The following is a 144,179-nucleotide window of genomic DNA, read 5'->3' as shown; positions in this document are numbered from 1 at the left end:
ATCCCATAGGTTTTGGGTTGTTGTGTTTTCGTTGTCATTTGTTTCTAGATATTTTTTGATTTCCTCTTTGATTTCTTTAGTGATTCCTTGGTTGTTTAAGAGTGAATTGTTTAGCCTCCATGTGTGTGTCTTTTTTGCAGTTTTTTTCCTGTAATTGATATCTAGTCTCATGGCATTGTGGTCTGAGAAGATGCTTGATATGATTTCAATTTTCTTGAATTTGCTGAGGTTTGATTTGTGACCCAAGATGTGATCTATCCTGGAAAATGTTCCGTGTGCACTTGAGAAGAACGTGTATTCTGTCGTTTTTGGATGGAATGTCCTATAAATATCAATTAAGTCGAGATGGTCTAATGTGTCATTTAAAGCTTGTGTGTCTTTATTGATTTTCTGTTTGGATGATCTGTCCATTGATGTAAGTGGGGTGTTCCAGTCTCCCACTATTATTGTGTTCCTGTCGATGTCCCCTTTTATAGCTGTTAGCATTTGCCTTATGTATTGAGGTGCTCCTATATTGGGGGCATAGATATTTACCACTGTGATATGTTCTTCTTGAATGGATCCCTTGATCATTATGTAGTGTCCTTCCTTGTCTCTTTTAATAGTCTTTACTTTCAAGTCTAATTTGTCTGATATGAGTATTGCTACTCCAGCTTTCTTTTGACTTCCATTTGCATGGAATATCTTTTTCCATCCCTTTACTTTCAGTCTATATGTATCCCTTGGTCTGAAGTGGGTTTCTTGTAGGCAACATATAGAAGGGTCTTGTTTTTGTATCCATTCAGCCAGTCTGTGTCTTTTGGTTGGAGCATTTAATCCATTTACATTTAAGGTGATTATTGACATGTGTGTTCCAATTACCATTTTCTTAATTGTTTTGAGTTTGTATTTGTAGGTGTTTTCCTTTTCTTCTGTTTCCTACTTAGAGAAGTTCCTTTAGCACTTGTTGTAAGGCTGGTTTGGTGGTGCTGAATTCTCTTAACTTTTGCTTGTCTGGAAAGCTTTTGATTTCTCCCTCAAATCTGAATGAGATTCTTGCTGGGTAGAGTATTCTTGGCTGTAGGTTTCTCTCTTTCAGGACTTTCAGGATATCCTGCCATTCCCTTCTGGCCTGCAGAGTTTCTGTGGAAAGGTCAGCTGTTATCCTGATGGGTTTTCCCTTATATGTTGTTTGTTGCTTTTCTCTTGCTGCTTTTAATATTTTTTCTTTGTGTTTAGTTGTCGTTAGTTTGATTAATATGTGTCTCGGTGTATTTCTCCTTGGGTTTATTCTTTATGGGACTCTCTGTGCTTCTTGGACTTGGTTAATTATTTCCTTTCCCATGTTGGGGAAGTTTTCCACTATAACCTCTTCAAATATTTTCTCAGACCCTTTCTTGTTTTCTTCTTCTTCTGGGATGCCTATAATTCAAATGTTGGTACGCTTAATGTTATCAGTGAGGTCTCTGAGACTGTCTTCTAATCTTTTTATTATTTTTTCTTTTTCCTGCTCTGTGGCAGTTATTTCCCCCATTCTATCTTCCAACTCACTTATTCGTTCTTCTGCCTCAGTCATTCTGCTGGTTATAGCATCTAGAGTATTTTTAATTTCAGTTATTTTGTTGTCCATTGCTGTTTGTTTTTCTGAGTTCTTATGAACTGTTTCTTGTACTTTCTCTATTTTGTTATCGAGATTTTGTATCATTTTTACTATCATTACTCTAAATTCCTTTTCAGGCATTTTTCCTATTTCCTCCTCATTTATTTGGTCTTGTGGGTTTTTTTCCTGCTCCTTTGCCTGCATGGTGTTTCTTTGTTTCCTCATGGTTGCCCAAACTTTTGGGGTTGCTTGTCCTTGGGTTTTTTTGCGTTATTCTGTGACCAGCAGAGGTTCCTTTATTGTTCGTCTGTAAGCGTCGGTGTGTGGGGAGGGAGAGGGTACAATAGTGGCTCCTTCTCCTGGGAGGGAGTGAGCAGTGGCGCACTGATGTCTCAGTCAGGCTTGGAGGTGCCTGTTGCAGAGGGCGCCGGTGGCTCAGGTGTAAACAGAAAGTCTTAGAGTTGGGCCTCTCTCGGGGGTTTTTTTCTTTTCTTTTTTTTCTTTTTTTCCTCTCGGCAGCCTCCCTGCTGCTGGCGTTGCAAGGGGTTTTAATCTAGCCCCACCCGAGTGCCTGAGGGTACTTGTTATCCCTGAGCGCCTTAGGTGGCCCGCAGGGGGTCTCTCCACTGCCTGTTGCAGAGGCGCGGAAAGAGAGAGAGAGGCTATGCGCGTGGCTCCTCCCAGCCGCCAGTGAGCCTGCAGCCTCCAGCCGCCATCATGGCCGGGCAGCTCTCAGGGACCGGCACTCCTCTCCGCGGGCCTCCTCCCTCCTGTCCTCTCGGTCCGTCACCCTACCGGCAACAATGTTTCCCACACTGAACCAGCTCTCCTGCTCCCACACTCCCGCTCTTGGACCCTCCGTTCAGCCGCGGATCGATGTCTTGGTCCGAGAACGCTGAGCTGCACTGCGGACCCTCCGAATGTTTCTCACTCCCTCCCGTCTGCCACAGCTCCGCCGCTTCACCCTCTTTGAGCCCTCGTAGATGCCTCCCTACCGGCTATGTCGGGCTCCCCGCAGTCCCATCCGGTGTCCGAGGCCGTCTGCTGGTGTTCAGCTGGTTCTCTGTGAGAATTACTGCGTCCTTCCGTGCATTCCCAATGCATCTGTGGGGAGGGATGCACTCCACGTCTCTCTACTTCGCCGCCATCTTTTTTCCTATACACAGATTTTTGACTGCACGATGGTTGGCACCCTGAAACCCTGTGTTGTTGACGGTCAACTGTGTTTGGTTTTTGTTGTGTGCGGTCTTGGCTAGCAGAGATAACAAAGCAGCCCCAATATTTAGGGAGATAAGAAATGAGTGTGAATGACAGACAGATAAAATAACAAACACAACACAGTGTGGCAAGTGCTATCAGAAGTCCCAGGCAATAACAGAATCATAGGTCCAAGACTTAAAAACCACCAATCATGTATTTAACAAATATTTACTAAGTACCTGTTAAATGCCTGGTACTGTGCTAGGTGTTGAGACTTAGGATGTGAGGACCCTCAACAGCATTGTCATTCTTGACAAAGGAAGGTAACTGGACAAAGGCAGGCAAAGGTACCACTGAGCCCAGGGACACTCCATGGGGACCATTTGTAAGCATGCCACATTTGTTAAGGATGGTAATACAGCTGGCCAATTCCCTGTTTGCTCTCAAATCCATCCTCTGCCTTCCCCCTGCCCTTTTATGTATCATAGAGAAAAATATGTCACAAACTTTCTTATCGACTGGCTTCCTGGTTGTGAGAACAATAGGATGTGCTGGCAGAGGAGAGCAGAAGCCAAGATAATTCTGCTTCACCTAATCCTCTGGAAGTTGCTGTTGCCTCTGAACCCTAGCTCTTGCAAGATTGCCCCTCACTTTGTGGTCCCACCTCTGACTGGCCGCTCCCACAAGGGTTCCAGCTCTAGCGAGACAATTCCAGTACCAAGTTCTGACAAAGCTGCCTTCTCCTGTCATCCAGCTGAGCCTAGGGATGAACCACTACCCAGCTGTTGCTAATCACAGGGTTGCTTCCCCATCTCATGTTTGGATTCTAAGCTTTCATCTTTCCTGTAACCAATTCCTTATACTAAATTCCCTCTGTTGAAAGACTTAGAGTTGTTTCTGTTCCCTGACTGGATGAACCTGACTGCCACACTGTTAGGTCTCCAAGTTCCAAGGTCTTAGAACAATACAGATTCATGTTTTTGTGTGTATGCTTAAAGCCCAATGGGTGTTCACTGGGCAGCCTTCCACATGATTCAGGACCCATGGTCACTCTCCTTTGTGACTCTGCCTTTCTCTAGGGCCTTGGAGCCTTCCCTTGGATGCTCCCATGGCAGAGGAGAGAGTCAAAAATCACATGTGGGAGGAAAGGTTTGTGGGCCAGTCTTGAAAGTGGCATATAACACTACCTTCCACAGTCCATTGGCCAGAATTTTGAGGGAGACTGATAAGTGTGTTCTGGCTGTGGGTCCAAGAGGAAATATATTAGATAGCCAGTTTGTGAGTCTCCACTACACTGGAATGATGAGAATCTGCCCAAGTTCTGTGTGTACACACATTTCTCTCTAATCATCTCTCCCATTTGCTCTTCTCATCTTGCCTTTTTCATACATAGTTCAGTTGAAAGACCCTTAAGGAAACCCAGTATCAGGTGATGCCTACTCTCTGGGGGTAGGGATAAAGTGTATATGAATATGTTCTTGACCAACCAGTCAGACCACAACATGTCGCTTCAGGTCCTAGGAATTGGTACCTGGAAATAGCCATGGACAGACTAGTGATAGCTGAATATTCTTTCCTATACTCCATCAAAGAGGGTAAAAATTTGCTCCCCTACGCATTGATGTGGTGCACCCTTTGCTATTCAAAGAGTGGATCAATCAGCAGCATCAGCAACATCTTGGAGTTTGTTAGAAATGTAGCATTTCAAGCTCCAGTCCGGCTTGGTTGAATCAGAACCTGTAATTTAATAAGATCCTCAGGTGCACGTTAAAGTTTGGGAAGCACTAGTGTAATTCATAAAGTTAGTATTTTACTCAGCTGGTATCACAGGCTTCTATGTGAGACATGCTGTGCTGTTTCCTGATTTAGGGAAGTCTTATCTGAGCTCCCATGGAGTGAAGGCATCCTGCCTTACCTCTTAGACAAGCTAAGAAATTGGACAGCAGGAACATGTTGTTATTTCTAACAACAACAGGAAGATGAAAGGAAGGAAGGAAGGAAGGAAGGAAGGAAGGAAGGAAGGGGAGAAAGAAAGGAGGGAGAAAGGGAGGGAGGGAGGAAGATGGGAAGGAAGAAAGGCCAAATTTACAGAGCTAGAGTGGTCTTGGGCCAGAAATGCCCAGATTGTCTGGGATGGATCTCACTGAGTAGTTGCTCAGCTCTGAGACAAATCCTTCCCCTAAAGTCAGTATGCATCAGTAACTATGCATAAGCATGCATAAGTAAAACTTAAAACTGCCTTTTTTTCTCTTTAGAGTTTGCTATCTAGCTTTATTTTACTTCATATTCAGTTAGCCTTCTCTGGTTACTTTTTTTGTATTGAAGTATAATTGATTTACAATATTGTGTTATTTTCACATATATAGCAAAATAATTTGGATATATAATATATATATATATACACATATATGTATATGTACATATATTCTTTTTCAGATTCTTTCCCATTATAGATTATTATAAAATATTGAATATAGTTCCCTGTGCTATATGCTGGTCCTTGCTGTTTCTCTATTTTATATATAGTAGTGTGTATGTGTTAATCCCAAACTCCTAATTTATCCCCCTGCCCTTTCCCCTTTGGTAACCATAAGTCTTTTTGCTATGTCTGTGAGTCTATTTCTGTTTTGTAAATAAGTTCATTTGCATTATTACTTTTTTTAGATACCACGTATAAATTGATATCATATGATGTTTGTCTTTCTCTGTCTGACTAACTTCACTTAGTATGATAATCTCAATAAAACGCCATCTCTTGCTATCAGTTTTGGGCCATGGGCAATGGGCCAACTCTCAGCAATCTCTGAAACAAACTCTGATTTTAATTTTTTTCTTGTCTTCTCTGCCTGCATGCAAATTCCTATTTATCCTTAAAATTGAGCTTAAATGACAAATCTCCTGTGATTCCCTGAATCCAAAGCTTACCCCAGGCCTTTGGTACCCTTCTAGACTGACCTTCCAGGGCAGGAAGCTAGGGGAACTCTTCTACTACCAGCCCCCTCTTACCCTCTGACAATCCAGGCTGGCCTCTGACACTCTCCCCTCTTCCCAAGGAGTAAGGTGCCAACTAGATCTTCAGGTAAATACATCACACTTAGATGTTGTGGGGAGAGAATAAGAATGGTCCCGGTGTTTTAGTAGAGGCCTTCTGGAGTCTTTAATGAAGTCCAATAAGTACCTGAAGGAAGGCTTCTGTCCAGATAGAGAGAAACAGTGAGAAAAGAAGCAGAGAATTTCATTCTCTGCTGCCACATTCTCTGCCTGTATACAGGGCTTTGTCCCATACAAAATGAACTTGGCAAAGACGGGTTCTTTCTCAGCCTGGGTCTCCCCCAGGCAACACAGGCAATAATACATTTATCCTGTGGATATGCACATCAAAGGGCAGGGAGATCTCTAAACATGGTAGCTCTTAACCCAGGGGATGGAGTGGGCATGAGGGTGAGGCAGCTGTGTGTGTGCTGTGGGGGCGGTGGTGGTGTGTAGTCACATAGGTGTATATTCCAAACCTCATGGGCTGAGCAGAGGACTCATGGGCTTGCATATTTTGAGAAAGATTCCTTGGTGTTTCTAATTCATTTGCATGTGGATAACTGCTTTAAACAAATCAGTTGCTCTCATTCATTGATTCATTCATTCATACAGCTTACATGATGTGCTGCACACAGAGAGGTTAATAAAACAGTCCCTACCCTCTAAGTGCCTACAGTCCTGTTTGCTTGGACCTCACCCATTTATGAATTAGTTTGATCCTTGCCTGTCTTGCTTTCATCCCACTCCTACCCTGGGAAGACTCTGCATCCCCTACCAGCCCTTTTGGGTGGGGGGTGGTTGACTTATGTTCCTTTAATTGAATCAGGACGTTTAATATTATAACTAAAAGGAACTTTATTTCATCTGTTCCTGTTCCTCCCATTCTGTCAACACACACTTGATAAAGAAACTGAGCCCTTCCCCCTTTTTTAAATTAGTAGACCTTATTTTTTTGAGCAGTTTTAGGCTTACTGAAAAATTGAGCAGAAAGTATAGAGAGTTCCCATATATCCCCTCACTCCCCACCCAATTTCTTCTATTATTAATATCTTGCATTAGGGAGGTACATGTGTTACAAGTTATGAGCCAACATTGATACATTATTTTTAACTATTAGGGACCATTCTTGGTGTACAGCCTATGGGCTTGGGAAAATGCATAATGACATTTGTCACATAGGATAGTTTCACTGCCCTAAAAGCCCCCTGTCTGTAGTCCCTTTTGCTCATCCATCTTGCTGTTCTCAGGGTCTGCCTAGTATCTCCCCTGCCCACACAATAGGGTAAGATTACACTCCCCTGGACTGAGGTCAAGGTGCAGCATATATTCAGGTCACCTTGTCCCACCTCAGGGGCAACTTGTCTAATTTACTACCCAGACATCTCTAAATCTCCACCAAACTTGACAGGAAATTCACCCTGCATACCTAGTAGGAAGATCCACAGGGAGAAGAGAAGAGATTGGGTCTATAGGCTCAGAAAGCTACAAAGAATCCAGCTGGCTAGCAGGGCAAGTTAATTTTCTGCTGAGCAGCCTGAGGGAATTTCCCAAGAAATGCCAAGATTGTAGAAATGGCTTTTCTTTAATCTTGATGACTCACTCCTCCTAAGACTGCCCCAATTCTTTAATGGAGCACTTTTTGCAGAGGTAATTTTAGTGGTGCTACAATGTGTCTAATGAAGTAACAATTTATGGGTGTGCAGGGTATGTGAGGCAGCAGGGGGGCCAGTTCAGGCAGCTCCCCCTAGAGAGCAAAGCCAAGGCACTGACCCAATTTAGAAGCTACCCATTTCCCAGGTCCCACTGGCTGCTGCTGGTTGGGCATTTGGAAACCTGCGGTTGACAAGGATCCTAACAATATATTTTAATTTTACTTTCAAATCATTGTTCCAGGAAGGCAGCAGGGCAGACGGTAATCACTCCAAGTTGCAAGATTATATCTGAACCTGCTGGTGAAGAGGAAAGTTAGAAACTTACACTCAGCTAAAAATAACTCCATGCTTGTTTTGTTTTTGTGAAATATGCTTGCTGCACTGAGAAAAACAGAAAAACAGGATGACCTAACAATCCAATGTAACTTTAAGATGTTTTGCTAAAAAATGGAATGTTCTGCACCTGCTCTTGTAAGTTTCTTTTGGGAACCTTCCATGCTCTGTAAACATGTGCACTATAAAAGTAAAGCTCACCCTGAGCTCAGGACCCAGAACTTTGGAGTGTTAGCTGGTCTGGGGCCACCAGCTTAATAAACCTGAGTTCTCCAACTCTCTGAGTGCAGTGCTTTATTTCTCAATGGACCTATTTCTGCAACACTGGCAACAGGTTCTACTGGGTTTGGGAGCTGTGAAGTTCCTCATTAGAAGGACACTGATCTTTCGAAGGCAAGAAGGAAGTAAGATTCCTCGTGGTGTGCAGGGCCACTCCATGTGATAGCCCAGGAGGCCAGGACTGTCCTCAGTGCTCTTCCAGGCACTCCTGCTGCTCCCCTATTCCATATTCCAATGTGCTGCCTTCTGATCCCGTGACCTTTGCCACAAACACCCCCATCCCCCCAACCTGCAGCAAATATTCCCCGCATCATGCAACTCCTCATAACCTCTTGTCACTGTCTCCTTACTTGTCCATAGGCCTCTCTGGACTGTAAGCTCCTTGTTTAGTCACTGAGGTCTGGACAGCCCCTACCACAATGTTAGCAAAGCGTACAGGTTAGTTGAACAAATGAATGAACTGATTGGCTGTGATGGCTCTTTACCTCCATGAATGGCTCCTCTGTGTAATAAAACAGAAGCCTCAATGCTGTTCACACGTCTTCCCTCTTCAGTGCATGCTTATTTCATCTGGTCCCCAAGTCCATCAGTTTTAATCCTAAAACATCCTCAAATCCTTCCCCTTTGTCCCTACCCGAGTTAAGAGTCTGAGCATCTCTTGTCAGGGTTGCCAGATAAAACAGAGGAGGCCCCACTACATTTGAATGTCAGGAAAACAATATATATATATATATATATTTTAGTATAAATATGTCCCAAATATTTCAAGGGACGTAATTATGCTAAAAAATTATTCATAGCTTATGTGAATTTCAAATGTAATTTGGTGATCCTGTATTTAAAATTTTTCTATCATAATAAAATACATAAAATTTACTCATTTAGCCATTTTGAAGTATACAATTCAGTGGTATTAAAGTACATTCACAATGTTGTGCCACCATCACCACTCTGTATTCACAGAACTTTTTCATCATCCCAAATAGAAACTGTACCCCTTGCAAAATAGCTCTTTATTCCCCCCCTTCCCACATACCCTAGTAACATCTACTATAGTACTTTCTCTCTCTATGTATTTGCCTATTCTAGGTACTTCATATTAGTCAAGTGATACAATGTTTATTTTTTGTGTCTGGCTTATTTCACTTAGTGTAATGTTTTCCAGGTTAACCTATGTCATAGCATGTATCAGAATTTCCTTTTTAAGCTCAAATAATATTCCATTGCATGTGTATACCACCTTTTGTTTATGGTATAAACATTTGTTGATGAACATTTGGGTTGTTCCATCTTTTGGCTACTGTGAGTCATGCTGCTATAAACATTACTGTTATAAGTATCTCAGTCACTGCTTTTAATTCTTTTGGGTATATACCTAGAAATGGAATTGCCAGAACCTAGGGTAATTCTGTGTTTAACTTTTTGAGGAACTGTCAAACTGTTTCCACAGTGCACACATCATTTTATATTCCCAGGTTTTTGGCTGCAAGGCGGGTCAGCACGCCTTTTGCCCATGTGTTAAAGGATCAACTGTAATTGAAAACCAGAGCTGCCAAAGAAGCCACCACCAAGGTGAACTGGACTCCTGTGTTTACCTTGCTGATGAGTATTGGTTTCGACTGAGATACTTTGCAAGCATTTTCAGTGTTGGAAGAGTATGATAGACATCAAAATGATAGCAATCAACATTATATCTTTCGAAATTATTATGTAAGTAAGTGAAACTGGAATAATACCTACTTAGGTCAAGCTAATAGATGAGATACTGACAAGTATTTTATCAGCAAGTGGACCAAGAACACTTCATAGAGCTGATTTTTGATTGTCCAAGTTTTGAGCAATAAATCCATCCAACCAATCGGTTAGACCAGCTAAAGCAAAATCTCCTAGTGCAATATTAAAATCTTCTCTGATAATCAAATAGCCCCAAACTGGAGGCAAGCCAATTCTCATTAACAAAATATCTGGAATTGTCCACAGATTTTCACATGGGCTTGGTGTGAAATTGTCATAAGAATTTCGTGGCCTGCAGGTTCTGGGACCATGAGAATAACCAAAAATGAAATAACCAAGAGAAAAGCAAAACCAAGGCCGCATGAAGCAAAACTCCAGATTTTCAAAGTCTCAACTGAAACTATTTTATTTTAATATTTTTCCTCATTTAAAGTCTAGGCAAAAATAGTAATGTTCTTTGTTGTTATTCAGTGCTGATGGATGGATTTCTTTTCTAGTTTACCTTTTTCCTGAACATTTTGCTTGAAGATAATCCTGGCTGTGTGTGTGGGTCTCAGCTCCAACTTCCTAGTCTTTGCAGAACCAAAACTCCAGATCTCAGAAGGTGGTAAAACTCAAGACTTTAAGTTGCTGAGCTCCATCACCTTTCTTGGAAGCCTCAAGCCTCACTATTCTCACTACTATTTTATGCCTTTCTCTTGTCTCTAACATCTGTGTAATTCTTCTTTCTTCTTGCGAGTTCATCTATACATTTAAGCTTTTATCCTTTTGGCCATAAATTTATCCAACATTTCCAGGGCATGAGAGTAGAGGACTTTCAGGTACTTTGCAGAATTGGAAGCTACTAGGAATTTTTCTTAATCCTTTGAACCTCAAGTCTTTCACCTCTAAAATAAGAGTAATGATACTATCTCACAGCCTTGTTTGGAGAGTTCAGCTAAAACATTCACCTACTTGCCTAGCCCAGAAGCTGGCATGTGGTGAGTACTAAGTGGTCAACTAATGTTTATTTTCTTTCTGGAGCTCTAAGGTATTATGGCTACTTCACACCCCACTCTTGTAATAGTGATCCAAGGAAGGATCTAGGGTGGCAAATACCATGACCTCTGGAGGCTTCACTGGGTAGTATATTAATTGATATTGCTGCCACTACCAGAAGCTTTGGAAAGATGCACTTTTAGTCCACTCTGGCAAAGAAAAAGTAAACATTTAAAGAAGAGCTTTAAACAGCCATTCTATTAGGTAGGGCTCAATAGTGAGAATAAACCAAGAGCTGCATTCAGGTGAGAATGTTTTTTTCTGTTCCTTTTCAAGCATTCCAAGGCTGATTTGTTCCTTGAGCCCTCGTGGCAGAAGGAGGTATTTCCATGCACTGTTTGGCTTTTCTATACAGCTTTCTTTATTCAAACTCAAGATTTGAGAAAGATGGAGAACAGGTAATCATTACATAATTTTTTATTTTAAATGGCATTGAAAATACATACCAACATTATTAAAATACAAGTAAAAGAAAGAAAATATTCATATACACTCCCACAGTCCTAAAATATTATAATTTTTATTCTCCTTGAACCTTTTATTGCTTTTCACTTGTATACCTTTTACATTCTTTTAATGATAGTGTGGATACAATTTTCCATTATCCTTTATATCAGAAATATTTTCATCATTCTTTATAACTCTTTTTAAACAACTTTTTGTTGTGATGAAATATACCTAAAACAAAACTTACTATTTTAATATTTTAAAATGTACAATTCAGCAGTACGTACACTCACATTGTTGTACAACCATCACTGTTACTCACTTCCAGAACTTTTTCATCATCTCAAACTGAAACTCTGTAACCTCTGAAACACTAGCTCCAAATAAACCTCTTCCCCCAGCCCCTGGTAACTACTCTTGTACTTTCTGTTTATAACTTTTTATGATTAATAATATTCTATTAAATTATTGTGCTATAAAAATCCCTCCTTTACTCAATCATTGTTTCTAATTTTTTGGTTATGATAAGTTCTGCTGTATTGACCCTAACTGTACACATTTCTGTCTCCTTTTGGACTGTCTTGGGCTCTTTTCTTGTACGTGACTGCCCGATATCTTTTGACCATGCTTGCCTCATCCCAGTATTAGCACACAGCGAGAAATGCCTCTCCAATGTGGATGCTAAAACTCCCTCTCCCAGAATCCCTACCGCTTGAGAGATCTGGACCTGCCGCATATACATCCGTAAGAGACTCCAATTTGGAAGGGAACAGTGTGAGTGGGCAGTATAGCCACTGGCAAGCGTGAGGGCAGAGGCTTCTGGCACCTTGAAGGCAATAGCTCAGTGCTGGTTGTCCAGGACATGAGCTGTCTGGAGACTCAGGGTCTGTCCAGGTCAAGAGGTGGCGCTTCTAGAATAGCTCCTGGTGCCCCCATGATGTGCTTGGCCCTTATCCCTGGATGCATAGCTCACAGGCTTTTCTCTGTCTTGTATCCCAGAGATCCTGTAAGTTTCTGATATCCTTCCGTAAGTTCCCTTCCTGCCTAAACTAGCCGAAGTGGATTCTGCTGTTTTCCATTAATAACGTGGATTACTTTCTTATAATATAAAAAACAAAATTTACTGTCTCAAAGGGTATAATTTTTTAAAAATGGCACTGCTATATATTTTCTTCAAAAGGGTGAAACCAATTGATAATATCACCAGAAATGTATTATTATGCTAGATTTAACACCTTTTTCTAACATGTATTCATTAACTTTCTTTTTTTTATTAAGGTATAGCTAATTTACAATATTACCGGTTTCAGCTGTGTAATATAGATTCACAACTTTAAATGGTTCTATTCCACTTGTAGTTATTATAAAATATTGGCGATATTCCCTGTGGCTGTACAATATGTCCTTGTAGCTCATTTATTTTATGCATGGTAGTTTGCACCTTTTAATCCCCTGCCCGCAGCTTGCCCCCCACCCCGCATGTTACCCCACAGGTAACCACTAGTTTGTTCTCTTGATCTGTGAGTCTGTTTCTTTTTCTTATATTCACTAGTTTATTTTACCTTTTTTAGATTACACATATAAGTGATATCATATAGTATATATTTTTCTCTGTCTGACTTATTTTACTAAACGTAATACCTTCCAAGTCCATCCATGTTGTTACAATTAGCCAATTTCATTCCTTTTTATGACTGAGTAGTATTCCATTGTGTGTGTGTGTGTACACACACACACACCATATCTTCTTCTTTTCTAAGTTTATTCTGTATTGAGGCTTGTAACCTCTTTTTTTTTAAAATCTATTTATTTATTGTATTGGCTGTGTTGGGTCTTTTTTGCTGCACAAAGGCTTTCTTTTTAGTTGAGGTGAGTGGGGGCTACTCTTTGTTGTGGTGCGTGGGCTCCTCATTGCCGTGGCTTCTCTTGTTGCGCAGCACAGGCTCTAGGCGCATGGGCTTCAGTAGTTGCGGCATATGGGCTCAATAGTTGTGGCGCACGGGCTTAGTTGCTCCGCGGCATGTGGGACCTTCCTGGAGCAGGGATTGAACCCATGTCCCCTGCATTGGCAGGTGGATTCTCAACCACTGCGCCACCTAGGAAGCCCACACCATATCTTCTTTATCCATTTGTTGTTGAAGGACATTTAGTTTGCTTCCATATCCTGGCTATTGTAAATAATGCTGCTATGAACATTGGAGTGCAAGTATCTTCTTTTGACTTGGTGTTTTCATTTTTTTCTGGATTTATACCCAGGAGCGGCTTGCTGAATCATATGATAGTTCTACTTCTAGTTTCTTAATGAAATTCCGTATTGTTTTCCGTAGTGTCTGCACCAATTTACATTCTCAGCAACAGTGTATGAGGGTTCCTTTTTCTCCACATCCTCACCAACATTTGTGATTTGTAAACTTTTTGATGACAGCCATTCTGATAGGTGTGAGATGATATCTCATTGTGGTTTTGATTTGCATTTCTCTGATGATTAGCAATGTTGAGCATCTTTTCACATGCCTGTTGGCCATCTGTATATCTTTTTGTGGAAAAAAGATGTCTATTCAGGTTTTCTGCCATTTTTTTTAACCAGTTTTTTTTTTATATTGAGTTATATGAGCTGTTTATATATTTTGGATATTAACCTCTTATTGATCATATCATTTACAAATATTTTGTTTTATCCAGTTGGTTCTTTTCATTTGTCAGTGGTTTCCTTTGCTGTACAAAACTTTTAAGTTTAATTAGGTCCCAGTTGTTTATTTTTGCTATTATTTCTTTTGCCTTAGGAGATAGATCTGAAAAACTATTGCGATGATTTATGCCAAAGAATATTCTGCCTCTGTTGTCTTCTACAAGTTTATGGTTTCAGGTCTTACATTTGGACCTTTAATCCATTTTGAGTTTATTTTTGTGTATGGTGTTAGGGAGTGTCCCAATTTCATTATTTTACATGTAGCTGTCCAATTTTCCCAGCACCACTTATTGAAGAGGCTGTCTTTGCTCCATTGTATGTTTTGGCCTCATTTGTCATAAATTAGGTGAACATAGGTGTGTGTGTTTATCTCTGCTTTCTGTCCTGTACCATTGATCTATATTTCTGTTTTTGTGCCAGTACAATGCTGTTTTGATCACCATTGCTTTGAAGTATAGCCTGAAACTAGGAAGGGTGATACCTCTAGCTTTGTTCTTTTTTTTTTTTCAAGATTGCTTTGGCTCTTCTGAGCCTTTTGTGGTTCCATATACATTTCAGGATTATTTGTTCTAGTTCTGTGAAAAATGTCATGAGCATTTTGGTAGAGATTGCATTAAATCTGTAGAGTGCTCTAGGTAGTATGGCCATTTTAATAATATTGATTCTTCCAATCCAAGAACACAGTATATCTTTCCATTTCTTTGCATCATTTTCAAATTCCTTCATCAGTGTTTTATAGTTTTCAAAGTGTAGATCTTTCACCTCCTTGGTTAAGTTTATTCCTAAGTATTTTATTCTTTTTAATGTGATTTTACATGGGATTGTTTTCTTGCTTTTTCTTTCTGATAGTTCATTATTAGTATATAGGAAAAACAACAGATATTAATCTTGTTTCCTGCAACTTTGCTGAATTCATCTGTTAGTTCTAATGGTTTTTTGTGGAGATGTTAAGGTTTTTTAATATAGTATCATGTCATCTGCAAATAGTGACAATTTTACTTTTTTACCTCCAATTTGGACGTCTTTTATTTCTTTTTCTTGTTTGATTGCTGTGGCTAGGACTTCCAATACTATGTTAAATAGAAATGATGAGAGTGGGCATCCTTGTCTTGTTTCTGATTTTAGAGGAAAGGATTTAAACTTTTCACCATAAAGAACTGTTAGCTGTGGGTGTGTCATAAGTGGCCTTTACTGTGTTGAGATATGTTCCCTCTATAACCCCCTTTTTTTTCCTTTTCTTTTTTTTTAATTAAAGTATAGTTGATTTACAATGTTAGTTTCTGGTGTACAGCAAGGTGATTCAGATACACACACACACACACACATGCACATTTTCATATTCTTTTTCATTATAGGTTATTATAAGATATCGAATATAGTTCCCTGTGTTGTATAGTAGGACCTCATTGTTATATACCCACTTTAATGAGAGTTTTTATCATAAATGGATGTTGAATTTTGTCAAATGATTTTTCTGCATCTATTGAGGTGATCATGTGATTTTTATCCTTCCTTTTGCTAATATGGTGTATCACATTGATTGGTTTATGAATATCAAACCATCCTGGCAACACTGGAATAAATTCCACCTGACGGTGGTGTATAATCCTTTTTATATATTGTTGAATTTAGTTTGCTAATATTTTGTTGAGGATTTTTGCATCTATATTAATCAGAGCTATTGGCCTGTAATTTTCTCTTTTTGTAGTGTGTTTGTCTGGTTTTGGTATCAGAGCATGATGGCCTTGTAAAATGAACTTGGGATTGTTCCATCCTCCTCAATTTTTTGTAATATTTTCAGAAGGATTAACTATTCTTTATGTGTTTGGTAGAGTTCCCCTGTGAAGCTGCTCAGTCCTGGACTTTTGTTTGCTGGGATTTTCTTTTTATTACAAATTTAATTTCACTGCTAGTGATCAGTCTGTTCAGATTGTCTATTTCTTCCTGATTCCGTCCTGACAGGTGATTTGTTTCTAGAAATTTGTTCATTTCTTCTACATTGTCAAATTTTCGGTAAATAAGTATTTGTAGTATTCTTTTACAATTTTTTATATCTTAAATTTAATTTGTTGAGCCATACTCATCGTTTTATTTAGAAAGTAATTATTTTATTCATGATTATACCTTTTATTTCTTATCCTTGTCTAATCTAGTGACCATATTTATAATACTTCATTAAATAGTACTGGTAAGAATAGAGAACCCAGAGGTAATCCCAAGCACATATGGGCACCTTATCTTTGATAAAGGAGGCAAGAATATACAATGGAAAAAAAGACAGCCTCTTCAGTAAGTGGTGCTGGGAAAACTGGACAGCTACATGTAAAAGAATGAAATTAGAACACTTCCTAACACCATACACAAAAAGAAACTCAAAATGGATTAAAGACCTACATGTAAGGCCAGACACTATAAAACTCCTAGAGGAAAACATAGGCAGAACACTCTATGACATACATCAAAGCAAGATCCTTTTGGACCCACCTCCTAGAATCATGGAAATAAAATCGAGAATAAACAAATGGGACCTAATGAAACTTAAAAGCTTTTGCACAGTGAAAGAAACCATAAACAAGACAAGAAGACAACTCTCAGAATGGGAGAAAATACTTGCCAATGAAGCAACGGACAAAGGATTAATCTCCAAAATATACAAGCAGCTCATGCAGCTTAATACCAAAAAAGCAAATAACCCAATCCACAAATGGGTGGAAGACCTAAATAAACATTTCTCCAAAGAAGACATACAGATGGCCAACAAACACATGAAAAGTTGCTCAACATCACTAATCATTAGAGAAATGCAAGTCAAAGCCACAATGAGGTATCACCTCACACTGGTCAGAATGGCCATCATCAAAACATCTAGAGACAATAAATGTTGGAGAGGGTGTGGAGAAAAGGGAACTCTCCTGCACTGGTGATGGGAATGTAAGCTGGTACAGCCACTATGGAAAACAATTTGGAGGTTCCTTAAAAAACTACAAATAGAACTACCATATGATCCAGTAATCCCACTCCTGGGCATATACCCAGAGAAAACCATAATGCAAAAAGAAACATGTACCATAGTGTCCATTCCAGCACTATTTACAATAGCCAGGACATGGAAGCAACCTAAATGCCCATCAGCAGATGAATGGATAAAGAAGATGTGGCATATATATACAATGGAATATTCCTCAGCCATAAAAAGGAACGAAATAGAGCTATATTTAATGAGGTGGATAGACCTAGAGACTGTCATACAGAGCGAAGTAAGCTAGAAAGAGAAAAATAAATACTGTATGCTAACTCATATATACAGAATCTAAAAAAATGGTACTGATGAACCCAGTGACAGGGTAAGAATAAGGATGCAGATGCAGAGAATGGACTGGAGGACACGGGGTTGGGGGGGTGGGGACGAAGGGGAAGCTGGGAGGAAGTGAAAGAGTAGCATAGACATATATACACTACCAACTGTAAAACAGATAGTGGGAAGTTGCTGTATAACAAAGGGAGATCAACTCAATGATGAGTGATGCCTTAGAGGGTAAGGACAGGGAGGGTGGGAGGGAGTCGCAGGAGGGAGGGGATATGGGGATATATGTATAAATACAGCTGATTGACTTTGGTGTACCTTAAAAACTGGTAGAAGAGTGTAAAGCAATTATATTCCAATAAAGAGCTTAAAAAAATAAAAAAATAGTACTGGTAATAAAGGTGTAATTCAATCCAGTGTATTATAAATCTGAAAAAATTCTTTCTCCATTAAGTAAATGCAGACTGCTCTAAATAAGTATTATTTATTTGGCCTGGAACATTTTAGTAGCATAGTCTCAGGTTATGAGGTGAAATCTTGGCATCATTCAAAATGAATATAGATGGGTAGATCTTAACAACCATAGGTAATTCCAGTGTCCTGGCTTTGCCTATAATTTAGAGAGCAGAGCATTTTTACAACTAAGATTGTCATCTGGCAATGAGTTCTCCTCTCTGTCTGAATGGGAGAAGCGGCCACTGAAGGCCATGAAGACTAAATACAGGTGAATAGAGGCTGAGCAGCCACTACATAGTGTCTTCATTAATTAAGGCCAAATTAAAACAGAAACCGATTTAGTGTGGGCATCGGCTTTGCTAGCTATTCAATGGACCCTGCAACTAAGAGACCAATAAGAAGGGACTTGTCATCGGAATGTGGCCAGATGTTTGAAGAATGGCAAGCTGGGTTGTATGTCTTTTTAAAGTGTGGCTTGGGGTCTTATATCTACAGCATGGCTCATGGGCACTTGACATACATATACTCAAATTCAATAGACTTCAGCCAGTATTTAGTGAATCTTTGTTGTGTGCCTGGGCACTATGCAGTGGGGTGGGGACACACAGATCACCAAGATCCCTGATCCCTCAGAGAACCACTAGGTTATCATTGCCACTGTGGGTGTGCAGATTCCTCCACCCCCCATAAAGAAAAGAAAAGAAAAAGTTGCTGAAGTAAAAGACTTCTTCCTCTTCTCCCCACAGACAATTGTTTCATGTTATTTCACATAATCCTTTTAACAATCTGATGAGATACATTATTATTTCCATGTTAGAATTAAAAAACAGTGAGATAGACTTTATGCCTGGAGTTGCCAGCTCAAATGACTCCAGGTATCAGGCAGGACACAAAACTGAGATAACTAGACCAGGTATCATATGATAGGAATTGGTAGGGATTGTGAAGAACTGGGGCCAGTGTGCTTTACCTGAAGACATTCAAGGTCATGACAAGCCAAAATAAAAGCAGCCTTGTAGAGCAAACAAAACAAGGCTGTAGGCTTGGTGGGGCAGCCAGTTTCTGATATCTGCTCTGTACCATCACAGCCACCCAAAGTCTGAGGACGGGGAAGAAAGTTAAGACTCCCTGACCACTCCAGCTCTCAGTGTTCTTACTCCTCCACCCCGAGAAGCAGAGGCAAGAACATCAAAGCCATTTAAAATTAGCAATAACTCTCCTCCCACTCTAATAGATTGTAAAGCTTGTTACAAAGTAACAGTGATTAAAACCATATAGTTGGGATTTGAAAGATTCACCAATGAAGTAGAATAGAAACTTCAGAAATTCAAAACTGTACAGAGCTTTGTAACATGCTAGAAAAAGTGTTATTACAATAGGTAAAAGATTCAATATTCAACAGATGAATGGATAAAAAAATGTGATACATATATACAAGGGAATATTACTCAGCTGTAAAAAGGAATGAAACTGGGACATTTGTAGAGACATGGATGGACCTAGAGACTGTCCTACAGAGTGAAGTGAGTCAGAAAGAGAAAAACAAATATTGTATATTAACACATATATGTGGAATATAGAAAAGTGGTACAAATCGACTGGTTTGCAAGGCAGAAATAGAGACACAGATGTAGAGAACAAACATATGGACACCAAGTGGGGAAAGCAGGGAGGGTTCGGTGGGAATGAATTGGGAGATTGGGATTGCCATATATACATTACTAATAAGAAAAAAAATCAGAATTCTAAACTTGCCCAGCATGCAGTAGCAACCCTTGACTCCTCAGGGAGACGCTTCAGGTTTTGGGCTTCCCTCAGATTGTGGGTCACCGTGGAAAGACGGTGTCTCCGCCTTTTCCACCAGCGTTGATGTGGTTCCCCTCTGTCTGTTCGTCTGATGTGCAAGAGCGGCTCCGCTAGTTTTGGTTTTTTATTTTCAGAGAAAATTGTTCCCCGTGTAGCTGTAGACTCAGTTTGTGGGAGGGGCCGAGTTCAGGATCTTTCTGTGTCGCCGTCTGAGCGGGAACGCCTCATAACCTTTTACGTGAGAGGAAGTCCAGAGATGGCGGCGAAGTAGAGAGACGTGGAGTGCATCCCTCTCCACAGATGCATTGGGAATGCATGGAAGGACACAGTCATTCCCACAGAGAACCAGCTGAACACCAGCAGACGGCCTCGGACACCAGAAAGGACTGCGGGGAACCTGACATAGCCGGTAGGGAGGCATCTACGAGGGCTCAAAGAGGGTGAAGCGGTGGAGCTGTGGCAGACGGGAGGGAGTGAGAAACATACGGAGGGTCCGCAGCGCAGCTCAGCGTTCCCGGACCGAGACATCGATCCGTGGCTGAACGGAGGGTCCAGGAGCGGGAGCGTGGGAACCGGAGAGCTGGTTCAGGGGGAGAAACATTGTTGCCGGTAGGGTGACGGACCGAGAGGACAGGAGGGAGGAGGTCCGCGGAGAGGAGTGCCGGTCCCTGAGAGCTGCCCGGCCATGATGGCGGCTGGAGGCTGCAGGCTCCCGGGCGGTGGGGAGGAGCCGCGCGCATAGCCTCTCCCTCTCTTTCGGTGCCTCTGCAACAGGCAGTGGAGAGACGCCCTGTGGGGCCACCTAAGGCACTCAGGGATAACAAGCACCCTCAGGCGCTCGGGCGGGGCTAGATTAAAACTCCTTGCAATGCCAGCAGCAGGGAGGCTGCCGAGAGAAAAAAAAAAAAAAACCAGCATCAAAAAGAAAAAACCCCGAGAGAGGCCCAACTCTAAGACTTTCTGTGTACGCCTGAGCCACCAGTGCCCTCTGCAACAGGCACCTCCAAGCCTGACTGAAGCAACAGTGCACCACTGCTCACTCCCTCCCAGGAGAAGGAGCCACTATTGCACCCTCTCCCTCCCCACACACCGAGGCTTACAGACGAACAATAAAGGAACCTCTGCTGGTCACAGAATAATGCAAAAAAAAAAAAAAAAAAAAACCCAAGGCAAGGAGAAGGACACTTACAGCTGAGATGCTAAGGAAACAGAAATAGTAGTATCAACACCTATTGAACTGGTCCATTCGGGGATCAGTTCTGGATTTTTTTTTTTTTTCCTTTCTCTTTTTTTTTTTTTTTTTGATTTATTAAATACGATCTTAGCCCTAAGGGATCTACAAGTTTTACAACATAATTTTTTAAGGATATTTTTTACTCTTTTTTTTTTTTTTTTTTTTTTTGCCTTTTTAAATACTTCTATATCTAGCTAAGTTTTTGGTAGTACGGACAAAATATCTTTCATACTTTCCTTTCATCCCTTTCTTTAATACACTTCTATTCCTTTCTTTTTCTTTGCATATTTCCAACCACATTACACTCTTCTGTTCCCCTTTCTTCCAGCCATTTTAAGTGTATTTTATCTTAACATACTTATAAGCAACACTATCGGTCTGCTCAGACTCCTTGCTCTATTCTCCAGATGACACACTGCCTTGGTATTAATATTAGGCTTTTGTCTTTATCTTAGTTCTTAGTACAGTTGTCTAATTACATTCTGAGACTCTCCATTCTCTCTGGTGGTACTCCAGCTCATTTCTATATTTGATCCTAGCTTACAAAATCTCCCTGGATTGATGTTTGTATGTGTAGGGTGTTATTTGTTGTTTGTCTGCTTTTGCTTTTGTCTCTGATTTGTTCTGTTTCAGTTGTCAATTTCTGCTGGGTTTCTCTCTGAATATCTGATAGCACACTGGGGTTCTGTCAGGTCTTTCTAGAGCCTTATGTCCTAACGGATTCAATAATTGTGTGTCTTATACATGTATGTGTTTCCTAGACTGAATATTCGTCTAATCCAATACTTGGACATTAGTCTGAGGCTTGGACAGTCTTCTATAAACACCTCTATCACCAGGACAAGCAACCCCAAAAGCTTGGACAACCATGAGGAAACAAAGAAACACCATGCAGGCAAAGGAGCAGGAAAAAAACTCCACAAGACCAAATAAATGAGGAGGAAATAGGAAAAATGCCTGAAAAAGAATTTAGAGTAATGATAGTAAAAATGATACAAAATCTCGATAACAAAATAGAGAAAGTACAAGAAACAGTTCATAAGAACTCAGAAAAACAAACAACAATGGATAACAAAATAACTGAAATTAAAAATACTCTAGATGCTATAACCAGCAGAATGACTGAGGCAGAAGAACGAATAAGTGAGTTGGAAGATAGAATGGGAGAAATAAACGCCACAGAGCAGGAAAAAGATAAAAAAATAAAAAGACTAGAAGACAGCCTCAGAGACCTCAGTGATAACCTTAAACGTACCAACATTCGAATTATAGGCATCCCAGAAGAAGAAGAAAACAAGAAAGGGTCTGAGAAAATATTTGAAGAGGTTCTAGTGGAAAACTTCCCCAACATGGGAAAGGAAATAATGAACCAAGTCCAAGAAGCACAGAGAGTCCCATACAGAATAAACCCAAGGAGAAATACACCAAGACACATATTAATCAAACTAACGACAATTCAACACAAAGAAAAAATATGAAAAGCAGCAAGAGAAAAGCAACAAACAACATATAAGGGAAAACCCATCAGGATAACAGCTGACCTTTCTACAGAAACTCTGCAGGCCAGAAGGGAATGGCAGGATATACTGAAAGTCCTGAAAGAGAGAAACCTACAGCCAAGAATACTCTACCCAGCAAGAATCTCATTCAGATTTGAGGGAGAAATCAAAAGCTTTCCAGACAAGCAAAAGTTAAGAGAATTCAGCACCACCAAACCAGCCTTACAACAAGTGCTAAAGGAACTTCTCTAAGTAGGACACACAAGAAAAGGAAAACACCTACAAATACAAACCCAAAACAATTAAGAAAGTGGTAATTGGAACACACATGTCAATAATCACTTTAAATGTAAATGGATTAAATGCTCCAACCAAAAGACACAGACTGGCTGAATGGATACAAAAACAAGACCCTTCTATATGCTGCCTACAAGAAACCCACTTCAGACCAAGGGATACATATAGACTGAAAGTGAAGGGATGGAAAAAGATATTCCATGCAAATGGAAGTCAAAAGAAAGCTGGAGTAGCAATACTCATATCAGACAAATTAGACTTGAAAGTAAAGACTATTACAAGAGACAAGGAAGGGCACTACATAATGATCAAGGGATCCATCCAAGAAGAACATATCACAATGGTAAATATCTATGCCCCCAATATAGGAGCACCTCAATACATAAGGCAAATGCTAACAGCTATAAAAGGGGACATCGACAGTAACACAATTATAGTGGGAGACTTGAACACCCCACTTACATCAATGGACAGATCATCCAAACAGAAAATCAATAAAGACACACAAGCTTTAAATGACACATTAGACCATCTCGACTTAATTGATATTTATAGGACATTCCATCCAAAAACGACAGACTACACTTTCTTCTCAAGTGCACATGGAACATTTTCCAGGATAGATCACATCTTGGGTCACAAATCAAACCTCAGCAAATTCAAGAAAATTGAAATCATATCAAGCATCTTCTCAGACCACAACGCCATGAGACTAGATATCAATTACAGGAAAAAAACTGCAAAAAACACAAACACATGGAGGCTAAACAATTCACTATTAAACAACCAAGGAATCACTACAGAAATCAAAGAGGAAATCAAAAAGTATCCAGAAACAAATGACAACGAAAACACAACAACCCAAAACCTATGGGACGCAGCAAAAGCAGTTCTAAGAGGGAAGTTTATAGCAATACAGTCCTACCGTAAGAAACAAGAAAATGATCGAATAAACAACCTAACCTTACACCTCAAACAACTAGAGAAAGAAGAACAAAGAAACCCCAAAGTGAGCAGAAGGAAAGAAATCGTAAAGATCAGAGAAGAAATAAATGAAAAAGAAAGGAAAGAAACCATAAGAAAAATAAATAAAACTAAAAGCTGGTTCTTTGAGAAGATTAACAAAATTGATAAACCATTAGCCAGACTCATCAAGAAAAAAAGGGAGAAGATGCAAATCAACAGAATTAGAAATGAAAAAGGAGAAGTCACAACGGACACCTCAGAAATACAAAACATCATGAGAGACTACTACAAGCAACTATATGCCAATCAATTGGATAACCTGGAAGAAATGGATACATTCTTAGAAAAATACAATCTTCCAAGACTGAACCAGGAAGAAATAGAAACCATGAACAGAGCAATCACAAGTACAGAAATTGAGGCAGTGATTAAAAATCTCCCAACACACAAAAGCCCAGGACCAGATGGATTCACAGGCGAATTCTATCAAACATTTCGAGAAGAGTTAACACCTATCCTTCTCAAACTCTTCCAAAATATTGCAGAAGGCGGAGCACTCCCAAACTCATTCTACGAGGCTACCATCACCCTGATACCAAAACCAGGCAAAGATGTCACAAAAAAAGAAAACTACAGACCAATATCACTGATGAATATAGATGCAAAAATCCTCAACAAAATACTAGCTAACAGACTGCAACAGCACATTAAAAAAATCATACACCACGATCAAGTGGGGTTTATCCCTGGGATGCAAGGATTCTTCAATATACGCAAATCAATCAACGTGATACATCATATCAACAAATTGAAGGATAAAAACCATATGATCATTTCAATAGATGCAGAAAAAGCTTTTGACAAAGTTCAACATCCATTTATGATAAAAGCTCTCCAGAAAATGGGCATAGAAGGAAATTACCTCAACATCATAAAAGCCATATATGACAAACCAAAAGCCAACATTGTTCTCAATGGAGAAAAACTGGAAGAATTCCCTCTAAGAACAGGAACAAGACAAGGGTGTCCACTCGCACCACTGTTATTCAACATAGTTTTGGAAGTGTTAGCCACAGCAATCAGAGAAGAAAAAGAAATTAAAGGAATCCAAATTGGAAAAGAAGAAGTAAAATTATCACTCTTTGCAGATGACATGATACTATATATAGAAAACCCTAAAGACTCTACCAGAAAACTGCTAGCACTCATTGATGAGTTTAGTAAAGTAGCAGGATACAAAATTAATGCACAGAAATCTCTTGCCTTCCTATACACTAACAACGGAAGAGCAGAAAGAGAAATTAAGGAAACTCTCCCATTCACCATTGCAACCAAAAGAATAAAATACCTAGGAATAAACCTGCCTAAGGAGGCAAAAGATCTGTATGCAGAAAACTTTAAGACATTGATGAAAGAAATCAAAGACGACATAAACAGATGGAGGGACATACCATGTTCCTGGATTGGAAGAATCAACATCGTGAAAATGACTATACTACCCAAAGCAATTTACAGATTTAATGCAATCCCGATCAGATTACCAATGGCATTTTTCACAGAACTAGAGCAAGAAATCTTACGATTTGTATGGAAACGCAAAAGACCCTGAATAGCCAAAGCAATCTTGAGAAGGAAAAATGGAGTTGGTGGAATCAGGCTTCCTGACTTCAAACTATACTACAAGGCCATAGTGATCAAGACAGTATGGTACTGGCACAAAAATAGAAAGGAAGATCAATGGAACAGAATAGAGAACTCAGAAGTAAGCCCAAACACATAAGGGCACCTTATCTTTGACAAAGGAGGCACGAGTATACAATGGAAAAAAGACAGCCTCTTCAATAAGTGGTGCTGGGAAAATTGGACAGCAACATGTCAAAGAATGAAATTAGAACACTTCCTAACACCATACACAAAAATAAACTCCAAATGGATTAAAGACCTACATGTAAGGCCAGACACTATAAAACTCCTAGAGGAAAACATAGGCAGAACACTCTTTGACATACATCAAAGCAACATCCTTTTTGACCCACCTCCTAGAATCATGGAAATAAAATCAAGAATAAACGAATGGGACCTCATGAAACTTAAAAGCTTTTGCACAGCAAAAGAAACCATAAACAAGACTAAAAGGCAACCCTCAGAATGGGAAAAAATAATTGCCTATGAAACAACGGACAAAGGATTAACCTCCAAAATATAGAAGCAGCTCATGCAGCTTCATACCAAAAAAGCAAATAACCCAATCCACACATGGGTGGAAGACCTAAATAGCCATTTCTCCAAAGACATACAGATGGCCAACAAACACATGAAAAGTTGCTCAACATCACTCATCATCAGAGAAATGCAAGTCAAAGCCACAATGAGGTATCACCTCACACCAATCAGAATGGCCATCATCACAAAATCTGGAAACAACAAATGTTGGAGAGGGTGTGGAGAAAAGGGAACTCTCCTGCACTGTTGGTGGGACTGTAAGTTGGTACAGCCACTATGGAAAACAATTTGGAGGTTCCTTAAAAAACTACAAATAGAACTTCCATATGATCCAGTAATCCCACTCCTGGGCATATATCCAAAGAAAACCATAATCCCAAAAGAAACTTGTACCATCATGTTTATTGCAGCACTCTTTACAATAGCCAGGACATGGAAGCAACCTAAATGCCCATCAACAAATGAATGGATACAGAAGATGTGGCATATATATACAATGGAATATTACTCAGCTATAAAAAGGGATGAGATGGAGCTATATGTAATGAGGTGGATAGAACTACAATCTGTCATACAGAGTGAAGTAAGTCAGAAAGAGAAAGACAAATATTGTATGCTAACTCACATATACGGAATCTAAAAATGGTACTGATGAACTCAGTGACAAGAACAGGGAAGCAGATACAGAGAATGGACTGGAGAACTCGAGGTATGGGAGGGGGCGGGGGGTGAAGGGGAAACTGAGACGAAGCGAGAGAGTAGCACAGACATATATATACTACCAACTGTAAAATAGTCAGTGGGAAGTTGTTGTATAACAAAGGGAGTCCAACTCGAGGATGGAAGATGCCTTAGAAGACTGGGGCAGGGAGGGTGGGGGGGAATCGAGGGGGGGGGTCAAGGAAGGGAGGGAATATGGGGATATGTGTATAAAAACAGTTGATTGAACCTGGTGTACCCCCAAAAAAATAAAATAAAATAAAATAAAATAAAATAAAAGAAAAGAAAAAAATCAAATTGTACACTTTAAGTATATGCCGTTTATTGTATGTCAACTCTATCAATAAAAGTTCTTAAAAAATTCAATATTCAGTGTTTTGAAGAAACTGAATCTCAGTAGGGAAGAGAATGAACTCAGAGCTATACACAAGAATAGATTCTCAATAAGTCAAAGAATGAACAGTTTAAAAAACACCTTTTAAAAGGAACTTGAAGTAAACAAATTAGCATTGAATACTATTGAAGACTGTCATGGGACAGCTTGAATGTCAGTATTGCCTGACTCCTGGGGCATCTTCCATGTACAAAAATCTGTGGTAAAAAAAGAAAAAAATCTAAATAAAAATTTAAAAAAAATCTGTGGTAGCAGAAAATGCTGTAAAATACGTAACAAAAAGAAAATAAATAGATTGGATAAGTTTATATCTGAAGAAGCATAAAGATGATAGAAATATACAACATTGTCATTTGATTCCACTTTGAGTCTAGTAAAAAATGAATAGGTGTTTTGTTGCTGATGGAAAAAATACAGTATCTTATCATGTTACAAAATGTCCATCCTTGGAGTAATTAAAAACATACAAATAAGAACAAGTTGGAGGTACTATTATATCCCCATTAAAGTAATAAAACCAGTGATAAAATCCAGTGATGACAAGTCAGAGGGAGAAATAAGTTCATGAGAAATTGTATATTTGCCGCATCTCTTTGGAGATCAGTGTGATGATCTCTCTCAAGGGCTATAAAAGTGTTAATATGTTTTAATCAAACAATTCCTTGCTGCCACAAGGAAATGGTTCTTTTTTAATGCCAAAGATTTTTTTTAACTTATTTCACTTATTTATTTATTTATTTATTTATTTATTTATTTATTTAATCTTTGGCTGTGTTGGGTTTCTGTTGCTCTGTGCAGCCTTTCTCTAGTTGTGGTGAGTGTGGGCTACTGTTAGTTGCAGTGCACAGGCTTCTCATTGTGGTGGTTTCTCTTGTGGAACACAGGCTCTAGGTGCATGGGCTTCAGTAGTTGTGGCACACAGACTCAGTAGTTGTGGTGCATGGGCCTAGTTGCTCCATGGCATGTGGGATCTTCCCGGACCAAGGCTTGAACCCATGTCCCCTGCATTGGCAGGCGGACTCTCAACCACTTCACCACCAGGAATGTCTGCCAAAGATGTTTTTAACAAAATCAACCATAAAAATATAAAGTGAAATAAACATGCATAGCTATTAAAAATGGCAACAGTATGAAAGGTATAAAGTGAAAGATTAAAATATGAAACATTGTTCTGTGTTGACTACATTGATAGATAATACAGTTTTGAGTCATATCAAGACATTCCTGAACATAATAAAGGCCATATATGACAAACCCCCCCACAGCTAACATCACACTCAATGATGAAAAGCTGAAAGCATTTCCTAAGATCAGGAACAAGACAAAGATGTCCACTCTCACCACTTTTATTCAACATAGTTTTGGAAGTCTTAGCCATGGCAATCAAAGAGGAAAAAGAAATGAAAGGAATCTAAATTGGAAAAGATGAAGTAAAATTGTCATTGTTTGCAGATGACATGATACTATACATAGAAAATCCTAAAAATGCTCCCAGAAAACTATTAGAGCTTATTGATGAATTTGGTAAAGTTGCAGGGCACAAAATTAATACACAGAAATCTGTTGCATTTCTATACACTAACAACAAAGATCAGGAAGAGAAATTAAGGAAACAACCCCATTCACCATCACATCAAAAAGAATAAAATAACTAGAAATAAACCTACCTAAAGAGGCCAAAGATGTGTACTCTGAAAACTCTAAGACACTGATGAAAGAAACTGAAGATGACACAAACAGTTGGAAAGATATACCATGTTCTTGCATTGGAAGAATCAATATTGTCAAAATGACTATACTACTCAAGGCAATCTACAGATTCAATGCAATCCTTATTAAATTACCAACAGCATTTTTTACAGAATTAGAACAAAAAATCTTAAAATCTGTATGAAAACACAAAAGACCCCAAATAGCCAAAGCAATTTTGAGAAAGAAAAAGAGTTGGAGAAATCAGGTTCCCTGACTTCAAACTATACTATAAAGCTATGGTAATCAAAACAGTATGGCACAGGCACAAAGAGACTTATAGATCAATGGAACAAGATAGAATGCCCAGAAATAAACCCATACACCTATGGTCAATTAATCTAAAACAAAAAGAGGCAAGAATATGCAATGGACAGTCTCTTCATTGAGTGGTGCTGGGAAAACTGGACAGGCACATGTAAAAGAATGAAATTAGAACATCTCTGACACCACACAAGAAAATAAACTCAAAATGGATTAAAAACCTAAATGTAAGACCATATACTAAAAAACTCTTAGACAAAAACATAGGCAGAACTCTCTTTGACATAAATCACAGCAGTATCTTTATGGATCCTTCTCCTAGAGTAATGAAAATAAAAACAAAAATAAGCAAATGGGACCTAACTAAATTTAAATCTGTTGCACAGCAAAGGAAACCATAAACAAAACAAAAAGACAACACACAGAATGGGAGGCAATATTTGCAAATGACCAACAAGGTACTAATCTCCAAAAAACACAAAGAGTTCATGCAGCTCAATAAAAAAACAAATACCTAATCAAAAAATGGGTGGAACATTTACCGTTGCAACAAAAAGAATAAAATACCTAGGAATAAACCTGCCTAAGGAGGCAAAAGATCTGTATGCAGAAAACTTTAAGACACTGATGAAAGAAATCAAAGACGACACAAACAGATGGAGGGACATACCATATTCCTGGATTGGAAGAATCAACGTCGTGAAAATGACTATACTACCCAAAGCAATTTACAGATTCAATGCAATCCCTATCAAATTACCAGTGGCATTTTTCACAGAACTAGAACAAGAAATCTTACGATTTGTATGGAAATGCAAAAGACCCCGAATAGCCAAAGCAATCTTGAGAAGGAAAAATGGAGTTGGTGGAATCAGGCTTCCTGACTTCAAACTATACTACAAGGCCATAGTGATCAAGAAAGTATGGTACTGGCCCAAAAACAGAAAGGAAGATCAATGGAATAGAATAGAGAACTCAGAAGTAAGCCCAAACACATATGGGCACCTTATCTTTGACAAAGGAGGCACAAATATACAATGGAAAAAAGACAGCCTCTTCAATAAGTCGTGCTGGGAAAATTGGACAGCAACATGTAAAAGAATGAAATTAGAACCCTTCCTAACACCATACACAAAAATAAACTCCAAATGGATTAAAGACCTCAATGTAAGGCCAGACACTATAAAACGCCTCGAGGAAAACATAGGCAGAACACTCTATGACATCCATCAAAGCAAGATCCTTTTTGACCCACCTCCTAGAATCATGGAAATAAAATCAAGAATAAACAAATGGGACCTAATGAAACTTAAAAGCTTTTGCACAGCGAAAGAAACCATAAACAAGACTAGAAGGCAACCCTCAGAATGGGAAAAAATACTTGCCTATGAAACAACGGACAAAGGATTAACCTCCAAAATATAGAAGCAGCTCATGCAGCTTCATACCAAAAAAGCAAATAACCCAATCCACAAATGGGCAGAGGACCTAAATAGCCATTTCTCCAAAGAAGACATACAGATGGCCAACAAACACATGAAAAGTTGCTCAACATCACTCATCATCAGAGAAATGCAAGTCAAAGCCACAATGAGGTATCACCTCACACCAATCAGAATGGCCATCATCACAAAATCTGGAAACAACAAATGTTGGAGAGGGTGTGGAGAAAAGGGAACTCTCCTGCACTGTTGGTGGGAATGTAAGTTGGTAGATCCACTATGGAAAACAATTTGGAGGTTCCTTAAAAAACTACAAATAGAACTACCATATGACCCAGCAATCCCACCACTGGGCATATATCCAAAGAAAACCATAATCCCAAAAGAAACATGTACCATAATGTTTATTGCAGCACTATTTACAATAGCCAGGACATGGAAGCAACCTAAATGCCCATCAGCAGATGAATGGATACAGAAGATGTGGCATATATACACAATGGAATATTACTCAGCTATAAAAAGGGATGAGATGGAGCTATATGTAATGAGGTGGATAGACCTACAGTCTATCATACAGAGTGAAGTAAGTCAGAAAGAGAAAGACAAATATTGTATGCTAACTCACATATACGGAATCTAAAAATGGTACTGATGAACTCAGTGACAAGAACAAGAATGCAGGTGCAGAGAATGGACTGGAAAACTCGAGGTTTGGGAGGGGGAGGGGGGTGAAGGGGAAGCTGAGAGGAAGCGAGAGAGTGGCACAGACATATATATACTACCAACTGTAAAATAGATAGCCAGTGGGAAGTTGTTGTATAACAAAGGGAGTTCAACTCGAGGATGGAAGATGCCTTGGAGGACTGGGACGGGGAGGGTGGGGGGGACTTGAGGGAGGGAGGGAATATGGGGATATGTGTATAAAAACAGATGATTGAACTTGGTGTACCCCCCAAAAAATAATAAATTAAAAAAAGAAAAAAAAAAAAGGCAAAAAAAAAAAATGGGTGGAAGATCTAAATAGGCATTCTCCAAAGAAGACATACAGATGGCCAGAAAGCACATGAAAAGATGCTCAACATTGCTAATTACAAGAGAAATGCAAATCAAAACTGCAATGAGGTATCACCTCACACCAGTTAAAATGGCTGTGATTGAAAAGTCTACAAACAATAAATGGTGGAAAAGGAGAAAAGGAAAGCCTCCAACTTTGTTTATGGGAATGTAAATGGTACAGCCACTATGGAGAACGATATGGAGGTTCCTTAAAAAACTAAAAATAGGGACTTCCCTGGTGGACTTCCCAATGCAGGGGACATGGGTTCCATCCCTGGTTTGGGAAGATCCCATATGACGTGGAGCAACTAAGCCCGTGCTCCACAACTGCTAAGCCTGTGCTCTAGAGCCCATGAGCAACAACTACGGAGCCCACGCGCTGCAACTACTGAAGCCCGTGTGCCTAGACTCTGTGCTCAGCAACAAAAGAAGCCACTGCAATGAGAAGCCCAAGCACTGCAACAAAGAGTAGCCCCTGCTCGCCACAACTGGAGAAAGCCCACACGCAGCAACGAAGACCCAATGCAGCCAAAAATAAATAAATAAATAAATAAATAAATAAAATAAGAAATAAATCTTAAATAAATAAATAGAAATAGAGCTACCATGTGACCCAGCAATTCCACTCCTGGAAACCATAATTCAAAAAGATACATGCACTCCAGTGTTCATTGCAGCACTATTTACAATAGCCAAGACATGGAAGAAACCTAAATGTCCATCGACAGATGAATGGGATAAGGAAAACATGGCACATTTATACAATGGAATATTACTCAGCCATAAAAAGAAAGAAATAATGCCACTTGCAGCAACAGGGATGGACCTAGTGATTATACTAAATGAATTCAAACAGGGAAAGACAAATATCATATGATATTACTTATATGTGGAATCTAAAAAAAATGATACAAATGAACTTATTTACAAAACAAAAACAGACCCAGAGACACAGAAAACAAATTTATAGATACCAAAGGGGAAAGCTGGGGCAGAGGAATAAATTAGGAGGTTGGGATTAACATATACACACTTCTATATATAAAATGATCAACAAGTACCTACTGTATAGCACAGGGAACTCAATACTCTGTAATAACCTATAATCTGAAATAGAATAAATATATGCATATGTATAACTGAATCATTTTGCTGTACACTTGAAACTAATGCAACATTGTAAATCAACTATACTGCAACATAAAATAAAAATTAAGAAAAAAAGAATTACTTCAGTTTATAGAACACTTGCTAGTGACCAGGAGGTTTGCTAGGTTCTTGGAGACAGAGAAAAAAAGCAGAGTTGTATACCCAGATAAGTGCACAGATATTTTCTTTTTTTTTTTAAATTAACTTATTTATTGGTTGAGTTGGGTCTTCATTACTGTGTGGGGGCTTTCTCTAGTTGCAGCGAGCAGAGGCTACTCTACGTTTCAGTGCACAGGTTTCTCATTGCAGCATCTTCTCTTGTTGTGGAGAAGGGCTCTAGGCACATGGGCTTCAATAGTTGTGGCTCGCAGGCTTTAGAGCGCAGGCTCAGTAGTTGTGGCACACAGGCTTAGTTGCTCTGTGGCATGTGCGCTCTTCCCAGCCCAGGGACCGAACCCATGTCCCCTGCATTGGCAGGCGGATTCTTAACTGCTGTGTCACCAGGGAAATCCCTGCACAGGTATTTTCAATGTGGTAAGTTCTACCAAAATAAATATAATAGTTAGTAAGTAGGGAATGAGTAAGATGTCCCAGGTACTATTCTAAGCACTTTACATAAATCTCAAGTAATCATCTCAATAACCTCGTGAGGTTGGAACTATTATTATTCTATTTTGCAGATTAAAAATCTGAGGTGAGAGAGGTCAGGTCCTGGCCCAAGGTCATGTGACTCTGATAGAAGTCAGCCTGTGTTTCCATGAGAACTTCAAGGTGCAGCAGCTAACTCAAGGTGGGGAGGATCAGAAGTGTTTCCAGACAAGGAGATATCTGTTCTGAGTCTGGAAGGACAGGAAGGAGTTAGATGGGGCAAGGGCATCCCAAGAAGATGAATTGTGTGAGTGAAAGCAGAGATGAAGGGCATGATGTATCCAGGGACCACTGGCAGGGTATATTGTTGGAATACACAGTTTCATGGGGATAGTAGCAGGTTTCTGATGTGGGCAGGGGTCAAGTCAGTAGGGTTTTACATGCCATGCTGAAAACTCTGGACTTTGTTGAATTTGACTTTAATGGTAGAAGGGAGAAGAACTAGCATTTATTATTCACTACCATGGGACAAACCCTCTTTTAGGTGCTTGACATGAGTTATTTCAACATATTATCTTCTTTCTATAAAATTTCCTCTCTTAATAAGAAATAGGGATCACAGGTATTTTCATTAGACCAAAGGCTGTGTGACAAAATATCCCATTTCATGTTGACACTATAAGAAAGATGCTACCAGAATTAATGTCACAAAGAAGTACTGTTTTTAATGAAAAAGTGATAAGAATAATATCCAAGCATTATTTTTACTAGATAAAACTTTGCAAGTATCATATTATTAACCTTAAAGTGACAGAACAAATTAACCAGAAACCAATTTATTGGAACCACAAATTATCTCAATCTCATCCTGTGATTCTATTTTAAGGAGAAATAAGAAACAAGAAAACAGTTAATGTGAAAGATATTTGAAGAGAAAAACAACATCTAGGTCAAGTCCTGAGGTCAATAAACATTCATTCCAGCTCACTGTCTCTACACTACGGAGTGTACCATGAGGTCTGGTGTCCAAAGCAAAGACCACTACCCGGAGGGTGGCAATTATCAATTCAGTTCATAATGCTACAATTACTAAGGCAGGGAATTTTAATAGACACCATATAATGGTTTTTCTCAAATAAAGGATTCATTCATTTATTTTAACAAATGCATAGTGTGCTTACCTTTGTACTGGGCCTTTCCAGGAGCTGGGGTTTCCTCCAGAAGAAGGGAGTTCCTGAGCTGAGACCTGAGGTATGGAGTTTGCCAGGTCGACAAGCAGGAGAATGTGTGTTCCACACTACGTGCAAAGGCCCTGAGGCCCCACCGTGCATGGTGGGTTTGGAGACATACAAAGAGTTCTCCATGGGGGAGGATAAAGTTTTCAGACATATGTGAGGTGGTGAGGCTGGTTGGTCCTCTGGGGCCAGATTACAAAAGACCTTTTATGTCATCAATGTTGAGCAGGGTGAATCACGATCAGATCCGTATACACTGGGGGCAGAGGGGAGCAACTATGGAGGAGACAAGGGTGGGGGGCACTCAGACCAGGGCAGACACAAGGGCCATCTCCAAGCATAAGATAAAACCTGCCCCAGCTATGGCTGCTGCAGTGAAGGAAAGGCACGTGAGCTGCTGGAGGGGGTGGCAATGGGGAGTAAGGCAGAAAGCAAGAGGAGAGACTGAAAAAGGAGCTCTGGTTTCTGGCCTAGGCCCCTGGGGTTGGTGGCACTTGTCGCTAAGATGGAAGCAGGAGGACCAGGTCTGGGGGTTGAGATGTAAATCTAGATACACCAGACCTAATTTCGTACTTTGATAACCACACAGCCAGTGTAATTCCTCCTGGTCTTTCGTGGTGGAATGGCTCAAGTCAGACTGAGCCTTGACATAATTGAAGGAGTCTACCACACTGCAAGTTCCCATTTCCCATCTCTAAGAAACAAAAATAGATCCCCACTTTTTTCCTTTTTTAAAAAAATTATGCAACTTACATATGAATATGTGCTTATTGGAAAAATTTAACTAATATAATTTGCCTTTGCTAGGTTTATCAGAATAGATCAGCAGTTCTCAAACTTTTGAAATCAGGACCTATATTTATACTCTTAAAAATTATTGAAGACCCCAGAAAGCTATAGTTTATGTTAGTTATATCTACTGATATTTACCACATTAGAAATCAAATGAGAAATTTATAACTATTTATTCATTTTAAAAGAATAAGAATAAATGTTAATATAATACCCATTTACTATTAATATAAATAACATTTAAAAAAATTTTTTAAGTATTTAATTTAATTTATTTATTTATTTATTTATTGGCTGCATTGGGTCTCTGTTGCTGTGCACAGGCTTTCTCTAGTTGTGGCAAGTGGGGGCTACTCTATTGTGGTGTGCGGGCTTCTCAGTGCGGTGGCTTCTCTTGTTGCGGAGCAAAGGCTCTAAAGAATTTGGGCTTCAGTAGTTGCAGCATGTGGGCTCAGTAGTTGCCACACATGGGCCCTAGAGCATGAGGGCTTCAGTAGCTTTGGTTCGCTGGCTCTAGAGCACAGGCTCAGTTGTTGTGGCGCACAGGCTTAGTTGCTCTGCGGCATGTGGGATCTTCCCGGCCCAGGGATCGAACACTGTCCCCTCCATTGGCAGGCAGATTCTTAACCACTGCAGCACCAGGCAAGTCCCAATAGCATGTTTTTAAATAAAAATACTTTTTCCAAAAAAATTTACTGAGAACAGTAGAATAGTTTAGTAACATATGCTTATGCAAACCTATTCTTGGGGACCCCAGAGGCCCCTGGGCTACACTTTGACAATCATTAAACTAGGCATTGGGGAGTGTGTGATCATAGTGTAATTGGATTTCAGTGAGGTCCTTGGCAGTCTCAAGACAGACAGCCACATCCACGGAGCATCTTGCTGATGTCACACATGCCGTGAAGCTATCTGGGCCTCAGTTACATCAGCTATGAAATGGTAAGACTAGAACGTCTCCAAGGACTCTTCCTGATCTAAAATTCTATGTATTTATAAGCCAGCCTGTAGTAGGTGTTCAGTACATATTTTTTGAATGAATATATGAAAAATGAATGAGCAAAGAACACATGATGTTATGGAAGGGATTTTTGCATTGAGTGGAAAATCAGACTAGAATTCAAAGGTCAAAAACACACATACCTTCAGGCCACGTGTCCTGAACAGAAGTGGGGCAGTGAGGAGTGGGGCGGTGTATGATGAACTGGAGAGCTCATATCCTACTTAAAGGACATAAAATTCAGATTTTGTATGAGACACCATTCTAAACTGACAACATTGTCTGAATTTGGCCTGTGGACTGAGAATCGGGACTTTTTTTTTTTTTTTAACTTTTATAGGAGTATAGTTGATTTACAAAGTTGCGTTAGTTTCAGGTATACAGCAAAGTGTATCAGTTATACGTATACATATATCCACTCTTTTTTTAGATTCTTTTCCCATATAGGCCATTACAGAATATTGAGTAGAGCTCCCTGTGCTGTACAGTAGGTTTGCATTAGTTATCTATTTTATACATAGTAGTGTGTATACGTCAGGCTCAATCTCCCAATTTATCCCTCCCCCCACCCTCTTACCCCCTAGTAAGCTTGTTTGTTTTCTACCTCTGTGACTCTACTTCTGTTTTGTAAATAAGTTCATTTGTACACTTTTTTTTAAGATTCCACATATAAGTAATATCATATGATATTTCTCTTTCTGTGTCTGACTTACTTCACTCAGTATGACAATCTCTAGGTCTATCCATGATACTGCAAATGTCATTCTTTCTTTCTTTTTTATGGCTGAGTAATATTCCATTGTATATATGTACCACGTCTTCTTTATCCATTCCTCTGTTGATGGATATTTAGGTTGCTCCATATCCTGGCTACTATAAATAGTGCTGCAATGAACATTGGGGTGCATATATCATTTCAAATTATGGTTTTCTCCAGATGTATGCCCACGAGTGGGATTGTTGGGTCATATGGTAGTTCTGTGGTTAGTTTTTTAAGGAACATCTGTACTGTTTTCCATAGTGGCTATACCAGTTTACATTCCCACCAACAGGAGGGTTTAGGAGGGTCCCTTTTCTCCATACCCTCTCCAGCACTTATTGTTTGTAGATTTTTTTATGATGTCCATTCTGACTGGTATGAGGTAACACCTTATTGTAGTTTAGATTTGCATTTCTCTAATAATTAGTGTTGTTGAACATCTTTTCATGTGCTTTTTGGCCATCTGTATGTCTTCTTTGGAGAAATGTCTTGAATTGGCACTTCTGAACCAGGCAGTAACTTGGGTTCCTTCTGACTTGAAGCAGAGCCTTATTGAACCTCTTCTTAGAAGACCAGGTACCTTGTGGTGCCCTTCCTCCTCCCAGTCTAAACCTATTCATGGGAAAGAATCTAATAAACTTATTCACTGAAGAAAACCTCAACCAGTGAGACCAATATCATGAGATATTTGCATTTTCACATGGTTTGCCTCAAGCCAAAATCAGGAAGCTCTGATTGTAGAATTTGGGCATCAGTGATCAGGCCAGAGCAAGGAGCCTTGGCTGTGCTTCAGAATTCACATTACATGTGCCTACGTGCCCAAACCTGGGAGCTGAAGCACTGCCTACAAAGAACTTCTCTACAGAATCACCAGGTGTTTTGATGGTCAGAAGCATTTCTCCTGGGAATCTATGTTTCAAGGAGGTCTCAGTTAAGGCAGGCCCCACCTGGAGCCAGTTCATCCTTTCTAACAGGAATTTACTTACTACAGCCACCCAAACCCAGGCATTTGCTACAGTTAGCCCTCATCTTTGATGCCATGTAACACATGGAGAGTGTGAACACATGGAGAGTCTCAGGAGCATTTAGTGACTGAGTTTAGGAGAAGTTTTGACTACGTGCCATGTGCTCCAATTACAACACAGCATGGAGAATGGCAGGGCATAGTTAGAGCTTTGTTCCTCAGGTAGGAGTTTTAAGAAGTGTTGAAATGCGCAGTTTGATATCTTCCCAGAAAACAGCTTTGGAAGTTGGTAAACTCCTTCCTGAGTGCCCTGCCCTGCTCATCTGCATTCCATAGGCCCAGGTCACTGGGGGTATACTGAGAACAGCCCCACTGAGCCATTACTGGAAGAACCATGGAAGGGTGGGAGAAAGGAGTAGAGTCTTCCATCTCTTGAAAAGTGGGGAATCTAGAGTCTGGATTGACCTTCAACCAGCCAATCCTATTTAGTGTTCTGATTTGCCAAATGCCTTCACACAGACATCACTCTAAAACCCTGGGGCCTCAGACAAAAAGAACTCTCCCTGTCTCTAAGACTTCTCTGGCCACTAATGATGAAGGGAAATGGAGCTTTCTTCGCTAGTGCAACCAATGCTATTACAACAAAGATTGTTACAAACCAAGCTTCGAGATTCAGGGAGACTCACCTATTTTGAGAACATGTTGGATACACACAAAAAAATTCAAGCTCCTACAAAAGAATCCTGAAAGTTCTGTTGCAATGGAATCTGACTTTTCCCGGCCCTCAAGAGAGTTGTCAGACCTTCTTCTTTGTTTCTGAGCTGTGAACGCATGGAGGGTCTCAGGAGCATTTAGTAACTGGGTTTAGGAGAAGTTTTGACTCTGTGCCACATACTCAAATTACAACACAGCATGGAGAATGGCAGGGCGTAGTTAGAATGTGACAGTGATTGTGAAGGATAAATGAATGTCTGACGCTTTAGTCATGGAAAGCATGTGGGTCTCTGGGGGCTTTCCAGCTCTTTGCTTTGGTTTTTCTCTTTCAGTGAGAAACAGAGCATCACCCTAAATGGTCTAGAAGTGTTACTGAAGAGATGCTACAGGAAAACCCTGTGTCCAGACCACAGTGGCCAGATAGTAGATTGTTGCCGTCCCTCCAAACACACACACACACACACACACACACACACACACACACACACATACACACTGTGGAGCTGAGAGGAGAGCCGAGCCCAGTACTGTTCTTAGACTTGGGCAGTGAGGCCCTGCTCTGAGCCCTGGTCCTTAGGAGGTTCCTCATCCTGGAGTGTCTTTCTCAAAGAGAATCTTCTGGTGTCTAGGACTATCTGGGCTAGCAGTGCCATCTGGGTAGGATGCCTTGAGTCCAGACAGAAATCTACATGTGCCCTGATCTCTAGTCACATTTCTCCCCTTTAAGGCATTCTCCAGTCCTCTGGTGTATGCATGGGGTTGACCAGATGCCTCTAGGGGCTCTAGGACTTGTGTCTACATGGTTGTCCCAGGGCCCTGTAATCAGTTCCAATTCTAGGAGGGTCGCCTGGTGGTTGGATTGCTCCTGTTGGCAGGAGTGTTTGTTTTGTGGGATTGTGTAAGGCTGGCTGCCAGAATGGAGCTAACCGTCCAATTGTTTAGACTGCCTTCCTCCCTACCCTGCCACACACACCCAAGGGGCAGTCCTGCCTGAACCTCTCAAAATCCATACTTCAAAGAGGCATTAAGGTTTTGAATCGCTCCCCTAGTTGTGTTGGTTTGTGTAGAACAAAGGGATAACAGAGGACTTTGAGGAGAGAGTATTTGCTCTTCTTTTCACTACATGTATTATTGAAGGCTGGTTCACTCAAGTGTCTGGCACCAGGATTTGCCTCAGGCATGTGGGCTCTGAGGCATCATCAGGCACTTCCCCAGTAGGGGAACAAATGGACACCTGAAAGTGGAAGTTCCCACTGGGCAAGGACGTGATCCATCATTAACTCTTCCCAGAACTCCCTCCTTCCCCCCCTTCCCTCTTTCTCTCTCTCTCTTTCTTTCTTCTTTCTCTCTTTCTTTCTTTTCTCTTTCTTTCCTTCTCTCTCTCTCTCTCCTCTCTTTCTCTTTCTTTCTTTTTTTTCTCTCTCTCTCCCTTTTTTTCTTTCTTCCTTTCTTTCTTCCTTTTTGATGATGACAGTGGGTGAGGCTTTAGGGATTGGATTTCAATATGCTCTATTCCATTCTAAAAAATATCAGCATGGTTCAGACCCAGCTGCTGGGCCATCTCTGCAAACACCTCAAATACCTCCTGGGTGTGGCCTTGATGTTCTCCCCACACCATTCATATTGGATTTAACTTGAACTTCACTGAACTCATCATAATATTTGGTTAATATTTTTAATTAAATATTTTAAAACTTGCTTATTATTGACTGTCTGTTTCCCTCATTAGAACAAACTCTTTGAGGGCGTGCCTATCTCATTCTCAGTTGACTAGAACAGGTAACAAAGTAGGTGCTCAGCAAATATTTTCAAATAGCAGAATGAATGATTTCATCACTGGACTTTTGTTTGGTGGAGTGTTTGTCCATGTGCATTCTACATTCTGCTTCTTTAAAAAACATAGGTCATGTTTATGTTTGGAGAAATTTCTGTATACTGCTAATGTTTCCTTCCTTGAAATGGTCTCCTGACCTAGCCTTGGTTTCCATTTAGTCCAGTCCACTAGGATTGTGTGTGGTGGTCTGGAGTTTAGGCTTCTGTATCAGACAGACCTGGGTTTGAATCCTGGCTCTGCTCTTTTCTAGCTGTGTAACGTCGGCAAGTTATTAATCTTCCCAAACCTTAGTTTTCCCACCTGCAATAGAAGGCCGAAAATATCTACCTCATAGAGTATTGTGGTGGCAAGGAATAAGAGACGATGTATGTAAAACATTTAGTACCTTGCCTGGCATGCTGTAAATGCTACAGTTGTTAATTCCGTTTTTTCCTCAGTGCCTACTGCTAACCACTGGTTCTGTGCTTACCACTGAGGATACAGAAATGAACAGGATGCCTTTCAAATCTCCCAATCCATATATGAAGGGGCCTGAACATAGGCCTCGATGTAGGGATGAGGCAGGAGTGGCTCTCAGACCTCAGAGTTTGGAGCCGAGGCATGAGTAGAAGATAGGATGGTGGGAAGGAAGAAGAGAGGCGAGGAGGGAGGACAAAATCCCATCCCAGGTGAGTGGATGGTCGAAAAGGGATGGGCAGGTGAGAGTCTCCAGAGAGCAAGAGTTTGGAGATGGGGGACCCAGCGGTGGCAAGTGGAGACTGGATTAGGTCCTGAGCAGTGAGTTCTTTTAGTAAAGCCTTAGGATCTCAGGCATAGCAGAAGGGGGTTGTTGAGGGCTGGTCAGACGCTGTTCTCAAGGAGTTTAGAGCCTAATAAGGGAGACTGACACATAAGCAAATAATCATATAAACAAGGATAAGGATATGTGCAAAGTCTGGAGGAAGGTCACAAGAGGGACACATGGGAGGGAAGGCATGGCGGGTGTGGCAGGAACCAAGGCAAGCTTCCCAGAAAGAGCTTAGGAGGGTTTAGGAGGATGGGAAGAGATTTAGTGTGGGTGAGAGGTGGAGTGGGTGGAGGTTCAGAACATTAAAAGGACAATGAAGCAGAATGGCATATTTGGGTGTTCTGTAATAATTAGGACTTTCCCTGACTGTCAGTGATGCATGGACTGGGCTGGGTTGACATTTGGGGATCTTCCTTCAACGGACAGGTCCTTGAACAGTCCTGACTCATATATTCCTTTACAGGGAGTGGGTCCCGCTCAGCAGTATGAAGCAGGAAATTGTAATCTCTGGTGCCCCCGTTCTCCTTGGTCTGGGTAGAAATGCTGGTGTTGGAGTCGCACAGAACTCTACCACTTACCAGTGTGGGGCACTGAGAAAATTATGGAACTCCTCTAAACTTCAGTATCCTCATCTGTAAAATGGATAAAATGATGCACACCTGATAGAGATGTTGTTTTAATTAAAAGAGATAATGCATGTAAAGGGCTTAGCATAGAAACCACTATACAACATGCTCTTGGCACATATTGGTAGCATCTAGTATATTCATTCATTCATTCATTCATGCATGCATGCATGCATGCATGCATGTGTTGGTTCACCATTTAATGTCAGATACCGGGAGCACAGGGATGAACAAGGCTCAGTCCCTGCCCATAAGAAACCTCTGAAGAGTGTGTGGGAGGGGAGACAAACAGATGATTACTGTGTTGTGTGAGTGTGATAAGTACTATGGCAAAGGCACACACAAAGTGATGATGGGAGCCCAGATGAAGGTCACACTGGTTGCCATGACGATGATGATGGTGATGATGATGATGTTAATGATGATGATGATGGTGATGATGATGGTGATGGTGATGATGGTGATGATGATAATGATGATGGTGATGGTGTTGGTGATGGTGATGATGGTGATAATGATGGTAATGATGGTGATGATGATGATGGTGATGATGAGAGCCTGGACTAAATGTTGAAGAGAGGGTTCCAGTCCCTAGAAGCCAGATCAGGACCCATCTTGAAAGTCAAGTCAAGGCCATCAGCCCTTATTCTGAAGGCCATGGGGAGCTACCGAAAAATCTTAGGCAGTGGAGAGACCTGGTCCCATCTGCATTCAGGAAGGTCACTGGCCCCCATGAGAGCAGCCAGGAAGCTCTAAGGCTCAAAGTGAGAAATAAAAAATCCCATTAAGAAACTGAGGGACCCAAGGAGGTTGAAAAGCCGTGACCTACTGTGGCAGGGCAGTGAGAGGGCTGGACTGATGAAAATTTTTGGTTAGAGTTTGGAATATCAAAAATCTCTTAAGGAGTATTTAATATTTCTCTTAAAACATGCAAAAAGTCTAAAGAATGGGATGGCCAACTTCGTCATTCACAGTTTGTTATTTAAAATGATGCCTCAGCTAAGGCTAGCTGGAAGACTGTTTATATGAATTGGCTTCTCCCATTAGAAGTTTTATTGTCTAAATATCCTGTGCTATGTTTCAGAGCAATATGATATGATTCTACTGATGCATGGCATCAGATTTACCATATCTTACACCTGGTGAGTATACTGAGGAAATCATGGAGTGAATATCTGGACTGTCCCTCACATGGTGCTTTATAAATGTTGCATTTCTCTGCTTTATTTCTATCTGAATAGTGTCCAATGGGATTTAAAGTATTGTTCACATTATTACTCACAGAGTAATCAAATTCTCAACACTGCCCATGACACCTTGTATTAAGCAGTGGGTTTTCAGAAATGAGTGTCATAGGAACTCTGCATTTACTCACACACCTTTCTTTTCTGCTCCTTAGCTCTTACATAGTTCAGATGCTTGTTGAGTAGCACCTTTATTGTCCTAGAGTAAGGAAGAATATTAGAGAACTTTCCAGAGCTTTATCACATTGCTTTTAGTAAACTCTTCCCCTGACTCTTTCACCCCCCACCCTCCCCCAGGGAGCACGTTCTCTGCTTCGAATGGATTAGTGCACTGATCTCATCAGCTACAGCACCTCCCATTCTCTGCGTCTTCTCTGTGGGCTTCATTTTGAATCAGAAGTTAGATGATGCCTTCTTCAGGGTCTTCATTATATTTATTCAGTATCCTGAGTAGAAAAGCTAATTTGTGTGTTTTTGCTCTGTGTCATTCGTGCCTGTTTCTCCTGTCTAAAATAATTGAAGTTTTTGATACCACATCAAGCCTGTTTGGCCACAAATAGTCTGCTTCTCTGGGGTATGAACAAAAAGCTATTTGGTCTGGAACATTTCCAAATTCAGAGAACTCCTAAAGCCCTACTTCTTTTGAGGCCATGCTCAGGTTTGCCCTGTGAAATCTTCCTCTGTAGTGGATATTAAAATGATGAACTTACACAAAGCTTCCAAACTTATATTGAAGAATAGATTTGAGCTAAAGGGTAATGTGCTATGGCAATTATTCTATTGTACAAGTGTCCTGGCATAAAAACAAATCAGTAAATCAAAGCTATTAAGAGCCTGGCTATAAAACAGGATATTCAGCATGTATTTTGCCAGCTAAGATGGACGTGATTTCAAAACCCATGCTACGGCATATCTATAGCGTATCTACAATTTAAAGAAAAAGAACTATCTTACTTGAGGCTAGTGGGAGGTATGGTGGTTGCGACTCGGGGTAAAAAGCAGGAGAATGTTGGTGGAAATGCATCTGTCATAACACAGGCTGAGGCAGAGGCCCTCAGAGAGTGTAGATAAGGAATAAAGACGCTAACATTTATTGCAAGCCTATTCTGTTCGTATGGTAGGCACTTTGCAGACATCATTTTTTCAGATCGTCTTTCAAAAAATAGATGACTTTTATAGAGAAGTTTTAGGTTCACAGCAACATGGAGCTGTAGAGTTTTCTCACATATATCTTGCCCCCACAGATGCTTCGCCTCCCCCGTTATCAACCTCCCCACCAGAGTGGTACAAGTATTTTAATTGATGAAACTTCAGTGATACATCATTATCACCCAGTGATAATGGGCTCACTTTAGGGTTCACTCAATGTTCTATATTCTGTGGGTTTGGACAAATGTATAATGACAGGTATCCGCCACATATTATAGTATCACACGGAGTAGTTTCACTGCCCTAAAAATCCTCTGTGTTCTGCCTATGCATCCCTGCCTCTACACAAACCTCTGATAACCCCTGATCATTTTACTGTCTCCATAGTTTTGTCTTTGCCTGTGTGTCATCTAGTTGGAATCATATAATGTGTCGATTTCAGATTGGCTTCTTTCACTTAGTAATATGCATTTAAGGTTCTTCCATGTCTTTCCATTTCTTCATAGCTCATTTCCTTTTAGTGTTGAATACTATTCCATTATCTGGAATAATGGAATAAATAAACTATAGTTTATTCATTAATCTACTGAAGGACATCTTGGTTGTTTCCAAGTTTTGGCAATTATGAATAAAGCTGCTATTAACATCCATGTGCAGGTTTTTGTTTAGACATAAGTTTTCAAGTCCTTTGGGTAAAGACCAAAGAACATGATTGCTGTATCATATGGCAAGAGTTTCAGGTTTTTTTTAAGTTTTACTGAGGTATATTTGACAAGTAAAATTGTAAGATATTTAATGTGCACTGTACATTTAGTTTTATAACAAACTGGTAAACTGTTTCCTGACATGGCTGTACCATTTTGCATTCCTACCAACAATGAATGAGAGTTCCTGTTGCTCCACATCCTCACCAGCATTGGGTGCTGTCAGTGTTCCAGATATTGGCCATTCCGATAGGTGTGTAGTGGTACCTCATTGTTGTTTTAATTTGTATTTCCCTAATGACATGTGATGTGGAGCATCTTTTCGTACGTTTATTTTCCATCTATATATCTTCTTTGACCAGGTGTCTGTTGAGGTCTTTTGACCATTTTTTAATCAAGTTGTTTGTTTTCTTATTGTTGAGTTTTAAGAGTTATTTGTATATTTTGGATAACAGTTCTTTATCAGTAGTGTATTTTGCAAGTATTTTCTCCCAGTCTGTGGCTTTTCTTCTCATTCTTTTGACAGTATCTTTCACTGAGCAGAAATTTATTTTTGAAGCAAAGCTTATCAATTATTTCTTTCATGGATCATGGCTTCGGTGTTGTATCTAAAAAGTTATCAAGCCCCAAGAGTGTAAAGCAATTATATTCCAATAAAGAACTTAAAAAAAAGTTATCAAGCCCAAACTCATCTAGCTTTGCTCCTATGTCATCCTTTAAATTTTCTTAACAATCCATCCATCCGCATTTTACAAACCCAGACTTAAAGAGGTCAGGTTATTCTTCAGTGCCACTAACTGGTGGGACCAGATTCAAACATAGGTCTGTCTAACTTCAAAGTCCAGTCAGGAGGCTGTCTGCTTCATTCCATGGATGCTGCCTCAAGAGAAACTCTGCATGGGAATCAGATTGGCTGTCTTCCAGGGTTGGATGAGGTCTCTTTCAACATAGAGATTCTAGGTCACAGATTAGAATAAATAGAATAATTGGGCAATCCCTTCACCATTTGACCCAAAGACTTGCTACTGAATTTTGTCTTCATGTGCCTGAAGGGTACTTCTCCCTTATTATTTTCATTCATTCTAAGAAAGACAGCTCATTTGCCCTTGGGGGTGATGGCCTCTTAAATTTTGGCTGAACTGGGAGATTGAGTGCCTCATTTTTGCTGATGGGATTTGAGAGAATCTGGGGGAAATGGTACATGAGCAAATGGAGAATTAGTGAGGTTTTTACAATGCTGTTGTAAACTTTACGATGTGAGTTGATTGTTTCATGTAGCCTCATAAAACAAGTTGGAGATGGTGGAGGATGATTACATCACTCCCTCTGCCTTTTCGACAGAGATGAAGTCTTCTTTAGTGCTTGGGATTATATCCTGATGCTGCACACAGACCAGCCCAGTTTTCCAATTTTAATATGTTCCTGTAAAAGGTGTAGAGCCAAAAAAAAAAAAAAAAAAAAAAGAGAGGAAGCAGGGGTAAAGCCATCGACCCTACTTGTTGCACTGACATTCCTGGCAAAGATGAAAGACTAATGTCAGAGCAGAGCACCAAAACTTACAGAAACAAGCCTGTTTGGTTTGGACAGTAAATAAATAAGTCAGTTACATTTCTTGGATGGCTGGCAAAAGTTTTGTCATCATAGCAACTACGCCATCGAGCTTGCTCTGCTTATACAAATTGTCAGCCTCTGTCCCAACCCTAAACTACCTAAGGAGGAGGAGCTGGACCTTGTCCATTCCTCATTTATAACTAGCTCCGAGTGAGGGGCAGGGACAGGCAGGGTTGCCTTCTCTGCAGGCTGCTCACCTGAGTTACGTCCACAAATGCCTCAGAAGTGGCAGGCTGACTGCCTTCTTCTCCTCACATTCCTGGGTCTGTCTGGCTTGGTTGGTGCAGTTACCAGAACATACTACATTGGGATTGTGGAAGAATACTGGAACTATGTACCCCAAGGGAAGAATGTTATTACTGGGAAAAGTTTCACAGAAGACAAGTGAGTGAAACTGGGGTCCCCATAGACTCCCAGGTTTGGCTACTTTTTGACTCTGCTAGGGGAAGGTTGTATTCATGGTGGCTACAGTGGGGGTGAGTTGTTCTAAATCAGCAGGAGGGGTTTTGTGTTTGCTTGGAGAGACCTTGCATGGGCAAGTGTGTAACTTAGAAGAGACATTTTTAGCTCCATCTATTCACAGCCTTGTCTGTGAAGAGCCATATACCTAACCAGGTATTTTGAATAATGCCTTACTCTCTATATGGACAAGTTTCACTATGTACCACTAATGACTTCCAGGGGTTCTGGACTCCCTTTGTTAAAAAAAAAAAAGTTAACTCTTGCAATAAAAATTTGAGATATTTCAAGAATTCTTCATTGTTAAAATACACAGTGTTTTCTTAGTTTTTATTTTTGGAGTGAAATATAATTAGAGATAAGTATGCAGTTACATTTTGTAGTTACATTTTGTTTTGTAATGTTTAAAATAAGGGGGCAAAAAAAAATTTAAAAAAAATAAAAAAAAATAAAATAAAATAAGGGGGCAGTTGTAATAGATCTGGGTGCTATTTTAAGAGTTTCCTTGAGTCCACTTAGAAATGGCTTTATTTTGCTGGTGAGAGGTTTGTTATAGCCTCAACTCATTCAATCTAAGGGCAATATTTATCCCCAGAGCCCAGGGCATAGCTGTGTGAGAGAGTGCTGCAGTGTTATATGTCCCTGACTTTTTATTTTTGCAGAAAATAGCCCTTGCTCCCCCTCTTCCTTCCAGATGCTGTCTCCTAACTCTCTCATTTGTTCCCTGGAGCTCCCCCTGAGATAACCTGGCTCCAGAAGCTGTCATGCATATTTTCAACATTGTAGTTCTTAGAACATCTTTTGAGATGTTTTGGCAAATAGTTATATATTCAGATACTTGTTCCTTTCATGATAGGCAGAGCCTGGTGGATTCAAATCTAGGTTCCATTTTTTAAAAATGAGGTTAGTTGCTAAGATTCATGGGGTCTGCAAATAGGTCTTTAAAAGCCAGGTCCCCTTGCCTCGGGGAAAGACCAAAGACCCAGCTGGCTTGGACACATGTCTTCTAGGTTTTCTAACAACACAAAAGAGGCATCGCCATGTTTCATTTATTCAAAAAGGATGATGCTCATGCCAGCCAAACTACCAAGAAAGACTTTTCCTTAAGCTTTGTACCAGGAAATTTAATGTCCAGGGAGCTATTGCCTGAGAAAGCTCTTGAATTCTTTCAATCTCACATCTGCTGACAATTGATGGTGGTAGTTTGTACTGTAACAAATTGATATAGGATTGAAAGACTCCCTTAACTGCCAGGGGCTTTCCCTGAAACTAGAGCTCTGCTGTCCTCAAAAAGGGATCAATAGAAAAATGATCATTGTGAGCAGCTATTAGATGGGAAAATATTCAAGATGTGTGTGTTGAGGGTAGTGAGCATAGTTTTAAGCACAATGTGATATTGGACGCCTTTCCATATGCATAGAATTCTATCTTTCTCTTAAAATGCCCATGTCAGTATAGCTGTTTGGCAGCATTTACTTTGACCCAGAGATTCCACCAGAGACCTTTAATTCATTATCGCTCACAAATGTTATCATTCCCACTCTACAAACAAGCAACTGAGGCTCCGAGGTTAAGTACTTGCCGGAGTTTACAGTGGAAAAGGCAGCACCAAACTCATTGTTTTGGCTTCAGAGCCAATATTTTCTCACCATGCAAACTTTTCTGGGAAAAAGTGATCCTTTCCCATTGAATTAAGGTCAACTTTGAGGGAAGCCAGGGATTCCAGTAATAAGAACTTTCTAGAAAGACCCAATTCTTTACCAAGGGTGGGTTTAGTCTCACTTGTCATTCTTTCCATAAAAACATTGAAAATGATCACTGGTGTCAGTGACCCAACCAGTTACCTGGGTTCATTCAAAAACCCAAAGAACATTATTTATTTTTTAATTTTTATTTTATATTGGACTATAGTTGATTTACAATGTTGTGTTAGTTTCAGGTGTACAGCAAAGTGATTCAGTTACACATATACATGTATCCATTCTTTTTCAAATTCTTTTCCCATTTAGGTTATTACAGAATATTGAGCAGAGCTCCCTGTGCTATATAGAAGGACTTTTTGGTTATCTATTTTAAATATAGTAGTGTGTATATGTCAATCCCAGACTCCCAATGTATTCCCTCCCTCAACCTCCCCTTTGGTAACCATAAGTTTGTTTTCTATGTCTGTGAGTCTGTTCAAAAACCCAAAGTACTTTTTTTTTTTTAATTTGGTTGCACTGGGTCATAGTTGTGGCTTGCAGTCTCTTTAGTTGTGGCATGCAAACTCTTACTTGTGGCATGCATGTGGGATCTAGTTCCCTGACCAGGGATCAAACCTGGGCCCCCTGCATTGGGAGCAAGGAGTCTTAACCACTGCACCACCAGGGAAGTCCCCAAAGTACTTTAAATACTCAAATACAAAAATGCCATTTCCACAAGGCTGGGTGTAGGAAGAATTTTGGGGCTCTCTGCTGATCATTTCAGCCAGAAGATGGTGCTTTGAAGAAATTACAATAAAATGTATGAAATTCATTATGGTGAAAAGGAAAAGGAAAAGAAAGAGAGAACAGGCATGACTAAAACACAGTTTGGCATCAGATTAGAGTGAAGCGGTTTAACAAACCCTGTGGTTCCATAGAGGAGGACTCCTGCCCTTTAGGAACATGTGGCATGCTAGATATCATAGCTGGAATGCCGAGGTCCCCAAGTGTTTCCTTCCAGTGTATCAAAGGGCAGTGTTTATGGTGGGCAGACTCCTGACTCTCAAAAGGCAAGCCGGGTGAGGATGCTGGCTTTTGGCAGCAATCATGCCAGGAAGTGCTACTCATGTGGCTGGTGGCTGCTCAGGGCAAATTTCCAAGTAGACACCGTTGTGGCTGGCTGCTGACTCTTGCTTGAAGACCACAGGACACATGTCTCAGGTGCCATGATTCACAAGTGTCATGGGTGCCACAGGTGACTCATGTGAAGATGTCACAATTATGGGACAAATATGGAGTTCACTATGTGTGCTCTGCTTTGTGCCATTTCCCCTGGATCAAGGAGTCATTTGGGTAATGTGACCACGTCCCTCACTCAGCTTCTGCAGGATGACTAGACAGCGTCTCAGAGGTTAGAAACTCTCTGCTGGTTCGATATTCACACCCAGAAAATGCCCAATATTTAGAAGTCTGCAACAGCAAGGTGCCTCATATTCCATTATGAGTGGAAAGAGCCTAGAATAGAAATCAGGAGACCTGACCTCTTGTCCTCGCTCTGCCCCCAACCTGCTATGTAACCTTGAACATGTCACATAATCTCTCTGAACATTAATTTCCTTACTTTGTATAACAAGGGAGTTGAAACATAATCCTTAAAGTCACTTGAGAAGTATAACTCCAAGGCATCAGAAATAATTTTTGAAACTAAATGAAAAACATTTTACCTGACTTGCCATTTCTAAAAAGATTTTTGCAATGCAAGGAGAGAGATGATTTGCAAATGCTCAGCCTAGAAATCAGAGTTGGAGAAGGCCTGAGAGTGGAGATATGTGACAGTTTTTGAAGTATTCTATATTGTCACTTACCCATTCATTTTTACCCCTGTTCTTTAAGAATGATCTCCAACTCTTCATTTCACCCTCAAAGTTTTTTCCCATAGCCCTGGCATATTCTGATTAGTTTCCTTCCCAGCCCCTCATGGAGCTTGGTGTCTTTATCTAGCCTTGGACACAGCGTTTCCTTCTCCCTGCTGTGCTCTCTAGTGGTTTGACGTTCACTAGTCACATCTGCAGCTGGAGGATGAATGCTGTGTTGGTGGAGAGGAAGCCCCAGCATATGTATAATAGCCCCCCTTCCCTACACAGAGCTTGTCAGGGACAATGACCACAGAGGACCGAGTAAGGCCAGTCATTTGGAATCATTAAAGTAAGAAATAATCACTCTCAGTTTAGTTGTTCTGGTTGCTTTATGTTTAAATAAGGAGAATGGCAAATATTAGGGAGAAGGAAAGGTGAGTGCCAAAGTTTCGGTAGCGTAAAAAAGCTTGGAAACCAAAATTAGGCAGTGCCAGGAGCCTAATGAATTCTGATTCACAAGGAGGAGATAGGAAATAAACTGAAATCATTTCACTAAGCCAGGATAGCAGTCAGATGGTGCAATTTAACTTTCCAATTTGGTACCTTTGCTTGATCATAGGGTCAAAAATATAATTGAGACTATAAGCACTAATATTTCCTAGAAAGTATAGGATTTAAGAGTTATATTCTATTTACAAAAAAATTTTCTCCTGATTAATATATTCCTTCTCTTCCCTATTGGGGGCACAGGGCTCCTTTGATTTTCCTGAAAGTGGTGTTATCATTCGATTCACTCCTGCCAGTCCTGCTCATAAAGTGCTTATTTAAGGTTTAACTGCGCTTCGGTGGCAAAGCCTGGTCTTTAAAGGAACCAGAGTGGGATCACCTTATTAAAGTTATAGTTCTCACCAAGATCTCCTTTGGCCACCAACACACATACAGGTTTTTCTCTTCCCAGTGAAATGCAGGGGATTTCATGGGTGCTAACTCACAGGCAGAACCACGTTGGACACAAGTGAAACTGACCACTGCTCAAGCCCTAAGCTGGGGTCTGTTAAGGAAGTTTACCCAACCACATCACTGTGTCAACCCAGTTGATGGCAAAGGGTTTTGAGCACCCCCTATGAGCAGACCCTAGGATGGATGTGAGGAGGGTCCTGTATGTTCATTTGAAAGAAGAGCCAACTGAAGGGAAGAGAAGGGCTTTTGTAAGCTTTGAAATAAAGAGAAGCATATCACCTCATTAGCGCTTGGTCTTACACAGATGAGACTTTCAAATCTCAACTTCTACCTTATCAGGAGAAAAAATCATGTGTTGGGCCTGATGCCTTGGGGTTGCTGTTATTTTCTATAACAGTTAGTGATTGCTTTTGGCTGCCAGTAAAGACAAGACTAGAGTGGCTTAAATAAATTCGGGTTTGGTGTACTCCTATGAAAGAAATCCAGAGGGGCCATTCTAACCCTGGTGAGACAGCTGGCATGATAGGATTTCCGAGGCCTTCTATATTTCTGACCCACCATCCTTAGCATGAGACTTTGCTCCTCAAGGAAGCTTATGGTCACAAAATGGCTGCTAGAACTCAGCCCTCATGCCTATGATCCAAGAAGGAAGAGAGAAAGGAGAAAAGTAGAAGGGGCATAATTCTTTCTACATCAGCCCTTTAAAGGGCTGTTATGAAAACCCAACCCAATCAAGTCTACTTACATCTCACTGGATACTCAAGGACACAAAGGGGACTTGGAAATATAGTCTTTTAGTTATGCGCTTTGGTGCCAGAAAAAAAGCAGAATTTGATTCTGTTACTAAGAAAGGGGTCATGAATATTGTAAGGCAGCTGGCAGTCCCTACCCCCTCCCCTACCTAATTCTCCCCTTTTCCCAGCCTTCATGAATACCATCTTAGTCCCCCTCTTCCCTTTCTCACTCTGGATAGTGAGGCCCAAGGTCTGGCTAGTGGGGTTTGAGAGAACTTACAGACAATATTATAGCCAACTGTCATTGAGTCCTTACTATGTTCCAAGCATTGTCATTAAAGCTTTCCCTGCCATGCATAGTGGGGACAGATCTCCTGCCCTGGTCAGGGAGGCCAGGAGGCCCAGGTAAGTTTTCCTTAGCCAAGTGTAGCCCAAGTGGTCTCACAAGATGCCAAGGCAGCCTGGCCTGCTGGTGAGTGTGGGGCTCTGGAATCAACTGAGAAGCTTAGAATTCTTGCTCCATTTACTAGGCAAATAAATGAGTCTTTTATTTATTTATTTTTTGGCTCAATTTGCTCATCAGTAAGATGGGAATAGTGACAGTACTTGCATGGGGGAGGAGAGGGTATTCATTTCCGGTAGCTGCCATAACAAATTACCACAAACTAGGTGGCTTAAAACAACAGAAATTCATTCTCATCTAGTCCTGGAGGCCAGAAGTCTGAAATGAAGGTGTTGGCAGAGCCACACTCCCTCTGGAGACTCTAAGGGAGAATCCACTTGCCTCTTCCAGCTTTTGGGGGCTGCTGGCAACCCTTGGCTTGTGGTGGCATCACTCCAATCTCTGCCTCCATCCTCACAGCACCTTCTCCTCTGTGCATGTCTAATCTCCTCCTTATGGGAACACTTTCAGTGGCATTTAGGACTCACCTGGATTATCCAGGGTCATCTCTTCATCTCAAAATCCTTATTACATCTTCAAGGACCCTAATTATATCTGCAAGGACCCTTTCTCCAAAGAAGAGGATTAGGATGTGAACTTACCCTTGAGAGTCATCATCAGCCCACCACAGGGGGTATCAGGAGATATGTAAATGCTCAGATGTGGTGCCTGGCACTAGGTTAGTGCTCAGAAAATGGTAGTCATCAGGGTAGTTCTCCTGTCTTGAGGGGTTCTCTGGAGAGCATGATATTCCATGGGAAAGAGATCTCAGATAGTCACATTTTTCTCTTTTCTAGCTAGATCTTTACCAGAGACGATCATAACTCTCCTGACTCCCATTGGTTGAGCACTCACTCTGCCAGACGCTGTGCTCAGGGCTCCACATCTCATTTACTCCTTATGGTGGCTTTGCCGTGGTCAGCAGTTTATAGCCGAGGAAACTGGCATTCAGAGAAGTTAAGTCACTTCCCTAAGACCTCACGGTGTCAAGTGGGGAATTGGGATTCAAGCTCATTCTCTTTTTCCTTTACTGTGTGTATTTGGTGCCTGGGGGGCTTCTGTGGAAATGAAGTGAGAGAATGGGGAACTCAAGACAGAAGGAATGCCAGGGGGAACCAGGGTGAGCAAGGTGTAGAGGAGTGCATCATTGGATGGGATGGCTTCAAAAACTATTAATCTATTTCTGAAGGGTGTGGCTGTGCCTGAGTTGCAACACGAAACTGCCATCTTCACCCTTCCTTTTGCCAAGTGGCATTTGTCCCAATATATTCCTGTGAACCATGTCCCATCTCAAGCTCAGACAACATCTCTTGTCCTTATTGTGACTGTATGATCTCACGTTTGCTCTGACCACATCCTCTGCCAATGTTACTTTGCAGCTCGTCTTCATCCCTTATCCTCCCAACACACACACAGACATTCCGGCTCTATATGGTTAGTTGTCCCTTAATATAGAAAACTTGGTGTTGCTATTTATTCACCAATGCATATGTTTTGTCTTCCCAATCAGATGGGAAATCTCTTGAATACAGGGATTGAGAATTATACATCTTGGCTCCAATTAAATGTCCCGGATAGTAGAGATTCAACAACTGCTCAATGGTTGAATGGATGGGGAAAAAGTTCCACTAAAGGATCCAGGTTATAGGGGACAGTGGTGCTGTTGAGCTGCACAGCCCCTCTGAGCTACAAACCCCTCGGAATCTAACTTGGCAGCCCACCTATGCACTGGTTAGAGGATTTACACATGCAAGTTCATTTTGATAAAGGTTGATCTTGCCTGCCTTTGGAAGGTGTCTCCCTTCACGGTATTGCCCCTGGCCTTGGCAATATGAACATTTTGTCTTTAAAGCAGTAGCTAATGTGAAACCTCCCAGCCCCACTGGATTTCTTCACAGCAGGAAATAGACACCTCCTCAGCTTGAGTCAAAATGTTGGAATGTAGGTTGGGGATGAATCTGAGGGGTGGTGATTACTCAGTCACTCACAGTGGGGTCACCCTGTGGCTACGCTATAAAAACAGTATACAACCAACCAATGTGGTCATTCTAATGAGTGCACTGGAGCTAAACCGGAGGCTACTTCCTGTGGATGGCTCCTTGAAGTCACCCATTTGCTTTGTTCCTTGGGCAAGATTTGCATCATCTAAGACTCATAGGAGCTGGAGTTTCTGTCCTATTGCTACAAATGCATTATGTATTATTGGGGCTGGTTTGCTGCATAGACACTGAAAAGACTTTCTCTTACGTCCATCCCTCCCCTACCTTTTCCACTTTAAATAGTTTCTATGGATTTAAGTATAATAGTTCCTATGGTTTCAAATAGTTACTATGGTTTTTATGCTAAGGACTATAGAAATGTGATTTCCAAACTTGCATGCACATCGGAATTGTAGTAGTCAGAATAGGTCAGGTTGTGCTACAGTAACAAACAACCCCCAAATCTCAGGAGCTTGACACCTCAGAGGTGTATTTCTCATCCACTCCAGTTCACAGAGGGCCAGTGACTCCCAGACAGCTGTCCTCCCTGGGCAAACCAGCAGCCAGGCTGCTTGGATCTTGAGACCTTACTGTCTTCACTGGAGGCTTCCCCTATAGCAGAGCAAGTGAGGGGTCCTGCAATGGCAATTAAATGCCCTGGCCCAGAAGTAACAGAGGTCACTTTCACTCATAGCCTGTTTGCCAAAAATCCCATGGCTCCACCTACTGTAAAAGCTCTTGGCTCTCCCCTTCTGCTGGGAGGAAAGAAAAATCAGAATGCCCTCTTGTAGGAATTATTTGGTGAGGAAAAATAAAGATGCCACTGGCCCTGCCTGGAGAAAATCTGATTCAAGTGGCCTGAAATGGGGCCTGGTGTTTTTGGCAAACATCCCACATAATTCTGACATTACGTCCCACATAATTCTGCCATTATTGGTACATGGGTGGACATTTAGGAACAACTGCACTAGAAAACCTAATTCTCTTTTGAAGTGACCATTGGCTGTTTAGGTGATAAGACTGACACATGTCCAGGAATATGCAAAACAAGTCAATGTATAACTCAGTGCTAAAATATGCAGTATATGCAATGTGTTGTAGGAAGGCAGGAAACACTTACCCTCCCTCCGATATGCTCGCCTTTTGTTTGGGTAGCTCTGCCAGACAACTCATGGTGAGGAACTCTTGCTCAGCATGCATTTGCATGTGGGTATACGTGTGTGCATGCATGGACGCACATGCTGGGAACACAAAGTAGAGAAGTGAGGAGGGTCAGATATCCATCTCTCCCAAAGAGCCTGTTGGAACAGGAAGTTCCTATGAATAACCTTATAGCTTTTTACCCATCAGGCTGAGCCTAAAGAGGACACCAGAGATTCTGAATCTAATCCTTGCTCTGTCATTGACTTACTGGATGACCAGTATAAAGCCAAGCAACTCTGACTACTCTGGGACTAATTTGCCAACCTGAGGATGACTCAGTTCTCTCTCTGTTCTTTTTCCTTCTTCTTCTGAACAGTCTGTTCAATAAGGACTTATATTCAGCTGTTATTTAAACAGAAGCCTGAAAACACTGGCTTAAATCTATTTATTGACTTACACAAAAGAGGTCCAGAGGTTGGCAATCTTCAGGGTCTCAGGTCCTTTTCACTTTCCACTTGACCATCCCTAGGGTGTGACCTTCTTCCTCATTCTCTCAAGATGGCTGCTAAAGCTCCAGTGATCATGTCTTCATTTTAGGCATGGATAATGGGAAGAGCAAAGGACAGAAAGTGTGTCTACCAGGTGAGTCCAGAGAAGTACCAGGGAGTGATATATGCTTACATCTTATTGGCTAGAACTATGTCACATGACTATCCAACCTGCAAGTGAGGCTGGGATACACAAGCGCTTCTATCATAAAGCCCCAGTGTCAGGCACCCAGACTTTTTATCCTATTCCCTTGCACAGGGAAATGTAGGCTTCTGCCTTGTGGAGCAGAAGAGGTAAACTCTTGCTCCTGGGCAGATACATGTAGGCTCAGTAGATACATGGAGGCAGCAGACCTAATGTACACACACCCAAGTGTCCCCAAGATTTCTGTCCTGATGCTGAGACAGTGGACTTGGATTTGTCAAGCCAGAGGCTGAGCAGGTGCTGTGTTCCCAAGTCAGGATGCAAATCCCCCCTGTGGGGAAGGAGATCTCACCCTCACAGCACACTTTATGGGGGTAGCTGTGTTTTCAGAGGTAGAAGGCACACAAGAAGAGAAGTTTGACCCCTCAGTAGCTGAAGAGCCTGGACCCTCTTGTCTAAATAAATGTGAGCCTGTTTTTATTATGAAAGTGAGTACAATGGTACAGAGTACAACATTCCTACAGTACGGAAGAGGGTGAGTAAAAGTAGACTTCTCATCCCTTCTTGCTTCTGTCTGTGGCCTCAGTTTCATGTCTCAGAAGCTACACTTTATGGTTTCCCACCTTCCATATATTTTCTTTGCATATGGCTATATGTACATGGTTGAAAAACACACAAATGGGATCATGCTTTACATGCTGCTCTGCAATTTGTTTTTACCATTTAGCACTTGGTGATCACACCCTCTTGCTATCTGTAGAAACACCTAATTCTTTTGTATGCCTAAGTGGTAATGACCGTGCCATAATTTATTTTCCCCATCACCAGCTGAAGAAATTTCAGTCTTTCCAGGCTTTTGCTGTCAAAATCATTGTTATAATTCTCCGACCGTTTTGTCAGAATTCCTGTCTTGTTGGTTCCATTATCTGGATTGGAAGCTGAGCCTGGCATCTGGGGGAGAGAGAGCTTTGCTGCCTTTGGGAGGACTGGCCCAATGACTCCTGGAGTGCTGGCCTTTCTCTGGTCAGGCCAATCCCTTGGTCTTCCATGGGGGCCTTGAACCCAATGGCTTCCTCCTTTGTCCCAGGAATCTCCTCCCATACTGACTCCACAAGGTCAGGGCAGGGCAGGGTTGGTACATGAGAGTGCCAGGGCAGGCTAGTAATCTGGTGCTCTGGGCAGATAAATAATATGGGGCTCCTTCAACTGATATTTGCAAAAACATTTGTTCAACTCTTATTTGGAGGAAAGAGAGGAGCACATTGATCTCTGGCTCTGTCATTCTGAAAAGTCTTCGGGGTGGGCAAAACTACCATGCCTACTAGAGAATGCTGGGAGCTTTGTTGCAGGAACTGCTTGGGAGCTTGTATCTGAGTCACTAGTATACGATCATTTGATAATCTCTTCAAGGAAATGAACATGAAACCCTGAATTTAACTTTTTGATCTATAGTGCTTAATGAAGTGCCCATCTTAATGAAGCTAACAGAAATCCACAAGCTAATACAGAGACTATCAGACCTGGTATGGTTCCATCAATGAAGAAATCCTAGGGCGCTCCTGGGCAATCTAGTGGTTCGGACTCAACGCTTTCACTGCCATGGCCTGGGTTCAATCCCTGTTCAGAGAACTAAGATCCTGCAAGCCACACAGTGCGCAGCCAGAAAAAAAAAAAAAAGAAAAAGGGAATTTTCTGCTTGGATAGGACCCAGAAAGAGGAAAGAAGAGGGGAGGAGAATTGGGAAAAGATGATGTTTCAGCAAAAAGAGACAGTGAAACTTCCCAAGTTGGCCAAAGAAAGAACCAAATCAGACAGGGCAGGCAGATGCCCTATCTGGGCCACTGAGAAAGGAGGCTTAGCTAAGTTGTGGTCAGATACCAAGGAAGGAAATCCCCCAAATCAAGCATGAAGATAAGTAGAGCCTTGGTCAGCTATGCAGGCTTGGTATTCGGAGCTGCAAACTCAGGAAGGCGTTTGATCAAGTGAGGAGAAGCAAGTGGGCAAAATTGGATAGGTGGGTACAATGAAGAGAAGTCGGATATGGGGTACTGCCACATTGTCTCCCCAAAACAAAGACACGGTCAAACTTCCCTGCCAAGAATCTTCAGTGGGGCTTCCCTGGTGGCACAGTGGTTAAGAATCCATCTGCCAATGCAGGGGACACGGGTTCAAGCCCTGGTCCAGGAAGATCCCACATGCCACGGAGCAACTAAGCCCATGCGCCAAAACTACTGAGCCTGAGCTCTAGAGCCTGGAAGCCACTGAGCCCACAAGCTGCAACTATTGAAGCCCATGCTCCTAGAGCCCGTGCTCCACAACAAAAGAAGCCACCGCAATAAAAAGCCTGTGCACTGCTGTCAAGAGTAGCCCCTGCTCTCCACAACTACAGAAAGCCCACACGCAGCAATGAAGACACAATGCAGCCAATAAGTAAAAAAATAAAAAATAAATAAATAAAACAATTCTTAAAAAAAAAAGAATCTTCAGTGAATATTAATTGTAGATATAATTATATCCTAATGCCTTAATCCAGCATCCGCAGCTCACTACAATTTCACTCCCATTGAGTTTTCTGGCCATAGAAAGCTGCTTGTGATTCCCTGAACTGACCTCTAGTTCCTCTCCTGCCCTCCTTTGCTTTGCTCAAGTCGTTCCTTCCTAGCATGTCTCCCCCTCTCCTAAATTCTCAGGGCATGTTGTTCTCCTCTTACAATTCTTATTTGTCTCTCTTGTGAGGCCAATACTGTCTTTGTCCCTTCCTCTTAATCATAGACTGACTTATTCTGGGGTTGGGTCTTGTTTGTATTTTTATCTAAGCAACACCTAGCCCTGCACCTTGCAGGCTTTAGATTCTCAATCTGTATTTGTTGAAAGTCAGGAGAACAGTTTTCAAACTCATCCCAGGACTGAAATAGGGGCGATGCACGTGAGGACACTGGGAGAGTTCTCAAAGGGGTGAAGTGCACCGATGGGAAAGACAGAGCCTGTTGCAGGGACAGGGAGGGTCTTCCTTTTGATCTCCATCCACAGGAGTCATGTAAGTTGTCAAGCGCTTGTCCTATCATGGGGAGACAGTCAAACATGGGTATAAACTTCATATATTCTGGTCTAGGAAATACGTCTACCTCAAGAGAAGAGCTGTTCCTGGGTCTGTCTCTGGGCAGAGTGGCAACGTGGCTCAGGTCCAGCTACAGACTGAACTCCAGCTATCTATGGGTTTATGGCTCTGCCTACTGATTTCTGAGGCTGGGACCTGGGACAGGACAAGGATACCTGAATCAGGGCATCTGCCTAGGGTCCCGACTCAGAGAGGAGGGAGAAGAATCAAAGGGGGAAAGTGTGCTCTATACTGGGAGGGGTGAGGCAGGGGAAGAGTTGGTGCGGGGCACTCTGGAGGAAGCTGGGAGACTGGAATCGCCTCACAGCCATTTAGGTTGCAATGTCATAGAACAGATCTTCTAAGGTCTTTTACATCCAGCTGGTCTAGCCCTCACAGAATTACTCTGACACTCTTTGTGGACCTGGAATGCATAGAACTGCAAGAATTGCTCATTTTGACCCACAGTGGGCTGCCCGATTACTCTGTTAAAAACATTGGATCACACCCTTTATGAAAGGCTGTGATAAGTTTCTTTTGGGAAGAATTGAAAAGAGAAAAAAAAAAAAAACCCAAACAGAAAAGGATTGGGGGTAGCACAGAAGAGTAGAAAGAGAAGTGCTGAATGACATCTGGTAGGTGCTTAATACATTTTTTAATGAATGATTGAATTATTGTAAATAATAAATAAAAAAGAATAGCAGGTACAATAAATGGGAAAGAGAAAAATGAAGAGGAATATCATGATGGAAGCAAATAGAAGTTGATTAGAGGGAAGAAGTAAAAAGCAAAATTGAAGAGATTAGAGGAACGTACAAGTCCCCGGCAGACGCTCTCCTAGGACTAGCCATATGCTTGCAGAAGCTTCAGACTCACATCCCCAGTTTCAAGTGCACAAGAAAGAGATCTTCACAAGTCCCTAGATTCCCTTGGATTGAACCAATCAGCCACTCTATAGCTGTCCCTGAATTAATCAGTATGGTCCAGGGTGGCTTGGTTAGGGGAAGAATTACACCAATTGTCCAGGCCTGGATCACAAATCCTCCCTCCACCAATGTATGAAGGGGCTGGGTGTGCTGATAGGTTAGGATGAGTCATTTGCTCCATTGCGGGAGGTGGGTGAGGTGTCCCACCCAAAGCATATAGAACGAGAATGGGGAAGGTGTGCTCTTAGACCAAAGAATGTAGCGTGGGTGTTGAGCAGGCAGAATGTCTGCTCTATCAGCCCTTTCCATCTTCTTTGCTTGGGTAACTCTTCTTTGCTCTTTGAGACCATATTTAGGCATTACTTCATCTAGGAAGCCTCACCTGATCTGTCTTACATTCCAGATTAGATGCCTGTGTTCTCATGTTACTGAACCAAACATGGATCCACTTACCCAACGTGCAGCAAAGCCAATCTACTGACATCAGATTATGGTGAAGGAAAGTAAAGCACTTATTGCAAGGCACTCAATGTGGGGCCAAGCAAAGAGAACAGGCAGCTTGTGCTCAAAAGACCCAAATTCCCCAGTGGTTTTCAGGGAAGGGTTTTTAAGGTGAGGTTGAGGGGTGTGTGATCAGCTGGTGTACATCCTTCTGATTGGTTGGTAGTAAGATAACGGTGGTGTTTCGGGAGTCAATATCAACTTTCTGGTTCCAACTGGTCTGGGGTTGATGTGCTGGTGGTCAGCATGTTGTTAAATTCTTCCTCCTGGTGGGGGTTTTAGTATCTGCAAAACTACTCAAGGATATAGCTCAGGATATTGTCTATAGCGCTCGAGGAGGAACTAAAGGTCCTTGATTTTGTCTTATGGCTGAACTATTATTTTGTCTTGCTTGACTGTTTTCCTTTGTTTCTGCATTTTCTCACTTCTTTGATTAAATTTACTCTTTGGAACTTGGGGAAGGCCCAGGATGCTAAAGCATTTCCACAAACAATAGGTGGGGGACCCCAGGGATCTGTCACTGGGAAGTCCCCACAGGGTCCTGCTTGATTTCAATAACTCTTCCTTCTAGAATGAGAGCTCCTTCACGTCTTTGCCCTTTCCTTCTGTATCCCCAGGACTGAGTACAGGGCTTGAAACACTTGCAGTTTGTTGAGTGACTGAGAAGGAATATATGCACGTGTGCAGGAGTGCATGCCAGAGTGGGACTTGCCTCTTGCCTCCCAGTTGAACACAGCTTCATTGGGATGGCTGTACCAAGGAGCTTTTGCTCAAGCAGAATCCAGTAATTCTGGGACTGGAGCTAGGGTTGGAGTCCCACACTAATCACATAGGTTGAGAGTGGGGAAGGGGGTTCCACCTCCCAGGAGAAGATGATATAACCACCTGCAAAACAGTGTCACCAGTGTGGCTAATGTCTCAGGCTCCTAAACCCCAGGATTGCGTCTCCTTTTCACGCTGGGGCTCCAGGAGGGCATCTGGTCACATCAAGTCCTAGAATCCTGTTTTTTCACAGCCACCCCGTTTTTTCCTATTGCACTACACCCTCCTGGTCTCCTGACAACCTCCTTGCCCCCCATCCTTGCTCTTCTCTTTGCCTGACTCTTCTAAAACTTTCACACCACTGCCGTAAGGATCATTCCTAAAGACTGATTATCATGTCACCCATTTTATGAAAAACCTCAGTGAGTCCTCAGTTCTTCCAAGATCAATTCTAAATCCTAAAATTTTCAACCTATGATAACCGTATGATAAAGTTCATTATCAGCCTTTCTCTGGATTTTACATGCATCCAAACTTCTCACTACTCACCTTCCAGACCTCCGCCCCAGCCTATAACCTGCTTTTCCCGTGCATCACCCAGACTTCTTCCTCCTTGTTGCATATGCTCTGTCCCTGCTTGGTGTCCTCAACTTTTCCATTTTGTTATCCAATCCTACTTCTCCTTAATTTCTGCATTTTTAATGAGGTGTTTCTGACCTATTTGACCCACAGCAATCTTTTCCTTCTGCCGAGACCAGCTCGGCGACTCAGGGCGAATGACAGGTGCCGCAAGCTTAAAGAAACACAGACACAGATTTAAGAGAAAGATGGGAACGGGGGGACTCAAGACCTCTAGAATCAAAAGCCCCGCTGCTTCATGCCAAGTTGTTTTTATTGAGCTCTCGGCATTCCAGAAGCAAGATAGCATAAGGTTCTCACACTCCCAGTTTTGTCCCACAATCAAGGTTTTTCTTTGACATAACCAAACAAAGGCCTCATATGATTGGGGGCAGTGGTCTTTTGCAAGAACAGCAGAAGGAGGGCAGCTGCTATTGGCCAGGTCTCTGTTTGCCTCCTGGGTCCCGATCTGAGCTGGGCATGGGAAGCAACGCAGCCGTGGGGGCAGGAGACCTCTCTCAGAAGGAGTAAGGGTCTGTGCCCCACCCCTGTTGGCCCCTCTGTGACTGTGCCTGTCTTAGGTTGTTCCTCCCCTGAGGAATCTTACCCGTCTCTGGCTAACCAGCCATCCTCCGGGGCCAAACAGGGTGATATGAGGTGTGCAAGTGAGGAAGGGGCTGCGCCCCCAGAGAGGGTCAATTTTCTGTTTCCACGGTAGCCTATGCACCCATGGCCTCCACGCCCAGCACCCTTAGTTCCTGCGCTGCTCAAGCAGGACATCCTGCACCCAGTTGCTCGGCCCACATACTTTAATTACTTTTAGCCATATTTATTGTAACATTTTCAAGGTTCCAGAAAGACTTCTGAATGTTTTCCCACACCTTCTGTGAACAACTATATTCCTAGAAAAAACAGAGCCAATATCCATTGCATCAACCACTCAGTTGGCACTTAATCATATATTGCTCTATGCAGTTTCTTAATGTTTTCATTATCAGATCATAGACTCTTACTGAGAATGTGGTAAGTGCATAGCAAGCGTTTGTTAAGTGAAAAAGTGAACGGGATCGTGTTGAATGAGAAGGGGCGGGCAACGAGATCTTTCGAGATCTTCTCCGCCCCCGCTACTGGCACCCAGTTTGTGGCCCCTGAGCCGTAGCCGGCCTGAGCAGTGCCCTCCGCCGCGGCCCTTCTTCCAAGAACCTAGGCCCTCGCGTGGACCGCCGCACATCCCCCACTAGCCCCCGTGCCCTGACCCACGCGGCCCGCTTTTTGCTCGCCAGCCCCGCCGGGGTCCGTGTTTTGTCTTGCTGGCCAGACCCGGGCTCGAGCCTGAGCTGTAGCCGGTGCCATGCCGGTGGTGGGCATAGACCTGGGGTTCCAGAGCTGCTATGTCACTGTAGCCCGCGCGGGGGCATCGAAACCATCGCTAATGAGTACAGCGACCGCTGCACGCTGGCTTGCATTTCTTTCGGTCCTGAGAATTGTTCAATTGCAGCAGCAGCTAAAAGCCAGGTAATTTCCAGCGCAAAGAACACAGTCGAAGGATTTAAACGATTCCATGGTGGAGCGTTCTCTGATCCGTTTGTGGAGGCAGAAAAATCTAAACTTGCGTATGATATTGTGCAGTTGCCCACTGGATTAACAGGTATAAAGGTGAAACATATGGAGGAAGAGTGAAATTTTACCACAGAGCAAGTGACTGCCATGCTTTTGTCCAAACTGAAGGAGACAGCAGAAAGTGTTCTTAAGAAGACTGTCATGGGGCTTCCTAGGTGGCCCAGTGGTTAAGAATCCACCTGCCAGTGTAGGGGACACTGGTTGGATCCCTGCTCCTGGAAGATCCCACATGCCCACGGAGCAACTAAGCCCATGTGCCACAACTATTGAGCCCATGTGCTGCAACTACTGAAGCCCACACACCTAGAGCCTGTGCTCCACAGCAAAAGAAGCCACAACAATGAGAAGCCCGTGCACCTCAATGAGGAGTAGCCCCCACTCACCAGAACTAAAAGAAAGCCTGCGCACAGCAAAAAAGACCCAACACAGCCAATAAAATAAATAAATAAATAAATTTAAAAAAAAAGAAGCCTGTCATGGACTGTGTTGTTTCAGTTCCTTGTTTCTATACTGATGCAGAAAGACGATCAGTGATGGATGCAACACAGATTGCTAGTCTCAATTGCCTGCGATTAATGAATGAAACTACTGCAGTCGCTCTTGCATATGGAATCTATGACCTTCCTGCTTTAGAAGAGAAACCAAGAAATGTTGTTTCTGTAGACATGGGGCATTCTTCTTATCAAGTCTCTGTATGTGCATTTAATAGAGGAAAACTTAAAATTCTGGCCACTGCATTTGACACAACACTGGGGGGCAGAAAATTTGATGAGGTGCTAGTAAATCACTTCTGTGAAGAATCTGGGAAGAAATACAAGCTAGTCATAAAGTCCAAAATCCGTGCATTATTACAACTGTCTCAGGAGTGTGAGAAACTCAAGAAGTTGATGAGAGCAAATGCTTCAGACCTTCCTTTGAGCATCGAATGTTTTATAAATGATGTTGATGTATCTGGAACTATGAATAGAGGCAAATTTCTGGAGATGTGTGATGATCTGTTAGCTAGAGTGGAGCCACCACTTTGTAGTGTTTTGGAACAGGCCAAGTTAAAGAAAGAAGATATTTATGCAGTGGAGATCGTTGGTGGTGCAACACAAATCCCTGCAGTGAAAGAGAAAATCAGCAAATTTTTTGGTAAAGCACTTAGTACAACACTAAATGCTGATGAAGCTGTTACTAGAGGCTGTGCATTGCAGTGTGCAATCTTATTGCCTGCTTTCAAAGTCAGAGAATTTTCTATCACCGATGTAGTACCATATCCAATATCTCTGAGGTGGAATTGTCCAGCTGAAGAAGGGTCAAGAGACTGTGAAGTCTTTTCAAAAAATCATGCTACTCCTTTCTCTAAAGTACTCACATTTTATAGAAAGGAACCTTTCACTCTTGAGGCCTATTACAGCTCTCCTCAGGATTTGCCCTATCCAGATCCTGCTATAGTTCAGTTTTGAGTTCAGAAAGTCACCCCTCAGTCTGATGGCTCCAGTTCAAAAGTGAAAGTCAAGGTTCGAGTAAATGTCCATGGCATTTTCAGTGTCCAGTGCATCTCTAGTGGGAGTGCACAAGTATGAGGAAAATGAGGAACCGATGGCAACAGATCAGAATGCAAAGGAGAAAGAGAAGATGCAAGTAGACCAGGAAGAACCACATGCTGAAGAGCAACAGCAGCAGGCACCAGCAGAAAACAAGGCAGAGTCTGAAGAAGTGGAGACCTCTCAAGCTGGATCAAAAGACAAAAAGATGGACCAGCCACCTCAAGCCAAGAAGGCAAAAGTGAAGACCAGTACTGTGGACCTGCCAATTGAGAATCAGCTATTATGGCAGATTGACAGAGAGATGCTCAACTTGTATATTGAAAATGAGGGTGAAATGATCATGCAGGATAAACTAGAGAAGGAGAGGAATGATGCTAAGAATGCAGCAGAAGAATACGTGTATGAAATGAGAGACAAGCTTAGTGGTGAATATGAGAAGTTTGAGAGTGTAGGTGACCATAACAATTTTACCTTGAAACTAGAAGATACTGCACATTGGTTGTATGAGGGTGGAGAAGCCCAGCCAAAGCAAGTTTATATTGGTAAATTGGCTGAATTGAAAAATCTAGGTCAGCCTATTAAGATACGATTCCAGGAATCTGAAGAAAGACCAAAATTATTTGACGAACTAGGGAAATAAATACAACAGTGTATGAAAGCAATCAGCTCTTTCAAAAACAAGGAGGACCAGCATGACCATTTGGATGCTGCTGACATGGTGAAGGTGGAAAAAAAGCAGGAATGAGGCCATGGAGTGGATGAATAACAAGCTGAATCTTCAGAACAGAGTCTGACCATGGATCCAGTTGTCAAGGCAAAAGAGATTGAAGCTAAAATTAAAGAGCTGACGAGTATCTGTAGCCCTGTAATTTCAAAGCCAAAACCCAAAGTGGAACCTCCAAAAGAGGAGCAAAAGAATGCAGAGCAGAATGGACCAGTGGATGGACAAGGAGACCACCCAGGCCCTCAGGCTGCTGAGCAGGGTACAGTTACAGCTGTGCCTTCCGATTCAGACAAGAAGCTTCCTGAAATGGACATTGATTGATTCCAACAATTGTTTATATTAAAACAGACTATTATAAAGCTTTAAGTTGTCAACTTTGTTCTAGATATCAACTAGAGCAATTAAATACTGGAGATTTCTTAGTCAGTTTTTAGGGGATTTGGGGGGAGGGGATACAGGTAATGTTTGGAGCATTTTGACTTCTAAATAGTTAGATACAGAAATGAAGTACATTGTATCTTTTCCGAATTGTACTATTTAGAAGCCCAGTTAGTTTTCCGGAGCTTATGCTTCACTCCTTTTATGTTTAGTCATGCTTATACAAAGGGAAGCTTGTTTTAGAAAGTTGAGCTATAGCACAAGCTATACCAAGCTATCAAGCAGACTTTTTGTTATGACATATACGGCAGGAGCTCTAATTATGCTTCAAAAATCTGCTGTGGAGATTTGCCACAAAGGCTCCCCACCGGGTGTGGGGGTGGGGGAGGGGTCTCCCTCTGTTTCTGAGGGCTAGAGCATGGCATGGATGAACATAGAACAACAAAGGCATGCTCTGAGCTTCCTCACGGGTCACTCCACTCTGCTGGGACTCCCATCCCATCTTCCCATCTTCCCCCAATTAAAGGAGCTCCCATTACAAATGCCGTGTGTTGCTCTTGGGAAAATAGACCCTTCACCTGGAGCAAGTTGTTAACTGAGGATTTTAGACCTGGAGGCTCTTCCTGAGAATGTGTGTTCCTGAACGTATGTTCACTAATATCCCCAGCATCGAAGTCTAAATAATTTTCTCTTCGGAAGTAGAATTGGGTAGATGGATTGTTGCATGTAGTCATGGTAAATTTAACTGAGGGATTGCTTCTTGTTAATTACGATGTAAAGATTTGTATCTTGGCCTGCTTATTCAGCTGAGAGATGCTCTGTGTAGATCTGAGGTATAGCTTGAAGTCTTAGGACAAGAGTTAAGAGTTCTTTTTTGCTCATTCCCAATCACTTATATGTTAAGTGTTAATATCTGTCACAAATCTGCCGATTTGAATGTGTTCGCTGACAGATCATACAAAAAACTAAGATGCACTGGATTGTACTGGATGAGTCTGAAATTAGTGTTAAAGAAGTATGGTGCCTGACTTTAGCAACACCTCATTCTTACCGTGCAGCACATGTCAGGAGCACCAAAGCATTCCCTGTGACTGCCCTTTGGGCAGTGTTGATAGGAGTGAGGCATTTTGGAAACTCTGAGGGAAACCTGTAGTATTAGAGGCCAGAGCTAGTACCTGCTCTAGAAACTGTTACAAGCTTTGTTGGTTACTTTTTGGACCCTTGTAATAATTGTTAATCTTTATAACAGAGTGCTTCTCTGTTAACTTTGGCCTATGTTGTTAGAAACAAGATTATACCTTGCATATTTAGAATAATTTTCTGTCCGCCTCTGCACTAAAAATCTTAGAGTGTTAAAAGCACTAAAGTGCTATAGAGAAACATTGCTTAGAGGAGGAAGGTGGAAGTGTGTTTACGTTGGAGTGTAAGCATGCATGGAAGCCTCACAGCACCAGGACTTGGCCCTGTTCTTAGAGCATCTTCTATCCATTCTCTATCTGTCCTGCTTCCAGAGTTCCAGCTGGCCTGCTGTGAGACCAAGAGCTTCTTTGGAGTGCTGGCTGCAGGATTAAGTCAATTCTTATGCAACTGACTCAGTCCTTAATGGTCATTTCTTCGAAAAATTTTCTTTTGTGTGTGTGGGAGGGTGTGGGTCTTGGGATGGGGGTGAATTTGAGGTTTAAAATTTAAACTAAAAATAAGATGATATGGTCTGCTTGCTCTCTGTTTAGACAGGCTTTAAGACCAATTGGTTTGACATGGAGGCCAGGCCAGAGAGTGGTAATTGATGACTTGTGTGCAGACAAGCATTTAATCCAGGTTGCATTATCCAAATTGGTTTGTTAAAGCTCCAGGTTACGTTCTTACACAAAGAAAAACAATCAGTAAACATGAGACAAGTTTAGGAAAACTTGATAAAAAGAAACATGTCTTACACTCAAAAAAAAAAGAAAGAAAAAAGAAAAGAAAAGAAAAGGGGCAAATGGACAGCATAACTTTAGAATATTTTGGTTTCGTTTTTGTTTGGTTATGAATGCTATTTGTGCCTTTTGGCTTGTCACTTAACTCTTAGACTCCATTTCCTCACTAATAAATTGAGGATAATCTTACCAACTTTCATACTTACAAGTACTTCATGGACTATTAAGGTAAGCTATTAAGATTTCTCTTTTAATTTCAATTATAAAATATTCTCCCTCTTCCTTTTAGAGTTGCAAGCTTATTTCTCGAAAGAGGGCCCAACAGGATAGGCAGTATTTACAAAAAGGCTGTTTACAGACACTACACAGATGAGACCTATTCCACGGAGATCCCCAAACCTCCCTGGCTTGGATTCTTGGGCCCCGTCTTGAGAGCTGAAGTGGGTGATGTGATTGTCATCCATTTAAAGAACTTTGCTTCCCGACCTTACTCCTTGCATCCACATGGCGTTTTCTACAACAAAGATTCAGAAGGTAAATATCAATCCTGTACTATTGGTGTCTTCTCTCTCCTTCATAAGTAAGGCAACTGTCTGTTACAGTGAATGGGATTCTAAGAGCACAACAATTTTACATGTTCTTCTGTCCTCTCCCTGCCTTCTCCTCACCCCATCTCCATCTGTCCCCACCTTTTCTCCCTCTTTTTCCTTTTTCTTTCCATTTCCTTCCTTTCTTCTTTCTCACTCTTATATCTGTTGCTACAGAACTGGGTGTTGGCACCCCTCGGCACAGGCTCCACCACAGTCCCGGAAGCACACTAACCTTCTTCCTTGTCCATCAGTCGTGACTGGGTCCCCTGTTGGATGAGGAGCAGCACACAAAGCGTATTCCCATGCCCCATCACCAGTAACAGCGTCAGCTGTGGGGAGGGCATCTCAGTGCAAGTGGACCTCAACTTCCCTGCTTAAGGCTACTGTCTTTGGTCCTTCCTTTCTGAAGCAACCCTGTCTTCTTGTTTGTACTTCAGGAGCATCAATGGTGCAGATTCCTGAGTATTCCCTAAAATTAAAAAAAAATTTTAAGCAACATTCTTAGACTTTTGAGATTGAAGTATTTCTCGGTCTTCAGAAGTATTTTTCGCATCTCTCATTGCATTCTTGCTCGTGACCAGGTAGAATGGGTCAAATGGTGCTAAACCTGCTACACCACTGGCTCTGAGGAACGTGCCAGGAACAGCACCATTAACTCTGATGCCGCTTACTTTACCAGCAAGGGGGAGCTTCTGGCTATTAACAGTTGTCTTAAGGCAGCCAAACTTGCCTGGCAGTTGCCACAGCAAGGTCTGTCTAAGCAGCCAGAGGAGACATCTGTGATGATGGACTCAAGATTAGGCGTGCCCTTTGTACTTGGCCCTTTTCCTCCATCTGAAGTGCAGCAAAGCTCTCGGTCCCAGATTTGGTTAGTTCTGAGTAGTTGAAGGTGAGCACATAAAATCCATTATCTTCATGATATATTCACGGAGTGCCCACCAGGTGCCAGAGATGGATTGGGTCCTGGGAATAGAAGATAAATGAATTATAAGCTATAGTTGAAAATCAATGACTGTAAGTATAAGGGTATATTTCAGGGTTCTAAATTCTGTTCCCCTGATTTATATGCTTACCCTTGCACCAATACCACACTGTCTTGATTACTACGAATTTATATTAAGTTTTGAAACTGGGTAGCATAAATCCTCCAACTTTGCTCTTTTTAAGACTTTTTAGCTACTCTAGGCCTTTGGCGTTTCCATATAAATATCAGATGAACTTGCTAATTTTTAGCAAAAAGAAAGTCAGCCAGGTTTTGATGAGGATTGCATTGAGTTTACAATCAACGGGGGGAAAATTGTCATCTGCCTTTAAAAGATGAATTGCTGTCTTGACAATACTGTCTTCCAGCCTATGAATGTGCAATTTAGATTTTTAATGTCTCTAAACAAAGTCTTAGTTTTTAGTCTACAAGATTTGCGTTTCTTTTGTTAAATTTATTCCAAAATGTTTTATTATTCCTGATAATATTATAAATGGAATAATTTTCTTAATTTCATTTTTGATTGTTTGTTGCTAGAGTATAGAAATACAATTGTCTTGTATATTTATCTTGAATCCTACTATTTTGTTAAACTTGTTTATTAGTAGATGATTAAAAGATTCCCTGGAATTTTGCAAATATGGAATCATGTCAATATGAATAAAATGTTTTCTTTCTTCCTTACCAATTGCTATACCTTTAAGTTTTTTCTTTGCCTTACTGCAATGGCTAGAACCTTCAGGACAATATTTAATAACAGTAGCAAGAGCATTCTTGCTACTTGTTCCCAGTCTTAGGAAGAAAGTCTCCCTCCCATTAAGCATGACGTTAGCTGTGGATTTTTCTTAGATATCCTTTATCAGGTTGAGGAAGTTCCCATCTATTCCTAGTTTGAGAGTTTTTAATTTGATAAGTACTGGATTTTTTAAATTTAAATTTAAATTTTATATTGGGGTGTAGCTGATTTACAATATTATGTTAGTTTCAGGTGTGCAGTTAAGTGATTCAGCTATACATGTACATATATCCATTCTTTTTCAGATTCTTTTCCCATATGGCTTATTACAGAATATTGAGTAGAGTTCCCTATATATTAGGTCCTTGTTGATTGTCCATTTTATATACAGTAGTATGTATATGTTAATTCCAAAGTCTGTGAATCTGTTTCTGTTTTGTAAGTAAGTTCATTTGTATCATTTTTTTTTAGATTCCACATATGTGATATTATATGATATTTGTCTTCATCTGACTTACCTCACTTATTATGATAATCTCTAGGTCCATCCATATTGCTGCAAATGGCATTATTTTATTCTTTTTAATGGCTAAGTAATATTCCATTGTGCATATGTACCACTTCTTCTTTATCCATTCCTCTGTTGATGGACATTTAGGTTGCTTCCACGTCCTGGCTATTGTAAATAGTGCTGCAGTGAACATTGGGGTGCATGTATTTTTTCAAATTATGGTTTTTTCCAGGAATAGGATTGCTGGATCATATGGTAGTTCTATTTTTAATTTTTACAGAAACCTCCATACTGTTCTCCATAGTGACTGTACCAATTTACATTCCCACCAGCAGTGTAGGAGGGTCCCTTTTCTCCACACCCTCTCCAGCATTTACTGTTTGTAGACTTTTTGATCATGGCCATTCTGACTGGTGTGAAGTTATACCTCACTGTAGTTTTGATTTGCATTTCTTAACAATTAGTGATGTTGAGCATCTTTGCATGTGCTTTTTGGCCATCTGTACATCTTCTTTGGAGAAATGTCTATTTAGATCTTCTGCCCATTTTTGGTTGGATTGTTTGCTTTGTTTAGTTTTGTTTTGTTTTGATATTGAGCTGCATAAGCTGTTTGTATATTTGGGGGTCTTTTGGGTTTTTTTTTAGACTTTTTTTGTTGGAGTATATTTGCTTTACAATGTTGTGTTAGTTTCTGCTGTACAGCAAAGTAAATCAGCTACATGTATACATATATCCCCTCCCTCTTGGACCTCCCTTCCACCCCACTCCCTGCATCCCACCCATCTAGGTCATCACAGAGCACAAAGATAAGCCCCCTGTGCTATACAGCAGGTTCCCACTAGCTGTTTTACACATGGTAGTGTATATATGTCAATGCTACTCTCCCAATTCATCCCATCCTTCCGTTCCCACCCCTCCACTCCCCCATGTCCACATGTCCATTCTCTACATTTTCATCTCTATTCCTGTGCTGGAAATAGGTTCATCTGTACCATTTTTCTAGATTCCACATATGTGCATTAATATACCATACTTATTTTTCTCTTTCTGACTTAGTTCTCTCTGTGTGACAAACTCTAGGTCCATCCACATCTCTACAAATGACCCAATTTCATTCCTTTTTATGGCTAAAATTCTCTTCTATATGTGTGTACTACATCTTCTTTATCCATTCATCTATCATTGGACATTTAAGTTGTTTCCATGTCCTGGCTATTGTAAATAGTGCTGCAATGAACATTGTGGCACATGTATCATTTTGAATTATGGTTTTCTCAGGGTATATGCCCAGTAGTGGGGCTGTTGGGTCATATGGTAGTTCTATTTTTAGTATTTTAAGGAACCTCCATACTGTTCTCCACAGTGGCTGTATCAGTTTACATTTCCACCAACAATGCAAGAGGGTTCTCTTTTCTCCACACCCTCTCCTGCATTTATTTGTTTGTAGATTTTCTGATGATGGCCATTCTGACCAGTATGAGGTGATACCTCAGTGCAGTTTTGATTTGCATTTCTCTAATAATTAGTGATGTTGAACAGTTTTTCATGTGCCTCTTGAACATCTGTATGTCTTCTTTGGAGAAATGTCTATTTAGGTCTTCATCCATTTTTGGATTGGGTTGTTTGGTTTTTTGATATTAAGCTGGATGAACTGTTTATATATTTTGGAGATTAATTCGTTGTTGATTTGTTTGCAAATATATTCTCCCATTCTGAGGGTTTTCTCTTCGTCTTGCTTATAGTTTCCTTTGCTGTGCAGAAGCTTCTAAGTTTCAGTAGGTCCCACTTATCTATTTTTGTTTTTATTTCCATTACTCTAGGAAGTAGGACAAAAAAGATTTTGCTGTGATTTATGTCAAAGAGTGTTCTTCCTATGTTTTCCTCTCAGAGTTTTATAGTGTCTGGTCTTACATTTAGTTCTTTAATCCATTTTGATTAAATGGATTAAAGGCATATGGGATCTTCCCAGACCAGGGATCAAACCTGTGTCCCTTGCATTGGCAGGCAGATTCTTAACCACTGCTCCAACAGTGAAGTCCCTATTTTATTATTCTTATTGTTGTTTTATACTGTTCTTCCCCTTGGTGATTTTTTTGTGTTTTTCTTTTTTTTTTTTTCTTTTTTGTTCCTTGGTGATTTTTAAATGCATTTAATCTTATATAATGGTTTCATTTAAACACAATATAACAAACATCATTAAAGAACTTTTTTTTAAAGGAAAATCTCCCCTACTGAAATCATGCACCTCAGATTGGGACTTGAACCCATGAGGCTGGGACTTGAACCTGGCCAAAATCCACGGTTTTCCAACTGAGATTGCACACCTGGTTTCAGGACTTAATGAAGCTTAGGTTCTTGATGTCTCTTTGCAGAAAGAATTCAGTAAGAGACAAAGTGATAGGTAAGAAGTGGATTTATTTAAAGAGAAACATACTCCATAGACAGAATGTGGGCCATCTCAGAAGGTAGGAAAGGCCTCCATTGTAAACTCTTGCTTCCTTTGTCCAACATAAGGTGACCATATGTGCATGGGTTTATCTCTGGGCTTTCTATCCTGTTCCATTGATCTACATTTCTGTTTTTGTGCTACTACCATACTGTCTTGATTACTATAGCTTTGTAGTGTAATCTGAAGTGAGGGAGCCTGATTCCTCCAGCTCCGTTTTTCTTTTTCAAGATTGCTTTGGCTATTTGGGGTCTTTTATGTTTCTATATAAATTGTAAAATATTTTGTTCTAATTCTGTGAAGAATGCTATTGGTAATTTGATGAGGATTGCATTGAATCTGTAGATTGCTTTGAGTAGTAGAGTCATTTTCACAATACTGATTCTTCCAATCCAAGAAGACATCTTTCCATCTGTTTGTGTTATCTTTGATTTCTTTCACCAGTCTTATAGTTTTCAGAGTACAAATCTTTTGCCTCCTTAGGTAGGTTTATTCCTATGTATTTTATTCTTTTTGTTGCGATGGTAAATGGGATTGTTTCCTTAGTTTCTCTTTCTGATCTTTCATTGTTAGTGTATAAGAATGCAAGAGATTTCTGTGCATTAATTTTGTATCCTGCAACTTTACAAATTAATTGATGAGCTCTAGTAGTTTTCTGGTAGCATCTTTAGGATTTTCTATGTATAATATCATGTCATATGTAAACAGTGAGTTTTTCTTCTTCTTTCCCAGTTTGTATTCCTTTCATTTCTTTTCCTTCTCTGATTGCCATGGCTAGGACTTCCAAAACTATGTTGAATAATAGTGGTGAGAGTGGACATCCTTGTCTTACTCCTGATCTTAGAGGAAATGCTTTCAGTTTTTCGCCATTGGGAGTGATGTTTGCTGTGGGTTTGTCACATGTGGCCTTTATCATGTTGAGGTAAGTTCCCTCTATGCCTACTTTCTGGAGAGTTTTTATTATAAATGGGGTTTGAATTTTCTCAAAAGCTTTTTTTGTGTTTATTGAGGTGATCATATGATTTTTATTCTTTAATTTGTTAATATGGTATATCACATTGATTGTTTTGCATATATTGAAGATGCCTTCATTTCCTGGATAAATCCCAGTTGAAAATGGTATTTGATCCTTTTAATGTGTGGTTGGATTCTGTTTGTTGGTATTTTGTTGAGGATTTTTGCATCTATGTTCATTAGTAATATTGGTCTGTAATTTTCTTTTTTGTGTTATCTTTGTCTGGTTTTGGTATCAGGGTGATGGTGGCCTTGTAGAATGAGTTTTGAAATGGTCTTCACTCTGCAATTTTTAAAAAGAGTTTGAGAAGGATAGGTGTTAGCTCTTCTCTAAATGTTTGATAGAATTCACCTGTGAAGCCATCTGGTCCTGGACTTTAGTTTGTTGGAAGATTTTGAATCACAGTTTCAATTTTATTACTTGTGATTTGTCTGTTTTTATTTTCTAATTCTTCCTGGTTCAGTCTTGGAAGGTTGTATCTTTGCAAGAATTTATTTATTTCTTCCAGGTTGTGCATTTTATTGATATATAGTTGCTTGTAGTAGTCTCTTATGATCTTTTGTATTTCTGCAGTATCAATTGTATTCCTCCTTTTTTATTTTAATTTTATTGTTTTGAATTCTCTGCCTTTTTTTTCTTGAGGAGTCTGGCTAAAGGTTTATCAATTTTCTTTATCTTCTCAAAGAACCAACTTTTAGTTTTATTGATCTTTGCTATTGTTTTTTTCATTTCTATTTCATTTATTTCTGCTCTGATCTTTGTGATTTCTTTCCTTCTACTGACTTTGGTTTTTCTTTGTTCTTGTTTCTCTAGTTGCTTTAGGTGTAAGGTTAGATTGTTTATTTAAGATTTTTCTTGTTTCTTGAAATGAGATTGAATTGCTATAAACTTCCCTCTTAGAATTGCTTTTGCTGCATCCCATAGGTTTTGGGTTATCGTGTTTTTGTTGTCATTTATTTCTATGTATTTTTAATTTCCTCTCTGATTTCTTCAGCAATTTCTTGGTTATTTAGCAGCCACCACGTGTTTGTGTTTTTTACAATTTTTTTTCCTATAATTGATTTCAAATTTCATAGTGTTGTGGTCAGAAAAGATGCTTGATATAATATAATTTCAATTTTCTTAAATTTTCTGAGGCTTGATTTGCGACTCAAGATGTGATCTATCCTGGAGAATGTTCCATGTGCACTTGAGAAGAAAGGGTATTCTTCTGCTTTTGGATGGAATGTTCTATGAATATCAATTAAGTCTATCTGGTCTATTGTGTCATTTAAAGCTTGTGTTTCCTTATTTATTTTCTGTCTGGATGATCTGTCCATTTGTGTAAGTGGGGTGTTAAACTCCCCCACAATTATTGTGTTACTGTTGGTTTTCCCTTTTATGGCTGTTAGCATTTGCCTCATGTACTGATGTGCTCCTATATTGGGTGCATAAATATTTATAATTGTCGTATCTTCTTGAATTGATCCCCCTGATCATTATGTAGTGTCCTTCCTTGTCTCTTTTTTTTTTAAAGAACTTTTATTGAGGTACAGTTAACAGACAATAAACAGCATATATTTAGAGTGTACAATTTGGTATCCCAGTCTCCCAGTCCATTCCCCCCCAACCTTCCCTGCTTTCCCCACTTGGTGTCCATATGTTTGTTCTCTACATCTGTGTCTCTACTTCTGCCTTGCATTTCCTCTTTCATAGTTGTTAGCACTTGTCTTATGTATTGAGGTGCTCCTATATTGGGTGCATATGTGTTTATAATTGTTATCTCCTCTTCTTGGATTGATCCCTTGATCTTTATGTAATGTCATTTCTTGTCTCTTGCAATATTTTTTATTTTAAAGTCTATTTTATCTGATATGACTATTGCTACTCCAGCTTTCTTTTGATTTCCATCTGCATGGAATATCTTTTTCCATCCCCTTACTTTCAGTCTGTATGTGTCCCTAGGTCTGAAGTGGATCTCTTTTAGACAGCATATATATGGGTCTTGTTTTTGTATCCATTCAGCCAGTTTGTGTCTTTTGGTTGGTGAATTTAGTCCATTTACTTTCAAGGAAATTATCGAGATGTATGTTCCTATTACCATTTTCTTAATTGTTTTATGTTTTTGTAGGTCCTTTTCTTCTCTTATATTTCCCACTTAGAGAAGTTCCTTTAGCATTTATTGTAGGGCTGGTTTGGTGGTGCTGAATTCTCTTAGCTGTTGCTTGTCTGTAAAGCTTTTGATGTCTCCATCAAATCTGAATTAGATCCTTGCTGGGTAGAGTATTCTTGGTTGTAGGTTCTTCCCTTTCGTCACTTGAAATATATCATGCCACTCCCTTCTGGCTTGCAGAGTTTCTGCTGAGAAATCAGCTGTTACCCCTATGGGAGGTCCCTTGTATGTTGTTTGTCATTTCTCCCTTGCTGCTTTTAATAACTTTTCTCTGTCTTTAATTTTTGCCAGTTTGACTACTGTATGTCTTGGCGTGTTTCTCCTTGGGTTTATCCTACCTGGGACTCTCTGCGCTTCCTGGACTTGGATAGCTATTTCCTTTCCCATGTTAGGGAATTTCTGACTATAATCTCTTCCAATATTTTCTCGGGTCCTTTCTCTCTCTCTTCTCCTTCCGGAACCCCTATAATGAGAATGTTGGTGCATTTAACATTGTCCTAGAGGTCTCTTAAGCTGTCTTCAGTTCTTTTCATTCTTTTTTCTTTATTCTTTTCCACACCAGTGATTATCACCATTCTGTCTTTCAGCTCACTTATTTGCCCTTCTGCCTCAGTTAATCTGCTATTGGTTCCTTCAAGTGTATTTTTCATTTCAGTTATTGTGTTGCATATCCCTGTTTGTTTGTTCTTTAATTCTTCTAGGTCTTTGGTAAACTTTTCAATCTTTGTATCCAGTCTTTTTTCAAAGTCCTGGATCATCTTCACCATCATTATTCTGAATTCTTTTTCCAGAATGGTGCCTATCTCTTCTTCATTTAGTTGTTTTTCTGGGGTTTTATCCTGTCCCTTCATCTGGTACAAAGTCCTCTGCTTTTTCATTTTCTCTATCTTTCTGTGGCTGTGGTTTTCAGGTCCACAAGACAAAATACTGCTGATACAGCTTGATACTGCTGTCTGCCCCCTTGTGGAGGAAGCTGTCTAGGAGGCTCATGGGTGCTTCCTGATGGGAGGGACTGATGGTGGGTAGGGCTGGGTGGATGGAACTCAGTAAAACATTAATCTGCTTGTCTGCCAATGGGTGGGACTGTGTTCCCACCTTGTTGGTCATTTGGCCTGAGGCTACCCAGCACTGGAGGTTACAGGCTCTTTGGTGGGGCTAATGGCGGACTCTGGGAGGGCTCAGGCCAATGAGCACTTCCCAGAACCCCTGCTGCCAGTGTCCCTGTCTTCTTGGTGAGCCACAGCTGCCCCCCCAGCTATGCAGGCAACCCTCCAACACCAGCAGGTAGGTCTGGTTCAGTCTCCTATGGGGTCACTGCTCCTTCCCCCTGAGTCCTGGTGAGCACAATTTTTTGTGTGCCCTCCAAGAGTGGAGTCTCTGTTTCCCCCAGTCCTGCGGAGGTCCTGCAATCAAATCCTGCTGGCTTTCAAAGTCTGATTCTCTGGGGATTCCTCCTCCCATTGCTGGACTCCCAGGTTGGGAAGCCTGACATGGGGCTCAGAACCCTCACTTTAGTGGGTGGGCTTCTGCAGTATAAGTGTTCTCCAGTTTGTGAGTCACCCACCCAGCATTTATGGGATTTGATTTTAACACGATTGTGCCCCTCCTAGTTTATTGCGGCTTCTCCTTTTTCTCTGGATGTGGGGTGTCTTTTTTGGTGAGTTCCAGTGTCTTTCTGTTGATGATTGTTCAGCAGTTAGCTGTAGTTCCGGTGCTCTTTCAAGAGGGAGTGGATGCATGTCCTCCTACTTTGCCATCTTGATCCTATCTCCCCCTTGTCTCTTGTAATAGTCTTTATTTTAAAGTCTATGTTATCTAATATGAGTATTGATACTCCAGCTTTCTTTTGATTTTCATTTGCATGGAATATCTTTTTCCATCCCCTCACTTTCAGTCTGCATATGTCTCTAGGTCTGAAGTGAGTCTCTTGTAGACAGCATATATATATAGTCTTGCTTTTGTATCCATTCAGCTAGTCTGTGTCTTTTAGTTGGAGCATTTAACCCATTTACATTTAAGGTAATTATCAATATCTATGTTCCTATTACCATTTTCTTAATTGTTTTGGGTTTTTTTTTTGTGTGTGTGTGTGGGTCTTTTTCTTCTCTTGTGTTTTCCACCTAGAGAAGTTCCTTTAGCATTTGTTATAAAGCTGGTTTGGTGGTGCTGAATTCTCTTAACTTTTGCTTATCTGTAAAGCTTTTGATTTCTCCATTGAATCTGAATGAGATCCTTGCTGGGAAGTGTAATCTTGGTTGTAGGTTTTCCCTTTCATCCCTTTAAATATATCCTGCCACTCACTTCTGGCCTGCAGAGTTTCTGCTGAAAAATCAGCTGATTAACTTGTAAGAATTCCCTTGTATGTTATTTGTTGCTTTTACCTTGCTGCTTTTAAATTTTTTTCTTTGAATTTAATTTTTGTTAGTGTGATTAATATGTGTCTTGGTATGTTTCATCTAGGGTTTACCCTGCATGGGACTCTCTGTTTTTCTCATGTTAGGGAAGTTTTCAACTATAATCTCTTCATGTATTTTCTCAGATGCTTTCTCTTTCTCTTCTTCTTCTGGGATCCCTATAATTTGAATGTTGGAGTGTTTAATGTTGTCCCAGAGGTCTCTGAGACTGTCCTCACTTCTTTTCATTCTTTTTTCTTTATTCTGTTCCTTGGCAGTTATTTCCACCATTCTATCTTCCAGCTCATTTATTCTTTCTTCTATCTCAGTTTTTCTGCTATTGATTCCTTCTAGTGTATTTTTCATTTCAGTTTTTGTTTCGTTCATCACTGTTTGTTTGTTCTTTAGCTCTTCTAGGTCTTCATTAAACATTTGTTGTATTTTCTAGATCTGTGCTTCCATTCTATTTCTGAGATTTTGGGTCACTGTTACTATCATTACTCTGAATTCTTTTTCAGATAGGTTGTCTATTTCTTTTTCATTTATTTGGTCTTGTAGATTTTTTCCTTGCTCCTTCATCTATAACAATTTTTTATCATCTCATTTTTTCTGATGTATGGGGCTGTGTTCCTGTCTTATTGGTTGTTTGGGTTGAAGCTTCCAGCACTGGAGTTTGCAGTCAGTTGGGCAGAACCCAATCTTGGTGCCAAGATGAGGACATCTGGAAGACCTCATTCTGATTTATATTCCCTGGGGTCTGAGGTTCTCTGTTAGTCCAGTGGTTCACACTCAGTGCTCCCACTACGGGAGCTCATACGCAACCCCCAGCCTGTAAACCAAAATCCTGAAAGCTGTGCAGCCTGGCAGAAAAAAAAAAAAAAAATAGAGGAGCAGAACAATAACAAAGAATAAAATATAAAATAAAATTAGAAGAATAAAAAATAAAAGTATAAATGGAACAACAACACCAAGGTAAAATAGAACCACAATAGAAAAAGAAAAAAGGGGCAGAAAAAGCCTGGCTCTGGGGTGGGGGAGTATGGAGCCTAGGTGGGAGTGGGGCTTAGGCAAGGGTGGGATTTAGGTGGGGATGGGGCCTAAGCTCAAGACCCAAGCAGCTGGAAAAAGCCATGGGGGGTGGGGTTTTGGCTTAACGAGGCCAGAGGTGCCTCAGAGGGCAGAGGATCAGGCCTGGGACCTCAGTAGGCTCCCCAGGGCCCAAGTGGGTGGGGGAAATGCTGGCTGCATTCCCTTCTGATCCTCCAACCCCCCGAGGGTCTCTCCCTGTCCCTGTTGATTGCCTCACTGTGAGTGGGCTCCTCCCCTTCCCATCCCCCAGCCACCCCACAAGGGTGCTGGTTCCCTCCACTTTCACTTCTCCTCCCCTCTCACTACCTCCAATGTCCTATCCAGTTGCTTGGGGGTTCCTCCTGTCCCCTTAGGTGTCCAAGGTCTCCCACCAGTGCCTGGTAGGTGCCTTAGTTGTGAACAGACACAAATTCCATGTCTTCCTACTCTGCCATCTTGATTCCACCCCCATTTGTATATTTTGAAGATTAATTCCTTGCAAGTCACTTTGTTTGCAAATATTTTCTCCCATTCTGTGGGTTGTCTTTTTGTTTTGTTTATGGTTTCCTTTGCTGTGCAAAAAGCTTTTAAGTTTAATTAGGTCCCATTTGTTTATTTCTGTTTTTACTTTCATTACTCTAGGAGGTGGATCAAAAAAGATACTGCTGCAATTTTTGTCAAAGAGTGTTCTTCCTATGTTTTCCTCTAGAAGTTTTACAGTAGTCAGTCTTATATTCAGGACTTTAATCCATCTCGAGTTTATTTTTGTGTATGGTGTTAGAGAATGTTCTAATTTCATTCTTTTACATGTAGCTGCCCAGTTTTCCCATCTTCACTTATTGAAGAGGCTGTCTTTTCTCCATTGTATATTCTTGCCTTCTTTGTCATAGATTAATTGACCATAGGCGCATGGGTTTATTTCTGGGCTTCCTAACCTGTTCAATTGATCTATATTTCTGTTTTTGTGCCAGTACCATACTGTTTTGATTACTGTAGCTTTGCTGTATAGTCTGAAGTCAGGAAGTCTGATTCCTCCAGCTCTATTTTTCTTTCTCAGGGTTGCTTTAGATAAGTACTGGATTTTGTTGATTGCTTCCTGCATCTATTGTGATGATCATGTAGTTTTTGTCCTTTAGCCTATTAATATATTGTTTGAGATTAGTTTATTTTTGAATGCTAAACCAACTTTGCAATCATAGGATAAGATTCCATTTGGTCATGGTGTATAATTCTCTTTGTATGTTGCTGGAGTATGTTTGCTAATATTTTGTTAAGAATTTTTATGTCTACATTCATGAGGAATATTTCTCTATAGTTTTCTTTTCTTGTGATATTTTTAACCTGGCTTTGGTATCAAGGTAGTGTTTGACTCATAGGATTAATTTGGAGCTATTCCATCTTCTATTCTCTGAAAGATTTTGTAAAGAATTGGCATCATTCCCTCTCAGTATGTGATAGAATTTATAAGTGAAACCATCTGAGCCTGGGTTTTCTTTGAGGGAAGATTTTTAATTGCTAAACTGTTTCTGTATATATTGTATATTTATTCCAATTTTTTATTTATTCTTGAATCAGTTTTGGTAATTTGTTTCTTTCTTTCTAGGAGTTTGTCAATTTCATCTAAGTTGTCTAATATTTTGGCATAAAATTATTTGTAATATTTCCTTATTGGCCTTTTCATGTATGTATGATTAGAGTGATGTTCCATCTTTTATTCTTGGTTTTGGTAATTTGTGCCCTTTCTCTTTCTTGGTCAGTCTGTATAAAATTTTCTCAATTTTGTTGACCTTTTTCAAAAAACTAATTCTGTTTTCATCTGTTTTATAGTTTCCTCCTTCATTGATTTCTACTCCATTCTTTATAATTTCCTTCTTTCTGCTTGCTTCAGTTTTAGTTTCCTCTTCTTTTTCTAGTTTCTTAAAGTGTAAGCTTATGTTATTGATTTGAGACTTTTCTTCCCTTTTAAAATAAGTGTTTGAAACTTAAATTTCCTTTTAAGTATGGCTTTGCTGTATACTGTAAATTTTTACATGTTTTGTCTCCATTTTTATTCTGTTTAAAATATTTTACAATTTATCTTGTGATTTCTTCTTTAACATATGGATTATTGGGAAGTGAATTGATTATTCCCAAATATTTGCTGGATTTGCAAGATCACATCCTATTGATGATATCAAATTCCATTGTGATTAGAGAATACACTTTGCATCCTATCGTTCCTTTTAAATTATTGAGATTTATTTTATGTGTAGCTTATTTTCTATCCTGAAGAATGTTCCATGTGCTTTTGTAAAGAAGATGTAATCTGCAGTCTTTGGGTGGAATGTTCTATAGGTATCACTTAGGTTGAGTTGGTTGATTGCATTGTTGAAGTCTTCTATATCCTTGCTGATTTTCTGCCTAGTTTTTTTTTTTTTTTTTACCAGTTATTGAGAGAGGGCATTGAAATCTCTAACAATTACTGTTGAATTGTGTATTTCTCCTTTCAATGATGTCAGTTTTTGTGTTATATGTTTTAAGACTCTTTTGTTAGGTATGAATACATTTATAATTGTTTTATCTTCCTGATATATTGACTCTTTTATCATTATAAAATATCCATCTTTGTCTCTAGTAATATTTCTTGTTTTAAAATCTGGTTTTTCTGTTATTGAGAGCCACTTCAGCTCTTGTATTGTTACTATTTGCATTCATTTGCTGTCAATTTAGTTGTGTTTTTGAATCTAAGGTATAGACTGCAGATAGTTGGATGTTACTTCTTTGTCTGATTTGATAATCTCTGCATATTGATTGGGGTGTTTAGACCATTCACATTTAATGTAATTATTGATTGGTTTGAGTTACACTTATTTTGCTAATTATTTTCCATGTGCATTCTGTCTTTTTTATTCCTCTGGTCTTCATTTACTATTTTCTTTGGTATGAAATAATATTTTAAAATTACTGTTTATAGTCCTCTGTTGATTTTTCAACTATATATTTTGAGTTATTTTCTTATTGGTTGGCCTATGGATTGTAATATGCATTTTAACTCATCACAACATACTTCATATTTTTTACCAACTTAATTCTGGAAGTATATAAAAGCTTTATTCTGACAGAGCATCATTCTCCCCCATCTCTTTTATGCTATTATTATTATATTGTCATTACATCTCTCTCTCTGTAAACCCAAAAATGTGATGTTATACTTAGAGCTGCATATTATCTTATGAATTTTAAAGAAGTTAGGAGAAAAAAGGAAAAAAATATATGTAGACTCTTTTATATTAACTCACACTTTTCCCATTTCTGGTGCTTTTCATTTCTTTCTGTGGATTCAAATTCTCTGGTGTCATTTCCTTTTAGTCTGAAGGACTCCTTTAGTATTGCTTGTAAGACAGGTCTGCTAGCAACAAACTCACTTATCTTTGTTTATCTAGAACATCTTTATTTTGCCTTTTTTTTTTTTTTTTTTTTTTTTTTTTTTTGAGGGATAGTCTTGGTGGACGTAGTATTCTTGTTTGGTATTTTTCCCCTAACACTTTTAGTATGTCATCCCACTGTCTTCTCATCTCCAATATTTAGATGGGAAGGCAACTGTTAATCAGGTTGGGTCTCTCCAGTATGTGATAGATCATTTCTTTTTTCCCTTTTTCCCCCAACAGCTTGACAACAATATGTTTATGCATGAATTCTTTGTATGTCCTACTTGTGGTTCATTGTGCTCCTTTGATGTGTAGGTTAATGTTTTTCATCAAATTTGGTAAAAAATTTCTGCAATTATTTCTTCATATAGTTTTGTGCCCCCATTTCTTTCTCTGCTTTGGAAGACTACATTGCACATATGTTAATATACATGATTTAGTTCCATAGGTCTCTGAGGTTCTATTTATTTTCTTCAATCTTTTTTTTTTTTAACCTTCTCTTTTTCAGATAGGATAACTCTATTGATATCTCTTCAAGTTCACTTATTCTTTTGGCATCTTGAATCTGTTGCTGAGCCCCTCTGGTGAATGTTTTATTTCATTTATTGTACATTTCAAGGCCAAAACTCCAACTTAGTTCTTTTTTTATATATATAATTTCTATCTCCTTATTGAGGTTCCCTATTTGTTGAAACATTTTTTTCTACTTTCCTTTAATTGTTTAAACGTAGTTTCTTTTAGTTGCTTGAATATATTTATAATAGCTGTTTTAAAGTCTTTATCTGATGACTTCAACACCTTGAAGCACTTAGAGATTGGCTGCTTTTTTTTTTCCTTGAGTATGGATCACACTTTCTTATTTCTTTGCATGTCTCATTTTGTTGTGGCTGATGTTTTTCTTGTTGAAAACTGGAAATTATTGAGAATATATTGTAGCAACTTTGGATTCTGGATTCTGAGCCTTCCCTCATCCAAGGTTGTTTGCGTTACTTACTTTTTCATTAGTGACTTGTCTGGGCTAAATCTGTGAAATTTGTATTCCTTATAGTGGGTTGGCCACTACGGTTTCTGCTCTTTTTTTCCCCCTTGTTTTTATTTTTAAGCGTGGCTGCTGAGGGGTCACTTCTATATCTGCTTAGCTTTGAAGTCAGCAGATCTCTTTCACGAGACCTGAAATCTCTCAGTTCTCAAATTTAGGTGCTGAATCTGTAGTGAGTTCCCAAGAAATGTTTATTATTTCTTCTGCTGCGTCTCCTTTCCTTCTTCAGTTAATGTTAAGTGAAGCAGATTGACGTTTTCCCGATTGGTACAGGAGGCCCATCAGAAAGGGTCTTTTTTTTTTTTAATTTTTATTTATGTTTGCTTTTTTTAAAATTGATTTTATTTTTTTTAATTTATTTATTTTTTATTTCTTAAAGATTTTATTATTTATTTATTTTGGCTGCATTGGGTCTTCGTTGCTGTACATGGGCTTTCTCTAGTTGCAAAGAGTGGGGGCTACTCTTTGTTGCAGTGCACGGGCTTCTCATTGTGGTGGCTTCTCTTGTTGCGGAGCTTGGACTCTAGGCACATGGGCTTCAGTAGTTGTGGCACATGGGCTCAGTAGTTGTGGCTTGGGGACTCTAGGGCACAGGCTCAGTAGTTGTGGCACATGGGTTTAGTTGCTCCTTGGCATGTGGGATCTTCCCAGACCAGGGCTCAAACCTGTGTCCCCTGCATTGGCAGGTGGATTCTTGACCACTGAGCCACCAGGGAAGCCCCAGAAGAAGTCTTACAGAACATTTACTAAACATCTGGCTCTGTGCAGGACACTTTGTATACACTGCCTCATGTAGTTCTTATATCTCTGTGGGGTAGATATAAACGTCACAGCTTTACTGATAGAAAACCAAAGTAGTGAAAATTTAAGTAATTAGCCTCAAGTCTCATAGCAAATAAATTTTAATTAATGTGTTTGATTTCAAAGCTCTAGTTCTTTCCAGTATAGTGTGTGATCTTTGCATCTTAACTATGTTTTTTCTCTTCCTGGAAGGAGCCCTGTACCCAGATGGAACATCTGGAAGGAACAAGGATGATGACAAGGTTCCTCCTGGCAAAAACTATACCTATGTCTTGGAAGTTAGAGAAGAATATGCCCCTGCCCCAGCAGATGCAAATTGCCTGACGTGGGTGTACCATTCACACATTGATGCCCCTAAGGACATCTGCTCTGGGCTAATTGGCCCACTGCTGGTGTGCAAAGAAGGTAAGACATCTCTTCCTCCCACTCTGTCCCTAGGAGCCTATTCCAAGGTGTGTTGAAAAGTATATATAGTCTTCAGGTCTTGTCTTGCATACCTCCCTTGCTTCACACAGAGTGTGCCTCTTCTTCCAAACTTTCTGTAAGATTAAAGAAGTTCTTCTAACATAGAAGATCCATAGCAGGGACAATAATTCAGACTTCTGCCTAAAAAACATCATAGCATTCTGAAACTTATGTGCTTTAAAAAAAAATGCACCCTGACACCACACATGGGAAAGTGTAAAATGCAGTTAAATGATCAGGAATAGTTTTGCTTTATTATTTCACCCATGTAATCACTCGTGCTATCTTATTCCCTATTCATTGATTTAGTGTATCTGTGCTCTGTCAATAAAGTATATTTCCTTTAAGGGTATACATGTTTCCAAGTCTGTAGGTGTGAGGATTTCTGTTTTATGAGTTTTCTATGGTTCTGTCATTTCCATCAAAGCTCTTCACTGCTTTTATGTTGTGGGTGACTCTTGTACTCTTGTATCTTTGAAAAACTTCAGACTTACCTGATACCATTGGCAGGAAGAAAAGCTCATCTTTATTTAGTCCACTTTGAACTTTTTTCCTACTCTTTTGAATGTGCCTAATAGGTATCCTGCATAAATACTCAGGGACAAGGACTGATGTGGACCGAGAGTTTGTTATAATGTTTACTCTTGTGGATGAGAATCAAAGCTGGTACCTTGATGAAAATATCAGACATTTCTGCACTGACCCTGATTCAGTTCACAAAGAAGATGCTGCTTTCCAGAGGAGTAACAAAATGCATGGTGAGTGTCTCCCATATTCTCAAGTACATACTGACTGCCTTTTGTGTATCTGGTACCACAAGAGATACAAAACCCACAGACATATCAAACCTAGTTTTCCAAGATTTATAACTTAGTGATGAGAATAAGAAAGTGATGAAACACAATACCCATCAGAGCCTAAAACAAAGAAAGAGAGCAAGAGAAGAAGAATGGAACAGAGAGGAACTACAAAACTGAAAGCAATTAACAAAATGGAAATAAAGACATACTTATCAATAATTACTTTGAACGTAAATGGACTAAATTCTCCAATCAAAAGATATAGAGGGGCTGAATGGCTAAAAACAAGACAAAAAACAAAAAAACAAGACCCATCTATATACTAACTACAGGATACACACTTTAGTTGTAAGGACACACATAGACTGACACTGAAGGGATGGAAAAAAATATTCCATGCAAATGGAAACCAAAAGAAAGCTGGAGTAGCTAAACTTATATCTGACTTTAAATTGACTTTAAAACAAAAGCTACAATAAGAAACCAAGAAGGGTGTTACATAATGATAAAGGGGTCTATCCAACAAGAAGATACAACATTTAAAATACTTTTGCACCCAACATAGGACCACTTAAATATATAAAGAAAATATTAACAGACATAAAGTGAGAATTAGACAGCAATACAATAATAGTAAAGTACTTTAATACTCCACTTATATCAATGTAGGTATCCAGAGAGAAAATCAATAAGGAAACATTAGCCTTAAACAACATGTTAGATCAGATGGACTTAGATAGTTATAGAACACTCCATTCATTTAAAGAAGAGCTAACACCCATCCTTCTCAAACTCTTCCAAAATATTGCAGAGGAAGGAGCGCTCCCAAACTCATTTTATGAGGCCACCATCACCCTGATACCAAAACCAGACAAAGATACTACAAAAAAAGAAAACTACAGACCAATATCACTGATGAATTTAGATGCAAAAATCCTCAACAAAATACTAGCCAACTGAATCCAACAACACATTAAAAGGATCATACACCATGATCAAGTGGGGTTTATCCCTAGAATGCAAGGATTCTTCAATATATGCAAATCAATCAATGTGATACACCATATTAACAAATTGAAGGATAAAAACCACATGATCATCTCAATAGATGCAGAAAAAGCTTTTGACAAAATTCAACACCCATTTATGATAAAAACTCTCCAGAAGGTGGGCATAGAGGGAACCTACCTCAACATAACAAAGGCCATATACGACAAACCCACAGCAAACATCATTCTCAATGGTGAAAAACTGACGGAATTCCCTCTAAGATCAGGAACAAGACAAGGATGTCCACTCTCACCACTACTATTCAATATAGTTTTGGAAGTCCTTGCCACAGCAATCAGAGAAGAAGAAGAAATAAAAGGAATCCAAATTGGAAAAGAAGAAGTCAAACTGTCACTGTTCGCAGATGACATGATATTATACATAGAAAATCCTAAAGATGCCATCAGAAAACTACTTGAGCTAATCAATGAATTTGGTAATGTTGCAGGATACAAAATGAACACACAGAAATCTCTTGCCTTTCTATACACTAACAATGAAAGATCAGAAAGAGAAATTAAGGAAACTCTCCCATTCACCACTGAAACAAAAAGAATAAAATACCTAGGAATAAACCTAACCAAGGAGGTAAAAGACCTGTACTCAGAAAACTATAAGACACTAATGAAAGAAATCAAAGATGATACAAACAGATGGAGGGACATACCATGTTCTTGGATTGGAAGAATCAACATTGTGAAAATGACTATACTACCCAAAGCAATTTACAGATTCAATGCAATCCCCATCAAATTACCAATGGCATTTTTCACAGAACTAGAACAAGAAATTTTATGATTTGTATGGAGACACAAAAGACCCTGAATAGCCAAAATGATCTTGAGAAGGAAAGATGGAGTTGGTGGAATCAGGCTTCCTGACTTCAGGCTATACTACAAGGCTACAGTGATCAAGACAGTATGGTACTGGTACAAAAAAAGAAATATAGATCAATGGAACAGAATAGAAAGCCCAGAGATAAACTATGGTCAACTAATCTATGACAAAGGAGGCAAGGATATACAATGGAGAAAAGGCAGCCTCTTCAATAAGTGGTGCTGGGAAAACTAGACAGCTACCTGTAAAAGAATGAGATTAGAACACTCCCTAACACCATACACAAAAATAAACTCCAAATGGATGAAAGACCTAAATGTAAGGCCAGACACTATAAAACTCCTAGAGGAAAACATAGGAAGAACACTCTTTGATGTAAATAACAGCAAGATCTTTTTTGATCCACCTCCTAGAGTAATGGAAATAAAAACAAAAATGAATAAGTGGGACCTAATGAAACTTCAAAGCTTCTGCACAGCAAAGGAAACTATAAGCAAGACGAAAAGACAACCCTCAGAATGGGAGAAAATATTTGCAAAGGAATCAACAGACAAAAGACTAATCTCCAAAATATATAAACAGTTCATCCAGCTCAATATCAAAAAAACAAACAACCCAATCAAAAAATGGGCAGAAGACCTAAATAGGCATTTCTCCAAAGACAACATATGGATGGCCAAGAGGCACATGAAAAGCTGCTCAACATCACTAATTATTAGAGAAATGCAAATCAAAATGACAATGAGGTATCACCTCACACCGGTCAGAATGGGCATCATCAGAAAATCTACAAACAGTAAATGCTGGAGAGGGTGTGGAGAAAAGGGAATGCTCTTGCACTGTTGGTGGGAATGTAAATTGATACAGCCACTATGGAGAACAGTATGGAGGTTCCTTGAAAAACTAAAAATAGAGTTACCATATGACCCAGCAATCCCACTGCTGGGCATATACCCAGAGAACACCATAATTCAAAAAGACACATGCACTCCAATGTTCATTGTAGCACTATTTACAATAGCCAGGACATGAAAGCAACCTAAATGTCCATCAAGAGATGAATGGATAAAAAAGATGTGGTACATACATACAATGGAATATTACTCAGCTGTGAAAAGCAAGGAAACTGGGACATTTCTAGAGACATGGACGAACTTGGAGACTGTCATCCAGAGTGAAGTGAGTCAGAAAGAGAAAAACAAATACCGTATATTAACACATATATGTGGACTATAGAAAAATGGTACAAATCAACCGATTTGCAAGGTGGAAATAGAGACACAGATGTAGAGAACAAACATATGGACACCAAGTGGGGAAAGTGGGGAGGGTTGGGGAGGAAAGAATTGGGAGATTGGGTTACCAAATTGTACACTCTAAATATATGCAGTTTATTGTCTGTTAACTGTATCTCAATAAAAACAAAACAAAACAAAACAAAACAAAACAAAAACAGGTGCACGTGGAACATTTTCCAAGATAGAGCATATGTTAGGCCACAGAACAAGTCTCAATAAATTTAAGAGGATTGGAATCATATCAAGCATCTTTTCTGACCATAATGATATGAAACTAGAAATTAATTACATGAAGAAAACTGGAAGATTCACAAACGTGGAGATTAAACAGCATGTTACTGAACAACCAACAGGTCAAGAAAGAAATCAAAAAATAAGTTTTTTAAAAACTTGAAATGAGTGAAAATAGAAATGTAATATACCAAAATTTATGGGATGCAACAAAAGCAGTTCTAAGAGGCAAGTTCCAGTGATAAAAGCCTACCTCAAGAACAAGAGGGGACTTCCCTGGTGATGCAGTGGTTAAGAATCCACCTGCCAATGCAGGGGACATGGGTTTGATCCCTGGTCTGGGAAGATCCCACATGCCACAGAGCAACTGACCTGTGTGCCACAACTACTGAGACTGTGCTCTAGAGTCTGCAGGCCACAACTACTGAAGCCCATGCACCTAGAGCCTGTGCTCCACAACAAGAGAAGCCACTACAATGAGAAGCCCATGCACTACAATGAAGAGTAGCCCCCGCTCACTGCACCTAGAGAAAATCTGTGCACAGCAACAAAGACCCAACACAGCCAATAAATTAATTAATTAGTTAATTAATTTTTTGGGGGGGTACACCAAGTTCAATCATCTGTTTTTATACACATATCCCCTTATTCCCTCCCTCCCTTGACTCCCCCCGCCACCCTCCCTCGAGTCCCCCCCCCCCACCCTCCCTGTCCCAGTCCTCTAAGGCATCTTCCATCCTTGAGTTGAACTCCCTTTGTTATACAACAACTTTCCACTGGCTATTTTACAGTTGGTAGTGTATATATGTCTGTGCTACTCTCTCCCAACACAGCCAATAAATTAATTAATTAGTTAATTAATTTTTAAAAAAGAAACAAGAAAAGTTTCAAGTAAGCAACCTAACTTTACACCTCAAGGAACTAGAGAAAGAATGAATTAAGCCCAAAGTTGCTAGAAGGAAGGAAATAACAAAGATTAGAGCAGACATAAATGAAATAGACACTAAAAAGACAATAAAAATGATCAATAAAATGAAGATCTGGTCCTTTGAAAAGATAAACAAAATTAACAAACCTTTAACTAGACTCAGTAAGGAAAAAAAGAAAGATCTCAAATAAATAAAATCAGAAATGAAATATGAGATATTATAACTGATACCACAGAAATACAGAGGATCATAAGAGACTACTATGAACAAGTATATGCCAACAAATTGTATAACCTGTAAGAAATGGATAAGCTCCTAGAAACATACAACCTACCAAGACTGAATCATGATGAAATAGACTCTGAAGAGACTGATTACTAGCAAAGAGATTGAATTAGTAGTCAAAAACATTCCAAAAAACAAAAGCCCAGAAACAGATGACTTCACTAGTTAATTCCATAAAACATTCAAAGAAGAATTAATACCAATTCTTCTCAAAATCTTCCAAAATATGTAAGAGGAAGAAACTCTTCAAACATATTTTATGAAGCTAGCATTGTGCTAATACCAAAACCAGACAAGAATGCCACACACAAAAAGAAAACATGCAGGTCACTATTCCTGATGAACATAGATATGAAAATCCTAACCAAATATCAGCAAGCCAAATTCAACAATACATTAAAAAGTTCATACACCGTAATTAAGTGGGATTTATTCCAGGTATGAAAGTATGGTTCAACTTCCACAAGTCCATTAAAGTCCATGATATATCACAAGAACAAAATGAAGGGTAAAAATCATATTATCATCACAATAGACAGAGAAAAAGCATTTGACAAAATTCTACATCCATTTATGATAAAAAAAAAAACTCAACAAAGATGATATAAAGGGAACATACTTCAACATAGTAAAGAAATAAAAGTCATCCAAATCCGAAAGAAACTGTCACTATTTGCAAATGATATGATATTATATATAGAAAACCCTAAAGACTCCAAAAAACTGTTAGTATTAATAAGTTAAGTAAATTTGAGGAGTATAAAATCAATACACAAAAATCTGTTGCAGTTCTTTACCCTAATAATGAATTATCAGAAAGAGAAGTTAAGAAATCAATCTCATTTACAGCTGCATCAAAAGGAATAAAATACCAAGGAATAAATTTAACCAAGGAGGTGAAAAACCCATATGTTGAAAACTATAAGACATTAACAAAAAAATTTGAGACACAAATAAATGGAAAGATATTCTGCATCCATGGATTGAATGAATTAATATTGTTAAAATGTTCATACTACACAAAGCAATCTATAGACATAATGCAACCCCTATTAAAATCCCAATGGTATTTTTCATAGAAATAGAACAAACAATCCAAATTTTGGATGGAACCACAAAAGACCCTGAATAGCCAAAGCAATCTTGAGAAAGAACAAAAGTAGAGGCATCTTGCTCCTTGATTTTAAATGATGTTACAAAACCATAGTAATTAACACAGTATGATGTTGGCATAAAAACAGACACAGAGATCAAAGGAACACAATAGGGGGCCCTGAAATAAACCCATGCAAGAATATACAGGAGGAAAAGGATAGTCTCTTCAATAAATGATGTTGGGAAAATTGAACAGCCATATGCAGAAGAATGAAAATTGACCACTATCTTACACATACAAAAAAATGAACTCAAATTGGATTAAAGACTTGAATGTAAGATCTGAAATTATAGAACTCCTAGAAGAAAAAAAGAGGTGGTGAGCTCCTTGACATGGTAATGATTTTTTTGAATCTGACACCAAAAGCAAAAGTAATAAATGCAAAAATAAACAAGTGGGGCTACATCAAACTAAAAACTTCTGCACAGCAAAGGAAACCATCAACAAAATGAAAAGGCAACTGACTGGGAGAAAATATTTGCAAATCATATATCCAATAAGGAACTCATATCCAAAATATATAAAGAACTCTTACAACTCAATGGCAAAAAGCCAAACAATCCTATTTTAAAAACTGAGCAGAGAATCTGAGTAGATATTTTTCTAAAGAAGAAATACAGATGGGCAATAGGGACATGAAAATATGCTCAACATCATTACTCATCAGGGAATTGCAAATCAAAATCATAGTGAGATACCTCACACCTGTTAGAATGGTGATTCTCAAAAAGAAAAGAAATAACAAAGTGTAAATTGGTGCAACCACTATGAAAAACAGTATAGAGTTTCCTTAAAAAACTGAAAACAAACTTACTATATGATCCAGCAAATCTACTCCTGGGTATTTATCTGAAGAAAATGAAAACACTAATTCAAAAAGATACATGCACCTCCCCAGTTCACTGCAGCATTTTTTACAGTAGCCAATATATGGAAACAGCCTGTGTCCACTGATGGATGAATGGGTAAAGAAATTGTGGTATATAATAATAGAATATTGTTCAGCCATAAAAAAGAATGAAATCTTGCAATTTGCAACAAATTTGAAATGTCAGACACAGAAGGCAAATATTGTATGACCTCTTTTATAGGTGGAATCTAAGCAAACAAAACCTCCAAAAACCAAGCTAATAGATTCAGAGAACAAATTGGTGGTTACAAGAGGCAGGGGATGGGGGGTGGGAGAAATGGCAAAAAAAGTAACATGTCTCTTAAGTCCCTTCTAATCAGTTCTTTTCCTTTTCTTCTTGCTGCAAGCTTTTGTCACTTAAGTAGCTACTATGTGTCAGCTTTCCTGCTGTGAGGTAAGACATGGTTTCTAGTTACAAGGAACAGATCTGGTGGGGAAGGTAAATAGGTAAATGGAGATGGAGGTAGGAGGAGGCCAAGCTGTCCTGGAGGTATGAACAGTGCTTTTGTTTGCTCCTGATCTCATTGTGTTCACATGGCAGCTCAAAGGCTGTTTTCATGTTGCTAATTACTTTTACTGAGTGCATTTCTCTTAAAAAGACTAATGCTTTTCATTCCTTTCTGGGACTGTATTTTACCAAATAAACTATGCTTTTCTGCACAAAAATATTACAACCAATAATCTGTGCTAAGTTTTCAGCTGTGCTAGAGTATGAATTACCATTGTTTCCAGTTCTGCTCACCTCCTCAGGGGAATCTCTTCCACTAGTGTTTGTGTTTTTCAGCGCTCAATGGATACCTCTTTGGAAACTTCCCGGAGCCTGATATGTGTGTTGGTGAATCAGTGTCCTGGCACCTGTTTGGGATGGGGAATGAGATAGACATTCATTCCATCTATTTTTATGGTAACACCTTCATCAGCAGAGGGCATCGGACTGATGTCGTCAACTTGTTCCCAGCCACCTTCCTGACAACGGAAATGATAGCTGAGAATCCTGGGAAGTGGATGATAACCTGCCAAGTCAGTGATCACCTCCAAGGTAAAAAAGACAGAGACCTGTGTGGAGATGCTTGCAATGGTACAACTAAACCACACAGTCAATGGCACTCATTCAGTGCCTGCTGTTGGACAGATTCTTGTATGTGTTACATTTAAATATTAAACATAGAAAAATATATAATGCCTATTTGGCATCTTACCAATATATATTTATTAATCACCTGCCTGTGAACCCGGTAAGAGGTGATTGAAAGAAATGATGAGACCTTCCAGGAACCTGGAATCCAGTAGTTAAATATAGTTAGATATTTACAAAATGAATAAAACTTGAGGCAGAATGATAAATGCTCTTTGAGTGCTTTGTCACTTTGCTGGAGCAATCAGAAAGACTTCCCGAGGAGGTGGTCCCTAATCTGAGCCTAGAAAGTTTAGGGATTTGATCGACGAAGAAGGGGAAAAAGGCTTTCCAGGCAGAGGAAGCGACATGAGCTGGGAAAAACACATGGGCAATTGTAAATAGAATAATAAATTTTTAGCACTGAAAAGTAATTTATAGATAATCTAGACCAGTCCCCCATTCAATTTTTGAATTCGCTTTTGGGCATCTCTTTTTTTAAATTTATTTTATTTTATGTTGGAGTATAGTTGATGTACAGTGTTGTGTTAGTTTCAGGTGTATGGCAAAGTGAGTTATACGTATTCTTATATCCATTCTTTTTCAGATTCTTTTCCCATATAGGTTATTACAGAGTATTGAGTATAGTACCCTGTGCTATACAGTAGGTCCTTCTTGATTATCTATTTTATATATAGTAGTGTGTATATGTTAATCCCAAACTAGTAACTGTAGCAGTTTGTTTCATCTCTGGGCTGCTCTATGAGAACATTCTTCCTTATATTGAGACACAATCCAATGATAGGTGCAAAATCCTGTGAAAGGTGAATGAAAAACATTTGTTAACTTGAATACCTGTTGAATGATTTGGCTCAGGTTCCTTGGGACCACATGGAATATGTCTTCACTTAGGTAGACCTTAGACTCATGTCAGAGGAGTGGTGAAGGAGAAGCCTTAGAAAGGTGGATTGGGTCCCAGGGGAGCAGCTTTGAATGCCAAGGCTAAGGAGTGTCTGGAAGGCAATAGTGAGCCCTTCTAGCTCTTTAGACACACTAGTGACATAATCAGTGCAGTGATTTAGGAAGATAAATGTGATGTCTGTGTGCAGAAAGGACTCAGTGGAGAGATTCTGGCAACTGCCAGTTAAGAAGCATTGGCAACATTAGAGTTATGACATATTAAAGGTTTGGCCTAACATGGTAGAAACAAGAATAGAAAATGAAAATGTGTCAATGGAATAAACATAGAAGAAATAATGTGTTATTCAATTTGGATACTGAGTAATTACACACAGTCACTATAAGGACAGAGATGCAGCTCTTCAGGGCTGCTTTCATAACCCGTTTTTGTTCCCATCCATCTTAAGCAAACCTCACATTTGTCCACTGGGTTATTCCAGTTAAATTCAGTTCAGCAAATGTTGAGCTGCTCAGTTAATATGTATCAGATGCTCTCCTGGGAAGACAAAGATGAACCAGACAAGGTTATTATTCTTCTCTTCTCCTACCCCCAGCTTTATTGAGGTACAATTGACAAATAGGAATTGTATACATTTAAGATGTACAACTTGATGTTTTGATGTATGTGTAAGGTGTGAACAGATTACCACACTCTAATTTATATCTATTACCTTACACAGTTAAAATTTTTTGTTGTGGTGAGAACACTTGAGATCTCAAAGAATACTGTCTCAGTTATGCGAGATGAATGGGTTCTGGAGAGCTAATATACCACATGGTGATTATGATCAACAATACTGTGTTGCATACTTGAAAGTCCCTAAAAATATAGATTGTAAGTGTTCTCCACGCAAGATCCTCAATTCTGAGAAGAAACTAGTTTTAAAATCAAGGCATTAGCAGCCATTTGAGAGTAGTAAGATTGTTAGGCTTGGCCAATAATTGTGGACATAAGCTGGATATTACTGAAATGCAGTATTTCCTAAATGGTCCACACTCTCAGAAAAAATGTTTAAACATTAGAAGATATGTATAATTCAATTTTAAAATTAGTAATCGCCTCTAGAGATAATGGTGTCACATTTTGATGAATATACTTCCTATTTTCTAGATCTTTATATATAAATGCATATGTTATATATATAATGAAATCAATCTATTAATACTGCCTGTTGCTTACTTTTTCCACATGTTAATATGTCAGAAATATATTTACATGTCAGTGAATATAGATCTACTACATTACTGTGAATCCTTTGTGTCCTTTGTAAGGAGATTACAATTTGCTTATCCAACACTCTTTATTAACACTTACATTTTCCCTATTTTTTGCTATTATAAACAATACTGATAAACATTAACTTACAGAAATGTTTGTACTTTTGTCTGACATTTCCTTGGGAAAACTCCTATATTTAGAATTCCTGGGTTGAAGAGTTTAATTTTTTTAAGCTATGGACATATATAGACAAATTTCCCTTTAGAAATTGTTACTCTTCACTCACAGTGTGTGAGCATCCCCTTTGCCCTGTTCATCCTCCAACACTGAGAATTACCAGTCTTTCTAATCTTTACCAAGCTGATAAATGACAACAGTATCACTTGATTGTTATTAAGGTTGAACTTTTTTTTTTCATTTGTTCATGGGCCGACAGTATTTTCTCTTGTGAATAACCTATAAATATCCCTTGCCCATTTTCCATTGAGATATTTACTTTTTGCTTTCTTATTTATCAAAGGTTTGTACATATTAATCTTTGTCATACATGTTAAAATATCCCCAACCCACTGTTTATTTTTTACTTTTAACTTTGTTTATGGTCCTGTTTTCTGTACAAATGTTTTAAGTGTTCATGAAGTCAAATCTATCAGTCTTTTCTTGTATGATTTCTTTTCGAGCACTTATACCTTGGCTCATGGTTTTCTCTGTTCTGCAGCTGGCATGCTGGGGCAATACAATGTTGGTAACTGCAAAAGTGGTATTTCTCACCCCAAGATGAAGGGTCAACAGAGGCACTACTATATAGCAGCTGAAAAAATTCTTTGGGATTATGGTCCTCAAGGCTATAACAAATTCAGTGGTCTTCCTTTAAATGCCTCTGGCAGGTAAGCTCTCTTTGCTAGTGTTTCTAAGCCTCTCTTAAGAGAGGCATCTGTTAGGCTTTCGCTGTGATCTCACTTGTAGTCCAGGCACTGCTCTTATGAGCCCATACTGCGTAGATGGCATGGTGGCATCACTAAAGGAGCTCTGAGCCCCATAATGTATATACAGCTGAGAAATGGCAGAGTATTTATTGCTTTATGATTTGCTGGCCAAATCAAAGCACTAGATCCATTCATTCATCAAACATTTCATGAGCATCTACTATGTGAAAACTGCAGCGTTAAGTGCCATGAGAAATACTAAGCTGGCAGAGAACAGACTAAGGTCTTTGCACAAATAAAGCAGACAGGGTTTTTTTGTTTGTTTTTTTAATTAATTAATTTATTTATTTTTGTCTGTGTTGGGTCTTCATTGCTGTACCTGGAATTTCTCTAGTCATGGAGAGCAGGGGCTACTCTTCATTATGGTGCACGGGCTTCTCATTGCGGTGGCTTCTCTTGTTGCATTATTGCAGAGTACGGGTTATAGATGCACGGGTTTCAGTAGTTGCAACATTTGGGCTCAATAGTTGTGGCTTTTGGGCTCTAGAGCACAGGCTCAGTAATTGTGGTGCACGGGCTTAGTTGCTTCATGGCAATTGGGATCTTCCCAGGCCAAGAATCGAACCTGCGTCCACTGCATTGGCAGGCAGATTCTTAACCACTGCACCACCAGCAAAATCCTGAAGCAGACAGCTTTGAAAAGGGAATACAGCAGGACTCTCTTTCAATGGAGATGAACTAGCCAAGGAAGGTTAACCTTTTTGGTTCAAGGATAGCCTAATATAAGTTAAGCTCTCTCTACCCAGAATTCCTCTTCCTCTCTGTCCAGTACAATGCCATTTTTTTCCCTTCAAAATCTAACTCTAATGTCACCTCTTAAGTAAAGCCTACCCTGACACATGAATAATTTTCTCTGGGCTCCCATAGCATAGTATTTTTTTCAAATGGAATCTAACAATTCATTAAGTGGATGTGGACTCCTGTGACTTCTTATTGTAGAATCGTATGCAAAGATGTCTGTAAAAGCACTACAAGATGTACAGTGTGATACCAACAAATATTGCTATTGTCCTGTAATCCTTTTAATGTTTGAGAGAATGTTTTAAAAATTGTCTTTGTGATCAATAATATACCCTTTGTTTCTTTCATTGTAAATTTCATTCATTCATTCATTCTTCCACCAAACTGATGCACTTGAACCTTGCCTAAAGAATTTGTGTGGACCACATATGAAAAACTCCTTGATATGAATATTCTCTATTGACCAGTATTTATTTTTCCATAAACAGAATAATAAAAATTAATATTGAAAATTATGTCTTAGAAGCCTTCCAGAATTCTGAAGCACCTTATAAAATATGAAATATTAAGCTATATTCAACCAATATTTAATGTAATATGTGAAAGCACAGTGTACTAAGTGACATTAGATATGCAGGGAGGTCTAAGACAATGTTCCTGATCTCAGGTAGAGAAAGAAGCTGAATGCACAGGAAAAGAGAAGTGTCTGTGTAAGTTACAAATAAGATTAAGATGAGTTGTCCAGAGAGTGAGTTCTCTGGGTATTCAGAGAGAGCTAAGATAGCCAGAAACACTTCACCGAGGAAGTGGAACTTAGGGAGGGGCTTCAAGAATGATAGAATTTATATAAGTGAACTGTAAAGAGTGGTGGGAAATTTTAGATGCAGGGCTTAATGCAAAGCATCTGCCATAAAGCAGAGTGATTAGATCAGAGATTGAACGACTGGTGTGGGGGATTTGCATGGGGAACGGACACTTACATAGAGCACTGGAGAGACAAGGTAAATTGGATATCCATTGCAGAGGTCCTCCAATCCGTTTGAACTTTGATTGGCAATTGGAAGCAATTGAAGATTTCAGAGCAGGTAAAATGACAGTGAAATTCATTTTGGAGATTAATGTAGGAGTTGTGCGTATTCTGAGAAAAAAATCCTAGTGAGCCAATATGAGATAGAGGATGCTGTGTGCACAGTTAGGAGGTTCATATAATGGTCCAAACACAAGGCGAGGAGGGCATGCATATACTGGGATTGTAGCTGTGGGAAGAAAGGAAAGGAAAAGATGAAATAAAAGTGAAGAAAAGGAAGGGTGCAAAATAAAAGGTTATAAAGTCAGGATGAACAAGATGAAGGGATGAGATAGAAAAAGAAGACAAAGCCTGCATGTCTGCAAGAATGATGGTACCATTCACAGAAATAAACTAGAATAGAGATAGTACTAGTTGGAAGTTACATCACTGTATTTCACAACTTTGAAATTTGGTTTTTCATGTATAAAGTTTATATGGTAACTCTCCATTGATTAGACTATTTGATTAATTGGACACTCCATTCCTTAATCATACCAGTCATCAGAGCTTACTATATGCAGAGTCTATTCATATTGACATCAGCAAGAGATAGAGGGATGCTTATTCTGTATAGAAACCAGTTAGCTCTTTGTTACTTTGTAGGACAGCATTCTGGGACTCCAGTATTGGTAAGTAAGGAGTTTACCTGTGCCTTCTTCAGTTGCTGGACCTTTGGAGAAGAAAGTACAATGGCTAAGAGAGAAATAAGCTTGAGCATCAAACAGCTTCTGAAGACTTTTAGGGCTGGTTGACTAGTCCTGGGAACTTTGTTGAAGACTATGCTATCTTTTCTGGGGAGATGGGTGAATGAATGGGCTAAAGACAGTACAGTAAAGCTTCATAATTAAGGCACTTGGTGGATACGTAGAGGTGTATTCTCAGCCAACTTCCTATTCTTTCCACAGTGACTCTGAGCTCTACTTCACACAAGGGGACAACAGAATAGGAGGAAAATATTGGAAAGCTCGGTATGTAGAGTATGTTGATGCAACTTTCACTCGAAGAAAGAGGCTCTCTGAGGCAGAAGCCCACCTTGGAATTCTTGGTACAGTGAAACCATCTGTCATGTTTTGAAAGGGGGAGGTGTTTTAGTGGGGCATGTACACTTAACATGGAATGACTCCTCTCCTGCTCCTATTCACTTCTCTGTCTCTTTTCATCCTCTTCTCCCTCCTTCTCTCAATATTTCTCAGGACCCGTCATCAAGGCAGAGGTGGGTGATATTCTGTTAGTGACCTTTGCCAACAAAGCTGACAAAGTCTACAGTATTTTGCCCCACGGTGTGGTCTATGACAAGGCCTCTGATGCAGCCCCAAATGTAGATGGTAAGTCCCAGTCTGGGCCTTGGGAGGAAAGAGGATGAGTAAGCAAAAGACTTAGAACTTGACAGACCTGGTTCAAATCCTGGTCTCTTCACTTACCAGGCTTGTGATCTTGGGCAGCTATTTCAACTTTCTGAACCTTATTCTTCTCACCTATCAAATGCAGATAATAGCACTCACCTCACCTGGCTTTGGGAAGGGATGGAGAGAATTCAGGACCCTAACCCTAACCCTACCCAGAGTAGGTACTTAGGAAATGTTAATGCCTTTCCTTTTCCCTCAGTAATGTAATAAATCTCAAAGCGAGCTACTTTCAGTCACCCCCCACTTCTCTAAGATGGAGAGCTTTTCTGCTGCAGTTGCATGGGGTTCTGTGTATGAAGGCTGAGGGGGAAATCTGATTTCCAGCATTTTGTTAAAATAAAAATTTTAAACATGGTCTTTGCTTTGTCTCCATTGACAAATATTTATTTAAAACCAGTATTTTGTGCTTGCCATCATATATGGCCTCTCCCAATCACAGAGTACGTAGCACAGTCTCTCTACATGTAAAAAAGGCAGCTTCTATCCAGTGGCTGCAGGAACTATCCTTGCATTCATGATACTGCTCTTGGGAAATTACAGGTCACGTTGGAAGCCTTCCCCATCACTGCAACAGACATTATGAGTCCTATGATACTTCTTCATGCCCAAGTATGAGGCTAGTCCCAGTCCAGAACAGGCTTTGTGGTGATGGGGAAGGGACAGAGAAGGAAGGAATGGAGGGATTATTCCCCCTCCCTAGACCCATCCTCCCCTACCCATGCCACAGCAACATCTCCTGTGCCTGCACTCTCTTCCTTGGTCAAAATGCTCACAATGACTTTTGCATGTGTGCAGAAAGAACACCAGTGACAGCCCAAATGACTACAGTTTCTATTGTTAAACTCAGAAAACTTACTGGGCACCTTTTTGCAAAGCTCTGGACAAGATGCAGAAAGTCTCTGGCTTCCGTCTAGTTGGAGAGATTCAGTGTGTTCATTTGGCAATATAATGTGAGGGTTAAATGCAAAGTCTTTGGAATCAGACAGCCCTGAGTTTGAATCCCAGATCTGCCATTTATCAGCTTTGTTACCTTGGGACTTTGCTTACCTCCTCTAACTTGTAATTATTTGGGTTATTGCTAGTTCAACCTTCTAGATTTCAAACTCTTTAAAGATACGTGTCTTGTTTAATTTTGGTGGGGATCCTCTGCAAGGCCAAGCATAATATATTCCACATAGAAGGTTCTCAATGATATTATATGAATTTACATTTATATATTAATATACAGATGGACAATTACCACTCTTTCAACATTTGCTAAACCTGGTAGTTGAGTAACAAGTTGTATCTGGGAAGATATGAAATGTAATCTATGAAGAAGATAATCCTTTTGCATAAGCTTTTATCTCATCACACAGCAGATTGTGGCAGTGGCCTCCCTGGTAGGATACAGTGAAGACAACTGTCCTTCCACAAAGTACATCATCAGAGAGAGACACACCCAGGGCTGGAAGGCCCAGGCTGACAAGTTTATTGTTCTTAGTGGTTGATGTGAGTAACGATTTCATTTATCTCCTCAGGATTTCTGAAGCCAGGGGCACATGTGAAGCCAGGTGAAACCTTTACATACAGGTGGACAGTACCTGAAAGTGTAAGCCCAACAGCTGATGATCCCCCCTGTCTGACCTATCTTTACTTCTCAGCCGTTGAGCCAATCAAGGACACCAGCTCTGGCCTTGTAGGGCCTTTGCTAGTCTGTAAAAAGGGCGTTCTCCGTGCTGATGGGACACAGGTAGGCCATCAAAGGTCACCAAGTTCTACTCAGGGTAATATGTGAGAGAGAACAGTAATATGGCTAGAGAGTAAATAGTAATAAAGAGTTGCAAAAAGTGATTTTTCCTCATTGCTCTTGAAATTGACTTCTACATAACGAGGATTTTTATTTTGCTTTTTGTAAATTTAAGATCTGAATTTTAATTTAAGGTAATTTTAATGTAAACTTAAGATCTGAAATTTACAGATGCCCACCCAGAAAACCAGGATTTCTGCTTGTTATGGCTGGAGTTTGGTGCATTGCTTTAATTCTAGAATCTTCAGAGATCTGTGTGTAATGCAAGTTGGGACCTTTTTTTGGGGGGGCGGGGGACAAGTTTTCTCAAACTTGGCAACACATTAGAATCACCTGGGGACATTTTAAACATCCTTTATTCAGGTGTTTCAGACCAATTACATCAGAATCTCCAGGTGGTTCCAATGTGCAGCCAAGTTTGAGAACCACTGCAGCTCACCACTATAATCTGGGAGTTAATCACTATGACCAAAGGCATAAGAAAGCAAGTAGATAGTTTCTTGCAAGTCCCAACTTAGAGGTTTTGATTAAGCCACACTGATTTGTGTGGCAAAGTATAGCATTTCAAGCTATGTCTACATGATATTAAACATATTGATGAAAAGAGGAGAAGCTAGCCATTTAACCATTTTGAATTACTTTACCAATCAGAAATAGCAAGCTATTTATTTAAATGGTATATTTTGTAATATTTGGCATTAGTCCTACTTCTGTGGAGAAAAATAACCATTAGGATGTGTATACAGACAGAAAGAAAATTATTTAAGGAGTTGGCTCACATAACTCTGGAGGATGACAAGTTTCAAGATCTGCAGGATGAGTCACAGCAAGAGACCAAGGAAACACAAAAGGCCACCAGGCTAAAGATCCAGGAGGAGCCTGTGTTTAAGCTTGAGTCCAAAGGCAGTAAAAAGCTGATGTTCCAGTTCAGAGGCAGGAGGAATCCCCATTTACTTGTGAGAGGGTCAGACTTTTTGTGGTTCTGTTAAGGCCTTCAACTGATTGGATGAGGCCCACCCACTTTAAGGAGGGCAATCTGCTTTACTCAGATTTACTGAATCAAATGTTAATCTCATCCAAGCATACCCTCATGGAAACAGCTAGAATAAGTTTGACCAAATATCTGGGCACCCTACAGCCCAGTCAAGTTGACAGATAAAATTAGATCATTACACAGGGTTCTACCACCTACCTTCTAGCCTTCTCCTGGGCTAATTTCCCACTTTTATGGACCCAGTTACCTTCCAAATAACTCTCAGATGATGAGATTCTTCAACTGAGCACCTTCCAATGGTTCCTTCTCATCCTGTGGACAATTGCAATCACAGTTAATAACAGTTAACATTGAGTACTTAGTATTTGCCAGATGTTGTGTTGAGTGCTTTACCTATAGTGTCTAATTTAACCTTCCAAAGAAACATGAAGTAGGGACTACTCATATCCTCATTTTACAAATGAGGGAATTAGGCCTAGAGAAGACAAGTCATTTGTCCCTGTTTTCACAGCATGTAAGCAGAATGTCACTATAACCCAAGATCTTTTAAAATATATTTGACCGCCTATTCTCCCCAATTTTTAATATTTTATTTTGAAAAATGTTAAGCCTACATTGTTTCTTTCCATAGCCCATGGTCTTAATTGCCTTCTAAAACACCATGTGATAAAAGCAGTAAGTGTACATAAGGTTTAGTAACATAAAGCAAAGAAAACCCTTGTCATCAATGAAGAGTTAAGAAAGCATCACAGAGGTGGAACAGCTAAGCTGACCCTTGAAGTTGGATTAGGGTGGCAGACCATCAAAGTTGAGGGGGTACATGCATAAAGGACAGAGAAGGACCCAAAACTTCCCTACCCTCACAGAGCCTACATTGCAGTGGGGCAACAGTCAAAAAATATAAGTACATAAATAAAATATAATTTCAGGTGGAGACAAGTGCTATGAAGAAGAGTAAAGTGTGGTAAAGTGAGTGAGTTTACAGGCAAGATGGAAGATGAGTGACTGTTTTAGATACGGTGGTCAGGGAAGGACACTCTGATGAGGTGACGTTTGTGAAGGAAATGCAACAGAATAAAGGAGTGAGCCAGGCAAGACCTGGGACAACCTTCTAGACAATAGCACACAAAAAGGCCTTGAGGCAGGAATGAAGTTGGTGTGTTCACAGAAGAGCAAAAGCCCAGGGTGGCTGGAGCAAGCTAGGGGGTGAATACATGGAGATGAGGTCAGAGAAAGGGGCCAAGGCCAGGGCATGGAGGCTAGGGTAAAGAAAATAAGAGTGATGACCTGCCTGAAAACAGAAGTACCACAGAGAAGGAAAGCTTCTGAGCAAAGACTTATTTCCTCAGAGGAGGTCACATGGGGAGAAAGAAGGATATAATGAAAATGAATTTGTTGGGTGTAGGATGAATTTATCAGAATCCTGATTTACAAAATGACCAATTAAATCTATGGCTGATATTGATCCTAATTTACTTTGTGTTACTTTGTGTTAACTTTGAAAGTGAAGTAGAGCTAAGAAGTCCTCCAAGCTGTACTGTAATATATTCATTTCTTTCTTCTCTGTAGAAAGGAATAGACAAGGAATTTTACCTATTATTCACAGTCTTTGATGAGAATCTGAGCAGGTATCTTGATGAAAACATTCAGAAGTTTACCTGGCATCCCTTCAGTGTTGACAAGGAGGACAAAGAGTTTGTGAAGTCCAACAGAATGCATGGTATGAAAAATGTCTTTCCCTCCTGTAAAGGTCATAATCGCATTTGAAATGAAAATGTTTGGAATGCTTTAACTATCTTGAGTTTGGTTTCTTGGGTATTGTTCTTGGTCATGAGTAAAATATTTCATGGCTTCAGCCTTACAAGGTGAAACCTCCCTATCTCTAGAGATGTGAAACTTAATTTAATACTTCTAAAGCGCTTTATCAGCCTTAGATAAAGCAATACACAGTCTGAACTAGCAAAGATCATAGTACATCATAAATGTAGAAAATTACTGACAAAATGCCCTCTCTTGGGTTTGCAATAATGTCATTAAGTCTGATAATCCACGTGATAATTGGAGATAATTATTATACAGCAAGGCATCTCTTGTTAAGTCTTATGTATGACTGTCTAAAGTGTTAAGTTGTAAAACACTAGCCATTCCTTTCTGAGATCTTCACGTAGGAGAAATTAGTTAATTATCTTTCTCTGTCTCTTTTATATCATTTGTTAACAATAGCAAACCCACCTTGTAATTGGTGTAACATGAGATTCTCGTTAGTCGTGGACACATTACCCAAGGTGGCAGAGTAATGTACAAGAGTCTGAACTCCTTTGGTGCGAAGGCCACCAGAGCATGGAGTCAACAAAAATGCCTAGAGGGAGGAGATCAAGATGGTGGAGTAGGAGGATGTGGAAATCATCTCCTCCCACAAACACATCAAAAACACATTTACATATGGAACAATTCTCACTGAAAACTAATAGAAGACCAGCAGAAAGACTCCTATGCAACCAAGGAGATAAGAAAGCTCTAATGGGATGTGTATGAGGGAAAAGAATCAATCAGGTAGGGACCTGTGCCCTTGGGATGGGACTCAGAAGAAAGAGGGAGATTACACAGACAGAGATTCTCCCTGGAGAGTGAGAGTTTTGAGCCACATATTGTGCACCTCAGTCCTGGGGTCCAATGCTGGGAAGATGAGTCCCTTAGACTGGTTGAAGGGCCAGTGGGACTAACAGGTGGGCTGTAGGAAGCCTGGACTCCACTCATAAGGAGCATGCACATGCTTGCTTACTCCTGAAACAAGGCAGAAAGGGTGGGTTGAAACTGCATAGGTTAGTGGCCAGTTTCCTGTGATTGCCCAGGCATATCCCCCAGCCTGAGCCTAGCAACTGCTTATGGGCCTGCTTGTTCATGACATAGCTCCACTGGGGTGAGAGCTACTGTGGCCAAAGGGAGAGCTTGGCTGTGAGATGCAAAGGAGGCCAGCCCTGAAGCAGTGTCTGGGTAGGGCAGGGGCAGCCATATCTGGTGCTTATACAGGCAATGCACCAGAAGTGGTCCCAGTATCTGACTGCAGCTGAACTGCCACAGCCTGGGCCTCAACCCATGCCAAGTGTCTGCTCAAGCCCCTCTTGCTACAGCACTGCTACCCTCTGGGGTGAGGGTGCCAATGTTGGGAATAGGGAGAGCACATACTTAAAGGGAATAGAGCAAGCTCAGACCCGACTCTCAGGGCTTCTGTTCCAGCAACTTGGACATACCTCTGCCCCTGATAGAGTGGTGACAGCCACTAAGCAGGAGAGAAGCCTTGCCTCATACCTGGTTCTGGCCCTAGCCCCTCTATCTCCAGCCCCACCTCCTACCAAGGTGATAGCTGCCAGTACACCCTAGAGAAAGACATGACTTGTGTTCATGTCAGATCCAGCTCTCCCATCAAAACCACTGGGCACTTGCAGATTGTAAAAGCATGCTCCCACATAAAGACACCCTTTACAGATCACAATAGGTAACTTTCACAGTCAGAGAAAGTTACGCAAAATGAGAAAACAAAGGAATTTGTTTCAATTGAAAGAACAAGAGAAAATCCCTGAAAAAGTAACTAATGAACCAACAAATTACCAGATAAAATGTTCAAAGCAATAGCTGTAAGAATGCTGACTGAATTAGGGGAAAGAATATATGATCACAGTGAGAATTTTAACAAGAAACTAGAAAATATAAAAAAGAATGAGTCAGAAATGAAGAATACAATAACAAATGAAAATACACTAGAAGAAATTAACAGCAGACTAGGTGATACAAAAGAACACATAGGTGATCCAGAAGAAAGAATAAAGGAAATCAGAAGAGCAAAAAAGAAAAACAAATTTAAAAAGTGAGAACAGTTTAAGGGATCTCTGGATCAACATCAGATGTACCAACATTCACATTATAGGGACCCCAGAAGGAGAAGAGAGACAGAAGGGGATCAAAAATGTATTAGATGAAATTATGGCTGAAAAATTCCAAAACCTGAAGAAGGAAACAGATATCAAGGTACAAGAAGTACAAGGTGTCCCACAAGATGAAGCCAAACAGACTCACATGAAGGCATATTAAAATGGAAAAGTTAAAGATAAAGAGCAAATTCTAAAGGCAGCAAGTGAAAAACAAAGAGTCATATACAAAGGAACCCCTGTAAGGCTATTAGCTTGTATTTTCTACAGAAACGTTGTAAGCCAGAAGGGAATGGCATGACATATTCAAGGACTGAAAGGGAAATATCTGCAACCTAGGATACTGAACCCAGAAAGATTGTCATTTAAAATAGAAGGAGAGTTAAAGAACTTCTCAATAAGCAAACACTCAAAGAATTCATCAATACTGAACCTACCCTAAAAGAAATATTAATGGTTCTTTTCCAAGTGGAAAAGAAAAGGCTATAACAAGAAGTAGGAGTCTATAAGAAAGGAAATATTCCACTAATAAAGGCAAATATATTGTAAAGACTGAGGATCAATCACTTAAATAAGCTTGTACAAAGATTAAAAGAAAAAAATTGTAAATCAAATATAACTACAGTACTCAGTAAAGAGATAAATATGAAGACATAAAATATGATATCAACAACACAAAATATGGGGGACAGGAGCAAAACATGTAGACATTTTATGATGTGATTGAACTTAAATGGCTGTCAGTTTAAAACAAGCAGATGTAGTTATAGGTCAGCATAAATGAACTCTATGGTAACCACAAATCAAAAACCCACAATAGATACACAAAAACTAGAGAGAAAGGAAACACATAAATGTACCACTAAAGAAAACCACAAGGGTAGAAACTAAAAGAAGAAGAAGAAAAAATAGAGGAGAATTACAAAAACAACTGGAACACAAATAGCAAAATGGAAATAAGTACATACCCATCAATAATTACTTTAAATATCAATGGACTGAATACTCAAATCAAAAGACATAGGGTGGATGATTGGATAAAATAGAGATCCCTCTATATGCTCCTTACAAGAGACTCACTTCAGAGCTAAAGATACACACAGACTGAAAGTGAGGGGATGGAAAAAGGTGTTCTATGCAAATGGAAATCAAAAGAAAGCCAGGATAGCACTACTTTTATATCAGACACAATAGACTTTAAAGCCTGTTACAAAAGACAAAGAAGGACACTTCATAAAGATCAAGGAAACAATCCAAGAAGAAGATATAACAGTTGTAAATATATATAAACAAAACATAAGAGCACCCAAATACATAAGGCAAATATTAACAGATGCAAAGGGAGAAATCAACAGTAACATGATAAGAATAGAGGACTTTAATATACCACTTACATCAATGGACAGATCATCCAGACAGAAAATCAGTAAGAAAACACTGGCTTTAAATGGCACATTAGAGCAAGTGGACTTAATAGATATATACAGAACATTCCACCCACGAGCAAGCAGAATACACATTCTTTTCAAACGCAAATGGAACATTCTCCAGGATAGATTCCATGCTAGGCTACTAAACAAGCCTCCATAAATTTAAGAAAAATTGAAATCACATCAAGCATCTTTTCTGATAACAATGCTATAAGACTAGAAATTAACTATGAGAGAAAAGCTGCCAGAAACACAACATGTGAAGGATGAACAATATGGTACTAAACAACCAATGCATCACTGAAGAAATTAAAGAGAAAGTCAAAAAATACCTAGAAACAAATGAAAATGAATACACAGGACCTAGAGACTGTCATACAGAGTGCAGTGAGTCAGAAAGAGAAAAACAAATATTGTATATTAACACATATATGCAGAATATAGAAAAATGGCACAAATCAACCATTCTGCAAGGCAGAAATAGAGACAGATGTAGAGAACAAACATATGGACACCAAGTGAGGAAAGCCAGGGTGGGGGGCGGGGGGGATTGGGGGGTTGGGGTGGGATGAATTGGGAGATTTGGATTGCCATATATACATTACTAATAAGAAAATATATATATCAAATTGTACACACACACAAAAAAAGAAAAGAAAATGAATACACAACAATCCAAAACCTATGGGACATAGCAAAAGCAGTTCTAAGAGAGAAGTTTATAGCAATAAAAGCCTACCATGGGAAAAAAGAAAAATCTCAAATAACCTAATTTTATACCTAAAGGAACTAGAGAAAGAAGAAGAAACAAAACTCATTTGTTAGTAAAAGGCAAGAAATTGTAAACATGAGAGCAAAAATAAGTGAAATAGAGACCAGAAAAACAATAGAAAAGATCAATGCAACTAAAGGCTGGTTTTTTGAAAAGATAAAAAAAAATCGATAAACCTTTAGCTAGACACATCAAGAAAAAAATGGAGAGGACCCAAATCAATAAAATCGTAAATGAAAAAGGAGAAGTTACAATGGACACCACAGAAATACAAAGGATCATGAGACTATTACAAGCAACTATATGCCAATAAAATGGACGACCTGGAAGAAATGGACAAATGCTTAGAAATGTAAAACCTCCCAAGACTGAATCAGAAAGAACTAGAAAGTATGAACAGACCAATTACCAGTAATGAAATTGAATAAGTAATTTAAAAATTTCTAACAAACAAAAGTCCATGACCAGATGGCTGTACATCGGAATTCTACCTACCATTTAGAGAAGAGTTAACACCTACTATTTAAAAATATTCCAAATAATTGCAGAGGAAAGAATGCTTCTGAACTCATTCTATGAGGCCACTATCACCCTGATACCAAAACCAGACAAAAGTATTACAAAAAAAGAAAATTACAGGCCAATATCATTGATGAACATAGTTGCAAAAATCCTCAACAAAATATTAGCAAACTGAATCCAACAATACATTAAAAGGATAATACACTATGATCAAGTGGAATTTATCTCAGGCATGCAAGAATTTTTCAATATCCACAAATCAATCAATGTGACACACCATAATAACAAATTGAAGGATAAAAACCACATAATCATCTCAATAGATGCAGAAAAAGCTTTTGACAAAATTCAGCACCCATTTATGATAAAACTCTCCAGAAAGTGGGCATTGAGGGAAACTACCTCAACATAATAAAGGCCATATATGACAAACTCACAGCAAATGTTATTCTTAATGGTGAAAAACTGAAAACATTTCCTCTAAAATCAGGAACAAAAGGGTGCCCACTCTTTCCACTCTTATTCAACATAGTTTTTGAAGTCCTAGCCACAATAATCAGAGAAGAAAAAGAAATAAAAGGAACCCAAACTGGAAAAGAAGTAAAACTGTCACTGTTTGCAGATGACATGATATATACATAGGAGATCCTAAAGATGCCACCAGAAAACTACTTGAGCTAATTGGTGAATTTAGTAAAGTCACAGGACATAAAATTAATATATAGAAATCTCTTGCATTGTTATACACTAACAACAAAAGATCAGAAAGAGAAATTAAGGAAACAATCCCATTTACCATTGCAACAAAAAGAATAAAATACCTAGGAATAAACCTGCCTAAGGAGGCAAAAGACCTGTATGCAGAAAACTATAAGACACTGATGAAAGAAATCAAAGATGACACAAACAGATGGAGAGACATACCATGTTCTTGGATTGGAAGAATCAACATTGTGAAAATGACTATACTACCCAAAGCAGTTTACAGATTCAATGCAATCCCTATCACATTACCAATGGCATTTTTCACAGAACTAGAACAAGAAATTTTATGATTTGTATGGAAGTGCAAAAGACCCTGAATAGCCAAAGCAATCTTAAGAAGGAAAGACAGAGTTGGTGGAATTAGGCTTCCTGACTTCAAACTGTAGTACAATGCTACAGTGATCAAGACAGTATGGTACTGGCACAAACACAGAAATATAGATCAATGGAACAGGATAGAAAGCCCAGAGATAAACTGTAGTCAACTAATATAAGACAAAGGAGGCAAGGATATACAATGGAGAAAAGGCAGCCTCTTCAATAAGTGATGCTGGGAAAACTGGACAGCTACATGTAAAAGAATGAAATTAGAACACTTCCTAACACCATACACAAAAATAAACTCAAAATAGATTAAAGACCTAAATGTAAGACCAGACACTATAAAACTCTTGGAGGAAAACATAGGCATAAAACTCTTTGGCATAAATCACAGCAAGACCTTTTTTGACCCACCTCCTAGGTAATGAAATAAAAATAAAAATAAACAAGTGGAACCTAATTAAATTTAAAAGCACAGCAAAGGAAATCATAAACAAGACGAAAAGACAACCCTCAGAATGGCAGAAGATATTTGCAAATGAAGCAACTGACAAAGGATTAATCTCTGAAATGTGTAAACAGCTCATGCAGCTCAATATCAAAAAAAACCAAACAACCCAATCCACAAATGGGCAGAAGACCTAAATAGACATTTCTTCAAAGAAGACATACAGATGGTCAACAAACACATGAAAAGATGCTCAACATCTCTAATTATTAGAGAAACACAAATCAAAACTACAATGAGGTATCATCTCACTCCAGTCAGAATAGCTATCATCAAAAAGAACACAAATAGCAAATGTTGGCGATGATGTGGAGAAAAGGGAACACTCATACGCAGTTGGAGGGAATGTAAATTTGTGCCATCACTGTGGAAACAGTATGGAAGTGTCTCAAAAAACTAAAAATAGAACTACCATATGACCCCGTAATTCCACTCCTGGGTATATATATCCAAACAAACAAAAAAAAACCCAAAACCAAACTCAAAAAGATACATGCACCCCAACATTATTTACAATTGCCAAGACATGGAAGCAACCTGAGTATTCATCAACAGATGAATGGATAAAGAAGATGTGGTATATATATATAATGGAATAAAACTCAGCCATAAAAAAGAATGATATTTTGCCATTTGCAACAACATGGATGGTCCTAGAGAGTATTATGGTTAGTGAAATAAGTCATACAGGGAAAGACAAACACTATATGTTTTCACTTATATGTGGAATCTAAAAAGTAGAACAAATGAATGTATATAACAAAAAAGAAACAGACACAGATATAGAGAACAAACTAGTGGTTAGCAGTGGGGAGAGGGAGGGTGAAGGGGCAGGATAGGGCTACAGGATTAAGAGAAAAAAAACTTCTATGAATAAAATAAATAAGCTACAAGGATATATTGTACAACACAGGGAAATATTGCCATTATTTTGTAATAACTCTAAATGGAGCATAGTCTATAAAAATATTGAGAATCACTATGTCATACACATAAAACTAATACAATATTGTAAATCAAATATACTTCAATAAAAATTTTTTCAATGCCTAAAGCAAGATAACAGGCCTTATCTTAGGGCCAAGCATAACATCTGTTTATTGCCTTTAAAACATTATCTGAAAATAATGAAATAGCCTTCTCCCTCTCTCCCAAAGAAGTCCAAAAAAAGTCTCTCCCTCTCCCAAGAAAGTCCAAAAAAAGTTCAAGATTCCAAATGACCTGTAGTCTGGATGCTCTGTTCCAACAGAGTCCCCTCTTGGACCAATGGAAAGCATGGAAAATGCACCTTCAATGTCATTTTCTAAAAAAAATTTGTTATACTTGAATACAAAATTTGTTCCCAACCTTTCTAGTAGCCAATAAAAAAGGTAAACTAAACTATAAATTAGGAAACATAGCAATTCCATCCTAGAAGCTAGGTTGCAAAAGAAATTTATCATAAGAGAGACCTGCATATAGAAAACAGTAAACAATCTAATGGAACATGTAAAATCCAGTCCCATCCTGGTCTGGGAATTTGAAATACATTTGTATATTTTGAACATGCAGAATGTCATTTTTAAAGCAAAATTCAAGGAAAATTGTGTATTTTAGTTTAAATTTCACATTAATTATAAATTAAATTATGTCTTCAGTCTTGCTTGCATGAGTGGGAGAAAGAAAGTTGGCAACAATACCAGAGAGAAAATGCCTTGCATGGCATACAATGCTTTGCATTGCTCGTATTATATAGTCTCTGTACAAAGCTGTTTGTTGAATGTATGAATAAATGAATGAATGTTCCAGAAATAGAGGCTTTTTTGGGTGGGGGCCTTGTCATTTGGCTTGTGGGATTGTAGTTTCCTGATCCAGGCCCTCAGGCCTTCGGCAGTGAGAAGGCAGAGTCCTAACCAGTGGACCACCAGGGAATTCCTGGGAAAGACAGACTTTAAACTAGAGTTCCAAGGCAGCAGAGGATTCTCTACCAGCCAGCCCAGGACTAAATTATTAGCATCACAATTTACAATGATATCTCTTTAACATTCAACAGATAAGACTTAGTTTATTTGCAGAGCATTATCAAAGATTTTTTTTCAGAAAATGTGATATTCTTCTCAGCAGCCCCAGGGCTTCTTGGAATTTCTAGTAATAATTCCAGATATTTGAGTAAACTTACCAAGCACCACTCATTCTGCAGATAAAGAAACAAAAATCACTTTATTTGACAATGAGATAATAACAGAAGATCATTCGTGTGTATGATGAATGGGCATTAGAAGGAGTGGGGGTGGGGATATCTCTCTAAGGGCCATCAAGCAGGAGGCATAATTAGATGCAGTCACCCCTCAGTGCTGTTCAATCACAGCATTCATCCCTCAGAGGGGGAATGTGGTTTCTCAATTCTTCTCAAGGCACTGCTCCATGTAGCCATATCGATGGATTGAGGTTGATGTAAAAGAGAAAAAAAACTGCATTTCTGGAGATACAAAGGGTTTTCATATCTAAGTGATCATTTTTCAAAGTCCTATCAGTTATTTTATTGAGGTAGGGAAATCAAAGTTATCATAAGGCAAATTATTTACTCAAGGGCCAACCTCTTATAACTTAGTGTCCCTCCTCCCCAAATCCCTCTCCACTGACCAGACATGCAAATATAATGTCAGTCAAATGCAAATCTTTCAAATGATGCAAGATCCATGAGATCAGTGAAGAGATATCTGATAACTTCTAGAATCAAATGCAAAGCCACTGGCAAATGAATATCTTAAACAAACAACTAAAGAAAAGACACTTAACGAGGGAGATGACATAATAAGAACCTCAAAAGAAAATGATTTTCATATCAAGAATTTTTAAAAAGACTGGGGAAATTGATGAAGTCAAACATTTTTGCAAGGATGATGCTCTTTACAATCTGCAAAACTAAAATGTGAAATGAAGGATATCATATTAAACTATGAAAAAATTTTGTCAGAAAAAATTACTCCAGAAAACAACGTGGTTTATTTCTTATTGATTCTTAGAAGTAACGTCCTGTGTATACATTGTTAAATAGAACAGATTCACAGTTTTAGTATATTTTCATTATTGTTAACTTCAGTCTCCATTTCAATTTAATTCACCACGTGACTTTTCCCCAGAACTATTTATTCTCTGACAATAAGAATCTTCTGTAAATAGTTTGAACTTGAACACACTACCCCCATACACACTGATAATCTTTCACTAAGATGATGAGTTTTCAGTACATCTACAAAATTATAGTGAGCTCTGCTATCTTTTTCCTTCCATTTAGCTATTAATGGCTATATGTACGGCAACCAGCCAGGCCTGACCATGTGCAAAAAGGATAGAGTTTCCTGGCATGTGATTGGAATGGGCACCGACACTGACATGCATGGAGTTTATTTTCAAGGGAACACCATCCACCTACGAGGGACTCACCGCGACTCCCTGGCCCTGTTTCCCCACGTCGCCACAACAGCATTCATGCAGCCGGACCACGCAGGTAAACTTGGCAGGGCCAGCTCAGGGGACCAAATTCCTGTCCTCAGGCGTATACGCTTAGGGTCCTTCCCCAGAAGAAATTGGTTGAATTTGGGCACTCCCAGGTGTGCAGAAAGAGATATAGTCCTAATCAGAGTCAGAGAATCCTGACTATTTTATTTTAAATACATAGTGTAGAGGACAGAGGAAGAGCATCTAAGATAACATCCACAAAGCAGCAGTGAGCATCCTCCAGATGACCTTGCCTCTCAAATCCTAGGAGAATGCTCTTGATTTATACCCATGGACAATTCAGCCCCAAGAAAGAGGATTTCTGTTATTGTTATTGTTCTCTTTAAGCACAAACCTCATTTTAGTTGCTGCTCTGAAGCATCAACCAGACATGAGCAGCCCAGTGGTTGCTTCCACATTATGGACATGAATTTATCTGCCTTCTTTAGGGACTGATGGTGGTCTCTTAATAAGTCCCAAATGGGGACTTCCTAATTTTCATTCTCTTGGGCACCCAGAAAGCAAGCTGCATTGGGTTTTAAGGTCATGGAGAGCCCACTGAGGTGCCAGTGCCTGTCCCTTATCTTAGAGATTCCCCAGCTAATTAGATAAATGGGGAATTTTAATAAAAGATATAGAGCAACATATGGCAGCATACACTATCCCATGAGAAATAGAAATGGCAAATGCTGTGGGTGTTCAACACCTTTCTCCAACCCAACTTTTTCATTCGTCTTAAAAAGAAACCAACATGCTACCCGAGATGAGCACTTGCCAGTTCTGTCTCCTTCGTGAATGGGTATTTACTTCTTTACGTCACACTGGAACTGCAGTTTAGATGTCACTGGTTAAGAACTTAAGGTTTGGACTTCAAAATGGTTGCCCAAGAACTGCCTTAGACTAGGAGCTCCATAATCCTTGCCTTGTAAACCTCTAGTATTCAGCCTTTCTATATTAATGTAATTGATCAATTATGAATCTTCCCAAGGGATGCCTTGGGAACAATGATTTTTTTTTTTTTTACTCCACTCTTCAAGACCGAAGAGGGAAGAGGAGGGAAACAGATGAATAGTTTTAATCCATAGAAATAGGCATTCAAAGCTAGAGATGGCTGGAGTAATTTTAGGCCGTTGGCTACTTACTCATGTGCCCTGCAGACTTCTAAAGAGCTAGATGACAGTGTTTTCCGGTTTATGTTTGGTGGTGAGTATAAATCCGTGATTGCTGAAAAGCTTAGTTATTTCACCAATTCTTGTCCCATATCTCTAAGCCAAAAGGAGTGCCCAAAACATGGGTAGAGGAGCCTGTCAGCTGCAAGTCAAAGATTTTCTCTTTGATCTTTTTTTTTAAACCATTTTATTGATGTATGACATACACAAAAAACTGTACATTTAATATACATAAGTTGAGGAGTTTGGAGAGAAGTACACATCTGTGAAAACATCACCACAATCAAGACCTTAAGCTCCTCTCCATCCTTAGAGAAGATAATTCCTCATCTGTTGAAGGAATGATGAACACATAAATAATGGGCTGCCTGGGGACCCACGTAGGCAGTGGAAGCTCCCGCCATGTCTGAATTCCAAGGTGTCTTCTCTGTGGTTTTGTAGAGACCCTTCCTCATGGGGGTCACCATCTGTGCCTGGGGGTGTGAGGGTACCCCATGAGCCAATGGTTTGGGCTCTTGGGCAATATTTAGACTTGTGTAGCATGATAGAAGTGATCTCTGTGCATTGTAGATAGTTAATGAGACCTGCACTCTCACTTCCTCTACTGGAGGAAGGGAAGATTTATTGATCCAATAATTTCACTGAGTTAATATCTTCCAATAATTTTGTTTTATATGATTTTATGGTGAGTTCAAATAAGATATATATACCTGATGCCAAGGCATTTAGAAAATTCAGCTTAAAAATTGTATTGTTCTCAGTCAGACATGATTGTTGGTTTTTCTTTTTTCTTTTCATCTGACAGAATGTAGAAAGAAGAAATACATTTGGCTTTAATAATAATACCTTATTTGTGTATTGCATTTTATAGCTTATGAAAGCCTTTAGGGCAAAAGAACTGACTTCAGAAATGTGACCGAATTTGAACTTTGTCTAGAATATTCATCTTACAGGTAATGCGTTCCTTTTAAACTGGGTGGGGTGAAGATAATCTTCACCTATCAGTGATTTTCCAGGAGTGACTATCTAACAGGTGTGAACAGTAGGGAAGACCCAGAGAAATCCCTTGTTGGCAACAACTTTGCAAGTTTTATTTGTCCATGACAAATGAATTTCAGATGGTATTTTTTTCCCATAAGTAAATATATTCAAAGTAATTTATTCCCCTTGGGGTCTGATTGTTAAATACTATACAAAGTTGATGTTTTAAAAATCGACCTTATTGGTTAGTTATTTTGAAATAAACTACATAGGTTTGCTAGCAAACCAAAATTAAAAACTCGAGCATTGCACACAGCTCCAAGCCATTTCTCTTCTAGGCATCTTCAGGGTGTTTTGCGCCACCCTGCACCACTTTGTGAGAGGCATGAATCAAATATATGAGGTCAGCAGCTGCGGCAACAAGGACCCTTCTGAGCAGCCACACGGGATGATAAGAACCTTTTACATTGCCGCTGAAGAGGTAGAATGGGATTATGCCCCTAACAAAAACTGGGAGTTCGAAAAGCAGCACTCGGACGCAGGATGGGAAAGGTATCACAGGGAAGCAGAGGCCAAGTCTCTGGGGTGGGGTCGCACACGCTCCACGGACGTTTGTCAAACGTGGAACCTAAAAATGCCCTGGTTTTGTCTGCAGACTTCTGGCAGACAGAGATTTTACTCAGAAGCATAAAAGCTTAGGGAAGCTGCCCTCTCCATCCTGGGAATGGGTCTGAAGTCATTTTGAGGGCACTCCCAGGGCGGGCTCAATTCACCTCTGCTCGCTGATTCCAAGGGTGACTGTCGGACCAAATGTGGCTTTGAGTGAGCGCCTGGAGTGAAAGGGTTTAGGGAAATATGCCCATCTCACGGTGATCCTGGGAGGACAGAAGGATGCAGAGAGAGGCAGAGACGGTGTGCAGATCTGGTGTGAGAGGATGGGCAGCTATAGATTGAGGACCGTGGGGAAGAAGGATGGAGGCTGAGCCATTGGCCAAGCATTGACCATGAGGGACCACCAGCGAGCAAGTAGGAGTCGTTGGCAGAGACCCCCAAGTTCGGACAGGAAGGGCAGGTCTCTTTGGAAGGCCTGACACCCAGAAAGTTGACCTTCCTGGGAAGCGCTGTCAGCCAGTGCTAAGCACCGAAGAATCAACAGGGCTCAAGCCCACTGCAGGCTTGTGAGCGCTGGTCCTCTACCTGCACTAAGTGCACCAGGGCCACTGGGGTAGAGCCAAGGAGGAAAGGAATACAAGCATCTCAGGTGCAGTCCTTCAGACCTTTCCTTAACACAGTCTGCATCAGTATCACTATCCCCTATACAGACTCGGCCTAATCAAGTGGTCCAACTAGTCACGGGCAGAGTTGGAGTTGCACCTTTCCAAGGACAGACCCGTGTTCTCACCCCCACACCATGCTGACTGTCATGCCCTGTTCCCCTTTGATATTTATTGTCGCACTTCCCTCGCCCTCGCCTCCTCAGCCGTCATACTAATCCTCTGTGGTTATGCCCCCACCAATTCCTCTACACCCAGCTGTTCCCAGTCTTAAGCCGTTTTGTTTCTCTTCTTACTTGGCCTTTTTGAGGGCTCAGGCTCATGGAAAAGAGTGTAACAGTGCCACCTTATGGATAAATGAAGAAACAAAATGACCCTTTTTTATTTTCGGGTTGCATTGGGTCTGCAGGCTTCAGTAGTTGTGGCACAAGGGGCTTAGTTGCTCTGTGGCATGCGGAATCTGCCCGGATCAGGGATCAAACCCTTGTCCCCTGCATTGGCAGGCGGACTCCTAACCACTGTGCCACCAGGGAAGTCCCTACTCTTCCATTTTAAAAGATTTGCCTCAAGGACAGCAGGATTTAAAATTCATTCAATGATTCACCAACCCAGTGTGTTAAACCAGACACCCCTCTCCTGCTAAACCAGTGCTGCTGATACAAACTAAACACTGATACTGCCATAGAAAATGCAATTAATACTAATTTGACCTTTTCTAAAATGATTATTTAATTAACAGGCTGCCATCACTGAAGAAATCATTGTATAGTAGTCTTGTCACATGTACAATCTTAGCCCACGGGCATGTAAGAAATATAGCTTTCATTATTTGCTTGAAACTCAGTATTTCTGTTTTCAGCCCCATTCCTCTGGGCTGGCAGGAAGCACTAGCTTTAGTCTTCTGGGATCATCTTCCAGGCTGCATAGAGAAATAGAGGGCACTGGGTGTGCTGGCACCCTGCCTCTACACACTGGATTTTGCTTATAAGTAAAAGCAAAGTGAAATGACAGCACATTCACCTATTAAAAATACAACAGATCTGTAGATAAAAACGCAGCACGGAATTGAAATGACGAGTTGTCTTAGGGGCATATCTGTGGCACCTCTGTCAATAGAAGCTTGGGAACAAACGCCCCCTGCACCTTAGCTGCTATGCCTCTGCTCTTTGACCCAACGCCATATCACAGGACACCTCTGGTTTTCAAACCTCCCTTCCGTGTGGCTTTTCCCTGAGATCGTTATCACTCTGGTCAGCACAGATCAGCTGCCTCACCCTGGAACCTGGAAGTCTTTCTCTGGGGCTTCCTGAGAACACACTGGGGAGACCTCAGGATCCCAGAAAAGCAACAAATGGAACTGTCTGCACAATGCCAGGGGCTGTGCAGTGGGAGGGAATTTGAAACTAGAGAGTAGGTTGCTATAGAGAAAGAGAAGTTATATTCCTAGCCCTCCTGAGCTTGTGGACGGATATGCATAGAATGTAACTAACCTGGGATTTGAGATGAGACTCGCCGTCTATGAGCAACCCCACCCCCCACCATGAGCCAGGCATTTTGCTAGGCATTTTACAAACCCGATATGACCCTCGCCACACACTTGACGCATTCCATCAGCTTTGGCCCAGCAACATCACGTGACATCCCAGCGAGAGGGTGAGAGAGCAAGCGCTTACGTGGTTCTTAATAGATGTCCGACACAGACACAGCTCTACAGGTCTTAACTCATGTGATCCTCACACCAGTCCTGGGTGGTAGATGAATTATTATCACCTCATTTTGCAGAGGAGGGAAGCTAGAAAACAGCAGAGGTGGCTCGAGAGTCTGTGCTTGTCACCACCACATTATTAATAGGACTCCTGGAAAAATAAAAGTAGAAGACAAATTATCTTCCCTTGGAAAGCACACAGTGGGGGGTAAAAGATATACATGCATTTGTTAAATACCTACTGTGTGCTAGGCATTGTGCAAAGTGCTGAGAAGGGCACACAACGTCCTTCCATGCAGAGTTCACGTTTCAGGGGGAAACATTAGAACAAGCACATTGAGTCATGCAGTCACTGTGGGAGGGGAAGCCCCATGTGGGGGAAAGTGGGGAGAGGGTAGGTGATCACGGAAAGCTACCAGGAGGAAGTAGTTTTTTGAGCTGGGACTTGAAGAGAGGGGGCCAGCTGAAGAGGTGGGAAGCATGCTCTCAGCACAGGAAGGCAGCACAGGGAAGGCCTGGAGTTGTGGAGGGCATGTGGCGTTCAGGAGACTTCCAGTGGGAAGCCTTAAAAAGCTTTCTGCAAGGACCGACCAACATGCTCAAGTGTGTGGCTTAGGATCACTCTGCCTGCAGTGTAGCGAATAGAAGGAAAGAAGAAGAATCGGAGGCAGAGAACACAGTTAGGAACAACTCCAGTTAATACAGGTAAGTTTTGGATTAGGTGTGGGCAGTTTAACAGTGGGAAATGGAAAGCTGTGAGACACATTATATTCGGAGACAAAGTCAATAGATTTGCTTCTGTCTTTTGTGATGATTTAGCTTGGTGCTAGATAAAACATATAGTTGATCCTCATTACTTGCAGATTCCATATTTGTGAATTTGCCTACTTGCTGAAATTTATCTGTAACCCCCAAATCAATTCTTGGGGTGCTTTTGTGGTCATTTACAGATATGAATAAAGCAGTGAAAAATTTATGTCACCTGATGTTCACATTCCCAGCAGAGGTCAAACCAACAAGGCATCTCTCTGCCTTCTTGTTTCAGCCCTCACATGGAAACAAATGTCCTTTTTGTCATCTATTTAGAGCCATTTTTTTCTTCTTTGTGCATTTTGTTGGTGATGTAGCTATTTAAAATGGCTCCTCCAGCGTGGGGCCGAAGTGCTGTCTAGTGTTCCTAAGCACCGAAAGGCTGTGATGTGCCTTACGGAGGAAATACAGGTGTTAGATAAGCTTCCCTCGGGCCTGAGTCACAGTACTATTGGCCATGAGTTCACTGTTTGTGATCAGCAGTATACACTGTAAGAGGTCTTTAACCAGAAACACACATCAAAGAAGGTGATAGATTGATCTGCTGATGAAAATACTGTGACCCGAGGTTCGAAGGAACCTAACCCTGTATTTCCCTTGGAATAATGATTCAGTATTTGTTAATTCAGTGTTTGGGGTGACGCTCTGGAACATAACTATTGTGAATAACAAGAATCAACTGTATCTACATGTAGGGAATCCCCTGGTGGTCCAGTGGTTAGGACTCAGTACTTTCACATTGGGGTCCAGATTCAATCCCTGGTCAGGGAACTAAGATTCTACAAGCCTTGCAGCATGGCCTATGTGTGTGTGTGCATGTGTGTGTATATATATATATACATGTATATATGTATACATGTATATATATATATATATATATATGCATGCATGTGTGTGTGTGTGTATATACATATATATTCGTATGCATATGCACAATACACAACCCACAGACTTTCTTGAGCTCTTTAAAGTGAAAAAGCATAATAAGGTACAGAATGATACATACAAAATCTGGAGGAATGCAGGGTGGTAGGATGTGTGTGTGTGTGCGTGAGTGAGCATGTGTGTGAGGTTAGTTAGTTCCAAGAAGAGAAGTGCAACCTCAAAGGGCCCTCTGAGTCTCTAACTAAGACTGGTCAGGGATTGAGCACCAGTAGGGCTTTAGTGCGATGGTCCCCAAGAGTGGACCATAGGCCAGTGCTGGACTGCCCACAGCTGAGCCCCCAGAGATGCTTTCAAATGCAGATTCCTGGCCCCACTCCCCGAGAGCCTGGTGCAAAAAGCCAGCTCCCCAGGGAGACCCTGGTTGCTACCAGATTTGGGAGGCGCTGCTCCAGGGCAGCCCCAAATCACACAGAAGCACTCAAGGTTTTTTATACCCTCTAACAACTTTAATTTCTGTTGTTTCTGATTTGCAGACATGGGGATATATTCATGAACCACACTGAAAACTGGATCGGCTCTCAGTACAAGAAAGTGGTCTACAGGGAATACACCAACGGAGAATTTGTGGAGCTCAAAGCCCGACCACCAAGAGAGGAGCACTTGGCACTTCTGGGTATGGCACAGATCACAGCCACACACTGCCAGCGTGCACGCACACGTACATACACACACACACACACACACACACGTCTGGTTAGACTTCTGCCTGAGAAGGTACAGAGGGAACAGAGTAGCCTGATTGCATTCATCCAAGTGTGATGACTTTCTGCTCTCCCATTATCAGAGAGTGTGCTGTGTGCTCAGCTCGTAGAAACAGTAGCCATAAGACTACCAGATGATGCACAAACAGGAACCCATATCATCAGGGCAGTCTAACCAGTACCTGTTGCCCTGAAGTTCCTTTGCCACCCTCCTGCTGAGCCAGGAAATTTTCATCTGAAACAAGCTTATGCCTCAGAACAGTAGGCTGAGTGTTTGCATAACTTCTCCAAGGTTCTCAATCATCCATGCACAGTGCCTTACGACACACCATGAAAACCAGTTCTGGGGGCCCTAACTCCTGGCCTTCTCAGAACCAACTTTGCCTGTCCGATGCCCTGGGCTGCCTGACCTGGAGATCAGATAAGCTCTTCCTGCTAACCTTCCCCACTTTTCTTCACCTGAGCATCACCAAACCTGACCCCATCATGAAGACGCGATGTTAAGGCAGAGGGCTAATCTAGATGACTTTTTGAAATCTGTCTCCATTTTTAAATGTACAAGACAACTTATATAAATAGTAAGGCTTTAATGTGTTTCCTATTGTTAAAATCAGGCACCACGGGATTACTAGATTCATAAATTATTAAATGGCCCGTCCATCTTCACCATCTATTAGCATCAGCTCCCAAGTTTGTTTGTCATACCAAATGAGCAGTCTCCCATGGGAACATCCCCTCTTTTGAACCCTGTGTGTGAACAGATTTCTGAAGAAAGGGTGCTGATCTTGCAGAGGGTGCTGATCTTGCAGAGGGGGCTGGGCTGCCCCCCAAGAGCCCCAGTTTGGGACTTCCTAGGTGGCGCAGTGGTTAAGAATCCGCCTGCCAATGCAGGGGATACGGGTTTGACCCCTGCCCCAGGAAGATACCGCATGCCGCAGAGCAACTAAGCCCGTGCGCCACAACTATTGAGCCTGCGCTCTAGAGCCCGTGAGCCACAACTATTGAGCCCGTGTGCCGCAACTACTGAAGCCCACATGTCTAGAGCCCATGCTCTGCAACGAGAGGCCACCTCAATGAGAAGCCGGCGCACCACAATGAAGAGTAGCCCCCGCTCACTGCAACTAGAGAAAGCCCGTGTGCAGCAATGCAGACTGAACACAGCCAATAAAATTAATAAATAAAATAAATTAAAAAAAAAAAAAAGAGCCCCAGTTTGGTTTGCTCAGTAAAATGACACAAACGAGTGACTTCATCAGAAGCAAGCCCAGCAGCACTTCAGCCAAAGGAGCGGGAGCCCCCATCTACTCATTTTCTGCAGCTCAGGGAGAGGACAGGACAGGCTCCTGAAGCTGCAAAGGGCACAGGACAGGCACACCTCTGGTCATTACTGTTGCCTGTGACCCACCAGGCAGTAAATCAGAAGGCATCTGCCCCTTCTCACCAATACGGCAAGACATGTGCAATTTAAGTGGTAATGAATATATAAACAGTGATTTTAATATAGGAAGGCACATGCCCCATCTGTACCTCTACCCCAAACTACTGTTTAAAAACATGCCTAGATTTTTCTTTTCTAGTTTTATCATGAAAAGAGTGCTTTTCAGACACTTTCTGATTCATACTAAATATTTCTTCTGAAGATAATAATAGCCCAACAAATTTTAGATTTATTTAGGCTTTTATCAGTACAGTTATCCCTGGTATCCGCAAGGGACTGGTTCTAGGACCTCCATGGGTACCAAAATGCTCAGTCTCTTATATTAAATGGCTTAGTCCTGTTGGCTTTCTGTATCTGTGGGCTCTGCATCCACTCATATGGACGGCCAACTACATTTCCCAGAAAAGCAATTAAAACCATGGTTTGAACCAGTGAAGAATGGATGGGTGTGGTCTGACTGTCAGCGGTGAGTGTATCTCCCTGTGAGTGTAGGACACAAATACATATTGAGAACCATAGGGATCAGGTCTGATGTGCTTCCAAGATGGAAGTCTGTTTACACCTCTCTCAGGCAATGCCTTGTGAAGACCCCTGTGTGTATGATGCTCTGCCAGTGTGGCTGAGCAAACTGTGTTTGTGCCACATTCTGGGCACCAAGAGGCACCAGTCATGGGTGAGGGGCCTCCCACAGTAATGTGGGTACAGGCCTCTCCAGCAATGTGTGGGCCGATTTCCACTGGCACTCAGGCTGGTTGCTTCTAACAGAAATGTGTGCATGCAAGGTGCAGAAGAGGGCACGTCTCATGAAGGTATCCAAACACTGAGCCAGTATTGGACATCTGGACATGCATCAGTGAAATTCATCATATTGATTATAAATCAATACATATTTTTCAATTTTGTTATCTTAGAAATCCCTTTTATACACATTATTTCATTGCATCCTCACTACAATATCCATCTACCAGATAATGAGCCGTTTTAGCCTTACCGATGGTTACACACGGGGGATTAAAACTGAAAGTCACCATATCCTACATCATTAGTATGCATGGAATTATTTATATAAAATATACGTATGTTTTAATTAAATTTTTTAATTGACATTATATTTTCATAATCATTTGGATTCCAATACCTTAATTATAACAAAATGGGCACTTGTTTCCAAAACAAAAACACACACACAAACCAAAAAAGTCACCATATCCTGTGGCTATAGTTTTTTCTGGAGAGTATGTCTCAGCAGGAGTAAAAATTTAAGCATTTACTGAGTACCTACTGTGTTTCAATGCACTGAAATAAGCACTTTACATACATTATTCTATTCAATCCTTACTGTAACCCTCTGAGAGAGGTTATTAAGATGTTTTTAAAAGGTTATGAAACTCATGTTACAGTTGAGGAAACTGACTCAGATAGGTTACTTGACTTACTCAAGGCGTCTCTAATAAGTAAGGGAAGGAGGAAGGATGTGAACCCAGGTTGGTCCTATTGTCAAACATGACGCGATATTTAATGCTACCCAATAACGCCCTCTAGAGGAAGTACACTAATAACGACGCTAACCTTTATTTTGTTGAATACTACCTACTTGTAAATTACAGGAAAATACAACGATAATGCACATAGGCCTGTGTTTTGCCTTTAGGTCCGATGATTCATGCCGAGGTGGGCGACTCCATCCTGATCGTATTTATGAACAAAGCCAGTCGGCCCTACTCCATCTCCGCCCACGGCGTGGAGGCCATGGATAGTGGGAAGCGACTGCAAGCGCCCGCCACAAAGCCAGGTAACTTACCCCAGAGATCTGCTCCATCCTGATGAGCACTGCAGACTCAACTGATCTTTTGTGATCTCCGAAGGGTCTTGGAGAGTTCACTGTAACGTCAGTGTGTTCCACCCATTACCCCAATATGAAATCACCATTCACCCAATGATCAAGTGTTTATTGAGTTCCTAGGGCTCCATTAAGAACCTTAAAGGGTATTAGGACATAATAACAGCTAACACATATTGAATGTTAACCTTGCACCAGGTTCTACATTTTTAAGAATTTTTAAAAACGCATTTATTCTTAAAATAACCCAGGGAGGTAGACACTAGCATATTTCATTTAAGCTGACACCATTAATTATAATGGGTATCATTACTTTATCATTACTAAAGAAAGAAAAAAAAAGCATGCTGCCAATTAAACTTTAACATACCACTGATTGAAAGATACATCCTGACATCAGATATGCTAAACTGTGAAAAATGTGCTGTAATAGGTGATATATGGTAGTTATGTCCATTTAACAGGTGACTGAAGCAAAGAGGAGTAAAGAACTTAACCAGGTTAAATGCTAGTAATAGTGGAAACTCTGTTTGACGTCAGGTCCTGAGCTCTTAACCACACATTTCTCTCAAGATGCCTTAAATGGGTTTGGAAGAAAAAGAAGACAAACAAGATGAATCATTTCAGCAATACTGCACATTATGCATGATGAAATTCTAAGTGGTGAATAATTTCAAGAATATATTGAGAATCTTGATAAAATTTCAGAGAAAGAAAATCTGTGAAGACTGATTGTTCAATTAGGAACAATTAGGGAAAGCTATATAAAGGAGACAGAACTCCAAATGGGTTTTAAAACATGCATTGAAGGGAGAGGAGATCTCACAATTTAAGGAGCTTCCATAACATTTACACAGTTAAACTGTGGTTGTAATAAATGCCAAGAGCCCCTGTGACCTTCAGTTATGAAATTGACAGCAGCCATAGGTATAATTACAGGGGCGTTGTATTCCGTTTTACCTGCTATGAATACATAATAACATTACAATGATACTATAGTAATTGCAATAAAGGTCATATAAATTTTCAAAAATTTAAAGATGTATAAAGAAAACAATCTAATGCATCACTAGAAAAAGTTAACAAGGTATCTATTCAAGGATGGGTTGGGGGAAGGAAAATCTTTATTGGTTACTATTCCAATTTCTGCCACTCCCTACTCCCACTATCAGAAGCTACTTCAACTAATAAGAAAAAATCAAATTGTACACTTTAAATATATGCAGTTTATTGGATGTCAATTATATCTCAATAAAAGTTCTTAAAAAAAAGAAGCTGCTTCAAGAAACTTCTCATGAACGTCTAAATGTCTATCTATAGAGAAATAGTTAAGTAAATTTTGGAATATTCTTATAATGGACCATTGTACGGCCATTAAATAACATTTAAGAAAGTTTTGATGACATAGGAGAAATTTGTTAAGCAAAATGCAAGTATAGAAGAAAGACCAGAGGGAAATAAGCCAAAATGTTAATAATGGTTTTATCTTCGAGGTGGTATTTTAAACAGCAGAGTGATCATCTTTTCTACTTCCTCACATTTTTTGTACTTTCTAGGTTTTCTATAATGGATGTGTTTTGCTTTGACGAAGAGGGAAGTGGCTTAAAAAGGATCAAAAAAGTTATTAAATACATTTATTTTTGGTGGTTGAAAGCAACTCCAAAGGGAGGGAGAAAGGTGCCTATCAGGCATGGGCAAGCTGGCATCACCCCTCCCAGGCTGTTGTGCCCTGCTGGTGAGGAGGGGCAAGGAACACAGCTCCTCTATGCTGACCGGCCTTCCCAGAGCCCTAGACGTGAGGGCTGTGAGAGGAGGGAGAAAAATGACTAGAGCGTGGCAAGGGAGCGATTCTTTTTTTCTTTCTTTTTTTTTTTTTTACTAGAACTCAGAGGTATTCAATCCTCAATCCCCACAAGGGTCTCTAATAAGGCAGAAAGGTTTGGGAGAACTCGGAGATTGGGGGTAGGAGCAATAAACTAACTTGTGCAGGAAGTCCAGACAAGTTTGGAGAAGAAAGTGTAATTGGGAGGTGCATGGGTTGAGGAGAGCAAACTAGCATTTTAAGAAAAGTAAGCCCCTATCAAATTTCTCCTCCTCCCCCTCCTCCTCCTCTTCTCCTCCCCCTCCTCTTCTTCTCCTCCTCCTCCTCCCCCTCCTCTTCCCTTTCCTCTTCCTCCCCCTCTTCCCTGCTCCCCCCTCCTCCTCCCTTTCCCCCTCCTCCTCCCTCTCCTTTTCTCCTCCTCCTCTTCCTCCTCCTCCTCCTCCTTCTCCTTCCTCTTCCTCTTCTTCTTTTTATTAAATCACTCAACAAACATTTACTTAGCATCCTTTTTTTGTTGAGCGCTGGGCTCCCAGCCTGCATAGACAATGGATTGTTCCAACTTTAATAACACCACCCCTGTAGTCACTTGCATTTAGAAAGTTAAATATCAGTTGTTTATCTTGGATTACCAAGGCATAGGGGCTATAATGAAAATCATGGAAACTAGATCTAAAATTATATTGCTAACCACCTGGTGCATGAACAAACATGGAGCAGAGTTTCATGTAAGCATTGCTTTTGTTTTGCTTTGTGGCTCACATTTAGCTATAGGTTGTTTGTCCTGATAGGGTGGGGAAGGGACACAGATAGTTCAAAAGGAGATAACAATTTAAATGACCCTTTACAATGTGATTATCTTGATAATTCATGAGTATATTTATGACTCCTTTGCAAGGCTCTGGGTCAGCCACAGGAGATGCACAGATATGGGGCCTGACAAGAGGGAGTGCACATATTTGTTATTAGGATACATACAAATTAGCAATTATTGACTGCCTTCAATGTGAGTCACTATTCTAGGTATTTTATTTCATTTAATTCTCACAACAATTTGAAAACTGGGATAACTAATCCACTTTTCAAATAAGGAAACTATAGGTCAGTGAGGTTAAGTAGCTTGTCAAAGGCTGGGTGAAAACAAGTCTTTAGGATTGAGATATGAAACTAGGCCTCTCTGATTCTCTCTGGTTCCAACTAGATCTCACCTGCCTGCACATTAGAATCACCCGAGAAGCTTAAGGAATATACTGGTACCCTAGTACCAGATCTCAGATACTCTAATTTCATTGGTTTGGGATGAGGCCTGAGCAGTGAGAGTTTACAAAGCTCCCTGGTGACTCCACAAGAAGCCAAGGCTGAGGCCCATGGTAACTCAAACCTGGTCAAGCATAACTCTTCTAAGAAGATACAAAATTTGAGGAAAAAAACCATTGAGGTATAAAATAAGTCTTCATTTCCTGAATAAACATCAGCTGATAATAGAAAAGGCAAACTAGGATCGAAGGCTATAGTCTGAAATGAAAATCTATCATTTTGAACCTACAGAAAATCAAGATGTGAATGTAATGGGAACATTTCTAATGAGTGGGTAATTCTACTCAGCAATAAACCTTAACCAAAATATACAAAGAATCTGTTTGTATTACTTCAAGTAAATTGTCTGGAACAGAGGTAACATGAGTAAAATTTTTTTCTATTTCTTCTCATTTGTTTCAGGAGAAATAAAAACTTACAGATGGACTGTTCCTAAAAGGTCTGGTCCAGGGCCATCTGACCCAAATTGTATTCCGTGGGTTTACTATTCAACAGTAAATTTTGTGAAGGTAAGGTGGAGAGAGTCACCAAAATGCTTAAAATGATATGGGTTTAAGTTGACTGTTCAAGTTATCACAACTATGGTGGGTATATGTGAAGAGATGTATTGGTTTAGAGCAGGGGTCTCAAACTATGGCCATGCCCATTTGTTTGCATTATTGATGATGAAGTTGAGTAGTTGTGATGGAAATGATATGGGTCACAAAGTGAAAAATACTTGCTATCTGGCTCTTTACAAAGACAAAGTTTGTCCACACTTCATCTAAAGCATAGGGGGAAAAATCTCAGTGTTTCAATTACCAAATTTAGAACTTATAAGATAGTCTGAAGCAAGAACGAATATATAAAATAATCATAAAATAAATATATTTTAAAATTTAATTTATACCATGGTTTTTGATGTGTGAAATCTATCATTTTTAAAGGCATTACCAGTACCATTAGGGCTCAGGAAAGAAAACACAGTCCAAATAAACTTAGTAACTGAAATTACAAACTATTTGACTGATAAGTAGGCTAACTTTACTTAGAAATTAAAGGCAAACATTCAATATTGAACTTGAGTCAGCTATGTGTATATAAAACAATTAGTCTAGAGTTATATGTCATAAATCAAAGTCCAAATTAAGGTCATATCTGATATAAAATGTAAACGTTGCTCATTACATAAAAAAGTGAAGGATACCTTAACGTTCATTTTAAATATTGGATGGCTGCACTAATGTCGTTAAATTGTATTGGACAGCACAAGAGTTTGGGAGAAACATACCAGACACTTGAAAAAAAAACCTTACATATTAGAATTACGGGAAACCCACAATTATTTGTTGATTCCTTTGTGCATCCCAACAAATATTTATTGAGGCTTTGTGATGTGCAAATGACCCCATCAAGTACTATGAGGGCTGCAAATATTCTTGTCCTGAGGGAACTTATCATCTTTGGGGAAAATAATACGTGTGCACACCCATAATTATATTACAACTCTGAATCTGGTGAGCTTTTTTAAGTTAATTAATTGATTAATTGGCTGCATTGGGTCTTCACTGCTGAGCATGGGCTTTCTCTAATTGCGGCGAGCAGGGGCTACTCTTCATTGTGGTGTGCAGTCTTCTCATTGCAATGGCTTCTTTTGTTGCGGGGCACGGGCTCTAGGTGCGCTGGCTTCATTATTTGTGGCACACAGGCTCAGTAGTTGTGGCTCGAGGACTCTAGAGCGCAGGCTCAGTAGTTGTGGCGCGTGGGCTTAGTTGCTCCTTGGCATGTGGGATCTTCCTGGACCAGAGATCGAACCCATGTCCCCTGCCTTGGCAGGAGGATTCTTAACCACTGCGCCACCAGGCAAGTCCTTCTGGTGAGTTTTGTAGGAGTGCAAAGCTGTAGAGGTGGCATTGGGAAGAGTGTCTAGGAATAGAGACTATGATGAGTCAAGCTGAAAATAGGGAAGTAGAAGGTGTGTTTGGAAAATGTTGAGCGTCCCAAGTGGCTATCATCTAGGGTGGAAAAGGAAAGCAGCAAGGGAGCATAAGCTAGAAGAGTCCACTGGGAGAGCGCGTGAGGGGCTTCAGGACCTGTCGAGGATTAATCTTTTATTCAGTAGGACCATCACTGGCAAGTCACTGAAGACCTCTAGATATGGGGGGTGATGACGTTAACCTGATCAATTGTCAACAGGATGGGCTGGAGATGCGATGCGCGGAGACCAGAGAGGAGGCAGTTTCGAGTCCAGGGTGAGGGATTAACATCCTATACTTGAAGGATGGCAGAGAGGATGGAAAGGAAGTCACAGAATGGAAAGGCATCGTGAAGGGAAAAGAAATGTAAGATTCGGCAGCAAATGAGACGGGATGAAGTGAGGAAGAAGGAGGAATGAAGCCTTGAAATCGAGTTTCCTGACCTAAACGACAGGGAATATCATAGTGCTATTAACAGAACTAGAGAATTCAGGAGAAAGAAATGGTTTGAGAGAAATACTAAAATTCCCTTTAGAAATACTTAGCAGATTGAATTGTTGCAGGAGGCACATCCAGGTGGAATCGATAATAGGCAGTTGAAAATATGGGAGTTTTCCATCAAAAGAAAGCTCACGGCTGAACAACTTGACATGGAAGTCATCCACGGGCTCATATCAATTCCTAAATCATCTGGCTTACTTTTACCCTTAGAAAGTGGAATATGAGCATCTGTATATGCCTATAAATAGTCTCACTTGAGTTTCACCTCACACCAGTCAGAATGGCCATCCTCAAAAAGTCTACAAATAATAAATGCTAGAGAGGTTGTGGAGAAAGGGGATCCTCCCACACTATTGGTGGGAATGTGAATTGGTGCAACCACTGTGGAGAACAATCTGGAGGTTCCTTAAAAAACTGAAAATAGAGTTACCCTAGGATCCAGCAATCTCACTCCTGGGTATATATTCAGAAAAGATGAAAACTCTAATTCAAAAAGATACGTGCACCCCAATGTGCATAGCAGCACTATTTATAATAACCAAGACATACAAGCAACCTAAATGTCCACTGACAGATGAGTGGATAAAAAAGAGGTGGTATATATACGACTCATTAAAAAGAATGAAATAATACCATTTGCAGCAACATGGATGGAATTAGAAACGATCATACTAGTGAAGTAAGTCAGATAGACAAAGGCAAGTATCATATGATATCACTTGTATGGGGAATCTAAAAAAATGATGCAAATGAACATATTTACCAAACAGAAATAGACTCACAGACATCAAAAGCAAACTTATGATTACCAAAGGGGAAAGCGGGGGTGGGGGATAAATTAGGGGTTTGGAATTAACAGATACACACTGCTATATATAAAACAGATAAAAAACAGGGCCTACTGTATACCACAGGGAACTATATTCAATATCTTATAATAATCTATAATGGAAAAAATCTGAAAAATAAATATATATACATATATATATGCATAACTGAATCACAGTGCTGTACACCTAAAACTAACACAACATTGTAAATTAAAAAAAATACAATCTCACTTGAAAACCACACAGGAAAATAGAAATAAGCCTTCATTTATTCAAGAACTACTTATTGAACACCTTCTATGTAATAGACACTGGGCTGTACTATGGAGACTCAGCAATAAGTGAAGGACACATCCTCAGCCCTCAGAAAGCTCACTCTTAGCAAATTTTTAGAAATACTCCTAACTTTTCGCAAAGATCACCCTGATTCTTCAGGGTTTCTTAGTGCTTATTTCACGGTCAATAGTCTTTTAGTCTTTTTACAGTGACTTTCTTACAAGCAATTAATCTGTGTTTTTAAATTATTCGAAGGCTCTTCTAATACAGTTTATTCTTCTTTCAGGATACCTATAGTGGTTTGATGGGTCCTCTGATTACATGCAGGGAAGGAGTGTTGAATGAAAAGGGAAGAAGGAGCGACGTTGACTATGAATTTGCTCTCTTGTTTTTGGTATTTAATGAGAATGAATCCTGGTATCTGGATGACAATATTAAGAAGTATCTTAATAAAGATCCACAAGATTTTAAGCCCTCTGATGATTTTGAGGAGAGCAACAAAATGCATGGTATATCGGAGGTTTAAAAATGAGACCCTTGTTGAGATAAGCTCGTAGAAATCTGTGAAAGGTCCCAGCCTCCTTCTCTGAGCCCTTCTCCATTCTTAGGGGCACCTGGACTCAAGAAAGTCCTCTAAAGCTTTCCTTCCGAGGGAACCAGCCAAGCCATTGACTGGCTGCCAGCAAGGTCCAGGGAGGTTTTGGACCAACTGCTTATGGAGCTCTATCTCTGAATGCTGGGATCCCTAAACTGTGAGACTGTAAATTAATTCCTAGGAAATGAATGATCACTTACCGCTATATTTCTATAAGATTACAGGACAACTTCTAGTTGATCAAATTTAAGGGCCCGGTTTAACTATCTCTGGAACATGAAACACCATCACCAAATTTGTGTTTTAATGTGTCTGTTATTTAATTCTTTGAAATTTAAGGTAGTTTTTTTTTTTTTACAGTGGAAGTAATGTGTTCAAATTGACATGTCCACACTGTCTCGCCAAGATCTACTTTTGACCAAAAGTGTACAAAAAGATAGGCCTTCCCCAGGGTAACAAAGCTAGTTAATTGCTAACATTGATTAGAATATAGTATCTTGATCTCAGATTTAGCTACTCTTTCCCCTACAATTTTGCCTCCCTCTCCCAAAAGTTTCTTAGTAGGCTCTCTCTTTTTTCACAAATGTAACTCATTTGGTTGTGTCATGATGCACAGAATAAAAGTCACTAGAAAGCAGAGGAGTGAAAGTCCCTGTCATGTCAACCTGGCTTGAGCTTGCTTTGGTAATTGTTAGATCATGGGCTCAGACATGTGAAGCTTTCCTTCTTTTGGAGATTCAGCCAGGTCTAGGAACTTGCCCCAAACTAATTCTCAGAAAGTGAAATACTAAGGAAATGCCTTTTAATTGCTTCAGTTGTGATTTATGTAAATTTGATTCTCTGTGCTTTTGTCCACTCATTTGTAGAACGCTATAAATCTGGCAACCCTCACACGAGGCGGTAATCCGCGCTGTAAAGGGGATATGCCAGATGAACAACCAACCAACCAACATGCACTGCTATCCAAGAGAAAGACTTTAAAAACAAACCATTATTTCTCTTTTCTGGCTCTCTGTTATAGGGATTTTCTTAGTAATCTGAATTTGGGTCTAAGATGGTGGGGACATTGGTAAGTGTGAGTGCAAGTATTACATGTTTACCAGGCAGATGAAAATATTGGTAACCTAAAGATCTTCTTGAATCATTTCTGAAACAAAATTAATTAATCATCACTAATCAAAGGCTGTTCTCTTTTTATCTTCTCAGCTATTAATGGAAAGATTTTTGGGAATCTCCATGGCCTCATCATGAATGAAAATACAATGACTAACTGGTATCTGTTAGGAATAGGAAGTGAAGTGGACATACACACCATTCATTATCATGCTGAGAGCTTTCTTTTCAAGGCAAGTATAACAAAAATGCTTTGGGAAAGACTTACTGAACTAACAGATTCAATATATGTCCATTGTGAAATGAGAACTATTTGGCAATTAGGCTTGTGAGGAGTGGTAGTGAATATTAGAGAAAGGAACAGAAAAATATGATTATGTCCTTCCCCTGGTAGATTTTTTTTAAAGAACTTTATTCAGATATAATTGACACACAATAAACTGCGTATATTTAAAGTGTACAGTTTGATGGATTTTTTTCTTATTAGTAATGTATGTATGGCAATCCCAATCTCCCAATTCATCCCACCTCAGATATTTCTTAATATGTATTTTATTGTGCTTGTAAAACAAAAAATCTCTGAGCTTCAGCTGAGTCTTCTCGTCAGTTATATGGGGGATAATTCTGACCACTCTGGAGTATGCTGTTAATATCGTACATGAAAGTACCCGTGGTATTTTATCCTTCCTCCCCCCCGTTTTTTTTTTCTTTTTTCTATTTTCTCTTTCCCTTTCCCTTTTCCATTTCTTTTCTATGTGATTATACAACAGAATAGCCCTCTCTAGTAAAAGAGATATTTCAAGCTTTAGCTTGGGCCCAAAACTTTACTTTGACCTGTGCCCATGTGTGGCCTGCCTTTCAAGCATCAAGTTGCACCACATGGATGGCGCTGGCTGTGCCGAATCACCTGGGGAGTTGTTTAAGAAACAGATTGCCAGGCCTCACCCCAGACCTGATGAATCAGAATCCCAGGGATAAGGTCCAAGTATTCTGTCACCTCAGATGCTGTGCAGTCTACAAGAAAGTAGAATAGAAAAGAATAATCACATCCCATCTGCAAGAAAAATCTGCACTGCTCCTTTTACAGTTATACAGGAATAAGTGGTAACTAATGAAACATCTAATATCCTCTCCCCTCTGTATTCTTAATCTGTATTCAACACAGTTTAAGATAACCAAGTACTGACCTACATGAGTATAGTTTCGCATATTAAATGGCTATGCTGCTTTTCGAACTTGGTTTTTTCAATCCGCATTTTAAAAGTTATATTAAAAATATATAAAATTTAGTAAAATTTATAAAATCATAAAATTATTTTATATACCTATAGAAATTATTTTATATACATACATAAATATTTTAAATTAAGGTACAATGTACCTTAACTGTATACCAAATTAACTCTATTTGGTATACAGTTCTGTTTTCATAAGTACATACAGTAGTATAACCAACACTAATCAAAGTATAGAACACCCCCATCAACCCTCTAAAATGTCCCCTTCGCACCCTCTAGAGTCAGCTACTTCCCCATGTTTAACCCCTGTCAACCACTGATCTGTTTTTTGTCTCTATCGTTTTGCCTTTTCTGAAATGTCATATAGATGAAATCATACAGTCTGTAGCATTATGGATCTGGCTTGTTTCATTTTGTATCAGCATTTGAATTGCATCCTCCTTGTTGTGTCATTAGTTTGTTCCATTTGATCGTTGAGCAATATTCCATTGTATGGAGGTATTGCAGTTTGTTTATCCGTTCCCCCACTGAGGGACATTTGGGTTGTTTCCAGTTTGGGGTTATTAAAAATAAAGTCATTATAAACTGTTGTGTACATGCTTTTGTGTGAACATAAGTTTTCATTGCCCTTGAGAAAATACCCAGTGGTTGGATTGCTAGGCAGTGTGGTAAGTATATGCTTAGCTTTATGAAAACTGCAAAACTGTTTTCCACAGAGGCAGTACATTTTGCATTCCTACCAGAAATGTATGAGAGTACCACTTGTCCACATCCACATCCACATCAGCACTTTGTATCTTCCGTTCTTGTTTTATTTTTCTTTAACCATTCTTTTAAGTATATTCTGTTCTCGTTTTTTATTTGAATTTTCCTAATGGCTAATGATAGTGAGTGTCTTTTCCTATACTTTCCTGCCATCTGTTATCTGTAAATCTTCGGTGAAATGTCCAAATTTTATGCACATTTTTAAATTGGATTGTTTGTTTCCTTATTATTGATTTTGAGGGCCGTATATATTCTGGATACAAATCCTTTCAAGCTATGTGATCTGTGAATATTTGCTCCCAGTCTGTGGCTTATCTTTTCATTCCCTTAACATTATCTGTCAAAGAGCAGAAATTCTTAATTTTGATGTAGTCCAATTTATCATTTATTTTCTTTTATGGATCATGTTTTTGGTGTCATACCTAAGAAATCTTTAACTCAAGGTCACAAAGATTTCCTTCTAGAAGTTTTATAGTTTTAGGTTTTATATTTAGGCCTCTGGTCCATTTTAAATTAATTTTCATATATAGTTCAAGGTTCATTTTTTGCATATAAATGTCCAACTCTTTTTCTTTCTTTCTTTCTTCCTTTCTTCCTTTCTTTCTTTCTTTCTTTCTTTCTTTCTTTCTTTCTTTCTTTCTTTCTTTCTTTCTTTCTTTCTTTCTTTCTTTCCCTTCCTTCCTTCCTTCCTTCCTTCCTTCCTTCCTTCCTTCCTTCCTTCCTTCCTTCCTTCCTTCCTTTTGCCGCACCATGGCATGTGAGATCTTAATTCCCCAACTACGAATTGAATCCACACCTCCTGCACTGGAAGCACAGAGTCTTAACCACTGGACTGCCAGGGGAGTCCCTAGACATCCAATTATTCCATCACCTTTCAGCCAAAAGACTATCCTTTCTTCCACTGTGTCAAAATCGTACCGATCACATATATGTGGGTCTGTTTCTAGGCTCTTTGTTCTGTTACATTGATCTATATGTCTGTCCTTTCTTAAATGCCACGCTGTCTTGATTGCTTTGGTGTAACAATAACTCTTGAAATCAGGTGGTGATTGTTTCAGCTCTTCTAGATCTTTGCCATATAAATTTTAGAATCAGTTTTTAAAATTCTGCTGTAATTTTGATTGGAATTGCATTGACTCTGTACATTGATTTGGGGAGAATTGATATCTTAACAATATTGAGACTTCCAATCCATGACCATGGCATATCTCTCTGTTTATTTAGGTCTTCTTTGATTTTCCATCAATGTTCTGTAGTTGTCATCATACATATATTTTGTTAGATTATTACCGAGACTATCATGAGTTTTGGTAATAGTGTGAATGGTATTGTTTTTATTTCAATTTCTAATTGTCATTGCCAGTATATAGAAATATAATTGATTTTTGTATAATGGACCTTGTATTCTGCAACTTTGCTAAACAAATTCTAGTAGCTTTAGTAGATTTTCTTTTTGTAGACAGTTTTTTTTTTGGGGGGGTGGGGTAGTTCCTACATGGCAAGTCATGTTTTCTGTGAATAGAGATGGTTTTATGTCTTTATTTTCAAACTGTATACCCCCCCCCCTTTTTTTTTGGTATTATTGCACTAGCTAGGACCTCCAGTAAAATGTTGAATATGAGTGGTAAAAGTAGAGATCCCTGCCTTATTCTTAATCTTAGGGGGAAAGCATTCAGTCCCTCACCATTGAATATAAAGTGAGTTGTAGGTTTTTGTAGACTCCATTACAAGGCTGACGAAGTTTCCTTCTATTCTTAGTTTGCTGAGGGTTTTAATCATGAACAGATGTTAAATCCTATCAAACACTTTTTCTGCATCTATTGTGATGATCACATTTTTTTTCTGTAGCCTATTGGTGAATTACATTGACTGATTTTCAATGTTAAACCAGCTTTTCATTCCCAGGGTAAACCTTACTTTGTCATGATGCACTATGCTTTTTTATATATTGCTGGATTCAGTTTGCTAGTGTTTTGTTAAGGATTTTTGTGTGTATGTCCATAAAGAATATCAGTTATGGCATTCTTCTTTTGTGATGTATTTGTCTGGTTTTAGAATTGGGCTAATGCTGGCCTCACAAAATAAGTTGGAAGTGTTCTCTTCTGTTTTTTGGAAGAGTTTGTTTAGAAATGATATTATTTTTTCTCTAAATGTTTGGTAGAATTTGCCAGTGAAGTGATCTGGACCTGGAGTTGAATTTGTTGGAAGGTCTTAATACAATTTCAGTTTCTTTAATAGATAACCTGAATAGAGGTTATCTGTTTCTTCTTGAGTGAACTTTGGTAGTTTCCACCTTAAGCAACTTGTCCATACCATCTAAGTTGTAGAATTCATGGACAAAAAAGTTGTTCATAACATTCCTTTATTATCTTTTTTAATGTCTATGAAGTCTTAGTGATGTCTCCTCTTTCATCTCTGATATTTGTAATTTATGTTTTTTTTAATTTTTCTTGGTCAGTTTGTCTAGAAGTTTGTATTAGTTATCTACTGCTGCATAGCAAATCACCCCAAAACATAGTGGACTAAAACAACACACTCTTATTATCTCACAATTTCTCTGGGTTAAGCTGGAAATAATTTAGTTAGTTGGTTCTGAATCAGCATCTCTCATGAGGCTACAATCAAGATGTCAGCTGGAACTATAGTTATCAGGTTTGACTGAGGCTGGATAATCCACTTCCAAGCTCACTCATAGGACTGTTGACCAGAGGCTTCGTTTCCTCACCGTGTGGGTATGACTTGGGAGTTGGCTTTTCCCAGAGTGAGTGATCCAAGGGGAGAGAGCAAGAGAGATTGTCTAAGACTCTTGGAGGTAAAATGCCATCACTTCTGCCATATGCTGTTGGTTTCAGTGATCAACCCTCAGACTGTGTAGGAGGGGACTACAAAAGTTATGAATACCAGGAGGCAGGGATCACTGGGGGCTGTCACAGGCTGGCTTCCACAAGGTTTAACAATTTTATTGATCTGTTCAAAGAACCAGGTTTGGTTTCTTCGATTTATCTTTATTATGTTCCTATTCTTGACTGTATTGATTTCTGCTCTTATATTTATTATTCCCTTCTTTCTGCAGATAGATAAATCTTACCGAGAAGATGTATATGACCTCTTCCCCGGGACATTCCAAACCATTGAACTGTTTGCAGATCACCCAGGGACATGGTTGTTACATTGTCATGTAACTGACCACATCCATGCTGGCATGGAGACAACCTACACAGTCCTTCAAAACATAGGTACTATTATCTATCAGTGATGCCAGCTTAGAGAGCACCAGGCTTCCTATAGACCCTGAAAAGAGGAGGCATGAGAACCCCTAAGGAGCTCAGAGTCAAGTAAGAGAGACAGACGTAACCATAATAGAATATAATATATGCCAAGATAGAGTGCAGAGTACAGGGTTCAGTGACAGCAGCAGGAGGCAATGATTAACAGTTTGGGGACATGAGCCAAGGTTCCACAGATGGATCTTAATAGGTGAGCAGAAACTTACAAGGTGAATGGGGTAGGAACAGCATGTGTACTGGCATGAAGTAGCACAGTGAGTATCCAACAAAGACTTATAGATACTGATGAGATAAAGTGTTGGTGAAATGACATAACTATTGAAACAACTCATGTCATGAAAAGAATTACTTCTATTGTTTATAAATCATCAAATTGTCTTCTTTGCCCAGACAACAGGATTCCTTACTCCACCAAGTCTCCTTCTGGAGGAGCATCCCACCCAGCCACAGAGCCCTCTAATGGTAATGACACCCTCCTCCATTCCTGCACATGAATGGTCAGGATTCACTCCCCAGGGAAAGGCAGAGGCCTGACACCTTACTTTTCTCTTGCACAGAAGAAGCCAGCAAGGAGCAGATCTACTTCTTTGGCAAGAATCTGGGTCCCAGAGGAGCCAAAGCAGCCTTGGTCATCCTTTTCATCATCGGACTCCTCCTCCTGGTCGTCACGGTGATTCTCTCACTCACCCTGTGCTCTGCAAGGAAGCAGGTGGCATACCAGGAAGTCCAGTCCTGCGCACTCCCCACCGATGCTCTGTGACCTGCTGATCTTCCTCAGCAGGGAAACTGGACCAGGGCATCGTTCGCCAAGGAAGCCTGACACTGTTTCCTGGATCAGCCTCTGATACTCTGGAACACATTCAAAGCAACTTGCTTTTATTTATTTATTTTCAAAGGGGCTGTGACTAATCCTCAGGTATAAAATAGAGAAAAAAAAGAGTGGATGTGACTGAGAGAACAGACCCAGTTTGTTCTCTGAATGAATTTGCTGAAGTGGAAAGACCCTGTGAAAGATATCTTTTTTTTCCATCTTTCGCAATTCTTAGATTAGACAGTGCTTCCTTAACAAACTCTCAAAGTCTCTAGATGAGCAATTTTGGGAAAGAGTTACACCGCCTCAGACATCTAACTGGAATGGCACTGATTTTTCAACATTGTTATGTAAATGGTTCCCTTAGTGGTTCCAGGAAAAATAACTTTCCGAGGAGTTTATGAAAATGTCTAAATCAGTATCTGCTGATAGAATTTGACCAAATGAAATTTTTTGAGGCTTCAGCCAGCTCCCCTGGCCTTTTACCCTTTAATATAAATCACCTGTGCACTGTTTGCTACAAAAGGTAGAGTTATATGCATTAAAAACAAATTCTGCTATTTTTGTGCAAACCTGTAGAGATACTTGAATGTTTTTGACTCACTTCATATTGCACATTTTTACAAGATGTTTCTGTGGCGATGTTTGTATTTGTATTTTCAAAAATCAACTAAAGAATTTGTATTTCAGAATGTAGAGGGCTGAAATCTGAAATAGCAGGCTAGTTCTCCCATTGTGAGTCAAGACATTCCCTGAGAGTTTAGTGGGAGCTTCTAAGAGGGAGGGAGACTTTGCAGAAGGCAAGTCTGGGCTTGAATCTGGAGGCTGATTTTTTATTCAGTCAGGAGGCTCTTTCCCAGTCTCCAACTTTTATGAAATAAAGACAGTCTCATCATGCAAAAAACACCAGGAAGAATTAAGTCGATGCAGCTGGCTGGCTGGGGAGAGAAGGGATCTCACAAAATCCTTGAGTCCATGCACCTTAAAAATATAGCCTTTGATGGGAAGAGGAACCAAAAGAAAAGGCTAGAAAAAGAGTCCCAGTGGCAATTTTTTAAACCAATAAATCAGCTTTGAGATATGTATTACAGCTTTCAAGTCTCAAATGCAAAATAAAATATGGAACAATGAAACTTAACCCATTTCGAGGCAATCCATACACTCTATATGCATGCCTAAGCTTTATGTGTAAGATTGATAAAAGCAACATTGTTTATTACTAGACTGAGAAATTGCCCTTAGCCCAGCTGCTGCCAGATGAGTGATATTAGTACAACTGCCTTAGCAGTGGATCATTTGGCTGTCCAGGTGAACAAGTAGGACCTAATAAATACTCTGGTGGAGGGACATTTCATACTTTCTCATCATCTTGGTGAGGGGAAACAGGTAATTTCATAGAAGCTGTAGCCTTACATAAAACAGGATGAGAATGCTAATAGTTCTGTTTATAATTTGCTTGGATGTCATATCAAACATGGTACCCAAGGATTTTGAATTCCAGCTTGTTAACCCCTGATGATGTGCTTCTGTAGTACGTGCTCTACAGTTTTCAGACATGTGTAGGCTGTATAATTTCGTAATAATAATCATGATAAATGCCGTATTTATAACTCACCTAGACAACAAATTATTTAGTTGTAAGTTTTTTCCTTTTCTCCTAGTTTATTTTTTAATGAAAATGAAACCACAAAGTAGTTTGATTATAGCATTTCTCTTTTTAATAAAGATTCACATATTATAAAGATGGCTATTTAAATGCTTTTTTACAACCTGCTACCCCTGGTCTAATGATAGGTAATTTTTTTACCTGGAGCAGGTGGTTGGTTAAAGGAGAATTATCTTTTAGATTTTTAGCAACCATCCTAGGTATACTTGTTAGAGGAAATGAAACAAAGTAATAATATATCTCTACAAATAACATGACTCTCCCCAAAGGTTGTTTCCTCAAATGTACCACACTTCTTCATTCTCAGCCTCACTCCCTTGAGAAAATCAACCACATTTATACACATCTTTTCCTCCTGTTACAACCGAAGAAGTGTCCCTGCTCCTAGCAGCGCCAGTCTCTCCCTGGACTCTGGACCTCATCCCTTCTTGCCTCCTCAAGAACTTCATTCCCTCAGTTATCAGTTTTCCCTCCCACGCGAAGTCATCAGCAATACCCTCCATTAAAAATAGAAAGCAAACAGAGAGCCGTTGTCTAACTCCATAACCTCCGCCAACCCAGTTTCTCTGTTCCCTTGAGAGCAGAGCTGAAGGTGCTGTCCACGTGCACTGTCCGTATCACCGCACTCTATGCATCCCTCCACCCATTCCAACGGCTTCCCAGCCAGAGGACGCTGCCCACCCCCCAACTCTGCACCCCAGTCTCCTGTTGTCAAAATCATAAGAGCCCTAAGAATCATAATGGAAATGATTCCCTGTCCTGTGGCTTCTTCCCCATCTTTATGTTACTTAACCTCCAGTAACAACCGGCAGCCCCTTCCTTCTAGATACCCTCTAGTTCCTTGGCTCTACAACATGGCCTGCCAGCCTTCCTCCTTCCTCAATGGCTACTTCCTCTCAGTCTCTTGCCAGTTCCTTCTCCTCCCTCTAATTTAAATGTTAGCATGCCCCAGGGCTTGAACTGGGCCCTTTTCTCCCCTTTGCCCTCCAGGGTGGGCTGAACAGTACGCGGGTGAGTCAAAAATTATCCGCACTAGGCTGTAGAAGTGTAGATAATTTTTGACTAACCTTCATATTTCCAAAGATTCTATGTCCTAATCCCTGAACCTGTGAATGCTATCTTAGATAGCAAAAAGACTTTGCAGCTATGATTAAGTTAAAAATCTTGAGATGGGAAGTTTATACTGGATTACCCAGATTGGCCCGAAATGCAACCACAAGCATTCTTATAAAAGAGTGACAGAGGGAGATTTGACCACAGAAGGAGGCAATGTGACAACTGAAGTAAGATGCTATGCTGCTGGCTTTGGAGATGGAGGAATGCTGCTCTAAAAGCTGGAAAAGGCAAGGGAATGAGTTCTCCCCTAGAGCCTCCGGAGGGAGCCTGGCCCTGTTAGCATCTCGATTTTCTTCCATTGAAACTGATTTCGGACTTCAGATTTCCAGAACAGTTAGAGAATAA

At 39.9% G+C, this 144,179-nt stretch overlaps 1 protein-coding gene and 2 pseudogenes across 2 annotated transcripts; 2 read left to right on the top strand and 1 right to left on the bottom strand.

The window, feature by feature from the left end:
* Nucleotides 1–9,602: 9,602 nt before the first annotated feature.
* On the bottom strand, nucleotides 9,603–10,173 carry LOC130860891 (cardiolipin synthase (CMP-forming)-like; annotated as a pseudogene).
* Nucleotides 10,174–46,702: 36,529 nt separating this feature from the next.
* HEPHL1 (hephaestin like 1) lies at nucleotides 46,703–142,811 on the top strand. 2 transcript variants are annotated; one of them, XM_057749775.1, is made up of 20 exons: nucleotides 46,703–46,938; nucleotides 68,869–69,113; nucleotides 85,912–86,124; nucleotides 86,763–86,942; nucleotides 94,465–94,719; nucleotides 97,692–97,860; nucleotides 100,675–100,814; nucleotides 100,963–101,094; nucleotides 102,696–102,907; nucleotides 105,528–105,678; nucleotides 115,480–115,692; nucleotides 118,171–118,384; nucleotides 123,040–123,179; nucleotides 126,357–126,497; nucleotides 130,084–130,190; nucleotides 133,530–133,752; nucleotides 135,045–135,184; nucleotides 140,028–140,190; nucleotides 140,632–140,703; nucleotides 140,802–142,811. In XM_057749775.1, exons 1-20 carry the CDS (start codon nucleotides 46,769–46,771, stop codon nucleotides 140,999–141,001), a joined length of 3,480 nt encoding a protein of 1,159 aa, XP_057605758.1. In that variant the 5' UTR covers nucleotides 46,703–46,768; the 3' UTR covers nucleotides 141,002–142,811. The 2 variants fall into 2 exon arrangements, with proteins under 2 accessions (XP_057605758.1, XP_057605757.1); XM_057749774.1 differs by having other exon boundaries at nucleotides 140,799–142,811.
* On the top strand, nucleotides 63,758–66,603 carry LOC130861171 (heat shock 70 kDa protein 4-like; annotated as a pseudogene).
* Nucleotides 142,812–144,179: the final 1,368 nt, after the last annotated feature.

Source organism: Hippopotamus amphibius, chromosome 9, assembly GCF_030028045.1.
Source record: "Hippopotamus amphibius kiboko isolate mHipAmp2 chromosome 9, mHipAmp2.hap2, whole genome shotgun sequence".
Lineage (NCBI taxonomy): Eukaryota > Metazoa > Chordata > Mammalia > Artiodactyla > Hippopotamidae > Hippopotamus > Hippopotamus amphibius.
This window is presented reverse-complemented; position numbering and strand designations above follow the sequence as displayed.

Excerpts from the sequence above, each read along its gene's own strand:
- HEPHL1 (XM_057749774.1), top strand. The coding sequence starts at position 46,769 with ATGCCTCAGAAGTGGCAGGCTGACTGCCTTCTTCTCCTCACATTCCTG. Across the intron at positions 46,939-68,868 it reads AAAAGTTTCACAGAAGACAA|AGTTGCAAGCTTATTTCTCG; the intron begins GTGAGTGAAACT and ends TCTTCCTTTTAG. Across the intron at positions 126,498-130,083 it reads AGCGCCCGCCACAAAGCCAG|GAGAAATAAAAACTTACAGA; the intron begins GTAACTTACCCC and ends CATTTGTTTCAG.